The 144,179-nt window shown below is 39.8% G+C and overlaps 4 protein-coding genes, 2 long non-coding RNA genes and 1 other non-coding gene across 10 annotated transcripts; 3 read left to right on the top strand and 4 right to left on the bottom strand.

The window, feature by feature from the left end:
- Positions 1 to 15,876: 15,876 nt before the first annotated feature.
- LOC148361803 (high affinity choline transporter 1-like) lies at positions 15,877 to 51,167 on the bottom strand. 2 transcript variants are annotated; one of them, XM_088342590.1, is made up of 11 exons: positions 51,004 to 51,167; positions 49,138 to 49,223; positions 37,990 to 38,148; positions 28,639 to 28,840; positions 28,452 to 28,565; positions 26,770 to 26,925; positions 21,099 to 21,247; positions 20,303 to 20,446; positions 20,063 to 20,216; positions 19,755 to 19,972; positions 15,877 to 19,068 (listed from the first exon to the last, which is right to left on the bottom strand). In XM_088342590.1, the coding sequence occupies exons 4-11, from the start codon at positions 28,820 to 28,822 to the stop codon at positions 18,541 to 18,543; spliced, it is 1,647 nt and encodes a 548-aa protein (XP_088198716.1). In that variant the 5' UTR covers positions 28,823 to 28,840; positions 37,990 to 38,148; positions 49,138 to 49,223; positions 51,004 to 51,167; the 3' UTR covers positions 15,877 to 18,540. The 2 variants fall into 2 exon arrangements, with proteins under 2 accessions (XP_088198716.1, XP_088198717.1); XM_088342591.1 differs by lacking the exon at positions 37,990 to 38,148.
- Positions 51,168 to 51,284: 117 nt separating this feature from the next.
- Positions 51,285 to 55,520, top strand: LOC148361804 (uncharacterized). Its single transcript, XR_015851154.1, has 3 exons — positions 51,285 to 52,988; positions 54,840 to 54,932; positions 55,055 to 55,520. It is a non-coding gene; the product is annotated as an uncharacterized LOC148361804 (long non-coding RNA).
- Positions 55,521 to 83,425: 27,905 nt separating this feature from the next.
- Positions 83,426 to 83,497, top strand: trnaq-cug (transfer RNA glutamine (anticodon CUG)). The gene has a single exon. It is a non-coding gene; the product is annotated as a tRNA-Gln (tRNA).
- Positions 83,498 to 87,091: 3,594 nt separating this feature from the next.
- exosc9 (exosome component 9) lies at positions 87,092 to 96,737 on the bottom strand. The gene is made up of 12 exons (XM_088342592.1): positions 96,514 to 96,737; positions 96,296 to 96,390; positions 94,807 to 94,926; positions 94,644 to 94,746; positions 94,431 to 94,568; positions 94,201 to 94,283; positions 89,602 to 89,734; positions 89,437 to 89,525; positions 88,837 to 88,983; positions 88,594 to 88,757; positions 88,420 to 88,492; positions 87,092 to 87,514 (listed from the first exon to the last, which is right to left on the bottom strand). The coding sequence occupies exons 1-12, from the start codon at positions 96,577 to 96,579 to the stop codon at positions 87,457 to 87,459; spliced, it is 1,269 nt and encodes a 422-aa protein (XP_088198718.1). The 5' UTR covers positions 96,580 to 96,737; the 3' UTR covers positions 87,092 to 87,456.
- A 7,147-nt stretch (positions 96,738 to 103,884) lies between these two features.
- Positions 103,885 to 126,178, top strand: clgn (calmegin). 3 transcript variants are annotated; one of them, XM_088342594.1, is made up of 15 exons: positions 103,885 to 103,963; positions 107,394 to 107,658; positions 107,736 to 107,809; positions 108,496 to 108,554; positions 108,682 to 108,823; positions 108,899 to 108,980; positions 109,103 to 109,295; positions 110,825 to 111,014; positions 111,086 to 111,199; positions 114,988 to 115,144; positions 116,910 to 117,125; positions 120,088 to 120,204; positions 120,276 to 120,420; positions 121,594 to 121,761; positions 124,470 to 126,178. In XM_088342594.1, exons 2-15 carry the CDS (start codon positions 107,422 to 107,424, stop codon positions 124,526 to 124,528), a joined length of 1,953 nt encoding a protein of 650 aa, XP_088198720.1. In that variant the 5' UTR covers positions 103,885 to 103,963; positions 107,394 to 107,421; the 3' UTR covers positions 124,529 to 126,178. The 3 variants fall into 3 exon arrangements, with proteins under 3 accessions (XP_088198720.1, XP_088198719.1, XP_088198721.1); XM_088342593.1 differs by having other exon boundaries at positions 103,891 to 104,058; XM_088342595.1 differs by having other exon boundaries at positions 103,891 to 104,058; positions 121,594 to 121,751.
- Positions 109,297 to 112,654, bottom strand: LOC148361808 (uncharacterized). Its single transcript, XR_015851155.1, has 3 exons — positions 112,600 to 112,654; positions 112,389 to 112,504; positions 109,297 to 111,180 (listed from the first exon to the last, which is right to left on the bottom strand). It is a non-coding gene; the product is annotated as an uncharacterized LOC148361808 (long non-coding RNA).
- A 1,947-nt stretch (positions 126,179 to 128,125) lies between the features above and the next one.
- On the bottom strand, positions 128,126 to 141,061 carry scoca (short coiled-coil protein a). The gene is made up of 4 exons (XM_088342597.1): positions 140,852 to 141,061; positions 136,545 to 136,616; positions 136,384 to 136,464; positions 128,126 to 132,888 (listed from the first exon to the last, which is right to left on the bottom strand). The coding sequence occupies exons 1-4, from the start codon at positions 140,907 to 140,909 to the stop codon at positions 132,746 to 132,748; spliced, it is 354 nt and encodes a 117-aa protein (XP_088198723.1). The 5' UTR covers positions 140,910 to 141,061; the 3' UTR covers positions 128,126 to 132,745.
- Positions 141,062 to 144,179: the final 3,118 nt, after the last annotated feature.

The following is a 144,179-nucleotide window of genomic DNA, read 5'->3' on the forward strand; positions in this document are numbered from 1 at the left end:
GTGATACGGCAACTCAATCAGCCAAATCACAGGTGATTTGAACCTGCAAGGTCTTCTCTGCCAGCCTAAAAATATTTGAATCATCCATTCACCAAAGTGATTGCGCTAACAGCAGTCAACTAAGGAAATATATTGTGTTGATTTAATATTTAATAGCGGGCGGCACGGCGGATGAGTGGTTTGTGCGTCCGCGGCACAGTCCTGAGGTCATGGGCTCAAACATCCCTGTGTGGAGTTTGTATGTTCTCGCAGTGCTCGCGTGGGTTTCCTCCGGGCACGCCGGTTTCCTCCAGCGTTCCAAAAACATGCATTTCAAGTTGATTGCCCGGTCCAAATTGTCCCTCGGTGTGAGTGAGCGAGTGAGTTGTCTGTCTCTGCGTGTCCTGCAACTGACTGGCAACCAGTTCAGGGTGTCTCCTGCCCACTGCTTTAAGGTAGCTGAGACAAGCTCCAGCACCCCCGCAACCCTACTGAGGATAAGCGGTGCAGATAATGGATGGATGGATGAATTAATAGCAAAAAGTCTGACAATTGCGGGTCGAGCAAGCATTTGGCAAGAGGGGAAAAAAAAGTCCGCCACTTTCAGCCTGAAGTTAAGATCTTAAGTAAGGCCTACTTAATTCGACTTTTGTGCCAGGTCCGTACGGGGGGGGGTTTGAACTGAGCTTCTCTCTTACTCCCTTTTTTTTTTTCATTATTTACCCCTTATTGTTTTCCTGTCAATGCACTCGTTTCTTTTAGATTTATTTAGAAAAGACAGGCTTTACATGTTGTGGGCCCTAGGCTCTCCTTCTTGCGCTATCCACATTGCTGCCTCCTGGAGCAGACCATGCTCGACAGCGTCCCATGCTCGACCGGCGGCGACCCAGTGAACGGGGGAGCAGCGGGGGCCAGGGTCGGCCAGGGTTGTCCAGAGTCGGGTCACTACAAATAAAATAAGAAATATCTCTTCCAAGAGCCGGCTCATAAAGCTAGCTAGCTATCTACAAAGCAGAAAAGGTAGCCAGGTATCTAGCTAAAAACGTGTTGTGTTTGGAACTTTGTTGTATTTACTGTAAAATATCTCAATAAAAAGATAATTAATAAATGTATTTAATATACAAAAAGATTCTCATTCCACTCATTTAATTAATTGCCTAAAAACAGTTAGCAATACTTGAATAGATTTTTGTTTGTCTACAAACCATGTTATTACTATTAAAATAATTAAAAATAGGGTTAAATAGACGCAAGTCAACCATTAAAAAAATTGTGTAGTTAAATTGTATCCATCCATGATCTGCACCGCTTATCCTCAGTCGGGTTGCGGGGGTGATGGAGTTTGTGTCACGGGGGTGCAGGAGCCCATCCCCGCCATCTTCGGGCAGTGGGCAGGGGAAACCCTGAACTGGTTGCCAGCCAATCGCAGGGCACACAGAGACAAACAAGTAACTCGCTCATTTACAACTAGGGACAATTTGAACCGGCCAATTAACCTGAAATGCACGTTTTTTTGGGAATCTGGGAGGAAATCGATGTGCCCGGAGGAAACCCATGCAGGCATGAGAAGAACATGCAAACTCCACACAGAAAAGTTTGATCCCATGACTGTGCCAGATCTGTGCCTCAGACGCGCTAACTATTTAGCCGCCGTGCTGCCGTAGAAATCTATTTTTTTAATCTATTTATTTATTAATTTATTTATTTAATAAAATATATTTGACAACAGTGAAATCTTTTTATCAGACCCGATTCAGTCCAACCTCAACCAGACCTTAGCTACAAATCTCCCTAGGTAAATTGGTCTTCGGACTTCTGGTTTGGATTCTAGAACTTTTTTAGACTAATTCACTGTCCTCTCTTAGTGTTTGATCCCATTTATATCTGATTTTTCTTACAAAAACAGGGATCTTTTTCTTTCAAAACTGAGATCTGTTTTGGATTTTGCTGCCAGAAATGAGTTCAAAACAGCTGTGACACCTGACCCAACAGTATCACATACCACAGTGTAAGTCATAATGAATTCTGCCAGTCCTTTGCACACCAGCTTTTCATTTGAGAGGCCCCCGATTCCAAATCTGGGCCGGGGATTTCCTGTATGGCGCAAGCACAAGGAGAGCTCTAGTGAGAGTTACAGCAACTTCCTCCCACATTTCATAAACATCTACGCAGGGGTCAGTCAAGACCCTCGATTGTCCGGTGGTGTGAATACGCCGTGAGCGTAAATGGGTGTGTGACTTTATGTCGTGAGCGATTGGCTGGTCACTACTCTAGGGTGTATCCCACTTCTCGGAAAAGCCAGACGGGATAAGTTCCAGCTCGACTTTTATACCTTAAGTGGAAGCCGCAGTGCCCTCTATGTTTTTGCAGGGTCTGTGTAGCACCTACAGTGCCTAGTGGAAGTGTTGCACTCCCCACCCACCACCTCCCCAATACATTTTCGGCAGGCTTCAAACTTAAGGGAAAAAAAACTGAAAATATTTTCTAAAAAGTCAACTCCATCATTAAATTGACAACGGGAAAAAACTGAAAAGTAGGTGTGGCAAAATTATTGCCCATTGTTCTCTCAGCTCAGCTGACTGACTCCGAAAGTTCCATAATAACTTCTGAATGATCCACCGTCGTCCTAAATTACTGACAATAACAAACAGAGCACTTTGAGTCTCCGGTTAAAGGCACCTGCTCTGTGATTTCTTAGAGGTATGTGAAAGCAGACACTGGAGAACTGACAGCATTATGAAGACAAAAAAACACAACGGGCAGGGTGTGGGGTAAAGTAATGGGAAAATTCAAAGCAGCAATGGGATTAGAGGTAAAATCAGGCCTGACAAATTCCAGCCCAAACTGGCCTGTTCGGCGGGTATAAATGCCGGAACCCGACCGATTAACTTGATTTGAGGGACCGAAGTGTCATGATTGCCCTATTTGGAACACCTGTGGCAGCTTGATTGGCGCCAGCAGCTTCTTAAGCCCCCGACTTCAGTTCAAACTTTGACAGATCGTTGCGAGCTGTTGTGTTTCACTCAGTGAGCGTTCCCGTCCGACTCCGTCCCTGTTAAAACCTGTTTCCTGGCTGATTCCCGTTTTTTGAGCCGTTTCTGAACCTGACTACGTCTGTTTTGCCTGCCGCCTGCCTATGACCACTATTACAAACTTGACATCGCCTCTGATCTCCAGCCAACGACTTGCCATTCCCGCCTGTCTTCTTCCGACACGGAAGAGTCACTCCCGCCTTGCTCGTTCCCGCTCTCCACCAGTCTTCGGATCAAGCAATCAAGCAAGCCTTACTCTCACTCTCTTTCAATAAAATCTGAGAGACGCATGCAATTGAGTCCTGTGTTCGTTCTGGTTTGTGACACGAAGTGCTTTCTTCGGCTTTCTAGGGAAACAGACGTCATCGAGGCCGCCCAAAACAAGCAACAGCATGCAGCAGATGCTTGAATACTTGAACTGGCTGCTGTTAATTCGAGGCGTTTGTTGATTGAATCCACAGGTTATAAATAGCTTGAGAGATTATTTTTTTCCTCACTCAGACTTTCCTCCATGGAGTCGGTGCTGAAAAAAAGCAGCTGAAGAATTTTTCCCTTGCAGTTTTTTTCTGAGGATTTATTTAAACCTGTTCAATTTAGTGGGAATCAATGTTCCCTCTAAGATGCGCGTGTGCGCCATTGCACATAGCCCAGACCTTCTCAGCGCACAAGCAAACTGATCATGCACATAAAATCAAGACCAGAATTATAGTGCATGCATGGGATCGCTTTTAAAGATAAATATTATGATTGTATTGTGTTTTTTTATCACAAGAGAATGAAATATAAAGAGTGGTTTACTTTAATTATCACCTATGTTGCTACAAGACCCAATTGACCTGCGTGACTACGGTCCATGTTGCCGCAATAGTTTCCGTCTTTGTTTAGAGGGGCGGCTCTTTCAGCTCAGCTCACTAAAAAGAGTTGGGACTCTTTCGGTTCCCAAACAGCTTCCAACAGATTGTTTTTGTTGCTTTCACCCATACAACTACCAATCGTTATGGAATACTACGCACAAAATGACCTAAAAGGGGGAAAAATAAAGCCCAAAAAGGAAAATAGACTAAAAATAAAAAACAAACTAAAGAAAAACAAAAGGAAAAGGAGAAAAAAAGAAGAAATCTGAAAAAAAAGAAAAACAAAAAAAGCCCGGGAAAAAGGAAAAATGAAGTAACAAATGAAATGCAAAATTAAAACTAGAGAACAAAAGAAAGGAAGCAAGAAAAAAAAAACAAAAAAAGAAACAAAAGCAACAAAAAAGAAAGATACAAGGGTAAAAGAAATGACTAAGTCGAAAAAAATACAGGAAAAAGAACACGTTTTTGGGGGGTCTCTTTGATTGGTCTTGTGTAACATTCAAATAGTTTGCAAATATATTTAGTCAATCTTTTTGCCAACATTGAACTTCCACTGAACTTCCACTTTAAAGGGAATGCTGGTGGGGACGTTCCCCTTGTTTAAAAACAGCACTTGTGCCAAACACATGTGGCCCGCAATATAATTTTATGTGGTCCACAAGAAAATGCTGAGAGAAGCACAAGAGAAAAATGAGCTGCATCGCCTCTAACAATAACTAAATATGTCCACTGGCTGTCGCCAAAGCCATGCGCCATGCCACAAGCAAACCTCCCACTACCATTTATCAACCAAAGAACAATGAGGAAACCCATGCGAAAGTTATTACAGTGGGACCTCGCTACTTCGCGGTTCCACGTTCGAGGGTTCAGACCTTTGCAGGTCTAAGAAATAATAATAATAAAATAAAATAATTAAAAAAAAAAAAAAAATGTATGATTTAGTTATTTTTTCTTAAGCGTTTTTGGAGGGGCATCGCTAATTTGTGGTTCCACGTTCGCGGGTTCGGAGCTTCGCAGGTATAAAAAATAATAATAATTAAATAAAATTTAAAAAATTAAAAAATAAAATGAAAAAATTTAAGCATTTTTGAAGGGGCGTCGCTACTTCGGGGATTTTCACTTTCAGCGGGTGGTTTTGGTCCCCATTAACCACGATAACTGAGGGATTACTGTATACATAAAATAAAAGTTGCGGAAGAGCAGTTCAAGGCAAGACGATAAATACTCAATTTTATTAAACAGCACACGCTTGTCTTTGCAAAAGTTTAAAGGTACTGGACAGAATTTTAAAATGTTCTACTCACTGGCGCCATCTTCTGGCCTGCAGACTCCGTCAAGCTCCTTAAGCAAGTATGTGCATTCCTCAGGCGTGCTCAAATGAACTTTTTGGGGTTGGTTTGATGTTTGGACTGTACTTGAAACAGGCCTTCTCTTACGTTTACCATTTTCAAAAATGTACAGTGATGATCATCAAGTTACTCTCCACACACACATACACACTTTCCTCCTACCTAATATGTTCCGCGGCCCAAACAGCTTTACTTAAAGTAAGACGAAAAGAAGATAGGTGCGGTGAGAAAAAAAATGATCAGGGCTCTATAAGCCCAGTTAGGCATTATTAACACATACTGAATATAGATAATAGTTGACCTTTAACTTTTTTAGGGACACCTCAAACGAGGCACCCTACTTTTAAAGAAGCTTTCGCTCTTTTCCATAATAAATATGAAATCTATCAGCGATGTTCCCATAATCAGGTAAACATTTTTATATAAAAATTGAAAGCAGAACGACTTTTAAATCATTGAATCAATCTTATAAAATTGTGTTTGTATGCTATTTTTTCACTTTCCAGTCAATTGTTAAAGAAATTGTGGAGGAAATTAATTCAATTGTTTTTCTTTCTTTTCTTTTTTTTTACTAACGCATAGTTGCTAAAAACCACAAAAGATTACATCTTAGTGAAATATTAAAAATATTGAGGGGAAAAAAAACCTTAATAATTGTTTGTTAATCACTGAGTCATGATTTAATTGTGAGCCTCTTAAAAGATCACCAGCCCTCCAGCTAAGGCACACTTTATGTTGTTAATTTCCTAGCGCAGCCCCCGTGAGAGGGGTTTTTCGACAATGTGGCCCTTGAGCTAAAATGAGCCTGACACCCATGACATACAGGCTTCAATTTACTTAAAGAGGAACACAATAACAACAAGAATTCAGTAAGTGGTCTTGTATAGTCCAAACACAGTATGTGGATTAATATTGTTTGTAAAATATTACTTAAAGTGGCAGTGTGTATTATTCGACCTCTAAATATTGCTGTATTGTGTCATGGGACCAAAAAATGAGTGTTACATGTTCATTGCTCAAATATCCACTTTACAAATCTAACTGACCCGTGTCTTGTGCTGCTCCGTAGTGTAATAGTCTGTGGTTTGCAATAATCTGTGGTCTGTGCAGCCCTTTGAGACTCTTTTGTGATTAAGGGCAATACAAATAAATATGACAAGAATGAATACAAACTGTGTAGACTTAAAGGGACCAGGCTGCATAATTTTTCTTCTAATTTTCTTGTCTTTCTCCAGGTTTTTGTTTTTTCGGGCACCTGTAATAACAAAATGGCGGACAATGATGTGAGCTTCCTCCCATTGTATTCAAACATATATATATATATATATATATATATATATATATATATATATATATATATATATACATGAGACCAACTGGGTCTCATTGGAAAAGATAGTAATGAGTATATCGTGATACATTTTTTTTTTGTTTTGTGGCAACTGCAGACCACCAAAATCAACAATTTAACCCAAACTGAATCGTGGAAAAAGTTTCAAGGGAGAAAGGAAATAGTTGACCACTCGATGTCGCTATAATGTGTTGGTCATCTGAAAACGAGTGTTGAGAGATCAGGGAAGAATGCAAATCACAGACACTCGAAGTGACGTAACGGCACAATTTTTCTTCTAATTTTCCCTTTTTAATTTCTAGCTGCTGGCTCGAACTTTCCTGTAGCATCACATCTCTATAGCGTGGATTTTCTTTTCCAGCTTAGATGTGAGAGTCCATGCACTGTCAAGAACCAGGGCAGGAAACAGGAAGGAGAACCCAATAGCGTAACGTACTCACAATTTATTAGGGGGAGGAGGAATGCGCGCACACTCGATCCGGGGATCGATAGTCGTGGAAGAGGATTGAAATCCAAACAAAAGAGTGGTCAAAATAAAACAAATGAGGCCAAAAATAAAACAGGATCAAACGCAGGCAAATTCACAGAACTAAGCATTTCACAGAGTTTAACAGGAGTCTTGCAGAAGTTTCACAGACGCTCAGACACCTAACAGCTCAAGGGACTGCGTTTAAGTACCCCCAAGGAGCAATCAGTCAACGCGTCTCAGCCGGTGTCCATGGGCGGGGCCAATTAGGCGCCATGGCAACCGCGACAGAACCCGGCGTCACCCGGCTGGGACCAACTGGGCTCCATGGCAACCGTGACATGCACTGCTAGTGTAGAGGAAGACGGAAGTCACCAGTGTTTGCATGAGTCTCAATTTTTACTTCACTGTGATGTTCTTGTCGCTACGGATCGGTTTAAGTCTAGCATGTGCGGCTGTGATTTGATCTATTCTGGTCATGATTTCTGATCCTCATCTTCTGTTACGACAGCTCTAATGGTGAGAAGTTCAAGCTCTTGTTGGTTGATGGTGATGTTTGTGGTGAGACTTTAGGGGTTTTTGGTCATCTTTTCTTTTTTTCTGTGCGGATTTCCACCCCATACTATGTTGATGCTTTGTCCAGGCTATTGAACACATTTCTGAGTTCCTGTTGTTCTCCTGCCTGCCAAACAGAATCAGCATTACGGAAAACGGAGGTAAGTGACGTTATGTCCCCCAATGCTGACTGTACCTTTATGTTGGTCCAGGGCTTCGGTCATGACCCTCTCCAGGAAGACGTTAAATAAAGATGGAGAAAGAATACAGCCTTGTCTCACACTGACTGTGGTTTGAAGCCAAACTCCAATGGAAGCATTGATCAGTTCTGCACTTCCGGCATCAGCGTAAAGCTGTTCAACGGTCTGAATTAGTAACTGGCACATGCTGTACTTTGCATGTTGGCGTACAAAGTGGCTTGCCTTACTCTATCAAAGGCCTCCTTGAAATCCACAAAAAAAGTGATAGAGGTTTCTCTGGTGTTGTTGAAACTTTTCACATAAAATTTGCAGACCATAAATCTGTATTTGGTACTCCTTCCCTCCCTGAAACCTGCTTGTTCTTCAGCTTGTATGTTTTCAGCCTGTGGCTTCAGTCTGTTCATTACGGGGCCTCATAAATTTGCTTTAACAAGTTGATGTCCTACAGTCAGCCACCTTTTTTTTTGTGAATGGCACTCCGATAATGTTGCCCAACCCAAGAAGGGAATCCCGCATACATTTTGGTGTTGAACTGCTTATGTAACAGTATATTTATGTTATAGTTGACATAAGTCCAACACAAACAAATGTGTTCACTATTTAAAACTTCATTGCGTAATAAGTAAGGTCGGGTTTATATATTTATTACAGTTCTTGTGTTGGGGAAAATTGACACTAAAGCCCCGCACACGAAACCACGCCCAACGCCACTGGGGATCAGAATTTCGCTCATGGCATGAGGTGTTCAGGGGCTCTGTCTAGAGCAGGGGTTAGAAACCTATGGCTCGCAAGCCATATATGATGCTTTCTGGTGAACAACTGCAGCCTGTGCCAATTCCACTCTAGAATTCAAATTTTAAAGAGCTCAGTGTCAGTTTGGTGTGTTTTCAGCCAAATCTATTCCAATAAAGCGGTGCATCTATTTCAGTCCAGTATATAAAGTTTTACCTACAGATTTAGTCAAGGTGTCACACAAAAGACCACATTTTGTCCGTACATCGCTAGAGAATCCTTTACATGGAACCTAAAAAAATACTGTGTGTTCACTGTTGAGACACCTTATGAATACAACCCACACAACAAACTGCAATGACCCACAAACACTAGCCAAGTGCACATAAAAATTTGATTGAGTAAGCGGTTGGGGGCGGGGTGGGGGGTTAGCTATGCAATATAGCACGTGCCCCTCTCTCTCTACTATGCTTAAGGGAAATACATGCATACACATTTAGTTTTTATTGTGCTCTTGTTCCCTTTTTTGAACACACAACAAACAAAGAACAAAGCGTGATGGTGGGAGAGGGGGCTGACACCAAACTAAAAACAAAACAAAAACAAAAGAACAACATTGGGGGTGTTGGGGAATATCTTCCATGTTCAAGTCATTCTTCAAAGTCCAGTCTTTATTGTTCGTAAGTGGTGTCCATTTTCCCTATATATCAATTTTATCCTATTTGTCCATGAATTGGGTCCTCTATATTCTTTTACGAAATCTGGTCCTCTCCGTTACAAATATTTCCTCCACAGTGAACACCCACTACCCCATGGTAGGGAGATATTGTTTGTGCCATAATTAGTTGTGATTGCTTTAGCTAGGCACAACTACATTGCCAAGTGCTGTAAGCAGGCACAACTAATATAATCCCCCGAGATCTTTTTATTATTATTATATCTATCTTCTTCCGCCGAAGTTTAACGGGTATCTCCTCCCAGAGCTTTTGGAGTAACCCAACGATTCATGTACCAAAAATTCCGGCCCGACCGGGAATCTTGTGGGTTGTCTTTTGACAGCGATACGAGACGAAAAAAAGTCCCCATCCGCTCTAATGTATTTTGAGAGTCTCCCATCCGGAATACATGGGCCCATTCAATATAATGGGAAGCCATGATAAACAAGGCTTTTCCCAAGGGTAGTCATAGGAACCAGGGACTGTCCAGGGTGGCTTGAGGGGGCTCAACCCCACATTAGGGGCCGGTCACACAGACATTTGCGGCTGAATCACGGCCAGAAATTTCTGCCTTTGAGGCGGACGCTATTGGACGCATTGAGATCGCCTTTCAGACGAGATACAGCAGTGTTGCGTAGGAGTCGGATTTGGGCACAACACCGGCTCGGGAGCTTTTATACCCGTGGTCCACACGAGAAAATTACGCAGAAATGACGCGATGAGGAAGCGGAACAGTCGCCGGCGTGTTTTGCGGGCATACCACCGATGAACAGCGGGTTGGCCAATTTTGCGCATTTTCCATCGCGGGCAACCACGGGCAAAAAAAAAAAAGCAAAATTTTAGCCGTGATTCAGCCGCAAATGTCTGTGTGACCGGCCCCTTACTTTTAACATGGGTAAATGGTGAATTCCAAAGAGTGAATGCTAGCGATAGGATGCTAACAGCTATGTGCGCCAATATCAAAGTGTTAAAATATTAGCGCAAGCTAGCTATAAACACTGTCGGTAATGCTAACTTCTTCATAGTAAAAATTTTTGGTAATGGCTATATTTTAACGACTTCATATTTACAAATTATTCTAATGGCCTCGTGTTAATGAGTTACGCTAACAGATACATGCTAAAAAGTGATGCTAATGGCTAAATGCTAACTGCTTCATGCTAAAAAAATGTTAATGGGCACATGCTAACGAATTAGCAAAATGAATGGGCTCAATGGATTCCGGATGGGCCAACTCAAATCGAACGGCCCATTCTATTAGAACATGTATATTTTAAACGTTTTTAAAGTGTAATAACAGTGTTATTACTATGTTTTTACCATGAATGTGAATTTTGGACCTCCACAAGACATATCCTTGTTGGTAACGATTATGGGCCCATCCGAAAATGAACTGGCAAGTACCGGGGGGGGTGTGGGGGGCGGAGTCCCCCCACAGAACCAAGTAAAAAAATGACAGAAACATCTCTCTGGGTTAAAAATTTTATGCTAACTCATAATGCTAACAACCGGGGTTATATATACATGACGGGATCATCTTCCAGATCAATCACAACTCTTACAATTGCCGTGGGAATTGTCTAGTTTTGTTATTACTTTGTTGCTAGCTGTCAGTACTGCATGGTCTTTGAACCTCGGAAAAAAAAAAAAAAAAAAAAATCTGACGACATTCTTCCAATTGAATTCCCTCAGATTCCAGAGCTAGTAGATGTGCATTGTGTTTTACAAATATTCCACCACTTATCTTTTCCCATTTTATTTGAATATATTGTATCTTATTGTATAACTATTGTATTCCATATTCCTATTCATTCATTCATTCATAATCTGCACCGCTTATCCTCAGTAGGGTCGCGGGTGTCCCAGCCATCCTCGGGCAGTGGGCAGGGGACACCCCAAACTGGTCGCCAGCCAGTCGCAGGGCATACAGAGACAGAAAACTCACTCGCTCATTCACACCTAGGGATACCTTGGACCGGCCAATTAACCCAACATGCATGTTTTTGGAACGTGTAAGGAAACCGGAGTGCTTGGAGGAAACCCGCGCAAGCACGGGAGAACATGCAAACTCCACACAGGTTCGATCTCATGACCTTAGAACTGTGCCGCACACGCGCTAACCACTGTGCCGCCCTGCTTCCCCGATTTTTTCCATGTTCACTCATTTTTGAAGGCTTACAGAAAATGGATTTCTGTAGCCAACAACATTTAAACATTGCTAAGTTTCTTGAAAATACTGGTTTCCAAAAAACCTCCTGAGAAAAATGGCTTTTTCTGAAAAGATGCATTTCAAGCAGAACTTTCACTTCAATGCTTTTTTTAAAATTTGTGATGCGTCCAATATCTATACAATGCTTACCATAAAGACAACGGCACTTTGCTTGCAAAATAAAATTTTGATTGCAAGAAAACTGGACCGATGTATGAACGATGCATGAACTTTCCAAGAACTTTTTAGCGCCTGATGTATCCGGTGATGTCACCCCTCTGACCAGGCGATGGGACTTTGTCGTATTGTTTTGAAAAGAAGGACTTAACTGCCTATTACTATTTGCCCATACGTTGTGACTCTCACCACACTGCTTTTCTAAGCCTACTTGCCATATGGGACCGCCTACACACATTTATCCGCTCTGGTTGGGAGTATGAAATGTATCACAAGCAAAAAGTGCACTCATAGAATGCTTTTGAAATCATGCTTAAAGGATGCAAGAGCAAAATTTAACAAGTCAATCTTATGACTGCCTCATGTCCGCAAAATTTAACAAGTCAATCTTATGTCTGCCAGCATTTTTGTAAAGAACCCCTTATGAATTTGGGTAAAATGCAATGTCGCTATTGTTAAACTAGGCAGTAGTGTGTAAGTAAGAGATATGTTATTGGTAAGGATTTTTGTGCATATATAATGTCAAAAGTTTATTTTCTTCAGCGTATCTAAAAACTGAAAAAGGTCTAAGAATGGTACCATACACTATTCCATCACTGGTTGTGAATCAGGACATCTGATGGTTTATGTCGGTTTAAAAGAACAAGCGGTGTGTTTGAAATAGGGATTAGTGCTTGCTTCACAGACCTAAACTTGTTTTAACAAGTTAAGATCTTAATACCCACTTCCTACTATATACACGTCTCACTTGTGTTCAGAACCGTTATGGAGCTAAACAAATAATGACATTATCCCTTTTGGCAGACATGTACAACTAAAACAACATGCAAAAATACTTTCAAGGGTCATTTCTCAGCCTCCTTTTTTCCCACCCTTGGGGCAAAGTCTTAGGAACCCTCAGGTTGAAAATGCAGTTGTAATTGTGATTATATTTAGCATGGTTGTAAAAGGACTGCTTTTGAAAAATATACACCGGTACCAATATGATGCAAAGATTTGCCAAAAAATAGTACTGGAAACATAATACATTTCAAATTATTTGACTAAATGGATTTAAAAAAAAGACAATTCTCACCTTTGGTTTTATCTTTATTTTACTGTGTGTACTTTAAACAAGTTTGTAACTGCACGCATCAAACATAGAGTTGTGAGTTTTATTTGTTAGTTTTGAAAAAGTATAACTTTCCCTTTGTAACATTATTAAGACTTAAAACACTCTTGTGAGTTAAAATGCACTAAATCGGGGGGGTATTGCACAATCCTAGGATATGGATTAAGCTGGGATATGTTTGTTATTTCGGCTGAAGTTAGCCTGAAGCCGGTTGCATAGGGTTTATTTTAGCTTGGCTCAGTTAATATAATGTTATATGTGATTTTCTTCCTGCAGCACATATGTGAAAGTGAGGGCTCACGGGCCCTGAGATTTTCAACAGCCCCTGGGTTTTTGGACTACTCTGCTACATTATAAATGCAGATTATTATTTCAAGTGTCCTCTGATTATTGAAAACTCTTGCCTAGCTTACGTTGTCACATGCATCCCTCAGTCCTGTAGTAATAAGCCCTAACGTGTTTATCTCTACCAATAAAATACAAGTACAGTTGTGGCGGAGTATGAGAGCGCTGAAATATCCTCATGTAGATATTCTTCCTACAATATACAGTATACTTGCATATAAGCCAATTTTACAACTTACAAAATAAAACAATCAGGTAGTCAGCTTGTATGCACCCACTGTATTTGGTTCTTTGTCACCAGGAGGTAAAGATAGGCAGCAAATAAGGATGGGGATGTGAAACGAGAAACTAACAGGAAATCAATGAAGCAAACGTGAATACAGAATTTATGGTAAGTGTGCTGAATTAGTTTTATTTGTCATTTTTTAAATACACCATGTGTGGAGAAAAAAAGAAAAAGTCTTGGACCGTACCAAGAAATGGAGATTTTAGAGTGGTTTGATGCTCAGAGACAAAATGGATATGGAGTGTCTTGGCTAGGTATTCGCTCTCAAGATTGCACAAGCCAAGAAGGATTCACTGCTTCCACAATTTGGTGTACATGTTTTCTTCTACTTCTTTGATTATGTAGATATTTTTTGTTGGTTTAAGATCAGGTAATTGTGTAATTATAATCCTGTGCAGTCCTTTGAGACATTTTTGTGATTAAGGGCTATGTAAATAAATGTGACTTGACTTAAAGCAGTGTTAGGGAGTACGTGAGTTTATATGGCATGTTGTGACAAGATACTTCTTTTCAGAGTAACGCTCTACTTTTTGGGATTAGTAATCTGGGTACTAACTGAATTATGAATTGCATTTTTTTTACTACATGTTATTTCTCTACGAAGAAAGTGTTTTCGGTTGTTAGAATTTTGCACTCTATATAATTGCATTTCAATCCAATTAGGCTGACTCCCTATTTGTGTGTAAGTGTGTGGAAATGGGTAAGTGTGAAGCACATTGTAAAGCGCTTTGGGAGGTTTTCATTGACTTGAGAAGCGCTATATAAATGCAAACCATTTACCATTTACCATAACATTTCAGCTGAGCGAATGATAGAAAATTGCTTTATTTCCTTTGAAGTTTACGTAGCCTACTGATGTTGTTCCACTACTGACTACTTTCATTTGATGTTCATGCATTGATGTTCAATCAAATGAAATTTGTCTTTTGTGTCGGTTGAAAATTAAAGATTGCTGATGGAGAAAATATTGCTTTACTAGTCTGATCATATGGGATTGTATTTTTGGTTTTCAGTGGGTATAATTACGTTCACCAGGCTATATGCTCCATTTGAATTAAATGTCAACATTCGAACAGTATGCCGGTATTGAAGACATTTAGATAGATAGATAGATAGATAGATAGATAGATAGATAGATAGATAGATAGATAGATAGATAGATAGATAGATAGATAGATAGATAGATAGATAGATAGATAGATAGATAGATAGATAGATAGATAGATAGATAGATAGATAGATAGATAGATAGATAGATAGATAGATAGATAGATAGATAGATAGATAGATAGATAGATAGATAGATAGATAGATAGATAGATACTTTATTCATCCCCGAAGGGAAATTCACAATTCACATTTTGGAGGGGCTGGGGGTCTATTTCAATCTAACACCCGTGCTCAACAGCTAGCCTGCTCCACACCGTGCTCTAGGCTAATATCATCCCCCAAGATACATCTGGCAATTCTACTGTCAATTTGTATAAGAAAATTCTACTATTTCAATTACTTCTTTGATATAGTGTATTTTAATTATCGTGCATGAAAATTCCATATAGCGTCACTGCGAGGTAACAAAAAGACTTGCTGCAAAATGGCCTGGAACTGCAGGTTCGTTGCTCATTTCATGTATTTTTTAGAATTTAATAATGAATTGATTTTGTGAATCTCTGGGTCAGACATAGTTACGTAATGACAATGAATAGAAAAAGGCTAAAAACTTAGTCTTTTTTAAAAAATCACCATTTAATTAGTTTTATACCAAGTAATGAGTTTGTCCATACAATCGCTAATTAGCGAATACAGTAATTACATTTTTTCAATGTGATAATGGCCTTACTGTTTTCAGATTTCTCATGTGCCTTCCAAACAAATGATGAATTGGTAGAAAACATTAACTTAATTAAAATACGATATTTCAAAAATGATATTGTATCCGATAATGGCCTTGGAGTACGTCAGTACTGCCATTATCGCACACTAGGCACGTAAGCAGTTAAGGCTAACAGTTAAATCATGGAATTAAGAATACAGTATTACTAATGCCAATATCCACAATAAAAATATGACTTACTGAGACGGTCTTCCTACCATAACATTTTTGTAGCTCGCAGTCAAAGGTGTCGGGATATTTCATTTTGGCACTACGGGGAGTTGTTCTTTTCTGACTTTTGTGTGACTTCAGATTTTTAGCGGTCTCGAGTTTTTGTGTAAATTCAGGCCTTGAAAAAAGACAAATTGTTTCAGAAAAAAATAGAATGAAAATGAAAATAATAGACAAAATATAGGTTTATGTAAGAGAGTGTCTCTAATAAAACAAACAGATGATGAGGTTTAGCAAGAAACTTGCTAAGATGAAGACGCGGTGCCAAAAACGACTTACAGGCCTTGACTTATAAACCAGTTGTTTAAACATCTATTACTTATACCATTAACTTCATAAAGTTAATTCATTTCTGTTGCTTCACTAGGGTGTTTTTACAATCACAACAAAGAAAACAAAGTACCTGGTAGTTGTTTTAGATCAGCTTTTATTGTGAAAGAAGCTCACCCCGTGGGGATTTACAACGATCAGTTACAAAGTAGGAGTTTGCCGAGTGGCAAGAGAGTACAATAAACGTTCACCATACATACAGTTAATTCCAACATGCATAATAGTATAAAACCGCAAAAAGACAAAGAGGGGGGAATACAATAGAGCTCATGTTTAATATATATCCAAAACGAGTCAAAGACGTTCTTAGGTGACCTTAGTAAAAACCCAATTCAGAAAATAAAATATGACCGCCTCAAAGGAGACCAAATAAATGCCTCAGAAATTTTATTTCAAGGCACATTTGTCCATCAGTAAGCACTGCACAGTGAATATCTGAATTGCGATGTGCTGTTTGTGTTCATTCTCATAAAAGCAGTGGTGGGTCGTCAAGGCCTGTTTAGCCTTCTCTGTTGGCCGAGAACAGATCTGAATCATGTGATATTGATTATATTTTGTATATGGATACTTATTAAATAATTCCAAATTGTCAGCTTCTTTTCATTACTTTTCCCATGGTCGTGCGTGTGCTTTTATATCCAAGCAATTAACCATTTACATTTCAGCCGCTAGCAGTTGCCCAGGTCAGAAATCTACCCTGAGGCCTTTTCCAATCAGTTCTGCAGGCCCTAAGGCAAAACATGAGGCGAAAAAGCTGTTGGTTTAGCCAATTATAATTCAGAGATGGTGTCACCGAGCTTTTCTAGCAGGCCTAGGCGGTTTTACAAACAATTGGCTTGGGGGCTGCGATGGAAATAAAAGAAAAATATCCCTGTGTCTATTGCTTCTGTGGAACGGACATTTTCAGCCCTAAATCGAATGAAAACGTATGCCAGAAATACGACAGGACAGGTTCGACTTTGAGAATTAGCTTTAAAGCCAATAGAAAAGAACTTTTTGATGGAACTGAAACGCACGGATTGTGTACGACAGTAATCAAAATTTTCTCGAGGAAAGAAAGGTAGATGGATGTTGTGCACAAATAAAAATATATATTTTTTGTGAGTAAAATTTGGGTATATTCCTAGATAATAGTGCAATTTTATGATGTTATTATTGTTGCTTTTTCATATGAGTCATAGTTTAGTCGCAGCAAATGTTTGACAGCCATAAAACAGTTATTGAGGGTGGGATTGATTCAGACTTAGCACTACTGAAGGCTTAGGTGTGAAATGGACGGCTCCCCACTGCATAGTTGTAACAATGTGCAGCGTGTGAGAAAACTGCTGAAAGGCCATACGAACATAGTGATACAAGGTTGACATTTATCTTATTCAACAAAAGGCGAATTTCACTTATTGCTTACCCAAGATACACATATTTGCACTGTTCACCTAAAACTATAACAATACTACCCCTTGATATAAAAATGACAAGTCAATGTACAAATAGAATTTCGTCTGTACAAGCGTGTAAGAAAACTAGAAATCCCGGTTACTAGAAAATATGCATGCAAGAAATTATCTTTGATTTTGCAAAAAAAAAAAAAAAAGTTTGGTTCATCTGACATTTTGTTTTAATTAGCAGTCATAAATGAACTCTTTGTAGCATGCACAGACCCATTCTACTGCATCCAATAATAAAGTTTCAACACCAGTGAGTGCTTTAAATGAGTGTCGGGACACAAAGATTTCAGAACAAAAGACGTTTCGACAAGTCTGTATCTTTGCATGATTTAATACATTCCACTGTCAGCAGCATTTGACCAACAACACTGAGTGCAGTTGGATAAGGTGAGAAATTCTGGGGCTTCGTAGTTTTTTTGGGTTCATCGTCACAGTATTACCGCAGAAAACTCTGTACTTCTGCTTTAGAGTTCAAATTTAGAAAATGTTCACATAACTGGCTGCGGGTGAGCAAAACAAATAAACAACAGTCAAGTTTATTTCAATGAGTATACTGCCCTGTCAGTGTATTACTACTACTGAAATGGCTCTAATACAACATTCTCAATGACAAGTTTGTTCACAAAGTTGTTCACAGCATGGTTCGAAAAATTTGAATTGCCTATCACAATCTCAACGTGCCAAATCAAAATCAATTTATTCAATGATTGCCTGTCGCAGTTGTCTCCGAAGTGACAACTCGGAATTGTCATTAGAAAAATGAATTTTTGATACATCAGGTATAAAAGGGAGTTCAATATTCTTCAGTTGGACTGAATTTCTTGTTCTTGTGCAGATGGCCACATAAGTGTTACATGTGCACTTAAGTCTAGGACTACATTTCAATCCAAAAAACACAGAATACTTGCTAGTGTGATGTTTCTGCAAATCTGTACCAATCCCAAATTAATTATTCATAAAACAATTTATCGATTCAAATGATTTTTTTCCACATAGAAACTCCTATTTGTTGCAGAGATGTGCGATTAGCTACAAAAAAGGCTCATCTATTGAAAGTTTTTAATGAATCATTGAACGCTACACTGGCTAGATAGCTATTTAACCATAAGTTGATCCGATGTATTTATTGTTAAAAGGAAACTGAAATACGGGTGCTAGGGAATTTGGCAGACGCTTTGCCAATGTTGACCTGTTCAGAATGAAACGCTGTCAGATTCTGTCCAGATTGTATTGACAACGTCCTTGACGAACGCATGGTGACCGCCTCCCATTGCTGGCCATTTTTGACTGAGGGGAAGGTCAGCAGCTGGTGTCCAATAGCTGCTTGACTACATTCATCTCTTCAACTTCTTCAGTTGGCACATTTGGACGGGGCTTGATTTGTTTGGGTTTGATCTTGTACACATCCAACCACTCCGGTAAAAAACCGCTGTTGAAACCCACAGCCATCACATAAGACACTAACACGATGGTGACCAGCGAGACGAGCATGATAAACGTGCGGAAGGGGAAGAACTGAGTGAGGATGCCCTCAGCATTCAGACGGCAGTTGGGGAAGCGCAAGATGGGCTGCAGATTGACGAGGGGCTCACCACACAAGATTCGCAGAGTGATTCCCATCAAGAAACCCACGGTGGCGCCGTAGCTGTTTGACGTTTTGAAAAAGAGAACGCAGACAAGTTGAGGGAACATGATGGTGTAGGACATGTCTACGCCCACGATCCAGAAGACGAGGACACTGCTGTCTAAGAAGGTCAGGCCAGTGCCGATCACACCCACAACACACACGGAGATCCGGATCACCCACTGCATCTCACGGTCCGAGGCCTGAGGCAAAGACACACACACATCAATTTACAATGGGCTTTGTAATCAAGGTGACACTATGACGAATATTTGGGATGACTCTTCCAGCGGTCACCATTGTATCATGCAAATAATATTGCAACAAGTGCTGCAATGAGTCATCAATGTTGTCGACGAAAGCCGATAAGTAATAATTGGCAATGAATTCCATTGACATAGTGAAGCATCTTTACATGACTATAATCTCTGCTTAAAGACGCGCATGCACAATAGCATCTGTTTGGAGCATTAGCATACAGAAATGACGGCATCAACATCAAGTATGCGTACAAAAACGTATAAAGTTTGGGACAATTAGAGCTTGGATACAGCCAATACAAACACTACTTGCAAGGCAGACTTGGCATATGATGACATACGTTGTTGATGCAACAACATTTAAAGCAAAAGTAAGCCGGAGACTTGTCAGATGTCTGACAGTTGAATACACAGTAATCCCTGGGTTATCGCGGTTAATGTAAAGTTTTTGAGTCATGGGCCACATTGGGTTAAATTTTTTAAAGCAGTACCAGGACAAGAGGGAAAAAAATTAACGACTAATTGAAATATTTGAAATGTAGCAAAAAAAGTAGCACCTTGTATTCTGTAACTAACTGCGACCAGCGGTAAATCTATTTAAATGTCAGGACATTCACTGTTCTTCCCACCTCCTTGCGGATGATGTTCTTGTAGATGTTAGAGGAGAACAATGATGCAGAGGACAGCAGGGCTGAGTCCATAGAGGACATGACAGCAGCAGCAACAGCTCCGATCCCGATGATGGACACGTAGGTGGGCGTGAGAAACTGCAGGGCGATGGGGAGGACAGCACCTTTTTCGCCACGATCATATGGAGTTGGCAATCCGTAGGCGGTCGAGTTCCAATCTATATTATAAGGACAACTGATCTGAAATGTGCTCGATTTAAGAACAGAAAAGGCAGAAGTGCCTTTAAAACGGGAGTTAAAAAAAATACCAGTAGATGCAGCCACAGCTCCCACTAGCACTGAGGGGACACCTAGAATGAGGCAGAAGGCAGCAGAGATAAAGCAAGTAATTTGAGCCTGGGAGTAAGATGAGGTAGACAGAATCCTCTGGTAAAACGCTTGGTAGGCCAAACCACCGAGTGCCTGTTAAACACAAAATCGAAAATTGTTGTTGTTTTAATTACAGCAGATTGAGTCTTATGAGTTTTCTAAAATATTTCTGGACTCACCAGCAGCATAAAGTCATCAAACCACTTGCCAGCTTCGTCAAGCGGCACCGTGCCAACCCAGGGAGCCTGGTAGGTGTAGTTATAGGCCGTCAGCGAGATGTCCACTGAGTAAGGGTTGGTCAAGAGGAAAGGAACACATGTGTACTGTGTACATAAAAAAACAAAGCTGGTTTCATGATTCCTGCAGAATATTTGCGGTGTTACAGGAAGATACAGACCACACCAAGCCTTGCCATGAGCCAATTGTCAAAGTTTAGAAACAACAACCAAATAGATATGAGTATGGTTGAAAGCTGTGAATAGAATGTCAGACTGATTGAAACATAAGGATAAAAACAGTATTCAACTCCACGAAAAGCATCTGCTCCCAACCATCAAGAGCTTCTAAAACTGAAACTAAATATAGCTTCTTGCGAGGCTGCGCAATCAGCTCTAGTTACAATGATCAAGAAATTTTCAGCACGGACATTACACTAAAAAGACATTTGTTTTAGTTTTCCGTCCAGTGAGGTCAACACACTACACAGAACATGACTGCACAAACAGTGCCAGTGTAGTTTTAATAAACATAAGTGTTACTGAACAAAAATGTTCCCCAGAATTATTGACACCAAGCCATACTGTCAGCTGTTCTAGATGGCAACACTTTTGATATTTAGCTAAGCAGAAACTACAACTGCAGCAAACATCCCAGGATGTTAAATGCACTGATAAAAATCTATGTACAGATGTTTTTGTTTGCAATTGGAAATTCCTTCACACATTTATTCGTTAAAACGGTGGGCGAATTACATACCAGGCTGACAAAGATGAGGATGAGCTGAATCACATCTGTGTAAGCCACAGAATAAAGCCCTCCCAAGAGAGTATAGATAACAGCTACGATAGCAGAGATGACAATGGAATAGTTGTAAGAAAGGTCCAGGATCACGCGCATAGTTCCACCTAGAACAAAACCCCATCGTGATGAGCATTGACCAACATTTGGGCAACACTTACACATACTTTTATCAATCACATGCAATGTATTTTGGTGACGGGTTTAAGTTTTTACGATGTATAGTCTATTTTTGTAGTTATTCATTATGACAAATACAAACACACAATGTCATGCATCCAATATGAAGAAGCCACGTAATAACTTAATTTTGACATTATTTGATTCGTGTTCGGACAAAAAAAATTACAATTGCATATCAGTTCAATAACCTTACAGTTGGGCAGATATTTCTGCCTTAAACTTATTTAAGGACAAATCCATAGGCACCAAATAGACACAAAGCAATGATATTAAAAACAGAACCACAAGAGAAGCAGCCTATTGATTGTGACTCTAAAAACCCCTAAAAAGACACTGATTATGACAAAATAAACAAAACAACTAAAACAACTGAGTACATTTAGATAAGTGAATGTAAACCGCTTTTTTACTCAAACAAGACAGGCAAAACGACACTACCTTTACTGTCTCTTCTCCCACATTGCCAGGGTCCCCCCAGCCGTAGCCTGCAGCCACACGACAACAATGTCCTTAAACAGAAAAGTGTCAGATCTGCACCATCTATTGGCACTTACTGGACCACCCTCTGGTCTACCGTACCCACCCCTTGTTGGCCCAACACACTTATGGAAGTATAAACAAACAAAAAAGCTTTTGTTACTTGACTGTACGCATTGTGTTGTTCACTTTCCACCTCGCTCTAGTGTATGTTAATATTGTTAGTAAATTAGTTTAGTTGTCACGCACTTAAGGGACCTCCTTGCCTAATGACTTTGACTGTGGTTGTCAATGGCCCTCTTACATTTGACATGAAAATGCCAGCATGTGCTTTGTGAGCTCTGTGTAATCATTCTAGAGCACAAGACGCTTTGAAACCACATCCACGTGTGGTGAATAAAAGAGACAATTGGACTGATTTACCATTTGCTTTTAGTCTCCAAAAATCTTTAGTATCCTCAACTAATTTCTGTGATTATTTTAACACTGTTACTGTCATTTGAAACAAATCCAAAACATTCTTTGTCTTTTTTTTGTATTTACGGAATGTTTACTTTCTTTATGATAAATAAAAACAATCCATAAATGACAGAAAAATTTAGATAGGCAGCGACGTAATTCTTTTTTTATGTAGGGAAAAATTTAATGTTCATGCCTTTTGGAGTTAATAAAAATCGCTGGAGGGTTTTCCTAGAAAGAGTAAATTTCAACTTGGAATGTGTGGCCCGCTATATTTTGTGTCTATTTGAAAGCCAAAACACATTACTGTTTATCACCAACAGTAAAATACTGCAAGTTTTTATTCAGGAAGGAACTTTACAACCATATGCCAGCTGTCGACTCAATCACTTTGCATCGGTTCATGTCACACGAGACTCTGTTTTGCGATCTGAGCTGTTCCAGGCCATAACATTACATACTGTAACTTTGCATGAATCATACGCATTCATGGTCAGTATGCTTTATAAAGTCAGGGCATATCCTACCCTCTTATGAATTGAGCTGTGCCCTTTGCCACAGCGCTAATTTTAGAGTGCGGAAAAAAAGGTGTATCGACAATCAGGAGGCCTCTCCAGCTCCATGAGCTGCACTTAAGTTGGCCAAAGAAAGAAAACACTGCTTAAATAACCCTATGTTTCTTTTTATGGATTCCCTGTCAACCCAAATACAAGACTGACAAAGTATCTCACCAAAAGAGTTATCACATGTCTGTCATATTTAACATGAGCCAACACAAAAGAAATGACAATGTAAAGCTCAAACAACAGTGTTCTCTAGTGCTCCTCAAAAACTGCCATTATTGGCATCAAGCCACCCTTTGCAACAAGTTTGAATAACAGTAAAGTTATTGGGGTCAATTATTACCTATCAAATGACCTACAGTCTAACCAACAAAGCAGTAGTCATCTGTGGATAAGTGTAGGGGCTCATTATCACTTTAGAAGTCAATGGTCTCTTAAAAAAGTTTCACAGTGACCAATGTTTTGCTGTCCTTTGAAAGCAAACTTGCAGAAACAGAATGGGCATCAGACGGTATCAAAAAATTGGAATATTGCTATTAAGTTCTTTATTTTATGTATATGCAATTAAAATGTTTTTAATACATTTCTGAATTCATTACAAATCTACAGAAATAGTGCAAGCCTTATATTGTTTGGATATCAATGGTTAGCTCAATAGCCTACAAGTGTACTTTTTTATTATATTTTAATACTATGAGCTAGGATATTTGACTGTATTCCAAAGTAAGCAATATTAAAACAATAAACTTGCAATTATTTCAGTTGGCTAATAATGAATCCAGAGTGTATGACATTTTTGGATCAAAGAAAATAATGTTTTTATAATATAATTTTCTGAGACAATCCCCTATACGGTATTCCCTTAATTTTTGGGCATAATCTGTTTCCTGACCACCCTTGAACATATAATAAGCACAAACACATAAATACACACAAATACACCGTTCCCTTGGTACAATTGTTCCCTTCGGAATGTTGATGCAGGTTAAGGCTTAACAGCAAAAATGCTTTATCACATTTAACCACGTGACAATAAGGACAGCAGTAGAATTGAGAAATAAATCAGTAGAAATAAATTCTGCGCAATTTTGAGAAATTACCCATAATCGAGAATGAGAAATTTAATCTTTTTCTTTCAAATGTAAGAACCGCATCAAGAACAAAAAAAAAGCAATGTATCTTAATTTCAAAGTAACAAAATATGTCATGTTTATTTATTTGTATAGTCCTTAATTATTGCAAACTACCGACTAATATTACACCATTACCTGATCTAAAACCTATATGAGGGCAAGGAAAAACTCAAAACCTCAACTTGAGGAAAATGAAGAAACCTTGAGAAGGGACCGCACATGAGGTAATCCCCCTTCCAGGATGACCAGGCTGCAACGGATGTTGCCATAACAAATAATACAGACATTTTCCAAATGAAATATAGGTCATTCATAAGCTATAGAATATACAGTAAGTGAGTTTCAAGCCTGGATTTAATAGAATAGTTTTTTTTTTTGTTAGAAGCTGAATACCAACTGCAAAATTTTTGTAACCAGTTGGAAGACCCTCCCCAATGAGGATTATAATTTGGCCAAAGGTGTATGTTTGTTATCTTTTTTAATGTATCGTACAGTGCCTTGAAAAAAGTGCCAGATTTGTTACTTGTACCTTTATATTAAAAATAAGCATTTTTCTCTTTTTATCATCTCTCATCTCATCTCATTAGCTGCACCACTTATCCTCAGTAGGGTCGCGGGGGTGCTGGAGCCCATCCCAGCAATCATCAGGCAGTGGGCGAGGACACCCTGAACTGGTTGACAGCCAATCACAGGGCACTCTTTTTATTATGTTTAATCTTATTTTATTGAAGAAAGTTACTTTTAACTTCTTTAATTGTTGGATTAGGATCCTTGCAATATTTCTATAAGATATTGTACATTGACTGACATTAAAAAAAACTCAATTGTCAAAATAAAACTTTCATTTTATAGGAGAAAATTATTTGACTTTCATTGAATTTTAATTCTATTTTCTGCACTTTGAATTTTCATTGCAGTTATTCTCCTTGTTTGTTATCTCAGTTCAAATTAAATACAAGAACTAAACTGTAACTGAGTGGTCATTCTCAATTAAATCCTGAAATTTCCCAACTCTGTTGTCTATTGTGTTAAGAGCAAACTTGGGATGCACAAAAAAACCTGGTAAGCAGGTTTTTCTAAGCATTGGTCCTTAGTCTAAATTGGTTTATTTGGTTTAGACATAAGCAAACATTCCTTATGTGAAATATCAGCACAGCCTTTAAAACACAGTTTACAATTACTAACATTACACTTACAAACATGAAGTAACATTAAAGACACACACACACCTTCTTGAAGTTATGAAAGGCATCTATCATAGAACCAATGAGTAAAAAAAAGACAAGTCTCTTATGACAATAATAACCTGTTTTGAATAATGAATCACCTTTCACAATCAACAGGCTGCTCGGTGTCTACCCCCCTTTTTCAAATACCACTGGAAAAGAAAACAGCGTTAAAACACACACATGCAAAAAATATGACATCCGCACTTACGTAAGCACGTTCACAGTTTTACACTTCATAACATCGCCATTTCATCCTATCAACCATCGACACATGCAACATAACGTACATCCAGCAGCAATTACGGTAGAAAATGTTGCATCTTAAATAAAAACTTAGCAGTGACACATTGTGTTCTGACCAAAAGTTGCATGTGAAGTCACAATAGATTGCATAAAATAATGCGGCCTGTGGAAGTTTGGGAACACCCAAAAATTATGAAAGTAAATGATCATCAACAGTGGCAGTTTTACCAGGGTGGTGGAGTGGTAGAAGAAGGTTCTGTTGAGTGGCAGATAGTACAAATGAACGCCGAATAACACCCTGGTATACAGGCATACACGCACGCATGCACACCTATACACACACATACTCGTACACACTTTATGTCCATGTTTAATTGTAACCATTTCTTGGGAGGTTAATTCGGCTAAAAAAGAGGTTAAAGATACAAACTACAAGTAGAGCTCTATTAAAAGGTTGGCACCTCAAATTAGTGACTTGTTTTTCGTACAACTCTTTGTTTAAAGAGCATTGAAGGTGTAAAATACAGCAATTGATGTCATGTAGATTGTTTATATCCAATGCTACTCAACCTACTTCAAAATCATTGTGGACAGCATTGTCTGGAGCAAAGCAGGCGGAGAACATCTTAAGTCCTGCTACTAATCATCATTCTACAGTTAAAAGCACATTTTTGTAGATAAAAGGAACATGGCATTCTGCAGAATGGCTCAGTCAACAAGTGGAACATGTTCTCTGGTAACAAAATGTGCTTTGTGTTTTTCTATTTTTTTTGTTATTGTTTTCTTCTTTTATGTTAAATATGTTACTCAACAGTATACCTACATATTTTGGCATCGGCTCGCTACAGTTTAACTGTACGGGTCAGGTGTATCGACATTTCGTTCTGTGTGCATGGTTACAAAGAATGACAATAAAAGTAAATTCTATCCTATTCTATTATATATTATGTACTGTAGACATACATATTATGTACTGTATAGGTACACATTTAAGATCCTTCTTTTCAAAATTGAGCGGTTGTCCTTGACTTATTTAGGTTATGTTTATCAGTCAAGAAAGGCCTGGCACTCACCACTGGTAAGACTTTGTAGGTTTCCATACAAGCATAAATACTCTATTTAGCCTGGTGAGCAGTTTTATCAAGTGCAGGATGATTAAACACTGCAGCTTTCAGAAGCAGAGTATCACTACATCATATTGAAAAGCAACCTCAGACACAATAATAATAATCATTTGCCCAGTTTGCTTTAAGTGCAATGTACATTGTTTCCTGAGATATGTTATTTTTGCACCGTGAAGAATTACGTCACATGCACAATTCTAGAGTATTAAGCAACTCACCCAGGCTGACAAGTGTGCGCGCCACCCACAGTACATCAGCAACCAGCGCTGGAAGGATGAGAGAATTGCTCACAAAATTCCCATACTTCTTCTGGAAAGGGTCCATCATTGTCACATACTTGTTCTCTCGCATGGGCTTTGCGAAAAAAAAGCCACCTGCAAGACAAAGCAAAGCATCAATGCAAAATAAACGTGTAGTTTTATCTACCTTTTATGTTCAGCACTCTCATTGGTGTATCTGATAACGAATTAGACTTAACATTTATTATATCGTTCAATCTTTCTCCATTCTCTTAGATTCATTTTTAGAACCGTGGGGAAAATCGCATGAGAACGTGATCGAATGTAATGCCTTTTTGTATGTAATCTGTATCACTTGTAGACAGGTTACATTCTGACGCCCTCACCACCACAACATGGGTTCTATTCCCAATGCGTACAATGTTTTGTGATTTTAACAAGCGATGTTATTGTACTGATCAACCATTGCATATATACAGTAGTCTACAATAAACCCTAGTGTAGAATGGCTGTATGCATTTCCAATTTACCAACCGTATTGTCCGTATATAGGGCTACTTTCTAATTAAATGAAATGATCTGCATTTATACAGCCCTTTTCAAGTCAATGACTTCCCAAAACGCTTTACAATATGCTCCACATTTCCCAATAGCGGCCTTGCAGCCATGTAAGGCGCTAACCTGCTTATTGGGGGTATTAGGAGTTCAGTGTCTTACCCAAGGACACTTCGACATGTAACACGGCCGAGCCGGGATTCGAACAAGACGAGCGCTCTACCTCCTGAGCTACTGCCGCCCTATTGCCAATTTGGGGTTTTACGTGCACCTTTTAGTCCGCAAAATACAGTAATACAAAATTGTAATCAGAGAGTTTAAGGGAATAATGACAGTAAAATAAGTGACAAAACAAGCCATCTCCAAGGATAATTAGCTGAGCATGGGAACTTCAGTCAATACCAGCCTTGAACAGTGAAGGGCATTTCATATTTCCTGATTTCGTATAACCCTCACAAAGGGATGACATTGGCTTAGTATGTTTGTCGGGTCACCTGTTCGAAATGTTTCTGTGTACGTGTATTGCTGAGCGATTAGAGGTCTCTGCTTCAAGTCATCACTTTGCACCTGTTGCCTCATATTACCAATCCTTAACTGATTTCTCACGTCCTTATTTTTAGCCTGAGCGACACTTTTATAGTTTTGTGCGAGAGTCATAGCAAATGTCTGGCAAATTCAATAGTCAAAATCATTGTCATTGGTTTTAAACCTTACAAAAATCAAGCTGTCTGGGGACTTTCTTTTTAAGTGAATTGTTCATCATATTGCAAAACATTTAAGATTGTAATGAATCCCAAAGTGACCAATGTGATGCTGTAATTCCCTCCACCCCAAACGGTTACGCAAAAAAATAAACATGCAGCTCGAGTTCCATTTACATCGGGGAGTATAGTGGTTGCATAATGTGCAACAGGACATACTGCTGTCAGCTTCTAATTTTATTGCCATTTCCTACCGCTTGCTGGCATCAATTTCAAAGCCCTTTGGAATTTTTGGACACGACATGGCCTTCTATAATCTGGTCTAGCCACAAATACATTAGTTATATAAAAAGGGAATGTTCATCAGTTCTTTACATTACATTTTCTGGTACAAGTATTACTCACCCAGGAAAAATGTAACAACATAAGGGACTGGCATAAGAGCCCACACTGCCCCTAACGTTGGATTGTATGTGGCTTCAGCTATACCGAGGATAAATCCCCCTCCAACCCATGTAGCTGCAAAAGAATGATTTTTTGTTTAATTGACAGTAATTTTTTACTTCATATAGAAAAGAAGGCAAGGCTTTACCAGTCAGAGTAAAGCATCCAACGAGCAAATTGATGTTACGTCCAGCAAGTAGCGTGATCTCCATTCCATCTCCAGTACACTTTTTCTCCTCCTTACGGGAACGCATGGAAGCCCAAATACCTGTCCCCAGGATTAGCACATAGAAGCCTCCCATCACCACCAGACCCGGCACGTTCAGTGTCATGATTGCCAATTTGTCGATCTGTGGGTAAGGAAAAGCATATAAAAAAACAAAAACTAATTGGGTTAGCTCAACATATTGTTTTGTTTCGAAACATGTCTTCATTTTATGTAAAGAAAATACTGTCGGAGAAAAGGAGTTGTTAGGTCAACAGCAATCCATCTTTAAGTGTGAAGAAATAGGTTCATTTATTTTCATAAGAATACATATAGGAATGGGGTATGGTTAAAATCAGGAATATGGGGATGGGATTAAAAAGCAAGATTACCCTTTGAATCGGGCAAACAAGAAACAGAGGTGGCGGCCTAATAACCATTTACATCATTTACATACAGTCAATTGGGTCCTGAAGTCCCAACCTCGCCCTACTGTTAGATGCCCTACCTTTTGACCCCAAATGCATAGAATTTTAACAATATTAAAATGTGAAAATTAAAAACAGTACCAAATAGGTTCAGCGATGTCACAATAATTATTGAAAAACACTCAATTGTAAAATACGAGTTTTTAAGCATATAACTTAACACTATACTTCGATAAGTTTAAATAATATTGCTGTTAAGCCTGACTCAAGTTACAGCTACCAATGGAATGTATGGGCATTTAAATGTGCCAAAATGTTTGTCAAGGGAAGGGACTGAAGAATACAAGCCCAGGGGAGTATGTATTGTGTATGTATGTGCCTGTGTTTGGACAAAAGCGAGTGTTTACACAGGAAAGGAATGGACGAGGTACTGGGACACTTGCTGGCAACGAGCCTAAACATCCTACACCCAAATGTGTTTAATGACATATTGTTTCACAAATCAATGATTGTTGACCAGAAAACTATTATTACATTCATTCATTTATGCTTGATGGCTTGTTTGATAAAAATACGGATATTGTCCTTGTTTTAAAGCCAATAACACAACTCTAGACATGTGTACATCAAATGTACTTTCCTCTGCAAAAAATACTGATATTCTTAAATAGATATAATGGATGTTCTGTTCTCTGTGAAGTGTTAGGCCATTTCAGGTTTAATATATGATATGACAATAATATGATTAAGGTGGAAATAAATATAGAAGATATGTGGAAATAAAGCATTAGGTTACAAATGATGTCACGCTTCAGCAAGCCTTAATTCTCGCAATTACTAGCAGGATATGACCTCATTAGTCAGTAGCGCAGATTATTTCACTATAGCATTCATATTTTACAGACACGCAATGGAAAGCTTGTTGAAAACAGTTTGAACGTTTCAGCCCAATCGTTTTCAATTAGTGTCCTGTCGATTCACAAATCCGCTAAGCCAGTTTACTCATTTATTAATTAATGGCAGCTGTAGAGACTGGTGGTAGTTAGACATGGCAAAATTCAATAAGAATTGAGGAAAAAAAAACATTCCATTGCCCTAGAACTTGAGAATACCATCAAGATGATCTATGATGCCATTGATCGACCCACCAAAAAGATGACATTGATACTAAGATGGCATTGATACACTTGATAATCTAATGCTAGTTACAAAGCTTGAAAACATATGAACTGGATCCAAAGCTACCTTGAAAACAATGTTACTTGGAATGGCTATCCATCAAAAAGACAAATGATTAAATCCGGTGTACCTCAGGGATCGGTTTTGACACAATGCTGTTTTAATTATATATTGATGACATATGATATGTAACAAAGATGCTTGAAAATAACAATCATTTAGAAAAAAACTAAGAATTATTAAATCTACAGTCATGGCTTAATACAAATAAACTAACTTGGAATTGAACCATAAGAAAATACATACTATTTGCTCTAGACACAGTCAATAAAAACTGAGTGGAAGGTATTTTTCCTGATCAAAATTGACCCGGTAAATGTTAAAGTTTAAATAAAAACCCTATGATTTTAGGATGCCGAAATATTTATATCATGTGGCATGCGTTAAAAAATATCGAGACAGATGACTTTGTACATTATGTATCGTTCACTCGTTCTGCTGAATATGGGGCAATAACTCCCTCACAAGTCTGCATCTGTTCGTACTACTACTCAAAAAAGCAATAAGAACAATCTCCAAACCTAAAAAAGAGCACATACACATTCTCTTAATAGAAACCGAACTAATAAAGTTATACGACTTGTTTGAATATAAAACCGCTGAAAATTAACGGTTTTCTAGAGATTTTACAATGCAATTTAAAACAAAAAACAACAACAAAAAGCAAGGTATAATACAAAATAAACTAACATAGTGAAGAAAAGAGTGAGAACAACTTTTCGGGTACTTACAATCAAATTAAAAGCAAAAGACAATGACAAAGCTATTTACCCTTCCCACATTCAAAAAGCAATACAAAATAAATCCGATCGACTCAAGGTGACGTCAATGAATTACATTAGATATGCTCAGTCACAGTGACCCAAGCATTTGAAAGATGTTTTAGTAAATGTCTGGGAACCAAGGTCACGTTTTATCTTGGTTCGCAATATTTACTGAGTTGCCCCAGTGAAACTTCCAACTTCCAAAGACAATAAAAGACACATTGCAATTCATAAGATGCTAATTGTTCACTAGTTATGGAATATTTCTCATGGGCGTTTTGTGCAATTGATGAATGTATACGACCAGAAAGGTTAAAACAAAGCCAGATTCTAGCCGTGAGGCACTTATGTCAATATATGTGCTTGACAGGCCTAGACAAGAACACAAGGTCTTCCGGTTCTTCTGGTTGCAAAAGAATGGAGAGAGAAATGAAGAAAAAAAGAATGTTAAGAAAGACAAGAGCGGAAAAATACAAGTGTGATGTGGAACTAATCAAATGGATTTATTTTCTGGATTAATTTGATCGTAACAATGTGTTGTGAAACTACACGCCTATATTTGATTTGTATAGATATCTGCAGTTAAATGTTGTTTGCATCATAAATAAACCTTGTAAATGTGTCAAAGTGATTTGAATTGGTTTTCCTATTAATCAAAGGTGATGTTGTATTTTAAGACTGCAATATTTTCATATTGTTTTGAATGCAATAATGTGAAAAGTGTAAAGGCAGTTGACAGAATGGGAACAAGGTATTTTTTTTTTGTCACATAACAGCAACAGATTTGGGTAAAACACAAAATTATTAATAATCATCACTAAGTGAATGAGCATGTAATGGACATAAAGACAGTACCTTTTATTCTGCCAGTTGCTTTATATGGGTTAAGATGCACATTTTTATTTTTCTGAAGGGAGCCATTTAATTTGAGATATTCTTAACTTAATACAATTTTGTTAAAAATAAATGGAAACATTTGCGCTAAGAATATCTGTAAAAATTCTATCTACCATTTTTACACCAAATTAAAAGTTTTATTGTGCCAGACGCTAGATTGAAATTTTCCATACCACTAAGATTACTTACTTAACAATAGTCAATTATAAAGTTATATTGTAATTTCATTGCCAACAATTTTGCAAATGTCATAAACTCATTCAGTGCCAGACATTTCTCTCAAATAATTATTTTTAAAGGGACACTAAGTAATATTTGACCACTATATGCCACAGTATTGTGAACTCCAACCGAAAACAAGTATTACAAAGCAGTAATAAGAATACAAACTACAGAGATACAAAGTGACCAAACCGGACAATTTTTTTCCTCATTTTGCCCAGCGTTTTACAAGGTTTTTGATTTTCTTTTGGGGGGGTACACGTAGCATCAATATGGTGGACAAACATGTCAGCTCCCTCTAGGTGGGGCTCATATTATGTAAAATCAATACAAATTTCTCGACCTACGAGCACTTTAAAAATGCACGTTTATGTGATCGTTCATGTATTTTTATTTTTACTTTCAAATCAAAATTGCTCTTTTGTAATGAAACGCAATTTTTCTTTACCTCTAGGAGCCGCGAAATAAAACACTATGTCCCTATAAGGATTCTTTGAAGTGGTAGCCACTTTTTTTAGCTTGTGACTACCACTTATGGCGCAACTCCTAACTGCAGGCTCAGTGCCAAACACGTGCAAGCGCTGTTTTGCACCACCCTTCAAGACTGCATGGAACGAAATGCCCTCTTTTTTTAATCATCTAAGGTTTCTAGTTCCTGATTATAGGGCAATCATAAGATGGCAACTCATCTGGACATGATACTCTTAAAGGCCAGATATTAGTAATTATCCAATCCTATTTAAACTGTGTAGCAGAGGTGATGGTAGAATATGCAATGCCGTTTGAAAACCTCGAATGCAAAATGGATATGAGGAAACCCTACTCATGCCTGGAATGAGTTGTATAGGTTCAGGAAAGTTAGAATTCCCCGTAGTACGCTTAACATTTCCATTAGATCGTAAAATGCATACATGAGCCTAGAGTTTCTGTCGTACAGAAGACTCTATCTTCTTTAGAACATGCCGTACTCTATCACTGCATTAACATCTACCTTCAATTTTGATACATTCGAATGGAAGAATACACAAACATGATCTTGACGTTGTTTGCTAGCATTTTAGAATGTGGTTTATTGAAATTCATACACAGTAACATTTAGACTGTAAGTGTTGTTTTGGAAAGCCTCTTTCTTGTATGTGTGGCAAATATTTCACGTGTTAGTGAAGCTTGGATTCCCTCATGGGTATTGGACCGATTTGGACGTTAAGGGGTGGTAGGACTCCCCTTATACGTCTTCCTCCCTCACGACATACTCTTAACACGTGAAACTGGACAGCGATTATGCATCATCTGCTATTTCTCAGGGAGACTGGACAGTCTCATGTTACATTCTTGTTGAAATGATATTGTAGATCAGGGGTCTTAGACACGCGCAAGACAATATTGAGAGGCCCTTGCTTTACATGTAAGTTTAATTTCAAAGATTTTGATATTATGTTATGTTCGAGTTGAACTGAAGCTTAAAGGACAGTGGATAAATAAATAAATAACTTCCGGCGAGTTTCTGCATTTGAGACATGGAGTGTGAAGCATGTTCAAACTGCTTGACCACAACTTGCCTGTATCTCCCTCATACGTCAAAAGTTGTTACGATAAATTGTTTTGGAAGAAGCCAAAAACTTAAGTCTGAAAACATACATTAGAATCTAAAACATAATAGTTCAATTTTTGACTGACATATGGAGTTGTTCCATATTGTTTGCTCTGTTTCTTATTAATTCTCAATATATTTTTTATGGTTAATGGTCTGCAATTATATAGCGCTTTCAAGTCAAAGAAGACCTCCCAAAGCGCTTTACAATTTGCTTCACACTTACCCATTCACACACACACTCACACACCAATAGCGGCCATGAAGCCATGCAAGGCGCCGACCTGCTTATTGGGGCATTTGGGATTCAGTGTCTTGCCCAGGGACACTTCGACATATAGCACGGAGGAGCCGGGAATCGAACTTGAGATCTCTTGATCCCAAGACGAGCGCTCTACCTCCTGAGCTATTGTTTTTTGTTACCCTTAGCAGCAAGATGATGGACAATCATGTTAGCTCCCTCTAGGTGAGTCTCATGTTACGTAAAATTATACAAATTATTCGACCTATATAAGTATTTTTAAAAATTGCACATTTATATGGTAACATGTATTTTTGCAATTTAAATCAAAATGGGTTTTTTAATGCAGAAAAAATGTACCCCCATGTGAAAGGCCCCCCATACATACGTGACTAAAATGACTTGTATCTATTTTTAGGAGAAATATAATAAAACAGCAAAGCACAGAAAATTTGCACTTAGTATAGAAGTTACTTTTGAGCAAGTGGAAAATATTTGCTTTGGCTAAATGACCAGATTTTCTTATCAATCGATTAACAAGTAAACAGGTTGCTGTTTTTGCAATTACCCAACAGTTCAAAACCGTAATCTTCTGAATACCACATGTGTTGAAAACGGTTATGTGCTTTATTGTAAAGCTTATTATGTTGTAATGAACTGTTAAATTCTCAACAGAATAAACCCAAGATGAAGATTCAAAAAATAAGATGTCATTTCACTAAAGTAAATATTTTCAACCTACTCTAAAGTTATTTCTATACACGGGGCAAATGCTCTGTGGTATACTGTCTTAATACATTCCCCCAAAAAAAGTTATTAAGTCGTTTTCGTAACGTTTGCGCGAGTGACATATGCAACTTTATTCGTTTTCAGCAAAAATCATGTGGCAAAATGCTTACTTCCTGAGATTGACATAAACGTGTGCATTGGTAATCAATTTGCATTTTACTCATGCGGTACTAAATATTAAAATTTGTTTAAAATCTTTGTTCAAGTTATCGAGAAAATTGAAAATTGATGGTTTGGATCATCATTCATGTGTGAGTAAATATGGGACAATACAGTAAAAGCGTATTATGAAATGAAATGATCTGCATTTATATAGCGCTTTTCAAGTCACTGACTTCCCAAAGCGCTTTACAATGTGCTTCACATTTCCCAATAGCGGCCTTGCAGCCATGTAAGGCGCTAACCTGCTTATTGGGGGTATTAGGGGTTCAGTGTCTTACCCAAGGACACTTCGACATGTTACACGGACGAGCCGGGATTCGAACTGGGATCCCTTGATCCCAAGACGAGCGCTCTACCTCCTGAGATTGATATTTAGCGAGCAGTGTAAATTATATTACTGTTGATTCCAAAAATATCTATATACTGTATTAGATAAGGATTATATTAGATTATCACATTATATATTATGTTTTCTTTTCAAAGTTGAGTTATTGCTAGCATCAGCCAAACATGACAATGGTCATTCACAGTACCAGTTACATTATAAATTGATTGATATTATGATCATTATCATTACTGTTAAAACGATCAGAATTATTATCATTATGGGTAGCAGTATAAATAATATTTAGTCATGTTTTCAAAAATGCATTTTCTGAGGCATTAAATGGCTTGACAAAGAATTGCAAATGGCGAATATTGTAGCCTAACAGTGTAAGTAAAGTCAAGTGTCATACTCTATTTACAATGGGATTACAGGAGTGATTACTGTGTATTACTACAAGTTAAACAAATGTCTTGCAATATTTGAATATACAAACGCAATATTCAATATTTTGCATAAACTTCCAAATTGTCAATAACAAGGTCTGACAAGTTGCCTTTTTCAATTGGAGTATTATCTATTAATGTAATTAACCCATGACACAAGGAGTATGCAGCTTAAACAACCATTTTGGAGTGAATTATGTGGTGTATCACAATGATAACACAGAAGTTGGGGGGCGTGGATCTATCCAAATATTAATATTATCGATACTGAGCAAGACTTGGACCGGATCAATACTGTTGTCTTAAATTTGATACGGCCTTCTTATTCAAACTATCACCAAAAGAAGTGGTTAGACAGTCATACGATTGGACAGTTTTTAAACTTTCCAATTTGATCCAATTGTGGTTACACTTTATTTGCACTACTGATTTTATTTTAAAAATTGTGTGCAATGAAAGGAACCATAATTTCCAGACCAGAAGGCGCACCTTCACAAATACACCCTTGTGAAAGTGTTTCTTCCATATATAAGGCATCAAACTATAAAGCGCATGAGATTAAAACAGAAGATAAAAAGGGGAATCTGGTTTCACAACTAAAATGAATAAATTAATCAATTAATGGTTAACATTTGCAAAAGTATTTTGTTGTAATTACGCATTTGCGAATGTATTTACCGTATTTCTGGCTCCACAGAGGCGGACTGAAAATTTTAGGGTTTTGGGTGTATTTTTGTTACATTGCCGCTTTTTTGGTTTGACTCTAATTTTGTTCGGAAAAAGCTGTTGAAATGAAATGATGATGTTGTATTTTATTTTACATACTGTTAAAGGGTTTTTACATTGTATTGTTTATACTTTTTGCACTGTGACTTCATTATCAAAATATTGTGCAATGTGTATAATAGTTGTCATGTTGACTTAAACTTTTATTTTTGTTGCATTGGCTCTCAAGACTTTTGTTATGAAGTAGTGATTTAAAAAAAAAAAACCTTTGGGCAGCTATAGCGTTATTATACCAAAACTCACAGGATCAGCCACTCCTACATAGTATGCAAAAGTTACACACCAAGTGACAAATAACACTCACAATGTTTTAAGCAAGGTTCAAGCCCAGAATTCCATACACAATGTTTGACTTCCCCTATTGACATTTAAATTTGTTGCATCAGAGGGCTAATTGTACCCTCCGGCAGCATTTGACTGACAGACAGCTGTTCGGCATTTATTTATTGCCAGTGTAACTAGAGTAACATTAAACATGAGGACGTTCTCTGTCTAAATAAGCCGTGTCCTCTGATATAGGCGCAGAAGTGTGACTTGGCAAAGTCCAGCTATTACTATCTATGAATACCTTCCTCCCTAGCCGCAAGTCTCCATTTCGTTGCCTCTCAGTACTTTTCCGCTGCACTTCTCCATCACCACGCCTGAGTTTGAGTGGATAGGTGGGGTTGAATTCATCCACTGTTAGAACCTATAAAAACTAACCCAATGCAAGTCTTTGGGGATGTGTGCACTGATTGCAAATTACTAAAAATACCGTGTTTAAGGGTGCAGGCAACTTTAAGGGCCCAAAATGTTGTGGACAAAAAAACTAGCGTTTGTGCAATAGTGTACAGAGATAGTGACGGAACACCATTGCTAAAGTATATAATCTTATTGATTTTTATGACATATTTTATGTAATTAATTCCCATAAATTATTGGTTGAGTCTATTACTGTACACTCGCTTAGAATTAGTAGAGACAGCTGTTGCGGTGGTACGACAATTAGTTTTAGAGCGAGGTAAACAAAATAATGTAATTAAATGCCATAATTACATTTACACTTGTGAGAAACAAGTTTTCATTCATGAATAGTCAGGCTTGACAAAAATAAAAAAAAGTTTTAGTTTAGACATTTAAAAAGTACAGTATTCTACAAACATATTAGAATTTCCCCCTCTATATCTGTTCGAAGCAGTGGAAAATTAACAATTCCTGTGTGGAAAAGGAAACAAAGCAGGGATGAAATGTATACCACCCTGGGATTAATGTGACCCCCCAACAGTATCACTGAATACAATTAAGAGCGCACATATAAGGCCGCAACAACTTTTTCTTCTAAGCCAACTATCACGCAGACAAAGAAAATACCTGGACATCTGCACTGCAAATGCGATTTAGTGGGGGAAAAAGAAATATACCTACCCAAAACGGGGGTAATGAACTTCTCAGGCCTTTGAGAAGATGGACACAATACTGTTCTACCAGGTCACGGAACACAGCAGATGATTGAGTCCGTCCAAACGCAGGAAGTAAGAAGCATTCAACGCACAAAATGCACTCAACGGGAAATGGTGGAACACGCTGTCCAGAAAACAGCAGAAAGATAGAAAAAATGCGATTAATGAAATGAAGTCAAACGTGGAGCAAGTGGTGTGGTGAGGTTTTGAGAAAATGGAGGTTCATTCATCAGAAGTACACGAGGGAAGTTGGAACTGTGGTCCAACGATACCCTGAATGGTCTTTTATAGCTCTCCGGGGGGGCGTAGTGAAGGGAGGGATTTGACCCACCAAGATCGGATTGGTGACTGCCCCCAGCAAGTCTCAAGAACGTTCGCTGTGAAAATGTATAATGACCCTGCTCACACGTGACGACAACGAGAGCCATATTACTCCTCTATTTGGGGGAAAATGGCTAACATTTTAAAATGATATAACTAAATACTTATAAGCAGATGTGGAATATTAATTCCTAAATGAAACATGGATAAATTGATACAAGAACAACATTTTGTACATATATAAATAAATGTAAAGATAGAGAAGTTAAAAATGTAATATAAAATTTAAAAATAAATGTACATTGCTTTCCATTCACCTAAAATATACTGCGAAACATCCAGATGGTATGAGGTGTGCCTCAGAAAAATAAGAATGCATGTGATCAAGTCAAACGGACTTCTTGCCACTTTGATAAGAAAAACATGAGAGGGGGTTATCTCGAAGTCAGGGGACTATGTAAATGAAGCTAGATTTAAATTTAAAATAAAAGGTAAGCAATAGGTGTTATTTGACACCACCAAACTTTTCAGAATGGGACTGCACACATGTGATTTTTTTTTTAAATGTAGCAATGTTCTAAAATAGCACCCTCTTGTGAAAATATAAGTGAATGTATGGAAAAATGGTTGAAATGTACTCCCCCAAAATCACCAAGATTGTTTCTTCTTGGAGACAGAACTGTAGTACCCCACTTGGACTCATCCTCTTTCAAAATTCTAATGATTAGATCTATGACCTGAGCTGGGATAATTTTGAGACACTGGAAGCTCCTGGAAAACCCAACCATAAACATTTGGAAAATATTGATGACGGATGCCATTTTTTGTGAAAAAATGGGATTAGTGTGCAAAGGATGACTTTGGGAACTTTTTTATCCACAACTACAATCTGTAATGCGTCATAGTGTATAACGCCACACACTTTGTTAAATTTCCCTTTTTTTTGTCCACATGATGAACTGTTGTTTTTCCTGTTGGTCATTGGTTTGGTTTGGCACTACTCTTTCTCGTTCACAATTATTGCAATAATACTATAACTTGGGCCAGTCTTTAAGCAATATGTAAATATTTTGTCTACCTTTTTATCCTGTCATTTTCTCTTTCTTTCGTCTTTGATGTTCATTTTGTGTACCCTGGAGTGCCATGTCCAATCTTGTTGCATACAATGGTTCACAACGTTGATATCAATGACATTAAAGACAATTCAATTAAATCAATTCAATTTAAATCGCTCTGATATTACATTTGTTTTTATGCTGCAGACGTGCTTCCAGGAAACCATATTCAAATGAGTCTTAGATGTGTATTGGGTTCAACTATTCAGCTATTGGTTGATCGACACTACGGCTTTTTCGCGTCTTAAAAATGTCTGGTTTTTTTGGGTGTTTTTTAAATCAATGCCTTTTTCAAGTTTAAAGTTATACCCACATTCTAAAACATGCAAAATGTGTAAAATAGGACATTGATTTTTGCATAAAATTTATGTTAATTTCATCAGTATATTCCAATTGTTTTTTAGAGATAATGTATTTTGAAAAATGCCTGTCTTGTCTTTAACTTCCTGAGCTGTGACTTCATGTGAAGATCACTGGTACCTGAGCGAGCAACTCACAATAGTACGTGTGATTTCCTAAAAGGTTACGAGTGTTCTAAGCAAAGTTTTGGTAGTGTTTGTAAGAGTGCCTAGGCATTGAGTCACCGGTGGATGCAGTAACGGTACAAAGGGCAAGCGGCAAAAATGGGGGTAACTGGAAAAAATAACACAGATAAATAACGGGGGTTAACCGGGACGATCAACGAAAGGCGAATGAACCTTCTGTGGAAAACCACCAGGCTGGCCGACCAAAAACAAGCAGTGAGCAGCTAGGCTAGCCGTAAACCAAAAACGAAAGGCGGTTACGGCAACATACAATAACTCAGCCTGTAATAAACCATTCGACATGGCAAGCCAGCCGACAAGCTGGCTGCTAGTGGGGGCTAACTGGGACCTACCGGTGGACAAACTACACAAGACTCAGATTTAGAATTTTCTTTGTTGTCATTGATAGAAAGGTTGTGAAAACATTGTATGCAATGGTAATTTTGCAATTACATGTAATGTTGAAACTTTGAAGGTGTACAGTGAACCATTGTTTAACATGAGGGTTATGTTCCAAAAAGGTGTAATCCTTAAAAAAGTAACCTTTTTTTACCATTATTATACAAGTTAATACTCTATTATACATTGAAACTGCAGGCCAAATCATTTATTTGACGAGTAGAAGTATTGTTTTCTGTATCTGTAAACTTTTTTTTTTTAATGGATTTTGGATTGTTTAGCCCATTCAGAACATAATGCAATGCAAGAAAATGTGTGAAAGGTGATGGCTAAAGATTACTTTGTTGGGTTGAACAATTCGGCTATTGGTTGATCAATATGTAGATCTACTAGATATGTTAGTACACAGAGCCATTTACCACACGGCAACAAAGGGTTGGTTAAACACTTATATCGAGAGATATCCCTTTGCCAGCGGGTAGCACATGTTTCACCGGACTACAAGATGTTTTCACCGGACTACAACCGTAACAGAGTTGTGTGGGGCTGAAATGTTTCCCAGCTACTTGTATGCCTCGGTTGTTATTTAGTGTAAAATCATGTTAGACACCCTCAAAGGGACATTGTGTTTTACTTAGCGCCTTGTAGTGGTTAAAGAGGAATTTTGAATTGAAAAAAAAGTATTTATTAAAAAACAACAATGGATTTGAATACTAATCAAAAACACTTGAGCTATTGTAAAAACTTGAAATTTTGTAAATATCTGTAGGTCAAAAAATTTGTATTTATTTTACAGAATATGACTGTCTAACATCTTGCTGCTACGGATAACCTTAAAAAACAAAAACTTTGTGAAAGGCTAAGCTATTCTTCCACAGCCCGCTGACAGGTTCTAAAAATAACTCGTTAGTGATATATCATTGCGATTTTCCAGTAAATTATATTTCTGACTGACATGGTGGTTGATTTAACCTCCGTTAATTACAACCTGGTAATGGCATATTAGCGACATAGTAATAACAAACATGTTTACTTTAGACATTTATACACAAACGGAAGCCCTTTGTGCCAATCAGTAACTAAAAATGTTCTGCTTCAAAATGGTTGGTAACCTCTGCTCTAATGTAAGTACTTGTGTTGCACAGAGAGGAATGATGAGCCAAGACATCTTACTGTGCAACATATTCAATTTTCATCATCTTACAAGTACAAAGATTTAAGTTTAATTCAGCATGTCAGTGTTCATTGTGTCGAGGGTCTTCGGCAGCCTGCTTGCAAAATTAGGAATTCCACTTTGCTGGCAGATTTTTATTTTTTCAGTAGATAAAGATTGTAGGTGACGTTTCCAATTGTACAATGTGTTGCTGCACACTTTAATACTGTACCACAATAGCTCAAGATAATTTTCTCCTTGAATCTGATTGGTGATAAAATACCAGCAAAAGAACAATGGAGTACAGCTATGAGGCAAAATGGCTGACGTGCAGACATACTTTGACAATCCAGGGACAAAATAATTGATCAACCAATGGGCGAATAGTAAAATACACTCAAGACCTTCCACTCATTTAAATAACATTTCCTACTGTCAACACGTCTGCAACATGAAGAAAGGGAAAGTGATGGCAGAGCGTTGTATTTTAATAAGTTATATTTAATTGTTTTTTTCAAGTTCATCTTTGTATTGATTTTCGCGTTTACTTTTAAACTAATTGTTATATTTTGAATGGAGTTATTTATTTCTGTATTTATTCCTAAATTTGTTTATTTATAAAATTGCTGCTTTTCCATCTATTTGTATATAACTGGAAGTGAAACATTAAATATTCCTTTTATTGGTACATTTGTTTTTGTTTTTTTTTAAACTTTTTTTCTAATGTTTGCAGTTTTAATCCCCCCATACTGTACTTTTCTTGAACAGCTCAATAAATAGATTCTCTGTTCAACCCTTTGCCGTTAGACTTCATCCCTCTTAAAACTAAATATATTAAAATACACCATTATTTTTGATCATATGTACAGTTGAACTTCATTTCCCCAACCTGTTGTTTTTGAGTTAGTAACCAACCAATCTGAGCTATCCCACCAAGATTTTCACACAGCCACAACAATCTATAACAGAAGGAAAATATATTCTCTGCCAGAATGCCCAGTTTGTTGCCTCCTCTCTGTTTGATTGGTGTGCACTATGTGGATGTGAGTGCCTCCTCGCTCAAGACTTCCACAAAGCCCTCCTTGTTTCTGTCCATATGCTTTAACGCATGAGGTACTGAGTAAATCACATGGGAAGAAACGTTGCTGCGGCAGTGAAGAAAACATTCGGCAAAAGAAATGTGCTCTTGTTGGTAAATCTATCCTTTAAAGTTACCTAAAACATATTAGCGTTCAGCCATTTCATTGTCTAGGCATTGCGCCACCTAAATAAGTTTCAATTCTGATGTTTAAAAAAAAAATTAAATCTGTCAAAAAAGCTGTCTGCTTTGTAAACACTTAAAAAGTTACTCTTGGTATGGAATCAAGATACATTTCTTTAAGAAGTTGTTTTAAGATATTTAGGACAATTGTTTGCTTACAACTATGTTGGAAATGTCAGGAAGGCCATTTTATGTTTCAATGGAGCCATCAAGGTCACTGTAGGTTAAGTTAAGTGTGAAATAACAGTTAAAGATAGGGACCATAAACTCATGTTTATCCCTACCCCTCTCTTAACTTTCTGCTAGTGCAGTGCGCATGCTGCAAAATTTATATGGTAATTTATGTTTAGCAATGACTAACAAACAATATTGACAAATTCAAGTCAATAAATGCACGTGCTTAACATTAAATGAATTAATCAGATCTGGCTTCAATCAAACATTACACACAGCTGGAAAAAGTAACATTCAGCAGGCACCATCCTGGCACCTGAACTGACTGAGGCGGAACACCCGAATGGAAATTTACTCAACAAATTCCTGACAGACATTACTTTGAGTGTCCATGAAAAGGACGCAAGTTTGAAAATAAAGAAGAAATGACAACCAGGTCCAGTCGTTTAAGAGAAAATGTTACTACAAGATTTAGAGCTATTCACGCTTATGAAATCTATTGGGCAGGATTTTCAAATCAAGCAATTTCATCGGCCAAAACTTTTGGGTGAGAGTCAGCAATTCACGTAATTTTACAATGTCATGTTATAGTTTTTTTTTTAATTGAAAGTTAGTTTCAAACATGTCTACACGTAAAATTTCAACACCGTGAATATTCGAATCTGGCAAAAATAAAAATAAAAAAAAATTTCAAGGAATAAAACGCTTCAGAGTTTATGACTGGTCAGGAGTGTCACTTCTCATTCGTAAACATCACATTACACTTTGCGGTTAGAAAAAACACTATTAGCACATCATACCAGGTATTTAAAATAGAGTACACACACACATACATACACATACAGAAGAAGCATGGAACTTATTAGACAACGATGCATTCTTTTCAACTCTTTATAATTCCACTATAACTATCATTATGAGAAGATGTTCACCGTAATACACCAGATCCGCCACAGACTCTGGCACTCCGCCACCTGTGACAGTAGCAGAGTGAAAGAAGGTGTCGAGAGCGGTGCAAGAAGTCAAATGGATTTAACGTTTTGGTTTTGTTTTCCTTTTTTAATGTTTTTATCTTGCATTTTTCATCATATTTAAGCTTATGCTTTTCCATTTTAAGGAAAAAGTTGTAAAAATCCTATAATTTTGGGGGTTGCTTGGGTTGAATTGAGGGGTGCTTGCGCACCCTCAAAAACGTTATGCCCATGCGTATAGAAAATGAATATCAGACCTACGCTCTGTATAGCGCTGCTATCAACTGTATACTGTATGTCAAAACAATGCTCAGTAATATGAGTACTGCTGGTGAAACTACTTAAGAGCATAGGCTGCCAATCTTTTTAAAGCTAAGAGCTATGTTTTGTAACTGAATAGCGCAAAGGTATACCTGTTTGATATACCTTATTGAAATTACATGTTATCATAAGAAAGACATTACCAGGTTGTAATTATTAGGTTAAAATATGCTCAGACAACCACTAAACATGAATCCAGTTGGAAATCAAATTGCCTAGAAAATTACTATGACGCATGATACATTTTCTGAACCAGTCCGCAGGCTACACCAGGTGTTTTTAGGAGACTATCCGGTGCCCGTGGGTACACATTTGGAGACCCCCTGACTTTGTGTTGTACAGGTTTAGAAAAGGTATGAATTACTTACTATGCCCTTTCCTTATTTTGTTTGCTGTAGTGTACCACATGAGATACATCACCATTGATTATCAATTATAATAAAAATGCAACCAGTCAACATTTAAGCTTTCGGGAATGCTAAATGAGCTAGCCTGCAGTTTGACACGCCAAAGCAAGCAAGCCAGAGTAGCTCTCTGTTAGCCTGCCAGCAGGTTGAACTTTATTGATGTTCTTAAAACTTGATTAATGTTGCTAATGCTAAAACTATGCATGACAAAATGCACGATTATCATCTAAGATTTTTTGGAGGGGCTAAAATATGTCAATAAGACGATATTCAGCAAAGAATCCTTTTTATTTAACATCTATTTTTTGGCCCATTGTGCAGATTTTTCCAGCTATAAACATACTGTGCCTTTAAGACACATCTTGATGATATTACTGCTGTTCCTTTAGATATGCGCATTATGTAAGTTGTGACCTAGGCATGAGTGGCAACCTATTTTCACACGCGAAACACAATATGCCTCCAGAATTTTTAGGGGAAAAAAAACTTGTGCTTCCTTAAAATATGAAGTTGCAAAACGGAAATCAAACATGATTGTTTCGGCGGTTTGTTCACCCATAGACAGTCTTGCTTCAAAATAAAGACGCCATAGACTAAAATACTAGTCTCAAGTCGGGATTGTTGATGTTTAAATTGAAAAACTGGTAGATTCGGTTGGCGTTTTTAAGCAGAGAAAATCAGTAGTCTAATGCGTAAAGCTGTAGTGTTGGTGAGTACCAATGAGAGACACAGCATGTCTTAAATACTTAGCTTTACCTCTTTTTTTATGCGTTAATGTTGTTGTTTGCTATTATTGTGTTCGGACGCTAGTTTGTCACATCAGTTTTGTGCGAATAATTTTCTTGAGAAAGTAATTTCTGCCTTCACTTTATTTACTCTAGTCACTTTGGATTTGTTGATATTTAAAGCGTCCTTGTGGGCCTTTTTTGTTAAAGGTCCTTGCAGATATACTGTAATAATGGATGACTGGAAATAATCTTTACTCCACTGATAGAGTGGTTTTGTTTTTCAGTTTACTAAGAATAAATCTGTTACTTTGTTTAGATCCAGGCTTGAAATTCAAGGGCAAATTCTGTTCCTTATCAAACAGATTGCCTATGGCTGGTCACCAGTTCACGGTGTACCTTTTGTATCATTTTAGGCCAGCTTGGATGGATTCAAGCATGCCCGTGGATAGGCGGTCCAGTCCAGAGATCAAACAAAATCCAGCCTCACTCAAAGGAATATGAAGTGGGGAAATGAGTGAAAGACTACATCACGTGAGCAACTAGGTATCGGAATGTGGAAAGATAGCATTCGCCCAAAACATTTTGCCTGCAGCAAGTTGAACTATGACCTTCCAGGACCATAGACCATAATAGTGCCATCAACCGACTAAAGATCCTCTTGCATACTGTATATGCTTATAGCCTTTAAAAAGGGTTCCTATTTTACTTCAATGTAAACAACCCCCCTCCGCCCTCCCTTCAAAAATTGTGGGTTTTTTCAGATGAAATATGGATGTAACGCTAATCACACTCACACTGTCATCTGCGACATAGTTATATAATAATGCCAAGAGGATTTTTCGAATGAAAGTTGGTCCGGTTTGCCAAATTTGCATAATGTATTCCTTTTTAATCAAGCGAAAGGAATCGCCCAGCACCTGCATACGACGGGTGTGTATGCGCAATGCAGATGCTTTGTTTTGCAAATGTGTTCCAATTTCACTACAATGTAATGAGTTTTCTCCGGCTGGGAGTGGTTGTACCTTTACATTTAATGGCCAATATGCTATTGACTTTTAAAATCAAGGAGAAAGCGAAAAATAAAATCTGAACACTGTTGTAAAATATAATTTGATGTAAATGTTGGCTCGATTATTAGTTAAACTTTACTGGCGAACAGATAAAGACTTCAGCCTTTATGGTGCAGTGTCATTTTGAAATGAAAGTCGTGCAAGCAATGGTGAGCTAGAATCGAGCCGAGACCTCTGAACTGTGAGGCAAACGTTCTGACCAGTAAACTGCATTCTTATGCAATAATACTAGTTGTCCATACTCTGTCCGTTCGTTCGTCCTTCCATGCAACCATCAAATTATCCATCCGATCCCTCTGCCACTTAACCCAGCTGACTTTTGTCGATGAGTTTATGGCAGCATGCACAGATACAGTAGCTAACGGCTCTCTAGCTAGCTTGATAATTGTTACAGTTTTCTTATATTTTTTACTTTCTAAAGGACTATTAGGCTCAAGAGACAGTTTCTTCTCCAGTACCATCACCGCCCTAAAAGAGTGTGCAAAACTGAAAAATGTATATCTTGCGAGTTGCTTTGACAAACAGGTACTCATGTCTTATTTATTGACTAATTACTCTACTACTTTTCATAGGACTATTATTAATATGCACTATCTTTCATAACACAATCATTACAACTTAGGCCAATCTCAAAAAACCACCTTGTAAATATATGTCTTTGTCCTTAAAGCTTTATTACGTGTTCATCCTGGAGCGCCAGGTCTGAATTTGTTGCAAACAATGTCCACTACGTTGTTATCAATGACATTAAGACAATTCAATTCAATTAATCTGCACCAGGTCACAAGCCACTCAACAGATGTTGTGTGTCCATCCATCCAGTTGCCAGTCAGTTAGATGTTGAGAAATTTCCATTCATACTCACAATCTCCCAACTTTTTTCAATTGAAAGTCTTCACTCGACCTATAATGCACATTTTTGGAATGTGGGGGATCCTAGAGTAGCCGAAGGCACAGTGAGAGCATATACATGCTAACCATATAGAAAGGTCTGAGCTCAGATTTAAACCCATGACCTTTAATTGGGTTATGTAGTATTACTTGGTTAATGTTCTTGATTTGTTTTTTGGTTCTCTCAACTGGAAGTGCATTTGTTATACTTCTTTTTTGAAAAGTAGTACTGGTATAATCACAAAACAAGGTGTTTATTTGCAATGCCTGACAATCAAATTATTGAGACACAGTAGCAATTCTGGGCTGAGCAAATTTCATAATATGTCAGAACCAGTCCCTGATGTTATATCTTAATTTAAGGCATGCAGCTGACAAAAAAAATGGCATACAGTAAACCAGATACACACTAGGCATTGATCACAGGGGTGTAAGCATCCATAAACTCAAATCTATGCCGTAACAATACTCCAAGAAGATTAGTAGCCTTGTGTCCTGACTTTTTAATCATGAACGCAACACTAAATATGTGGATGTAGCCTGGCCCCTCTAAGCTTCATGCTTACTGTACCATGACCCTGAAAACTAGGAAGGTCAAAGGTACCACCATTTCTCATGCATGTTAATGGAAATAAAACCAAGAGAATTCTGTTGCCGCACTATTCTGCACATGACTAACTTCAAGCAAATACAACAAAGGCAAAATTTCTAGTTTACTATGCATAGAAATTACATTTTTACTTATTATTTACATTTTGAAACCAACAAAGTCAAAGTGTATGGGCACATACGCAAACCCCCGCCCCCCACACACAAGACAGTCATTGATAACCACTTCAGAATTCTGATTAATGACCTTTTGATTTAATTCGCCTCTGTGTCAAGACCGAAACCTCTAAAAGAGTGGTTGGTTTAGCTTGAGGCGCCATTCCAACCTTATTACAAGCCGCGACCCAAATCCACTTCTCAAATGTACTGAATGAGACTATTGTGCAGTTTGAACCAGATAATAGAATATATTTATGTTAAAAATCTAAATGACCAGCAAAACCAAAACTTCTTAAAGTAATAATATTCGTTTAATGTTCAATTAGCTGCTTTTTTATTGAAATCTAAAATGTTTCACCTCGGGAGCTTTTTGTTTTTTGAAATCAAAATCAATCTCATGTATTCTTTACATTGTGTGTGTTTAGCCATCCTTAACGTGTGTAAACAAACTTAACCGATCTTTTTATGTGTTGTGAATTGGTGGGCGTCAACTTGCATTTGTTTTATCGCCATCCACTGTTACATATTGTAATTTGCCCTCAGTTTTAACAAAAAAAAACCGATTATTTTGGCAATGTCAACTCACCAGTCAAGAACCACTTCTCTAAAACATGGATAAGATTCTAAAATATGTTGCTAAAGCGATAATGGCTAACTTCACATACACTGAAACAAAAGTTCAATTGAGTCCGTTTGGATGATATGTGATCCCAATCTATTTTACCAGAGTTTGGTAACAGTTTTCAAGTTACTGTATATGGTCAAATGGCATGGCTTGAGGGGGAAACATTCAACGTGGTACCAGCAATGTCAAGTACAGGGTGAAACCCTCAATCCCTAACAAAGGAAAGTGCATTATTGCGTTTGTACAAGTATTTTCAAATGCACACAACTGTATATATATATAGAGAGAGCAGAGATATGTAGGGGGGTTGCCTAAACCTACTTTTGTTCTAAACATAAGTGTAAAAATGAATGCAAAACTTGTTGCATAATGCAGGTGTACTTACAAGAAGATGATTCTACAGGAGCAATGCTTTGAACAAGGACAAGAAGTAAAGAACGTTGTTGTGAAAAATCCTGTTCCAGCGCCTTCCTAGGGATAACAATCACAGAAGATTTATGAGAGTTAAAAACACATGTAGTTGCGCTCTCTTCATTTGTGGGGAGCCATCAACACTTAGACATCATGTTATGCTAGCGCAAAGAGAAGAGCTGCAGGCAGTATGTCATGTCTACAACTGAATTTAGTTGAGTGTTTTTTTTTCCAATAAAATGAATTGATTATCGCCACATGAAATAATCACTTGTAATAAGATGTGAGGTTACTTTAATTGAAAGTAGTGGATGTCAGTATTTCTCAACTGGTGGGCCACGAGCCACTTATAGATCACGCATCTTTTGAAGTGGGTTGCAGGCCCTTATTTCAAACTTCTGGTGAGAACTGTCTGCACACCAAGGCTGGGCAGATGGATCCAAATATCAATGTTATCAATACTGAGCGAGTGCTACGATCAATCTATTCCTGGGATTTATGTTGTCTTTCTATTTTAACTGGCAGAAAAATAATGCTGTTAGTGAATTAGAAAATTAAACATAGATTGTCTAACTTTCAAATGTAATCAATTGTGTTTAAACTTTAATTGGACTGCTTATTTTATTTTCAAAATATTGTGCAATGGGAATATTTTAGTTGTCTTGTTGACATTATCATACAGTAGTTGTGATTTTGTTTTATTGCTGATTTTTGTTTGACTCTTGAATTTTTGATCCGAAACAGTTGTAATGGACTATTTATATTGATTTATCATACTGTTACAGTACAGTACAGTACAGATAAATGTTGCTGTACTTTGTAGTGCAACAGAAAACGATTGCTAAAAAGCGCAAAGAATACCAACTACGGAGACCTAAAGTGACAAAAATTCTCTCTTTTTTTTTTTGCACAGCCTTTTTTAGGTTTTTGGGTACCCGTAGCAGAAGGGTGGTCGACAATTATGTCAATTCCATCCAGGTGAGGTTCACGTCAGCTAAAGGCAAATAGTTCAACCTTCTACTATAAAAAAGCATGTTTATATGACATTTAATGTATTTTTGCTTTTATTTTAAACCAACTTTTTTTCTTGAACAATGTAGTTTTTTTTAATCACTTGGAGGCGCTAAATTATAAACATTGTCCGTTTAAAGTTTGCATCGTAGTTATTCTAATAACAAATAGATCATTTCAATGCCCAAAATCTTTGTGCAGTCTTTATCATTATTTATAAGCTAACTCAATCGAGGGGGTTGAATTATTCAATGATCATGACATTTACAGGCATTGGCATGGGCCTGATAATATATATAATGTGATGTACACATATTGGAAGTGAAACTCCAGTGTTGAATGATCCAGAATCACTAAGTGTGTTTTATTTTTTTTATTTTGTTTACCAAACATGCACTGTGTGCTCATCTCCCCCCCAAATTGCCTGTTTTTTCCAGTAAGATACTGAATGTATCTCCTTTAAATTGGATTTAGCGTCGAACCTCGTATCCTATAAGCTCTTACTTTGGTACTTCCGCTGCAGATTTTAAAAGCTTAGCTTGATACTTCCGTTAGACAGGGATTGTTCAATTTTAAAGCGGAATTAGGTTAACTTCAGTACATGATTGCTCAATTAATGTGCTTAGAAATTAATGGTCTATTTTAGTGATTCATACAAAATTTTCATAATTGTGTTAACATTTGACCTCGTGAAATATTATTGCAACCGAACTACGGGATGACCGATATGCTGTCCAACCAATTGAGAAACCCAATAGAAAAGCAAACCGTACGTGCTATTTCTATTGATTCTTTCATTTATTTGACCCACTGAATCACGAATACTTACATTTCAGTTCCTATTCCTTTTTGCGTAAAATGGTTGCTGTCCACAGCAAGCCTTCACATTAGCAAAGGTGCGTTATAACAGTCAGCGCTGTAAGCAATATGAGGCAGACTATAAATTATCAGTACCTGAGTTGGCAAAATAGTAATACGCGTGCTGCGTTTGACATAAAGTAAAAGTTTAGTTGGTCACATTTTCAGCTTCGACATAATGACGGTGACGTTTTGTTGTAAACTTTATATCACGTAGTAGTTAAGCGTCGTCCTTGGCACATACGCGTCTCCGTCGTCACACTTTAATGGCGTTAAAATGAGCTAACATTAACAGATTCGTGTAAATAATTGTAAATTTCATTTGACCATTAATTTTTCCATGTCAATTTTCTTTAAATCAATAGACCGAGTTCGGTCATTCCGCCGTTTTACGGGTGACAGCCATCGGGACCGACGTAGATTCCCTGCTAAAACGGACCCTGTTTGAGATACAGACTTGTGACTTCTGGGGTAACCTTTTGTGACGTCAAAATGTCAGCTCAGTGATTTTGGGGTTATTGGGAGTTTCTATTCAGTTATGAGGGGATATTTTGGCAGGCATTTTACCAGCCAAAATCTGACTCCCCTGCTAAAACGGACCATGTTTGAGATACAGACTTGTGACATCTGGGGTAACCTTCTGTGATGTCAATATGTCAGCACAGTGATTTGGAAGAGTTTCAGACGTTTCTCATAATATTACTATTATTAATAATAATAGTAGTAATAAAAACGAATTTGATTTGTCGAACACCTATTCAGTAATACTTCTCAAAGTGGAGGTATTCCTCTGTAGTTGGATCCGAAAGCCAAAAAACAAAAAAGGTTTAAAGCATGTCTTACTTTGCAAACAGTATAGACAGGGAAGTTCGATTTTAAATGGGGAAAAAAACAATTTGTTTACACCGCGGGATCCAATGCAACTAGGGTTTCATTCACAATAAAATACATTACATACGGCTATTATAGTACATCAAATAAGGGCTATTTGTATACAATTAGTTGTGATTGTGGATATCGTAGCGTACATTGATTCGTCTCCGGTGTTGGTGAATTTTGCATCAGCGTTAACAAACGCATTTTGTAGAATACGATCGCGCTTTATTGTTTAAATAACACGATATATAGACTACGATTGTTTAATTGCTCGCTTTATTGTTTTAATAAACTCATTATATAGAATACGATCGCTTTTGTCGGAAGCGCAGCAGAATGCGCGTTAATGCGAGGGGGGAAGAATTTTGCAGGTTTGTCGGATTTAGGCATTACACTGGCCCAAGCCTTCATGGGGAACTAAGCAAAGATAGATTTGGGGGCACCGATTACTTGATAATTTGCATTCCTCCTAGAACTCATTCCATGTTGTACTCCAGGGGTGGGCAACTATTTGTAGTCGGGGGCCGCATGTGACATGTTATACTTCTATTTAAACATCGAGAAACTGATATTTTTGCCCATTCCTCCTTGCAAAACAGCTCGTGTGAGGGTGGATGGAAAGCGTTTGTGAACAGTTTTCAGGTATTTCCACAGATTCTCAATTAGATTGAGGTCTGGACTTTGACTTGGCTATTCTAACACCTTGATATGTTTTTTGGTGAACCATTCCATTGTACCTTTTGCTTTATGTTTTGGATCATTGTCTTGTTGGAAGACAAATCTCCTTCCCAGTCTCAGGTCTTTTGCAGACTCCATGAGGTTTTCTTCCAGAATGGTCCTGTATTTGGCTCCATCCATCTTCCCATCAATTTTAACCATCTTCCCTGTCCCTGCTGAAGAAAAGCAGGCCCAAACCATGATGCTGACACCACCATGTTTGACTGCGGGGATGGTGTCTTGAGGGTGATGAGCTGTGTTGCTTTTACGCCTAACATAACGTCTTGCATTGTTGCCAAAAAGTTCGATTTTGGTCTCATCTGACCAGAGCACCTTCTTCCACATGTTTGGTGTGTCTCCAAGGTGGGTTGTAGCAAACTTTAAACAACACTTTTTATGGATATCTTTAGGAAATGGCTTCCTTCTTGCCACTCTTCCAAAAAAGCCAGATCTTGGTAGATTTTCAGTGGTCTGATACTGAATGAATGAATGAAAACTTTATTCGAACATCAAAATAAAAACAGAACAAAAACAATTTCTCAACAACAAAATATTATTACAGAATATGTTTGAAAAGGGGTAGTCAAAAGCAAATGCTTATATTCCCTAATACTCCTTCCATTTCAATGTTATTGCCTGCACAGTGGGAGATTTAAAGCTTGGGAAATCCTTTTGTATCCAAAATCCAGCTTCAAACTTCTCCACAACATTAAATCGGGCCTGCCCGGTGTGTTCCTTGTTCTTCATGTTGCTCTCTGCGCTTTAAACAGACCTCCGAGACTATCACAGTGCAGGTGCATTTATACAGAGACTTGATTAAAACACAGGTGGATTCAATTTATCATTGTTAGTCATTTAGAGCAACATTGAATCATTCAGAGATCATCACTGAACTTCTGGACAGAATTTGCTGCACTGAAAGTAGCTGAATAATTTAGCACACCCACTTTTTTTTTTTTTTTTTTTTTTTTAGTTTAAAATATCCAATAAAGTGTGTTCCACTTCATTATTGTGTCCACTTATTGTTGATGCTTCACAAGAAATTTCAGTTTTATATCTCCATGTTTAAAGTCTGAAATGTGGCAAAAGGTCACAAAGCTCAAGGGGGGCAAATAGTTTCACAAGCCACTGTATATCTGTAGTATTTCTGTAGTATTTTTGTAGTACAGTGTTACTGTAATTTTATTTTTGTGATATTGTTGTAGTATCACTTTAGGTGTAATTTGCTCTATTTCTGATGTAAACCTGTTGTAGTTGTATTTTTGTAGTAATATGTCTCTAGTAGTTTTTTATATTATAGTATTATGTTTATTTTTTAGTACTTCAGTAGAGGTATAATTGATGTATTTCTAGTCTTTTAGTAGTATTTTTGTAGAATTCTTGTATTTCCAGAATAGTAATTTTGTCATATTTAGTATTTTTTTTAATATTACTGTAGTTGTTATTTTGTAGTATTCTTGTAGTAAATAATTCTGTAGTAATATTTTTTACTATAGTATTACTGTAGTGGTATATTTGTAGTAATTCTATACTAATTTTTATTTTCAGAATGAAAGCAAAATAATATATGAGGTCCCTGTTTTTAAGCACTATATTCAATATTCGGATTTGTTGTTTTTGTGTAGTATGAGTGGTACTACTGCTCTCCGTCAATTTCTTCTGATTCATCAAGTCCTTCAAGGGCTCCACGGGTAAAGTGAAGGCCATCTTGATTAATAGTTAGCAGGCCCCAAGAGGATACAATGTTGCATGAATACAAACAACACTTGGATATTATCTTTGGCTTTGTTAAGTTACTTTTGAGGATAAAATCAAACAAAGGCACATTCTGTACAAACTATAATTTCCCTTTCAGTAATATTGGATTGTTAACGCACTCTTAGCGTAAACTAAAACAGCATATAATAAGTGCAATGTATAAGAGAAAATTAGATTTTAGTTTCATCAGCTATACTATGAGGTTACAATTAGAGCACTTTTTTGTAAGACAAGCAACTACCTGACCTTGGCTTCCTTCTATTCTTTTTCAAGGTTACATTGTTCATTTATCTGAAAACAAAATTTTGTAAATGTATATACAGTATATTGTGTTTTTTTTGTCTTTTGTTATAACATTTGGTATTGAAGTAATCCAAAAATAATTGGAAGTAATCAAGTTACATTAATGCAATATTATAGTATTGGGATTACTTTACTGATTACATTTTTAAACAGGTAACTGGTAACTGTATAGGATCCATCCATTATCTGCACCGCTTATCCTCAGTAGGGTCGTGGAGGTGCTGGAGCCCATCCCACTTATCTTCGGTCAGTGGGCAGGGGACACCCTGAACTGGTTGCCATCCAGTTGCAGGGCACACAAAGACAGACAACTCACTCGCTCATTCCCACCCAATTAACCTGACATGCATGTTTTTGGAATGTGGCAGGAAACCACAGCGACCGGAGGAAACCCACACAAGCACGGGGAGAACATGCAAACACCACACAGGAAGGTTCGATCTCATGACCTTAGAAGTGTGCCATATAATCAACCAGAACCAGAGGAAGACAACCATCATGAAAATTGGATATTACCAAAAGGTGAAAATGAACACCCAAGCACTGTCAATGTCAGTTTAAAGAGGTCAGGACCCCAATTCTTGTTTGAGGCAGGATATTATCCTTTCAAATTTTTCAGTTTTGTTCTTTAAGGTGTATCAAATTTTCTCTAGGTGTAGGGTGTCTGTAAGTTCCGTGAGCCTTCTTCTCCTTGTGGGCACCTCTTTTCCTTTCCAACATATTAATATGAGTTTTTTGGCTGTGATGAGTCCATAGGAAAGAAACTGTTGCTGCGCCTCTGTTAATGAATAAAATACTTTTGATATTCCAAAGATTATAAAAAGCGGTTCAGGTTTTATCTGCCTACCAAATATTCCTGGGAAAAAATAAGAAATATCAACCCAAAAAGCTTGTTTTTTATTACAAAGTGCGAAGCTGTGTAACAGGTCAGCCCCGACAGACTCACAATTTTCACATATGGGAGAGATTTTAGGAAAGATACTATGTAGTCTTAATTTCGAGTAATGAGTTCTGTGGACAACCTTAAATTGAATTGGGTGGTGCCTAGCATTTAAAGGGGTAACTATGGATATTCTCCAGGCTGGATCCCCATATATCACCAGGATCACCTTATATCATCTATCCTAATTCACTCTCTTTTTTTAGACATGTTTAGCTGGGAAATACCTTGCAATTTGTCATATAGGAAAGCCATTGAATGGTCACCTGCACACAGCTTTAAACACCAATCCAGCTTATCACGGGTTGCATTTTCATATCCAGCCAGGTGTTCCTTCACAGTTTTCTAATGTGAAAGTGCCTGAATCAGTGAGTCCATAGTAGGTCATATTGTTCGTCAAAAATCTGTTAGACAGGACAAGAGGAAAAAGAGCAAGCCAGAATCTCAAACCTTAACCAACCAAAAGTAAAAAAACACTGGAATAGTACTGGAATGTCTGGCTTTGGATATAGTGGAAGTGCAGACTAAATAAACTAGGAAGTCAGAGGGAGAGGAGATTTAAAACGACAACAATGATACATACTAAGCAAGCAAGGCCCATCAGTAACAGCTGCAAGAGAATCCTTGAACAAATTTAAGAAACAAAACTCAGTTAAATGATTTTCTAGTAAGCGTGATCGTCTCATAACTGAATCGTAGGGCATTAGATCCCAGTCTGCCCCTGTGACCATGTAAAAGTGTCCTTGAGCCAGGTACTGAACCCCAAATGGCTCCTACTTTGCTTTCAGTAAGTAAATGTGTAATCAAATCAAAAGTGCTTCCAGAAAAAAGGGCAATATAGATTAAGTGTCATTTACCATTTGCTTACGTTTTGTGAAATGCAGACTAACAGAAGTATTGAGAAGACTTGTCCTCCATTCCACAAAGGGGGTTTAGTGAGAACCCTATGGTAGGTTTATCAACTCTAAAATGAGGGAAACCCTGAGTAGTCAATTTCACAGAGTAGAAGTAGCTCAACCAGAGAAAGAGGGCTAACTAACGGATTTACAAAGAGATATCTCAACCAGGTACAGTTTCTTCAATACCTACCTGCTCTGTAGCAAGGTTTTCTTCAATGAATATTGAATTTTTTTTCTGTCTCCCCCACACACAAGATTTGATATCCTCATTCAATCGGGGGGCTGGCAGGGTTTTGCATTGTGGCAGAAAAATCTGATTTTTCTTTCACTGAGAAATGTCAATAAGCTTTTATAAAATTTTCATTTTATTTTGCCTTTTTGTTTTTGCCTTACTAACTAAAAAATTCACTCAGTACACTATATCACATCTGCTGTTTTATGACATTGTATTGGATTCTAAAAGATCCTAGTATATGTAACTTTTTGTCATAATGCTCATTTAAGCCATAGGAACTCGTTTAGGAGAGGAATGTGACTCTTTACAGCAGTGGTGTCAAGCTCATTTTATCTCAGGGGCCACATGAAAGAAAAAAAACGTGGGCCAGACTAATATATGAATGGCATAAAAAGTGTGCCTCAGCTGGAGGGTCTTACAATTAAATTATAATTTAGGGATGTTATATTTACTTATAAAACAATTATTGAGTGTTTTTCATTTGCTGAAATTTAATTCAGATTCAGATTCAGATTCAGATCTACTTTATTGTCATTCTAGTACACGTGTATACAGAACGAAATGTCGATGCATCTGACCCCCACAGTTTCCTTGAATGTACAGATATAAATAATGTTGTATTGTATTTTGGCTACGTATAGTATTTTACCATAGTGCCGATAGTGCAAGAAGAGTAGCTAACCAGATGTGCAAAATGGGCAGTCAGGTTAACAAGTCAGGTACACAGTAACATTAACACTGTAACAATAACGCTGTAATTACAATAGTGCAGAGAGCAATGTGCAGGGAGTGGCAAGCTATAAAAAAACTGCCAGTAGTGCAAAAAGTCAGATTAGCAGCCGTTTAGATTTAAGTTAACTATATGTTAGATTGACCATTTAACAGTCTAATGGCCAGGGGGACTAGACTATTGCGGAGCCTGGTGGTCCTGCACCGCACACTGCAGTACCTCTTCCCAGAGGCTAGCAGAGTGAACAGTCCATGATGGGGGTGAGAGGGGTCCCCGGTAATGTTTTTAGCATGGGATAGGCAGTGCTTCTGGCCAATGTCCTGAATGGAGGGAAGTGTAGTCCCGATTATTTTCTCTGCTGTCCTCGTTACCCTCCTCACACTACCCCAGTCGGTAGCGCTGCAGCCTCCACACCACACAGAGATACAGCTGGTCAGGATACTCTCTATGGTGCCCCTGTAGAATGTAATGAGGGAGGGTGGGGGCAGGTGGGCTCTCCTCATCCTCCGCAGGAAGTACAGGCGCTGCTGTGCCCTCTTAACCAGTGATGCAGTGTTCACGGACCAGGTGAGTTTGTTTGTAATGTGCACCCCTAGGAACTTGATACTGCTGACAACCTCCACAGCCTTGTTGTTGATGCAAAGTGGGGCATGGTTGGGCTGGTTTTTCCTAAAGTTGACAATGATCTCTTTAGTTTTGTCGACATTCAGGACCAGGCTGTTGTCCCTGCACCAGCCCACCAACTGCTCCACCTCCTCTCTGTAGGCCAGGTCGTTGTCATCCCTGATGAGGCCCACCACTGTTGTGTCGTCAGCATACTTCACGATGTGGTTTGTGGCGTACCCAGGGACGCAGTCGTGTGTCATCAAGGTGAACAGCAAGGGGCTTAGGACGCAGCCTTGGGGGGAGCCCGTGCTGAGGTAGATGACATCTGAACTGTTCTGACCTATCCGCACTGATTGGGGTCTGTCACAGAGGAAGTCCAGCAGCCAGTTCCGCAGGGGGGTGTTGAAACCCAGGAGTCTCATTTTGTCTACCAGATGTTGTGGGATGATGGTGTTGAATGCTGAACTGAAGTCCAGGAACAGCATCCGCACATGGGTGTTCTTCTCCTCTAGATGTGTCAGGCTCAGGTGAAGCGCAGAGGAGATGGCATCCCTGGTGGAGCGGTTTGTCCTGTAGGCAAACTGAAAGGGGTCGAATGAGGAGGGGAGACTGGAGGTGATGTGCTCTTTAACCAGTCTCTCAAAGCACTTCATTATGATAGGAGTCAGTGCAACGGGCCGGTAATCGTTGAGTGATAAGATCTGGGGTTTCTTTGGCACTGGGATGATGTTGGCAAATTTGAAGCATGATGGTACTTTGGCTTGGTCTAGCGAGGTGTTGAAAATGTCTGTTAGTACACAAGCCAGCTGATCGGCGCACTCCCTAAGTACCCGCCCCGGAATGTTGTCCGGGCCTGGAGCCTTCCTTGTGTTGACCCTTCTCAGGGTCTTCCTCACGTCAGATGAGTCCAGGTGGAGTGCTCTTTCGTCCTGATTTGGAACCGCTTTCGCTGCAGGGGTGCCGTTTTGTGCCTCGAACCTTCCAAAGAATTTGTTGAGGTCATTCAGAAAGTCCATGCTAGTGTTCTGCACTGGGGCGGTGGTTGGCTTGTAACTGGTGATGGCCTGAATGCCTTTCCACATATCCCTGGTATTGGTTGTGCTGAGGAAACGTTCCTGGATTTTTTGACTGTGCGTTCGCTTTGCTAGTCTGATAGCCCGGTTCAGGTTAGCCCTCGCTGATAACAGCGCCTCCTTGTCACCAGATCTAAAGGCAAGGTTCCGTACTTTTAGTTGTTTTCGTATTTCAGCAGTCATCCAGGGCTTCTGATTGGCACGGGTGCATATAGTTTTGTTATTGCTGACGTCTTCTGCGCATTTACTGATGTAGGCTGACACAGAAATGGCGTACTCATCTATATTTATTTTGTTGTTGTAAGTGGCAGCCGATTTAAACATGTCCCAATCAGTGCAATCAAAGCAGTCCTGTAGTGCCTCCATTGCCCCCCCAGACCACACCCTCACCTGCTTCACTGTAGGTTTTTCTCTGGTCAGCAGGGGCTTGTATGCTGGAATTAGCATAATAGAAAGGTGATCTGATGAGCCAAGATGGGGGCGGGGGGCTGCTTTATATGCACCTTTGATGTTTGTGTAGGCCAGGTCTAATGTGTTCCTACCTCTTGTAGCAAAGTTTACATGCTGATGGAAATGCGGGAGAACTGTTTTCATATTGGCCTGGTTAAAGTCCCCCGCCGCAATAAAAATGCACTCGGAGTAAGCATGCTGCAGTTCACTCACAGTTCGGTAGAGAACGTCCATTGCCTCCTTCGTATTAGCGCTGGGGGGCACGTACACGGCAGTAATGATGGTCGCGCTAAACTCCCTCGGTAGGTAGAACGGTCTGCAGATCACCGTCAAAAGTTCAATGTCTCGTGAGCAGTGTTTCGAGATTATCTTCGCATTTTTACACCAGTTGTTGTTGGTATAAATGCATAGACCGCCCCCCTTGCTTTTGCCGGTGAGCTCGCCGCTTCTATCAGCGCGGAAAGCAGTTAGCCCCACAATGCTAACAGCGTCATTCGGGATAGATGAGTTTAGCCATGTCTCCGTCAGAATCAAAGCACAACAGTTCGTCAATTCGCGGTTCGATGTAAATTCCACTTGTAAATGGTCCAGTTTGTTGTCCAGGGAGCGGACGTTGGATAGGAAAATGGATGGTAGAGGCGTTTTGAAGGGTTTAGCCTTCATCCGAGCCGTTAGCCCGGCCCGACAACCTCGTTTCCTTCCCCGGTCACAGCGCTTCCGCTTGCCACTTTTACTCGCTGCTTTGTAGGCCGCTGCGTTCTGTTGACGTAGCACTCCGAGGCTAAGTAAACACTCCAGAGTGATCGTCGAAATTTGCGCTGGATTTCTGGATGTTCGCATATCCAGCAAAAAACTGCGATCGTATATTAATCTACAGTTAGAGTTGTCTTTGTTCGCCCTCATAAACTGAGTCGAAGATTGGGGGTTTTGACTAGAATGTGAGAAACTGTCGGGAGCAGATCCAGCCGCCGCCATAGAGGGCGCCGCCATTTTGGAAAGTATGATGAATGGCATGGAATCTATTGTATTGTTCATTAACTGCATTTGTGAAAAAACAACAACACTTGAAATCATTTCCACTACAGTTTATTTGACCCGGGGTAACCGATGCAGACCGGAAAGTGAAAAGAAATAGCATACAAACATAGCCTTGGGGTGGGTTTCCTTAATTTTCTCTGGTTGAATAATAATGATGGTAATCAGCAAATACAGTTACAGTGGGTGCTTTGTGAGTGGCGCCTGGCTTTGGCAACATACAAGTGACATATTTAAAAGTGCACGTCATTGTGGCTCATTTTTCTCTTGTGCTTATCTCAACATTGTCTCGCGGGCCACATAAAATGATCAATAGTCGGTCAATAGTTTGACACACGTGCTCTACAGGCACGCAAAAACTTCCGTTGCAGGAAAGTGATGGATCTGCTTGGTTACAGCTGTGTCAAAAGTCTGGCCCGGTTGCGGCCCGTGATAAAAAATTTTTATTGGCAGCGGCCTCTATCATAAGATTAATAATTTGTGGCATGCCACTAATGTTGAATAATAATAATAATGAATGCAGTTTAAGATACATTTGTTCAAAAAACATTCACTGTTTAACCATTTGGTCACCTTGCCCTTGGCTTTCTGTGATCATTTTAGCCAATCCCATTTCCGACATGATAACTGTAAATAAAAAAGGAAAGTTAACTGTGAGGGCCACAGCTTCCAGCAGAATTTGAAATAGGAGTATTTTTTATCATCAAAATCCAAAACAACTGCATCTGCCTAGTTTGCCAAGAGACTGTGGCTGTTTTCAAAGAGAATCAAATCAAGAGTCACAACCAGATGAAACATGTTGAGTACAAAAAGCTAACTGGCAAAGAACACTGAAAAGTGAAATAACTGGAAGCTGTTTTAACCCCACAGCAGCGCTTTTTCACGAGACCCTGCCAGTCAGCTTACCAAACCTGGCTCGCTTTTTGAAAAGTTTAGACACCCATGCCTTAGAAAAACGTCCCACTTCAGCTAACCCTCTCGCTTGTGTCTATACTGCAGAGCATAAGACCTTCTCACCACACTTTATCGCTCTATACAAGCTCAACACTGCCCCCTCGCGGCCAGAGAGACTATTTGGTTGCGTTTATTTAAAAAATATCATAACTTTTTAAAGAAATGACCTCGAGACACAGAACTTCGGGCTGGAATAAACCATCCAACGTGCCGGATACAACCCGCATGTTGTCATGCCTGATATAAAGCATGTTTTTTGGGGGGCTTTTATGCTTCGTCCATTTTAGCTTTCAGTGGTGAGTTGAAGCAAATCCCAGGTATCTGCAAATAGTCTCACTATTTTTGCTGGAGGCTATGTTGCTAAGTACAAGGTTATGTAAAAAACATTCGGCAATGCTAGTAATTTTAGAGGTGTGTCAGGCTGAGAACAATACTGAGTATAAGTTTGTGTTGTTGTTCTATGTCCGTTGATTCCTAACTATGTTCGGGATGCCGATTGCAGCCCACCTAAATGTTTTAAAAGGCCTGTTATACATAAACAGAAAAATATGATTATCACTAATACATTTTATTATATAGAGTGACGTACCGGATATCAACAAATGCAAATCAACTCTTTACATTTAAATATTTGTTTTTTGTTCAATGATAAAATTATTCTTTAAACTTACACTTCTGTGCCGAGGACCAAATTGAAATAATACGTTTTTAAATAACGAATGGCTGTGTTCTGATTGTGGAAATGGGAATCAACTACTTAACAGTACAATGGCGTCTTTTTTCTGGTGAGCTAAGGGATCACTCAACTACACTTCAAATCTTTTAAAATCTTAGACTGTAAGGAATTCATGCACTATGTAACAAAATCAAAACCGTCAGAAAAAATCACCAGGAGAGCTTTCGTTTACATCAATAATTGTTGATCACTTCTGGATGGTAACATTATGGCAAACGCATTGCTAATGTTGTCTCATACATTCGTGAACAAAACACCTACATTGGTGGATCACTAACCAGGAGCCACGCGACGCACCCAACTAAGAACAACCCTTTATACCTATAGACAATGTAAAAATTCAGATAACCAAATATCCTTGATTTAAGATCGCGATAGGTGCATCCTAAGGATATATAAAAAGTAAAAGATCAAAATGCAAACTCTATGTGGCCTTGAAATTTGAAACTACAACCTCTTAAAAGTGTGGAAGACACATACTGCTGCTAGTGAAGAGTACTGTGTAATAGATTCTCTCGATAATATCTTATTTTTAGAAAAATCTACAAAAATTTGCTATGATCACGTAATTGCAGGTGTTTCTGAACTGTTGCAAATGTTTTACCAAAATCAAAAGCGAGTGTAGTTTGCCATGTTTACGTTGAAATCCATCCCTTAACCTTCAAATCTTCAGCAGCAGGTGTGCTTGGAGTCACCCAATTCTCCAGACCTAATGTGTTCAGCCTGTTGTTGTGCAATTAAATAGCTCTCATAAGGTCACTGCATCTATTACTGTTGCCAACATGAGCAGGGCGTGCCTGGTATTGTTAACACCTTCTGACATGTGGGTTGGTTTCATATTGGCAAATTGTGGTCCGTCAAATACCTATTCAGGGAACTCCCACACATGCATTCTAGGGTTTCCTATCCTGTAACCTCAAAAATGACGATCTTGGATGGGAAACGGTTTAATGCTGTTTGGTTCAATCTTCTATATACTGTATACTGCACCGTGTTTAATTCCACAACATCATAATGTTTTTAGATTCAGACTTAAGAAAGAGTGCATTTATTAGATGAATATTCCCAACATTGTGAACAGCTCTTATTCCGTTTTTTAAAATATTGCAATTTACTTTTGTAAGTGTTTCAGAACACATGTGAACAACTTCTACAGAACTGAATTATTTTGAAAGAAATAAACATTTCACTGGTCCACAGTTAAATTACATTTCATCTTGTTTGTATCAGGGGTTTCCAACCGATTTTTTTGTTGTTGTTTTTGTAACTGATTAGCGCAAAGGGCACTGTGTCTGATATGAATTTCTAAAATACTAACTTACCTGGATGGCTTGCTAAATAGCTAAAAAAGTAGCTTGACTGAAAGAGTAAACAGGTAAAAACAAAAAGGGAGCTAGATAGCTAGATAAAAGAGTAAAATCCCAACTAAATAGCCAAATAGAAAGCTAAAAAAAAAGCCAAAAAGCTAGCAAGAAATGAGGCCAAAGTTTTGCTTGATAAATAGCAAAAAAAGATAAAAGGTTAGCTAGATAGAATGCAAAAAAAGTGTAATGTAGCGAGCAGAGACGGGAGTCGTAGGCGGAGTGTCAAACAAAGGTACCAACGAAAGCTGCTTTAATGACATTTAAACTTGCAATAACAAAACAAACACGAGAGTGGCTCGAGCCGGCCGAATTAAGAGTCCCCCTAGGAACTCGCTAACTAAACAATGGTTCCGTGGGTGAATTATGTAAAACCCACTACACAAGCCCCCCCCCAGAATTCACCCCTAGTCAAAGTCTCTGTGCCTGGTTGGGACACTGACCCGGCCACTGCGGGTACAAGGAGCTGGAACAGCGGGGGGGGGGTGAGAGCTTGTGGACTCAGTTGGAGAGCCCACAGGTGCTGGGGGCGGAGGGTCAGAGTGGGTACCCACGGGGCCGCAGGAGGACGGCCGCGCCGTGGGGCTTGGGCCAGTTCCAATGGCTTGGACATATCCATGTGGGCAGGCTTAACCCTGTCCGCGGAGACAGTCTCTGGCCTACCACCAATGTCCACGACCATGGTCTTGTCACCATGCTGCAGGACCTTAAACGGTCCATCATAAGGAGGGCGCAATGGTCCGCGGTGGGCATCGTGGCGAATGAAAACAAAACCAGCCGAGCGCAGGTTGGAAGGAACCCGTGAAACTGGCCTGTCGTGTCGCGATGTGGGGATAGGCACAAACGCTCCCGCAGTGACCTGCAAGATGGACTTCTCCCTGGATGCAGCCCAGGGTGTCGCTGGGTCTGGGATGAAATCACCTGGCACCCGCAGCACTTGACCGTAAACCAACTCAGCTGAAGAGCACTGAAGGTCCTCTTTGGGAGCGGTCCTCAGTCCCAGCATGACCCAGGGTAGCTTATCGACCCAGTCCCCATCGGTCAGGCTGGCGCGCAGGGCCGCTTTCATCAAGCGCTGGAACCGCTCGCACAACCTGTTAGCCTGGGGGTGGTAGGCAGTGGTGCGGTGAAGTTTGACTCCCAGGCTCTCGGCCACCGTGTTCCACACCTTGGAGGTGAACTGTGCGCCCCTGTCAGATGAGAGATCTGCAGGGGGTCCAAAACGGGCGACCCATGTGCCGATGAACGCCCGGGCCACATCGACAGCTGAGGTGGAAGTCAGCGGAACTGCTTCAGGCCAACGGGTCGTCCTGTCCACCATCGTCAGGAGGTAAGTGAAACCTTGTGAAGGGGGCAGTGGGCCCACCAGGTCAATGTTAACGTGGTCAAACCTCCGTTCGGGGATGGCGAATGGTACCAATGGGGCCTTGATGTGACGGTGCACTTTGGCGCGTTGACATGCCACGCATGAGTCAACCCAGTCCCGGACGTCCTTACTCATCCCTTTCCACACAAACTTCTGGGCCACTAGCTTAATGGATGCTTTCCTGCCAGGATAAGACAGGCCGTGTATTGCCTCAAAAACAGCCCGACGCCAGCCAGCAGGGACAAGCGGCCTAGGCCAACCCATGGAGAGGTCACAACAAAGCTTGGCCCCTGAGTCTCCGACCGCAACCTCCTCCAGCCGCAAACCAGTGTCTGAGCTCTTGAGCGTTTGGACGCCGTTATCAGAAGCCTGGTCCATACTCATACTGGAATAATCAAGCCCCAATTGCACAGCGCTGATGGTTGCTCTGGACAGGCAATCCGCAACCACGTTGGACTTCCCAGCAATGTGCCTGATGTCAGTCGTGTATTCCGATATGAATGACAGCTGGCGCTGCTGGCGGGCAGACCACGGTTCAGACGTCTTGGACATGGAGAACGTAAGAGGCTTATGATCAACAAAGACGATGAACTCACGGCCCTCCAAGATGAAACGGAAGTGGCGAATCGCCAACCAGATGGCAAGTAGTTGTTCTCTGTCGAATGCACTGTATTTACGTTCTCTGGGGTCCAGCTGGCGACTAAAAAAGGCGAGTGGCTGCCAAGCATTGTCAACCCACTGCTCGAACACGGCACCCACTGCTAGGTCTGATGCGTCTGTAGTCAGTGCGACTGGGGCTCCGGGGGCTGGGTGAGCCAGCATGGCTGCCTGGCACAGCGCGGTTTTTGTGTCCTCGAATGCCTTGGTCCTCTCAGCGGTCCATTCAACAGCTTGATTGGGTGACCTACCCTTGAGGGCCTCGTAGAGTGGGCGCATGACATCAGCGGCTCGGCGAATAAACCTATGGTAGAATGTCACCATGCCGAGAAACTCCCTGAGGCCCCGTGCTGTTGGCGGCTGAGGAAAAGGTAGAGACGGCCCCCATCCTTGGTGTTGAGATGCCCGAGGAAGTGGATGAAGGGTACGCCAAAAACACATTTCGCGGGATTTATAATCAGGCCATGCTGACTGAGCTTGGTGAAGAGGTCTCTGAGGTGCTCCAAGTGTTCCTCTTCTGAGGAGCTGGCAACAAGGACGTCGTCCAGGTAGACGAACACAAAAGGCATGTCCCTGAGCACTGAATCCATCAGCCTTTGGATGGACTGAGCGGCATTTTTCAGTCCGAACGGCATCCTGAGAAATTCGAACAACCCAAATGGAGTTATCACGGCCGTCTTCGGTATATCTGAGGGATGCACTGGCAGTTGGTGGTATCCCCGCACTAGGTCCACCTTGGAAAAGAGAAGTTTGCCCGCCAGGTGTGCAGAGAAGTCTTGAATGTGCGGGACTGGGTAACGGTCGGGCGTGGTAGCCTCGTTAAGGCGGCGATAGTCCCCGCATGGGCGCCAGCCACCGCCTGGTTTCGGGACCATGTGTAAATGTGGAGAGGCCCAGGGGCTGTCTGATCGGCGAATGATGCCGAGACGTTCCATGTTAGCAAATTCGGATTTAGCAGCTGCCAATCTGTCTGGATTGAGTCGTCGTGCCCTGGCATGAACAGGGGGCCCCTTGGTTTCAATGTGGTGCTCAACCCCATGTCTGGTCGTGGAGGCTGAGAAGGTGGGCTTCGCCAGACTGGGTGGTAAATATCACCGTCCAAGAGAGAGCTGGACAGACCCTCAAAAATCCCTTTGTCGCGGACACACGCGAGAGAGGAGAAATTCAATGCGTCAACGAGGCGGCCATTTTTCACATCGACGAGTAATCCATTGGCACACAGAAAATCTGCACCAAGAAGAGGAAAAGCAATATCCGCAGTGACAAAGTCCCATGTAAACTGCTGACCCCCAAAACACACGCCCACTGTCCGTGTCCCGTATGTGCGGATGGGGGTGTCATTGGCAGAAGTTAATGGAGGTCCATGTGTCCCGTCCCCCCACACGCTCTTCGGTGCCAAGCAAGTTTAACATCATTTCCATGTGATCCGATGGCTTACTGTCTCCTAAGCCCTGAATAGCAAGGAGGCGTCGAGCACGCTCAGAACGCGACAGTTCAATGATTCTGAGGAGATATGCCTTCAGTCCCTTATATTTATCCTGTTCAGGAGGGTATGTGATGAAGCTCACCGCTCTGGCTGCAGTTGAGCTCCCCAGAGCAGACACCACGTGGTAATAGCGAGAGTCATCATCAGTGATTCCGCGCAGGGCGAATTGAGCCTCTGGTTGTGCGAACCATGTTAACGCCGATGACTCCCAGAACGCAGGGAGCTTGAGAACGGGCGCGTATGCCATGTCGGTATGCTCAGTATTATGCACGGCCTCGGAAACTTCCACGAGACTAATGTCGGGGTCACCAATGTAGCGAGCAGCGACGGGAGTCGTAGGCGGAGTGTCAAACAAAGGTACCAACGAAAGCTGCTTTAATGACATTTAAACTTGCAATAACAAAACAAACACGAGAGTGGCTCGAGCCGGCCAAATTAAGAGTCCCCCTAGGAACTCGCTAACTAAACAATGGTTCCGTGGGTGAATTATGTAAAACCCACTACAGTAAAAACATTAAAAATGTAGGAAGATAGCTAGCTACAATGCTAAAAAGGTAGTTGGATAGCTATCTTAAGAAAATGCATGTTTTCTGCTCATTCACTAAATAAAACTCATAAGTTGGAACTTAGTTTGTATTTCCTGTAAAGTAAACCAATAAAAAGATGAATAAATACATTTGTTTAATACATGAATAGATTGGCAATGTACCCTTTTAACTAATTACTTATTAATACTTGACTAGATTTTTTTTTGTCAATAAGGCCTATGAACTGGAACCTATTTATTTGTCATGATTACTGATTCGGGGCACCTGCGACTGCCCCGTTGGCACCAACAGCCCTAGTCGCTGATTGGCTCCCTTACTCTTTTTAAACCCCCGTCTTCCAAGAGGAAGCTGTCAGACCGTCTGCAAATCTTTGCTTTCAGCTAGGCAAGCTCTGCTCAGATATTCTCCTGCCCTGTTTTCTCCTGCCTGATACCTGTTGCCGACCTGTTTTTGGACTCATTTCTGCCTTGCTCTTCCGTCCCGGCCATCGACCTGTTTGGCCCTGTTTCCTGCCTGATTCCTGTTGCCGACCTCTTTTCTGGACTTGTTACTGCCCTTGCTCCTCCGTTCCGGCCATCGACCTGTTTTCCCGCTGCATACGACGACCCTCGCTTGACACGGAAGGGCCACTTCCGCGTTCCTGCCACCATCTACCCGTGTCCGACGATCATCAGATCGTGGAGGCAAGCACTGCTCTCTCTTTATCAATAAAACTGAGTAAAACGAATGCTATTGAGTCCTGTGTCCGTTTCTGGCTTGTGACATTATTTGAATATCTAAAATAACAATTTGTCATGTTATTACCTTGTTATTACTAAGGTATTACTACGTGATTACCAGGTTAATTATTTAAAATGGGGTTAAACAGCCTCAGTCAACCAATAAAGAAATCATTTTATTAGACAATCACAATGACCCAGCACTGGTTAGCTATCTTTACATTAACTGTGCTTAGGGGGCACCCTGGTGCCTGCGGGCACCATATTGGAGATCTCTGGTCTAAAACATGGTACTACAATACTTTTTTTTCACCAAATGACTAGAGGCATTTCACACACAAAATTTTTGAAAACACACCTAGCAAAATTAGAGAACAACAAGTTTGGCATGGAAAGAAATTCTGAAGGTTACAACAGTCAGCAATGAGTAAGCAGAGTACAGGCCTCTGTATTGAATGACTTTAGCAAAGGATCACACTTGTCCCTAACACTGCTCTGGTATGATGTTGGTCAAGTCTTCTTCCAACCTCCTCCACAATTTGGTGATTGTAGTGGGTTTCTTGACCATAACTTTGTCACCAAGGATTTTCCAGAGGTTCTCTCTTGGTTTGAGATCAGGACTCTGAGCAGGCCATGACATTAATTCAATGTTTTCTCCCTCAAGGAAATTTATTTACCTGTTTTGCAGTGTGACATGGGGCCTTTTCCTGAATGAAGACTACCGCCTGATGGGGCAGGAAATGCAAGTATGGAACCATGTGCTGTTGAAGAAGGTTCTGACACGCATTTGCATTCACTCGGCCATGTAGCTTTACAAGAGGCTCAACTCCGGCAGAAAACATTTCCCAAACCCTGACACTTCCTCCTCCACCATTTTTTTACACACCAGGGTTTAGATTTTCTCCAATGCGTCGCCGAACATAACAAACTCTGGACCAGTTTTCCTCTGTCCACTCAACATGCTCCTCAGCAAAGCTCAGTCTTGCATTTTTCTTTTTTTCTTTTTTCTTTTTTTGCTAATGAGATGTTTGGTCACTACAGTGTGGGCCTTGGATCCAATTGCTCTTAAATGGCGATGCACTGTATGGGGAGACAGAACCTAACTGTGTTCAGCACAGAAATGGCAAGCTATTCCAGATGCAGTGTGAAAACAAATAACAATTGACATCCTCCTCAGTAACCCGTCCTCTCTTGCATTTGTCTTTAATGGATGACCAGCATTCTTGGGCGACTTTGTAGTTTTGTAAAGATTCAATATTCTTTAAATAACAGATTTCGAACGATCAACTTGTCTTGCTGTGGCTGATTGGGTCATCCCTCTTGTGTTCATCTGAACAACCGGCTGCCTGGGGCTTTCAGTCACCTTAGAATGGCCCACCATCTTGCAAAGTCAGTGAAACTGGCATTTAGAATCCCAATTAAATATGGTTTGACAGATAATCAAGGAAATTAGCACAATGCACTAGATTAGCATCATTAAGTGGGAGGAAACAAAGTGTTCTCTAATTTTAATAGTTGCACTTTTCGCAAAATACTGTTTGATATGTTGAAATGCCTTTTTATTTTTCATTATCGTGGTATAGACAGAACAAAGGTCCTTAAACTGTTGATCAGTAATGATGGCATTTTATTCTGAATTATTCACTTGTTTGTAAATTGTTCTCTATTTTTAATCTCCAGTGTAAATATGGCAATCGATACAGAATATGTAGGGATTTATGATGATTCCAGCAAATTTAGAATTTTGTTATCCATAGAAACTCAGAGGAATATATATATATATATATATATATATATATATATATATATATATATATATATATATATATATATATATATATATATATATATATATATATATATATATATATATATATATATATATATATATATATATATGTATGTATGTCACGTTCGCCCATTGCCCTCACTTGGCCTGCCCATTTAGAGCCAGCTGCTGCTCAGTGACTGATTGGCTTCCCACCTGTTTAAACTCAGTGCTCTCATTCATTCCTGGTCAGTCCGTCAACGAACCTCTGCACTTGCATAATGTGTATTTTGACTCTGTCCAGTATCCTGCTTGTGCATCCAGTATCTGGTATCGATCCCGCTTGTCTCGTCCTGTCTGGTATCTTGCTCCAGTCTCCAGTATCCGGTATCGATCCCGTCTGTCTCGTCCTTTCCGGTATCTTGCTCCTGTATCCGGTATTGATCCCATTTGTCTTACCTTGTGCGGTATCACGCTCGTGTACCAGGTATCAATCTCGTCTGTTGCGTCCTGTCCAGTATCTGTCTCCAGTATTCTGTATCGATCCCATCTGTCTCGTCCTTTCCGGTATCTTGCTCCTGTATCTGGCATTAATCCCATCCGTCCCACCCTGTCCGGTACCTTACCCGTGTATCCAGTATCCGGTATCGATTCCATCTGTCCTGCCCTGTCCGGTATCTTGCTCGTGTATCCAGTATCCGGTATAGATCCCGTCTGTCTCGTCCTGTCCGGTGTCTTGCTCCAGTATCCTGTATCCTGTATCCAGTATCGATCCCATTTGTCCTGCCCTGTCCAGTATCTTGCTCGTGTAGCAGGTATCGATCCCGTCTGTCCTGTCCGCTTTTGATCTCGTCTGCCTCTGGCTTCCTGTTTTCCCACGCCTGACTTTCTGTCTCCCTTCTTCCACCCAGCGATCGCCGAATCACTGGCGTTTGTGTTCACGCGCATGACTGTCCCATTCTTGTAAAATATAGCTTGTGTGAAAATGTTACGCGTCTGAGTCCTCTGTCTGTTCGGGTTCTGGTATATATATATATGTGTGTGTGTGTGTGTGTGTGTGTGTGTATATATATATATATATATATATATATATATATATATATATATATATATATATATATGTATGTATGTATGTATGTATGTATGTATGTATGTATGTATGTATGTATGTATGTATGTATGTATGAATGTATGTATGTATGTATGTATGTATGTATGTATATATTATATATTAGGAGGATTGAATCCAGCCCATAGTATGTCAACAATCTATATTTTGCAGAATTTTCTTAGCTTCTCTAGGCGCAGCATAATAGTTCGAATTTTTTTTAACTGAATGCCACTCAAAAGTTTGCCCGTCCCTGGCCCACAGGTTGAAACTTATTTATAGTTTTGGGGTTGTTTTTTTTTCAAATTCAAGTTTTACCTCACAGTTTTTGTACTTCTTTATTCAATTTTTGTTGGCTTTCAGCTTATTCTTCCTTCTACAGTTCAAATTTGTCGTGATTACCTAACTGGAGCCACCTGAGGTAATCAGCTGGTGTGCTGGAACGCGATTTCCTGATTGGTGGAAGCTTTCTACATAAGCTGTCAGCGTCCAGAGATGGACGTTCGAGTGTACTCCTCGTTTCCCTGAGTGAGCCTCCAACATTCAAGGTACCACGATCCCTTTGTGTATTCCAAGTCTGATTCTCGTTGCCTGACCCTTGTCTGTTAAAAGTTTACGATCTACTCTTCCGTCCCGGCCACCGACTTACCTGCTACGTTACTCGTCACGCGTTTTCACCACGGAGTTGCCATATCGTCCAAAGAGGCTTTCTGCTACCAAGAGCCGACGTCCCAAGCCTGCTCCACCGAACCTTGTCCAAATAAATCCTTTAACTGACGCTATTGGATCCGAGTGCTTGTTCTGGTCCCTGACAGAACACTCGAACCAAAAAATGGATCCAGCGTCATTTTTTCCCACCTCCGAGAAATGTGGAAATGCCGAGCAGGAATCCGCGCTACAGCGCCTACTACATACCGAAGGCGCGGTACAACAGATCGCCCATGACGTATCCACACTGGTCCGGCAAGTACAACGTCACCAACAATTTTTTGAGCAACAGTGCGAAGCTTCCCCGGCAACACGATCACAAGATCCGGTTCCGCCTCTTTCTGATCAGGTCGGCAGTGTTGAACCACGAGTAGGTTCGCCAGAGAGATTCAGTGGAGAGCCCGCCCAGATCCGCCCCTTTCTCATAAATTGCCGATTAATTTTTGATCTACAACCGCGAGCCTTTGTGAACGAAAAGACGAAGGTGGCCTATGTAATAAATCATTTGACTGGCAGAGCCCGCCTTTGGGGAACGGCAGAATACGAACGAGGGGCGACAGCATGCACCTCTTTTAGTTTGCTAAGCCAGGAAATGATTAAAGTATTTGATTCTGGTTCCTCATCAGTCGATGCTGCTCGTTCCATCTTGAACATCCGCCAGAGGAGACGCTCCATTGCCGACTATGCCATTGACTTCCGCACTCTAGCAGCCCAGAGTCACTGGAACGAAGAGGCGCTGGTCGACGCCTACCTCCATAGCTTGTCCGGTTATCTCAAAGACGAATTGGTATCCCACGCTCCTCCGGTAACTCTTGACAACGCTATCGAACTGACCGCCCGGATCGACCGTAGGGTCCAGGCAAGACGCCGAGAGAGAGAAGATCCCAGCCAATCCATCACCAGGCAAAGTCAAGACATGAGTAAGATACCGAACCCCCCAACCACTTCTACCGCACCTCATGAGATGATGGAGGTGGACCGCACCTTTCTCTCCGTCGAAGAGCGCCAGCGAAGGCGCTCCGAACGGTTATGTTTTTACTGCGGCGGCCAGGGACATAGGGTGGTCAATTGCCCGTTAAAAGCCAACGCTCGTCGGATATAGGGGACGTCCGATTGAGCTCGGCTTTAGTATCGTCCCCCAAGACTGATAGACCTGTTCTCCGGGCAAATCTCATTATTTCCGGTTCATCTCAGCCCTTCCATGCCCTGATCGATTCTGGCGCCGAAACAAATATCCTGGATTTGTCACTCGCACACAAGATGGGGATTCCTGTTAAAACCCTTCCTAACCCGGTATCAGCTCGGGCTTTGGATGGTCACCTATTAGGCACCGTATCCCAAATAACTGAACCCATAGAACTACAGTTGTCTGGAAATCACAGAGAGAAGATCCGATTTCATTTACTTCACTCCCCTAACCAACCCCTTGTTCTGGGTCATCCTTGGTTGGTGCAACACAACCCCCATTTCGACTGGCGCACTGGGTCGATACTTGAATGGGGCATGGACTGTCACCAAACCTGTCTGCGAGCCGCTCCTTACCCAAATCATCCTGTTTCCACGAGGGCTCCACCCAATCTGTCCAAGGTCCCAGCCTGTTACCACCACCTACGGGAGGTCTTCAGTAAAGCTAAGGCCTCTTCCTTGCCCCCTCATAGACCTTATGACTGCGCGATTGATCTCCTGCCAGGGTCCGCTCCTCCTCGGGGCCGCCTCTACTCCCTGTCCATTCCCGAGAGGAAGGCCATGGAGGAGTACATTTCCCATGCCTTGGCGGCTGGTATCATTCGACCCTCCTCTTCTCCTGCAGGGGCGGGGTTCTTTTTTGTGGGAAAGAAGGACGGGTCACTCCGGCCCTGTATAGATTATCGGGGCCTTAATGAAATCACGGTTAAAAATCGCTATCCCTTGCCTCTGCTTGCCTCTGCATTTGAGCTTCTAGAGGGGGCCACGATCTTCACTAAACTTGATCTGCGCAACGCCTACCACTTAGTCCGTATCCGGGAGGGTGATGAGTGGAAGACAGCATTCAACACACCCACCGGTCACTACGAGTACCTGGTAATGCCGTTCGGATTAACCAATGCTCCAGCCGTTTTCCAATCCTTGATAAATGACATTTTACGAGATGTGCTTAATCGTTTTGTTTTTGTGTATCTGGACGATATCTTAATTTTCTCAAAGTCCCTCGATGAACACCGAAAACATGTCCAGCTGGTTCTCCGTCGTCTCCTAGAGAACTCTTTATTTGTTAAAGCAGAGAAGTGCGAGTTTCACGCCAAGACAGTCTCGTTCCTGGGCTACATCGTGGCGGAGGGGACCCTTCAGATGGATCCTGCGAAGGTATCAGCAGTCACCTCTTGGCCTGTCCCTGAGTCTCGGAAAAAACTCCAACAATTCCTTGGTTTTGCCAATTTCTACCGGAGGTTCATCAGGAACTACAGTTCGGTGGCAGCTCCTCTCACGCTTCTTACCAGCCCTAAAGAGCCATTTCGGTGGTCTTCCGAGGCTAATGCAGCTTTCAACCGTCTAAAAACTCATTTCTCTATGGCCCCCATACTCCAGGTGCCTGACCCTGCGCGCCAACTGGTGGTGGAGGTGGACGCCTCAGATGTGGGAGTGGGTGCTGTCCTGTCCCAGCGGTCTGACAAGGACCAGAAGATGCACCCGTGCGCCTTCTTTTCCCGGCGGTTGTCCACGGCCGAACGCAACTACGACGTGGGGGATCGTGAGTTGTTGGCCGTCAAGCTAGCCCTGGAGGAATGGCGACATTGGTTGGAGGGGGTAACGGTGCCGTTCATAGTTTGGACTGACCACAAGAACTTAGAATATATTAGATCGGCCAAGCGGCTCAACCCTCGCCAGTCACGTTGGGCCCTGTTTTTCACCCGCTTTAACTTTACTCTGTCCTACAGACCCGGATCTCGTAATGTGAAGCCCGACGCGCTCTCCCGGCAATTCCAGAATTCCAATGAAACACCTCAGGATCCCGCAACGGTCCTTCCAGCTTCCCGTATGGTGGCAGCAGTTTCCTGGGATATCGAGTCCCGAGTCAGAGAGGCGTTACCCGATCAGTTGGGCCCCAGCTCCTGTCCCGAGGGTTGACTATTCGTCTCCGAACCCTTACGGTCCGAGGTCCTCCAATGGGGGCACAATTCTCACTTTTCTTGCCATCCGGGGTCGGCTCGGACTCACAGTTTCTTGTCCCGACGCTTCTGGTGGCCTACCATGGCCAAGGACGTTAGGGAATATGTCTCCGCCTGTCAAGTGTGCGCCCAGAACAAAGCATCCCACCAACGTCCGGCCGGTCTGTTACATCCACTTCCGGTTCCCCGCCGCCCATGGTCCCACATCTCCTTGGACTTTGTGACGGGGTTGCCAGTATCCGAGGGGATGACGACTGTACTAACTATCGTGGACCGGTTCAGTAAGATGGTCCATTTCGTGGCACTACCAAAGCTCCCCTCCGCCAAGGAAACTGCATTGATAGTCCAGCAACATGTGTTCCGCCTCCATGGCATCCCTCTGGACATTGTTTCTGACCGGGGTCACCAATTCTCATCCGCGTTTTGGAAGGAGTTCTGTCGTCTGTTGGGTGCCTCAGTCAGCCTCTCATCGGGGTTCCACCCTCAATCCAATGGTCAGTCTGAGCGAGTGAACCAAGATTTGGAAACGGCACTTCGCTGTATGGTCTCTAGTGAACCGTTGTCTTGGGCTCGGCAATTGGCATGGGTGGAGTATGCTCACAATTCCTTGGTTAGCTCCTCCACTGGAATGTCCCCCTTCCAGTGCGTATATGGGTACCAACCCCCTATGTTCCCTAGTCAAGAAGAGGAAGTAAACTGCCCGTCTGCTACGGCGAACGCACGCCGTTGTCGGCGAACTTGGGCTCGTGCTCGGGCCACACTCCTTCGGGCAAGCAAGGCTCATTCCGTCGGGGCTAATCGACGGAGAAGTCCTGCTCCGAATTACCAGGTGGGCCAGAAGGTGTGGCTTGCATCAGCTGATCTTCCACTGAAGGCTGAGTCGAGGAAACTGGCTCCTCGGTATCTTGGTCCGTTTCCTATAGTAAGAATTATCAACTCCTCAGCAGTCCGTCTCCGTCTACCAAGATCTATGAGAGTGCACCCCACGTTTCATGTCTCCCGAATCAAACCCGTCAGCCAGAGCCCGTTGGCACCCATTCCACCTCCTCCCCCGGCTCCACGCTCCTTGGACGGGGAGCCTATCTATACAGTGCGCCGCCTGCTCCGCTCCCGACGCAGGGGTCGGGGCTTCCAGTACTTGGTCGATTGGGAGGGATATGGTCCGGAGGAGAGATCATGGATTCCCAGCAGGCAGATCCTGGACCGATCTCTGGTGGCAGAATTCCATCGACTGCATCCTGACCAACCAGCGCCACGCCGTGGTCGTCGTCGTAGGTCCGGCGCTGCTACCCTTCCACCGGCGGACCCACCCGCTACCGCCCCTTCAGATGCGGACGAAGGGGTGTCTATTCACTCGGAAGAATTCTGAGGTACTGTGCTGTTTGTTCTCAGTTTACCTGTGGATATTTTTTTTTGTTTGTTTTGTGCGCTGCAAACGGATTTATTATCCGTCCCCGGGGATCGCCGGTGTGATGGTGACCTTCTGGGGTTCATCGGACGACCTCTGGGCCCTCCATTTTGGATTATTGGTGATGTATTTTGGGTTTTGGGGGATTATTCGGAACTGGCCTGTGACTTTTGTTCCTTGGATTACCGGTGTTTCCATGTGACGTGTTTGGATTATTTTTTTTTTCCCTGGGGGACTTCTGGAGCCGTCCCTTGAGGGGGGGGTTCTGTCGTGATTACCTAACTGGAGCCACCTGAGGTAATCAGCTGGTGTGCTGGAACGCGATTTCCTGATTGGTGGAAGCTTTCTACATAAGCTGTCAGCGTCCAGAGATGGACGTTCGAGTGTACTCCTCGTTTCCCTGAGTGAGCCTCCAACATTCAAGGTACCACAATCCCTTTGTGTATTCCAAGTCTGATTCTCGTTGCCTGACCCTTGTCTGTTAAAAGTTTACGATCTACTCTTCCGTCCCGGCCACCGACTTACCTGCTACGTTACTCGTCACGCGTTTTCACCACGGAGTTGCCATATCGTCCAAAGAGGCTTTCTGCTACCAAGAGCCGACGTCCCAAGCCTGCTCCACCGAACCTTGTCCAAATAAATCCTTTAACTGACGCTATTGGATCCGAGTGCTTGTTCTGGTCCCTGACAAAATTATCTCCTTCTCTTATTGTTTTCTTAAATCAGAATATCATACCTGTCAACCTCCACGGCTCCATGCCCGTACAAACTGTCGTATTTTCCCGTACAAAATAATCGTACACAATGTATATTTTTTTTTCAGAATGATGCATGATGGGAAATCCCAAGGCAGCAGACGCATGCGCACAGTAGCATCAAACCGCTCGCTTCGTTTGCAACGAAAAAAACGATACCGAGATAGAGGCTTCCGCGGCGAACTCCTTTGACTTGACTGATTTGCCGTTTCGTGATAGTCGGCATATACCGGATGGTACCCATAATTGACAAATTTGTGTTTTTCCGTACAGATTTTCTTGTATGTCGTACTCGTCTTAAAATGCATAAAAACGTACTTTGTACGGCAAAACTGTACAGGTAGACAGGTATGGAATATCCCTGAAATAAGAATTAGGCAAGCAGTCAGCACTTGGTTCAAATCCAAGATTGGAGAATTATTTGTCCACTTAAGCGTCTGACAGCAGTTCACTTACTTGCATTTACGTTTCAGCTTTTCCCCATAATTTCACTGAAAATACAAAGTCGATTTCTGTTGTTCATTTTGACTGTTTATTGTTTTTTGATGCCCTTGCAACATCTATTGCAGCCTGGTCATTCTGGAAGGGGGGTTACCTCATGTGCTACCCCTTGTAAGGGTTTTCTTACCCAGTGTTGTAAAATGACAACATTGTTATTTTTTCCAAAAAGTGGAAGACAATTTTTGATGTGCTTGATTTATTTCACATTTGCTTCGCCCATCCGCTTTGCTATTGTTCACGATGATTCTTGGTGAGATATTTGCACATGAGACTGGCCCACAACTGTAGAACTTTCACAATCTACAAAACGTTGGCTGAGCAACAACACTTGGAATTATTATTTGTAAATTAAATGTAAATGTTTCACATTTATACAGTGCTTTTCAAGTCAATGAAGACCTCCCGTAGCGCTTTACAATGTGCTTCACACTTTTCCCTTTCACACACTAACTAACCGATAGCAGCGCCAGCCATGCAAGGCAACTACTTGCTATAGGGGGCATTAGGAATTGAGTGTCTTGCTCAAGGACACTTCGACATATGACATGTAGGAACAGGGAAACGAACCTGCGACCTCTTGATCCCAAGACGAGTGCTCTACCTCCTGAGGTAATGCCGTGTTATTTACTGTATCAAGTAATCAATCATGAAAGTGTTACCTTTTTACTGATGTATTAACGTTTCCACATATCTGTCCTGACAATAAATACAACTACCCTACGGCAAATCTTGCTCCGCCGTTGACCCAGCGTTGTAATAATACAACGTTCTCATAAAACCTTACGATTAATTTTTCATTTTATTTTTTTGCTATTGTTTTATTTTCATCCCCAGAAACTCTCATGACACCATCTAAGTGTTTTTTTCCTATATGGGGTTATTGTCCTCATGCTGAGGTCTTTGGAGTTTTTCCTTGCCCTCATCTAGGTTTCAGATCAGTTGATGTTGTAATGGTGGTCTTTGCACCCCTTTGACCCTTTTTTTGTGATTAAGCGCTATACTAATAAATATGACATGATTTGACTTGAAATTAGTTGATAACTGAAACTGTACAGTAGGCGACACGGCAGATGAGTGGTTACCATGTCTGCGGCACAATTCTGAGGTGATGGATTAAAATCCAACCTTCCCGTGCAGAGTTTTCATGCTCTCCCCGTGATTGTGTGGGTTTCCTCCGGGCACTTCAGTTTCCTCCCACATTCCAAAAACATGCATGTCAGGTTAATTGGTCGGTCCAAATTGTCCCGAGGTGTGAATGAGTGATGTCTCTGTGTGCCCTGCGACTGGCTGCCAACCAGTTGAGGGTGTCCCCTGCCCACTGCCCAAAGATAGTTCGGATGGGCTCCAGCACCCCCGTGACCCTACTTAGCATACGTGTTGAAGATAATGGATGGATGGATGAAACTGTGCAAAAGTTCAGTACAACAACAATGTAGCTTCCCATCTAAACTCACTAAACGGCAAAGGTTGAGAGAACAAATATTCAGGTTATCAGATCCAATCCGCATACATTTTAGTATTAAGTACTAAGATTTTTTTCTCTTTAAAATCTATTAGGTGAGTGCATGAAATGTTTCCCTTCTTTTATGTGTGTGCGTGGTTGCACACCTGTTCCTGTCTGCACTTCTCTTTAATTTATATTTTCATCGATCTTTGGTCATTCCCGCATATTTTCGACTCCCAGGAGAATTATTTAGTCAGGAAACCAGAAGAGGTGAAAAACAGATGTAGCAGTGTGATACTCCATTCCCGGCAACTTGGCATTCTGAAAAAAAGAAAAGGAAAATAATTTTAGGGCCTGAGCTGGTTGATCTGGCATGCATTAGGGTTTCTCAAAGGCAAGGTTTTACCAAGATCAGTGTCTATTTTTTGGAAATTATCATTTTTGGGAATAACAAAAGCAGAGTGATAATCACGGGTCTCAGCCATATTGAAATAATCGAGCGGGTATTGCACTCCTGAATAGTAGGTGCCAGTGTCGTAGAAGAGCTGAACAAGTCAAATCAAGTCAAGTCATTTTTATTTGTATAGCCTTTAATCACAAAGAGTCTCAAAGGGCTGTACAGGTTATTGCACAGACTATTATTTCAGACTATTATTACACCATCCCCTGATCTGAAACCAACATGAGGGCAAGGAAAAAGTCAAAAACCTCAACATGAGGAAAATGAAGAAACCTTGAGAACATGTGGTAATCCCCCTTTCAGGATGACCAGGCTACAATGGATGTTGCAATTACAAATAATACAGAGATATTGTCAACAAAAAATATAGGTTATTCATATGCTATAGAGTAGAAGTGTGTTTTAAGCTTAGATTTAAACATTTCCACTGAGGTTGCAGATTGGATCTCAGGGGGAAGAGCATTCCACAGCACCGAATAATAGAATAATAACAAAAAATATACTTAAAATGAGAAATATTATCTGCCGGTGGAACCAAAAGATATTTTCCTAGCTTCTAATTTCTTTTTAATAAAATAACAAAATCGTAAAAAATTATTCACATTTTTTTTAACTTTATTTGACTTATTCAATTATATTTTTGCAGTCTAATCTGAAACAGATTCATCAAAGTAAGTTGTGTAATATAGTTTCATTTACTAACTAGCCCATGAGCTTATATCTAAAAATAAAATAAGAGAAAAATATAGTAATCTGCTGCCACCTACTGATATGAATGTTAGTAGGTTTAAGAAGACCAAAAATACTGGCATGCTTTTAGATATATTTTTGAAAATTAAAAAAGATAAAATTGGGCAATTTCCTGTGGCACACTTGACAAGGTCTTAACACTGGTTGAAAAACACACAGTTTATATTATACACTTTACAGAGTTCATTCCGAGTGTTTCAAAAGAATTAGTTGAAATGGAGAATTAATAAATAATACAAAGAATTATTCCAAAATTATTTTATGCATAAATGCATCTTTTGGACACATATTCAACTTATTTTCTTCTGCTGACCAGAACTCTTATCAAATTGATCAATCTATCAATGAATTTTTTTTTCTCTGGCCTGGTTCTTCGTCCAAATTTTACAATTCGTTGTGGCCATCTCCATAATTCTAGTTTTTTCAGGAGGATCAAAAATCACAATTCCTATTATTACTTTTCCAAGATCGATTGAACTCCTAGTCATCAATGGTAAATACTCAAGATACAAAATAACGTCAAAAAACACATGTTCTTCCAATTGATTATGTTTAATCATTTCAAATAAAGCAGAGATACAGAATTAATTGAAAGAGCAAATCAATAGAATACTTAGGAGTAAAGATTGGACAACATTTTGGGAAAATCAAGAGTAGTGGGTGTGCACTGTGGAGGAATTATCAGTAAAGGTGAGGACCACATTTTGATGAAAAATACAGGAAACCCGTTTCATGGACAAATGGGGAAGTTTGATGTGTTACAGGGAAAATAAGGCCAACACCATCAATGAACAATGAAGACTGGACTCTGGAAACTACCCACCAACACTGCAATGTCTTCTTGTTTTATTTTTTTATTTCTTGATTCTTTTTTTTAATACGTTCAAAAAATGGGGAAAAAAGCACAATGAAACTTAAGTTACTAAATACTCAAATATCAAAGCACACATCCGGTAGCAGCGCAACCAAGGGAAAAGCAATAAAGGGAGCCTGACAGATATTATGCAAATGTTCAATAAGTATTCATGGGCAACAAATAATTAACATCAAATGATTCTGATATTTTTTTAGGCCAGCAGAGAAGACCTTGCAGGCCCTGACGGACCCGCCACTGTAGGCAAGATAGGAACATATTCAGATGCAACACAACCTTTCTTTTGCTTTTTTTTAACCGTAGCAACAGGCAGTTAGTGGTTGTTTTGATATCCATTCAATACCACTCATCCCAAAAAGAATGTGCGCTCTTGTGTCTTCAAGTATCATCTTTAAACGTATGATGTAAGTAAATAGACTTTTAAAATAGGCGGACCCTTTTCTTAGCACAGCAGCCTTTTAGGGTGTATCCAGTCTCATTAATTTCCTTCAAAAGTATACAGTGACGGTCTAAGAATATCAAATAATCGGTTACATAATAATTTCAGTCAACAAGTCAAAGGGTGTATTCAGACCTGTACTGTTTGGTCTGCTTTAAACCAACCAAAGTACGGTATTTTTCCAACGCCGGTCCCGATTATTCATGTAGCCTGTTCAGAAAATCAGTGATAGGTCGTTTGCAAGCTAGAGCCCATCCCAGCTATCTCCAGGCAGTGGGCAGGGGACACCCTCAACTGATTGCTAGACAGTCGCAGGGCACACGCAGACAGACAACTCACTCACTCATTCACACCTGAGGACAGTTCAAAACGGCCAATTACCAGAAATACATGTTTTTGGAAGATGGGAGAAAACCGGAGTGCCTGGAGGAAACCCACGCAAGCACGGGGAGAACATGGAAATTCTGCACAGGAAGGCCGGTGGCTGGATTTGACCCCATGACCTCAGAACTCTGCCGCGGACGTGCTGACCCCTTAGCTGCCATGCCGCCTATGATTGATTGACGGCTTACACCAGCCTACCAGAGACTCACACAGACAGTAACACCCACCTAACACAGATCGCCTTCCCTAAGAGGTGTCCTGTTTAACAGAGCACAATGCACGATACAATGATCTCAATGACAATAAAGACAAAAATCAATTCATTTCAAAATCCGAGAAGGAGTTAACCAACAACAACCAAAGCGCGAAGTAGCGAGGAGTGTCTGTATTCCTGGCGCATACACCATCCATCACATGATCAACATCGATCCTGACTTCCAAGTAAATGTAAAATGGTCTGCATTTATATAGCTCTTTTCAAGTCAATGATGACCTCCCAAAGCGCTTTACACTTTTTCCTTTCTACACACTAACTAACCGATAGCAGCGTCAGCCATGCAAGGCAACTACCTGCTATCGGGGCCATGAGGGACTCAGTGTCTTGCCCAAGGACACTTCAACATATAACACAGAGGAGCCGGAAATCGAACCTGCAACCTCTTGGTCCCAGGATGAACGCTCTAGCTCCGGAACTAAAGCAATCAACAATCAAGCTAAATAGCTTACCAAATTGGATTTTTGTGGTGTAAATCCTAGTTCAGCTTTGCAAGCCACGATCGCATCCTTGACTTATCATTCACCAACCTGTTTTATAACTTTTCAAACTTTCCGTTTTGGTCCAAACGGTTTGCAGCCCAAAACACAATATTTCAGCAGTGCCTCAAACTTAGAGACATTGTGTCCTAGTGATAAAAATAACTACTTTCATTGAGAAATCAACATTAATTTGAATAATAAACCAAAATACTTAAAGCCATGTAAACGAGTATTTTCGTTAATACTGTTGTGGTGCAGTGCAGATAAACTTCATGACGGGGGACTCTGGTTTGATTGCTCATGATGAAATATCTCTCTTAAAGTTACCCGTTTTTTGAGTGATGCCTTTTTAGTCCGTGTATTATGACGTGTTTCGGTAACGAAATACGATATGTCCGCGAGAGATATTGGAAAGAAAGTGTCTCTGGTGCAGCAGACACATCGGTTCCATGGTGTAATGGTTAGCACTCTGGACTCTGAATCCAGCGATCCGAGTTCAAATCTCGGTGGAACCTGTGTGATTTTACTGTCGCGCTCAGTGTTGAATTTAATGGAAATGTGTTTTCGAGGATCTTTATTCTGATAAAATGCCACGCGATTGAAGTGATCAGTGTGTAATATTTAGTGCCCTCCCAGGGTGAAACGTCTTTCATCCAATAAAAACAACACTCATTTGAATACTATGCATAATACGTGAAGTATCATATTTTTTTAATAAAAATCATAGGTGGAGAATTGTGTCAATCGCCACTAAAATCTATCACTGGGCCTCGCTCGTCCCAGAGAGCAGAGTGCCATCTAGTGGTCAAATTTTACAAATTGAGGCTTAAAGAATTTCGGTTTGTCACCCTTTATTTCCAAAGGCAAACACTATTGTCGTGTGGTTTGAAATCGCAGAATAACAAAGTTAAAATTGTATATTATCAATGGTAATAACGTAGTGAACATTGTCGACAACAAAACTAGACATAGCACTCCAGGATAAACGCGTAATAAAGAGGAAAAAGAGAAAAATAAGATGAAAAGATGTCAGGATAAGCAAAAAATATTGATGCAGGTTTGGAAGCTCCAACACAAATCATCCGCACATTACATGATGTTTAAAAGGAAATTCTACTTAAAGCTTGGGGAGTGCAGTTTGAGGTGTCCTTAAAAGTTGAAAATGAGGGATTTTCTTTACTAAGTATGTGTTTTACACAAACCCCCCAAAAGATGAAAAAAAGGTTAATTTATTTGAGCGCCCCTTAGATATTCCATGTACTTTCACGCAAATCATTAGTTACTCTACAGCTATCACCTGGCTCATAGTCATGATTGCAGCAAAACTTTTTTTTAAATTCTGCACCCTACCTCAAAGCGTCAAGTTTGGCTACTGACTTGAACATAGGGTCGCGGAGTGCTGAAACCCATCCCAACTGCCTTAGGTTGGTGGGCATGGGACACCTTGAACTGGTTGTCAGCCATTTGCAGGGCACATAGAGACAGACAACTCACTCGCTCATTCACACCTAGAAACAACTTGGATCAGCCAATCAACCTGACATGCATTTTTTTGGAATGTGTGAGGAAACCAACGCAAGCACGGGGAGAACATGCGAACCTCACACAGGAAGGCTGCTAGCTGGATTTGATTCCACGACCTCAGAACTGTGCCGCAGACGCGCTAACCGTTCAGCTGCCATGCTGCATATATATATATATATATATATATATATATATATATATATTACAGTCGTATGCAAAAAGTTTGGGCACCCCTGATCATTTAAGATTTTTCTTTATAAATCATTGGTTGTTTGAAAGAGCAATTTCAGTTAAATATATCAAATAGCAGACAAACACAGTGATATCTGAGAAGTGAAATGAGGTTTATAAGATTTACAGAAAATGTGCAATAATTGCTTAAACAAAAGTAGGTAGGTGCATAAATTTAGGCACCCCAACACAAAAATTCCATCAATATTTATTGGATCCTTCTTTCGCAGAAACTAAAGCTTCTAAACACTTCCCATGAGGGTCTGGATTCTGGTTAAAGGTATTTTTGACCATTCTTCTTCACAAAACATCTCCACTTCAGTCAGGTTCGATGGTTTCCGAGCATGGACAGCCCGCTTTAAATCACACCAGATTTTCAGTAATATTCAGGTCTGAGGACTGAGATGGCTAATCCAGAACATTGTACTTGTTCGTCTGCATGAATGTCTTAGCAGAATTTGAGCAGTGTTTGGGGTTGTCTTATTAAAGTATGTAGCCCCGGCGCAACTTAAGCTTTGTCACTGATTCTAGAACATTGTTTGCAAGAATCTGCTGATACTGACTGGTATCCATGCGACCTTCAACTTTAACAAGATTGCCAGTACCTGCATACCAGCTCAGTAGCCTAGATGGTAGTGTGCCCGCTTTGAGACTGGGAGGTCGCTGGTTCACGCCTCGACCGAGACATACCTAATTGGTATAAAGGCGGCGCCCTCTGGCTGCGGCTGCATCGACCCGCTACAACGGGTCAGGTGTATCGACATTTCGTTCTGTGTACATTGTTACAAAGAATGACAATACAAAGGAAATTATTATTATTATTGAACACACAGCCCCAGAGCATGATGTAACCACCACCAAGTTTTACTATGGGTAGCAAGTGTTGGTCTTGGAATGCTGTGTTCTTCTTCCACCATGCTATGATCCTTGTAATGTCCAAATACTCTATTTTCGTTTCATCAGTCCACAGCACCTTAATCCAAAATGAGGCTGGCTTGTCCAAATGTGCTTTAGCATACCTCAAGCGACTGTTTGTGGCGCGTGCGCAGAAAAAGCTTCTGTCGCATTACTCTCCCATACAGCATCTCTTTATGCAAAGTGCGCTGAATAGTTGAACGATGCAGTAACACCATCTGTAGCAAGATCATGTTGTAGGCCTTTGGAGCTGGTCTTTGGGTTGAGTTGGACTGTTCTCGCCATCCTTCGCCTCTGCTTATCAGAGATTTTTTTGGGCCTGCCACTCCGGGCCTTAACTAGTACTGTGCCTGTGGTTACCATTTCCTTACTATGTTCATCACAGTGGAAAAAGACAGCAGAAATCGCTGAGCTAGCTTTTTGTACTCTTCCCTTAAACCCTTACGTTGAACAATCTTTGTTTTCAGGTCATTTGACAGTTGTTTTGAGGCTCCCATGTTGCCACTCTTCAGAGAAAATCCAAAGAGGGGAATTCTTTGCAACTGGCTGTCTTAAATACCATTTCTCATGATTGGCTTCACCGTTGTATGAAGGTCAAGGAGCTTACCAAACTAATTTTGTGTTCCAATAATTAGTGGTAAAGGTATTCAAATCAATAAAACAACATGGGTGCCCAAAGTTATGCACCTGTCTACTTTTTGTTCAGTAATTATTGCACAATTTCTGTAAATCTTATGTACAGATCACTTCTCAGATATCACTGTGTTTGCCTGCTATGTGACATGTTTAACTGAAATTGGTGATCCGAACAACCAATGATTTATAAAGAAAAATCTCGAAAATGATCAGGGGTGCACAGACTTTTGAATACAACTGTATTTGTATACCTATATATCCATCCATCAATTGTCTGCAGCGCTTATCCTCAGTAGGGTCACGGGGGTGCTAGAGCCCATCTCAGCTATCCTCGGGCAGTGGGCAGGGGACACCCTGAATTAGTTGCCAGCCAGTCGCAGAGCTCATAGAGACAGACAACTCACACCTAGGAAAAATTTGGACCAGCCAATCAACCTGACATGCATGTTTTTGGAATGTGGGAGGTAACCCACGCAAGCACAAGGAAAACATGCAAACTCCTCACAGGAAGGCTGGTAGCTGGATTTGATTCCACGACCTCAGAACTGTGCTGTGGACGCACTAACCATTCAGCTGCCATGCTGTATAATTATAATTAAAATTTTATATATATATATATATATATATATATATATATATATATATATATATATATATATATATATATATATAGGAAGCAGTTTTGATTTGCCAATGATATGCTAGTTGCAGTTCGATGAATCAATAGTAAATTTTAACAGAAGGATGTCAACATTGAGTTTAAATGACCTGCTGCGGCTTTTCATCATGATTATGTAAACAAGTTGGGGTATTCTGTACCTCATTATTAGTAACAAAATATTTAATGCATTCATACTCATAGTTTAGCCTGAAAAAAAAATCATCATACATGAGAGCAATATGTTGCCCTTTTTGTAAACTATCCTCAGCCAAAACAGTTTCATTTGTTCAAGGCAAGAGTCACTGCTAGTTGATTTCCCAAAAACCTTTGGTGAGGTAATCGATAAAAGGGTGTGTGTGTCCGCTTATTTAAAAGGAAATAAACCATGATATTCTTGCATGAAGTTCACACTTTTGAAGGGAAGTTAGGAGAGTGAATGGTAAAAAGATTAAGTTCCGAAGAATTTTTGCATTTGGTTCCGCCAACACAGCTTTAGAACCCGTTCCATCATTTTCTGTGCATTTTCTTCGGTGCTGCTGGCCCCTTCAGGTTGGAACTTGAAATCCTGTAAGGAGAAAACATTTTTGCATATAAATGCATACTTTTTCCTACAGCTTAAGGAAAATTAAATTCAATACATGATAAGACCTTTTTAATGCCTTTTAAAACCAAGTTGAAACAAAAACACAATTGAAACAAAAAAAAACCTACATGAATTGGGGCATTTTAAAGAAATGCTTATTTCATGTTTTTTTTTACATCTCATTTTGGTCCAAATAATAACTTTATCTGAAAAACAAAGCACTCTCCAAAGTTTTAGACATTGAAACCAATGTCTAAGGTCCTTCATGAATACTCAGTCATAATTAGAAGCTAACTACTAATTCCAAAGAATGTTTCCACTACATTCATGAACCATTCTTGCTCCAATGTAAAGCTTTTTTGAATAACATTACACTGCTATGTTCATGACAAATTTTGAGCATAGCGTCATAAAAACATGCTTGGAAAACCAACTTTCTCTTTCTTTTTTGTCTTTCTCTCTCCCCTTTTCTTTCTCCCCTTCTTTCTCTCCATCTCCCTTGTTCTCTTGTCATTTCACTGTCTTTCCCTTTTTTCTCCCCCTCTTTCTTTCTTTCTCTTTTACTCTTTTATACAACAGTGTTGCCCCTGTGAGATTTTTTTTCTAGCATGTGGCTCCCAGCTAAAATGACTTCGACACCCCTGTTGAACAGAGTGGCAAGTAAAAATAGTGTGATTGTGAGATAAATTAGAATGCCTTTTTCCTATGTCATCTAGGTCCCCAGTAGTCTTGTGTTTGCACAATGGATTTAAGCTTATCATTATTACTAATATTATTAAGTTGGCCCGCAAGCATACAGTCAGAAATTAAACTGGTCGTGGTGCAAAAAAGGTTGCCAACCACTGTTGTAAACTAAAATAAACCCGTGTTCTACACGAGTAACTTACTTTTGATGCGATTTCTCGGGTTGAAGTATGATCACCTCTTCCTCTTCACTGTCTGATATCTCAACCACATCGCCTGGGATTAAAAACAAAACGCTCCCAGGTCAGCCCTTGACCACCAAGAATTAACTTTAGATTAAACACAAATAGCCTGAAGAACTGAACCTCAAACCGCACCCTTTGCCTTTTGTGTTTCGTCCACTTGCATCCTTGCTTCTACATCCTCATCACTGTTGAAAGCTTCCTCTTCATCCTGTTCATCTTCGTCTATTCCCCAGTTGTTCTTAAGTCCTTGGCCTATCTGGCCCACGCCTGGGACTGGCACCACCACTGACTGGCTTCTAGTATTATCATGTTAAGGATTCACGGAAAATGAAAACTAACAAAACCAGTGGGTAGTCTCATCCAATGTAAGGATACGGTTGAAGTGGGACCTCGACCTTCTGGACGATGTCATTGGCTCGCTCGCTCGCTTCGGTCATTTCTATCGCCGTCTTGTCCTGTTTCAAAGCCGTGATTCGCCCTTGAGGCATCAACTCGGCAAAGCCGCACCTGCCACCCGCTTTCCTGCAGAATAATTCATTTAGAATTTGTACCACAAATAAATTTAAGCGCTGCGTACACTTCACGCCAATTACATGGGGTATTTCAAGTTGACGCCTTTGGCTGCAAAATGCCTACAGCGCTGTTCCAAAAACAAAATACATCAGTAAACCTACTGTTTTTGCCCCTGAATTTGACAGCATTATGTTGTCAAAAACACTTGACTAATTTCTACTCTAGAAGGGTGTCAAATGTTTTCAGGCATAAATGCGGTGAATTGTATTTAGAGCACCTACATTGTGGAAAATAACAGCTCCCGTTTCCCCAAGTACCCTACAAACATGGGGAATTTGGCGTCCAAGCGCGAGATTGTCAAACATGTTTGATACTTGATGGCACGGTTGGCGCTATGTGTACGCAAGACTTAAGAGCTTGACCACCAACAAGTTATGCTAAATTCAGTGAGTCTGGACTTACCGGGCTGCTTTGTCATTCTCCAGGGCTCTGGTGATGAGTTCTGTGATTTCAGATACTTTGACGCTGGCTATTTTACTGCATCTCATTACCTGCAACAACAGAAACAAATAAACATTAGACAATAAACGATTGTATGATTTAAAACAGACAGAAATGTAAATGAACCTGCTCTTTGAGCAACATAATGCCACCGCTTGACTGGATAGAGCAGATCTCCCTGTGCTTGTTCATCGCAATCATCAGCAAGCTGTCCATCACACGCTCCTCCCGTTCACTCGGATCAACAAGAAGGTAGGTTCTGCAAGAAACACAATAACTATGAATGACCCACCAAAAAAACGGTAATCTCTGATATCAGTCCGATATCAACCTGAAAAATATCTGGTTTTATCAGATAAGGGTCACCGACTCCAATCTCTCAGGGGATCCTCTCTTTCATGTTTTTGGGTGCCACTATTTTACATCTCATGGTTTAGGTCTTACCTCTCAGACAGGATGCATTGTATTAGTTACCGCGACGTGACCTCGGAGTCTTTCGGTGTTCATGTGGCATTACGCAGGGCTCAGTACTTGGCCCATTCCCTTTTGGTTAAGTTCATGCATTGTATTCAGCCCGGACAGATTAAGAAGGGTGCTCTGTGTTGGGTGAGTCTAATGGAGCCAGCCAAACAGCCGGGGTGGGCATGTGCTGTCTACGTCTCCGAATCAAAACGAACTCTCGCACGGCTACAAGTACAGCTAGCATTTAGTGGGTCTTTACATTGAAAATAATTTAATCACATAAATCTGACTCTGAGAAAAGTCACAAGAACGCAAGTAAATGCTCATCACCAGCGGGTGCTTCGTGGGATAATTACTCGGGTGGCGTTTGGGAGAAGGCACGAGAGGTGCTGCTGGTCCAGCCTACTGCTAATGGCTGTAGGTGTCACATTTAAACATAATCTGTTGTTTCAGTTACACTTGAGGAATATTACGAAAATATATTTTTCAATCTTCTCACTATTTTGAAGATTCCCCAGCTGCTGTCCCAATGTGATAGAGATTAGAATTCATGCGTTTTTTTTACTTGGTCTCGTTGAATGTAATGGTCTTTGGTCTCTGGCCTCCCTGTAAGTTTAAGATGTAATTTCAAGGTTTTGGTGCTTACATACAAAAGTTTGCATTGACTTGCCCCATCTTATCTTTCTGATTTGATTGTGCCTTATGTACCTGCTTGGGGCCTCAACTAGGAAAATGCTGGTCTAATTGTTTCCAGCACCAAGTTGTTGTAACTAGCTAGTTGAAGAAGCAGTTTTCCTCTTGCATCGGTTTGTAGGTTAATGCTGGTTCCACAAGGTTTCTTTCAGTCTCTATGAGCATCCACACCAATTTAGGCGTTCCAGTCGCCTTGCAGGATGATAATATCTTTCTTTGGTCCTTTCTCTTTGACTTATATTTTGTTAAAAATAAGAATATGAATAGCGGCTTTTAATCACGTAACGTATGGGTTCTAATATTTAAGTTGAACTAAGGAGTAACTTTCTTAGCAATTCATAAACCTTACAATTCTTAGTAAACAACGACCAAAGCAAGTTAATTAGTTGAATTATGCTAAGAAACGTTAAAAATAATATCACTCATTCCAGTGTTTCTCAACCTTTTTTCGGCGAGGCACACTTTTTTTTCAATAAAAAGTCTGAAGGCACATAAACCGTCAAAAATATTTAGAAATTAATTCCGGGCACCAGTTTAATTTTTTTCTAAGCTCAAATAATAATTTTGCTTTAACTGACTGTATAGGATTTATTGAATCTTTTGTGTTCACTCTGGCTTGGGAGTCAATACATTTTATTCATTTTGGTGAACAATTTTAGTTTTATTTGTGATTTTCCTCCATTCTTTACCTGTTTATATGTATCTATTTTCCTGAGAAATAAGAAAAATAATACCATATTTTCCGCACTATAAGGCGCACCTAAAAGTCTTATTTTTTTTCAAAAGCTGACCATGCGCCTTATAACACAGTGCGCCTTATATATGGCTCAATATTAAATTCGCAAGGTCTCGCAACTACGAGAAACAGCCGCCGACTCCATTTTTCGCGCTGTGCATACTGGGAAATATTAAACGATTGGTAGTTGCCGGGGCTCGTGTTGTATTTGTTTACTAAGTGGCAAAATGGCTACCCCATTAAACTGCTTAATTCATATTCAACAAATACAGTATTTGTCTGAATCCAGGGTTATGACTGGTGAAGATGTAAAGCACAATTTACCTTAAACAAACGCAGAATTATTCAGAATGTCACGTTTGAGAGAGAGAGAGAGCGAGAGAGAGAGAGAGAGAGCGAGATTCTCTTTCATACGTGCATTTGTATAAGAAAATGGCTCCTGTTAAGAGACACGCGTACAACGCCGAGTTTAAACTCAAAGCGATCAGTCACGCAGCACAACACGGCAATAGAGCGGCAGCGAGAGAGTTAAACTTAAATGAATCGATGGTACGGAAGTGGAGAAAGGATGAAGATAAGCTCCGCCAAGTAAGGAAAACTCAACAAAGTTTCCGTGGCAATAAAGCAAGATGGCCAGAGTTAGAGGAGACACTTGAACAGTGGGTTGTTCAACAAAGAGCGGCAAGCAGAAGTGTCAGTACGATAACTATACGTATGAAGGCAACAGCGCTGGCACAAAAACACCGGACGTGTTGGATGGCCCATTCACTGAGATATGGTCAATTCGAACACAGCAGAAGAAGAATTCGAGGGATTTGTCGATGAGGAGCTTATAGAGTGATCTTTGTTTTTCTTTTGTGTGTTTACGTTTTACATTTTACAGTTATTATGTTATTGCTTTGCACTCGTTGTTTTTGCACATTACGAGTGTCACTTTATTGCGATTGCACTAACGTTTCATTTAAAATAACAGTATCAGACGTTTTTTTCTTTGCGTGTTGACTAAATGGACAAAAAATAAAATGATATGTCGATGTTGTTCAAAGATGTGTCACGAAAATGCTTTACCTCAGAGAAAATAATAAAACGGCTGTTTATTTATTTTGGGAGTGAATGGAGTTGTGGAAAGCTTGTTTGTTAATAAAGTTTGACCTTTTTGAATGGTTTGTTGACATTCCCTTGAGCGTGGCAACATCTAGAGGTTGCATAAAGTAACTACATTCTCTACTGTAGTCAAGTCGTCACATTTATTTACCGTAAATAGCCCTTAATCCCAAAAATGTCTCGAAGGACTGCACAGGATTACAATTACAAAATTGCACAATTACCTGATCTTAAACCAGCATGCACTTATAGCGCCTTATAATGGGGTGCGTCTTATGTATGGCATAAGTTTTAAAATATATCATTCATTGAAGGTGCGCCTTATAACATGGTGCGCCATATAGTGCGGAAAATACGGTACTTAAAATAAGCAAAACCTATCTGCCAGTAGAACAGAATTTTTTAATACATTATAACTTTTTTTCAGCAAAATGACCATATTCGCACGACCATGGGTCGTACATAAGTCTTTTTTTCAAATTGTGCGGTGTGTTTTTTCGTGCAGTGCACCCTACGTGTATTGTAAGGCGGACGTAATTGAGGATACCATGAGACTGCTAAAGGGTAAAGTAAAGTAATGCTGCGAGCAGCGTGGGAACGAGTAATGAGCAATGGAGACCAGTTTTACTAAGAGCGTAAGGCAGCGCTGAGCAGGCTACGCCACCATTTGCGAATAGATTGTAAAACGCTTGGGTTAAGCGTCTGCTGGGACTGTTGTTCGAGCTTTCACAAAAGCCGGCATCATTTCCGGAGAGCCGCACGGTACAGAAAGTGACTGACAGTGAAGAAAGTTAACTGTTTGATGGTGATTTAGCGCAGCTGTTCTGTTCAGAAACAGAGGAAGAGGACTTGGATGGTTTTGTTTGATAAGGAATACTGTTAAAATATGTAAGTACCAAAATCAGTTTTGCGCCAGTTTTCTTTTTTATTTTTTTAAATACGTATTTTTTACTCAGTCTGTGCCTATTGATTAAAAAAATGTTAGCGCTGTAATGTCCTGACGTGTAATCAAAGATGCACACAGTCGCTGATGTGGTCTGATCGCAGATATAATAAACAAATAACAAGCGGTAAAAACACATTCCACAACAGCTACTATTAGCCGCAGCTCACGCTCATTCATGCTATAAACAGACTGACTCACAGAGCCGTACATCCCCATCCCTGACGTCATGTCTCCTTTAAAGGGTCTATACGTGAACATTAACAAAAGTAACAGACATTAAAGTTCTTTGTAATCAATAATTAAATTAACTACAACCAAACAGTTTTTCTCGCGCTGTATTTTTGAATATGTACACTTGTATGATGTGTTGTTGTAACGCGGCGGCAAGGCAACCGCGCCCGATCGTGCGGTGCGCCTTGTGTATGTGTCAAACACAAAAACAGTATCAGCTACGGAGCCTGTCAACATTGCACGCCCTATTGTCGTGAACCTACACTTACCAGCATAATTATGTGCCAGACTTTTACTTAATTTGATTTGTTATTATTTTTTCAGGGCAATGTTAAACAGCTTAATCAAACAAAGTAAGCTAGCAAATATGAGTTAGCAAATCTATTTATTCGTACTTGCTCATGCGCATATAAAAAGGAAAAAATATAGTAATTTCCTGCCGCGTGGGGATATGGATGAATGTTACAGTCACTCGGCTGATCATTGGAAAAATGCAAATATACTGTACTATGGCATGCTTGTGCATAAAAATTGTGTTCTAAAAGATACTTACCCTTGCTGGAAAAAGGCAAAGCTGACACTGATAGGCATGTGGTAGATACTAAGAGGTATTGGATCTCTTTCTTCTCGGCTATACTGAGAGAGCAGAAAAAAAAATCCGTTGCAAAACAGTCAAAAAAGACTTCGATTTATTCTGAGCTAAGGGAAGTATTCAAAGGTAATTAGGTTAAAAAAGTCCACATTAAAAAAAATAAGTCAATATAAACCGTTTGAGTGACTTACGACAATGACTTCCTCCCCCTGGATGCCAACATCAGGTCGTTTGAAGTGGCACAAAGCAGCAATCGCAGCAATGCTGGCAGCATCCATCAGGTTCCCATCATGATTCAGCATGTGCACATCAACTCGAATTTGCCAAACCTGTTCGTGCAAATTACTTCTGATCACCATCACCACAACGAACGCGCATTTCAATTTTAAATTTTAGAGACACACCTTTTCCCCAGATACCACGCACAAAGACTCCACGTCGATGCATTTGGAATTCCTAAAGCATCTTTCAAGCTGTCGGTTTAGCTTCACTGACAACTCCGACTGCCTGAAAACAAATATACTTAACAGATAGTACAAAGAAAGGTATAACAAAAATGTTTATCACCTGCCCTGTTCGAAAACAGGTGAAGCCATAGGCGACAGCTCAATACTGAAATGGATGATGCCATCATTCGGTCGGTTCTCTTTGGGGGCCACCAACTCACAGGATACCTGGGCCATTACCCTCAATGGCAACAAGCAAACGCATTGCAAAACAGCTTAGTGTAAAGTATCGGTATATGTTGACAATAACAAATAAAACCTCAAAAAGTCCAGCATTTAGAAAATATAATGCAATTTGGAAGACACAGGAATGCTGAATATGCAAAATGCTATATAGCCGAGAAATAAAAATAATAATTGTTATTATAATACTCTTGTTATATAGTATCCTTAAAATGTATGTAGACAGCAATAATGATAAAAACGACGGTAAAATAATATGATGGTGATGATGATTATAAGGTGGCTGTGCATCTACAGAACCAATGTAAATGTGTATATTATGAGGTCTTGACTACATGTAAAAACCCAACAATTATTAAGGAAGTCTGGGGGTAGGATTAAATAAGCATATGCTTCTTCCGATTCCTTTTCAAACATATATGTTAACATTGTTTGCGTGTTTTGTATTTGTTGTTTTTAATCATGTTCAGAAAAAAAATCTATTCATTCAAATATTGAAAGTTAAAAAGATATTTGCTTTGGATGAGTAAAGTCACCTAGTTCTTAAAGTAGAATTGAGTGTTTGCGTAAACATTTTTTAAGGCACTAGTTCCTAACTGGTTTGACTTTAGGACCCACAATTCCACAATGACAACCTGTGACCCAAATCAAGAAAACATTTCCACTTCTCAAATGTATCAAATGACAGGATTGTGCAGATTAAAGCAGAGATAGTAGGAAATATTCACCTAAAAAATAAAAAAATATATAGACTACCGAATCTAAAACGACTTCAAGTACCGAATATACTCACATTTAAGCATACATGACATATAAGCAACAGTCTAGAACTAATTACTAAACCAAATTCAAAACTTTAAAAAGTGTATACCAAGACATTGCTAACTATTCAATTATGCGGTTCATAAAGATTAATATAGAGGCAATGAGCTAAAAACATGACATTTTACTGTACTTTCCAGCAGCACTTTAATGGCAGACACTCGTACACCATTTCCATATTTTGAAATTGTTCATCGTTGTCACCGTTTTCCACTTTTCCTTCCACTTATCACTAATTTCTTTGGGACCGATTGTGATGGGCAAAAAAGGAAATAAACCAACAATAACAGAATAAAATGAGATGTAATCCCTCTCAAACTCGCCGAGGGCATGATTCCAATGTACTGTTAAGGAGTGTAATTGATCCTCCTTTTTTTAATAAGGGTTACAATTTGTTTGCAACCTTACTACATCTGGGTGGAATACTTTTAAAGCCCTTGTTGGTCATTTAAACCTATAAGCGGGAAACAAAATCCTCCCTGGCATAGAGTAGTATCGTTCACAATATAAACAAATTAAATTCATTTTGAAGGCCACCAAGTCACCTCGTTTTGCCCAATTCCACGAAGCAGCATCCAAAGTCAGTCCCAAACGTGATCTTTAATTTCCTGTAGTCGTAGGTCTCTCGTCCATCTAGACGCTGCAGGAAGAAATTCAAATTTGCATTACTTATACTTGGAAAATAGTGGCATAATTCATAAAATAACTTTCATTTCAACAATGTTTTGATTCTTATCAGAGTGCTTGGATAAAAGCAATGTACCTTTTTCTCTTGAATGGCTTCAAGCAAGAAATCTCGCTCACAATTTGACAAAGGTGTGTCCTTCATCCTCCTTTATGCGTTTCTACACTTGTTTAACAAGCAAAAGCGTGCCACGGCCAATATCACAGTGTGAACCTTAACCCGGAATTATATATGACGTCACGTCAAAACATGTGTCTCCCGTTTTATGTTCGAACTCGCACTCTGAGAACGCATGTTCCGGGCAAGGATGCTGCTGCCGAGTCTTTTTTAAAGAACAATATGTGTTACTTAGCGCCTCCTAATGGTAAACAAAACTGCATTCATTAAAAGAAAAACAACTTTGATTTGAATAATGAGCAAAAATACTCGATCAATCATATTACCGTGCAATTGTTTATATGCCTAGGTGCATACATTTTATTTACTTGACATAAGATAAGGCTCACCTAAAGAGGGCTGACATGATCGTTAGTGATGCCCCCTAAATCCTGTCTTTTTTCTTCTTTTTTTTTGTTTAGTTTTTTTTCCTCTTGTTAGTCCCCTTGTTTTGTTCTCTTTCTTTTCTCTTTTCCTTTCTTTTCTTTTTTCCATATTTCCCTTTTTCTCTCTTTTCCTTTTCTTTACTTGCTTTTTCCTTCTTCTTCTTCTTCTGTTTTTTATTCTTATCTGTGTTTTCTTCAATGTTGTATTTTTTTCTTCACTCTTTCCTTCTTCTTCATTTCATTAATTATTTTCTCCTTTTAAATTATTTACTTGTTTCTATTCTCTGTCTCTATTTTGAGCCCAGTGGCCTTGGGGGTAGGGCGCCCGCCCCGAGACTGGAAGGTGGCTTGTTTTGGGCCTCGGCCAGGGCATATCTAAGACTTACAACATTGGTACCCATTGCCTCCCTGCTTGGCGGTCAGCATTAGGGGTTGGAATTGGGGGATTTGGTCACCAAATGACTTCCAACGAGATGTTGCAACACATCAGTTGGGTTGAGTAAGGGGGCTGGGAATCCCCTCTTCTATATCAATCTCCCAGAAAGAGTCAAAAATGTGAATGTGTTCTTGTGTTATTGACTCTAGCCACCTCCCAATAGGGGATATATAAGCACGGCAACGCAGTGGTTAGCGCGTGAGAGGCACAGTTCTGAGGTCATGAGATCGAACCTCCTGTGTGGAGTTTGCATCTTCTCCACATGCTTGCGTGGGTTTTTTCATCGCACTCCGGTTTCCTCCCACATTCCAAAAACATGCATGTCCGGTTAATTGGCTGGCCCAAATTGTCCCTAGGTGTGAATGAACGAGCAAATTGTCTGTACCTGGGTGCCCTGCGACTGTCTGGCAATCGGTTCAGGGTGTCCCCTGCCCACTGCCCGGAGATAGCTGAGATGGGCTCCAGCACCCTCGCGACCCTACTGAGGATAAGCGGTGCAGATAATGGAGATACATACATACATACATATATATATATAAATAAATATATATATATATATATATATATATATATATATATATATATATATATAAATTAATAAATAAATATATATATATATATATGTATATATATATATATGTATATATATATATATATATATATATATATATATATATATATATATATATATATATATATATATATATATATATATATATATGTGAGAGAGAGAGTTAGGTAGATGGATAGGATACAGTGCCTTGTAAAACTATTTGGGCCCCTTGAACTTTGTGACATTTTGCGACATTTCAGACTTCAAATATAAAGATAAAATTTTAATTTCCTGTGAAGAATTAACAGTAAGTGGGACACAATCATGAAGTGGAACACACTTTGTTGAAAATTTTAAACTTTTTTAACAAATAAAAAACGGAAAAGTTGGTGTGCAAAATTATTCAGCCCCATTGAGTTAATACTTTGTAGCGCCACCTTTTGCTGCGATTACAGCTGCAAGTTGGTCAGGGTATGTCTCTATCAGTTTTGGACATCGAGAAACTGATATTTGTGCCCATTCCTCCTTGCAAAACAGCTCGCTCTCAGTGAGGGTGGATGGAAAGCGTTTGTGAACAGCAGTTTTCAGTTCTTTCGACAGATTCTCAATTAGATTGAGGTCTGGACTTTGACTTGGCCATTCCGACACCTTGATATGTTTTTTGTGAACCATTCCATTGTAGCTTTTGATTTATGTTTTGGATCATTGTCTTGTTGGAAGACAAATCTCCTTCCCAGTCTCAGGTCTTTTGCGGACTACATCAGGTTTTCTTCCAGAATGGTCCTGTATTTGGCACCATCCATCTTCCCATAAATTTTAAACATCTTCCCTGTCCCTGCTGAAGGAAAGCAGACCCAAACCATGATACTGCCACCACCATGTTTGACTGTGGGGATGGTGTGCTGAGGGTGATGAGCTGTGCTGATTTTTCGTCAAGCATAACGTTTTGCATTGTTGCCAAAAAGTTCGATTTCGGTGTCATCTGACCAGAGCTCCTTCTTCCACAGGTTTGGTGTGTCTCCCAGGTGGCTTGTGGCAAACTTTAAACGACACTTTTTATGAACATCTCTAAGAAGTGGCTTCCTTCTTGCTCTTCCATACAGGCCAGATCTGTGCAGATTGTTGTCCTATGGACAGATTTTCCCACCTCAGCTGTAGACATCTGCAGTTCATCCAGAAAGATCATGGGCCTCTTGGCTGCATCTCTGATCATTTTTATCCTTGTATGAGCTCAAAGTTTAGGGGGACGGCCCGATCTTGGTAGATCTGCAGTGGTCTGATACTCCTTCGATTTTAATATTATTGCTTGGACGGTGCTCCTTGGGATGTTCAAAGCTTGTGAAATATTTTTGTATCCAAATCCAGCTTTAATCTTCTCCACAACAGTATCTCGGACCTGCCTGGTGTGTTCCTCGTTCTCCATGATGCGCTTTAAACAGACCTCTGAGACTATCACAGTGCAGGTGAATTTATACAGAAGCTTGATTACACACAGGTGGAACCCATTTATCATTCTTAGTCATTTAGATCAACATTGAATAATTCAGAGATCCTCACTGAACGTCTGGACAGAGTTTGCTGCACTGAAAATAAAGGGGCTGAATAATTTTGCACACCCACTTTTTTGTTTGTTGAAAAGGTTTAAAATATCCAATAAAGTGTGTTCCACTTCATAATTGTGTCGCACTTATTGTTGATGCTTCACAAGAAATTACAGTTTTATATATTTTTGTTTGAAGCCTGAAATGTGGCAAAAGGTCACAAGGTTCAAGGGGGACAAATAGTTTCGCCAGCCACTGTATCTATCCATCAATCTGTATGTGTGTATATATATATATATATATATATATATATATATATATATATATATATATATATATATATAAAATATTCTTTATGCTTTTGATAATTATTTTCTTTATTCATTCCTTCTTTCTTTTCTTCCTTTTTCCTTTTTTCTTCTTTTGTCTTGTTTCTTTTTTGTTCTCTCTGTTATTTCGTATTCCTTTTTTATTTTTTAATCAATTTTTTATTTTATTTTACATTCTCATCTTTTTTTTCAATTTTTTTATTTTCTTACTTCACAAAAGAATGGGCAAAATGCGATGTAAAAGGGTTGCATTTTGATCGTTTTGAGTCTACATTTTTTGTATTTTTCCTTGTGCTTTGTAGCACTCCCTTTCGGTTGCAATACACAATACATCCAATGATTAAATATTACACACGGTCCTTCTAAAGAAAACATATGTACTTTTTCCCTTGTTTTGAAAATATTCATCCTTTTAATGACGGCCGAAAAAACACAGCTCATGAAAAAAAATCCAAATACATCATGAATTTATTTTTGTGTGTCCAAATTTGTTGTTTTAAAAATCTTCTTGAAATAGCTTGGCTTGTAAATTAAAGGCGCTTTTTAGACACTACAGCCGCGAACGGTCACAGAAGATCAGCAAACATTTCCAAGAAATAATTGACATTATTTTTTATTGGCATAAATTGCGATCACTGGTCAGTGACTTGCACATTTCTGATTTCATATTTTCTCATCTCATTAGCCGTACCGCTTATCCTCGTTAGGGTCGCGGGGGGGGCTGGAGCCCATCCCAGCCATCTCCGGGCAGTGGGCAGGGGACACCCTCAACTGGTTGCCAGCCAATTGCAGGGCACACAGGGAGATACAACTCATTCGCTCCTAGGGACAATTTGGACGGGCCAATTCACCTGAAATGCATGTTTTTGGAATGTGGGAGGAAACCGGAGTGCCCGGAGGAAAGCCACGCAAGCACGGGGAGAACATACAAACTCCGCACAAGCGCTAACCACTGCGCCGCCGTGCTGCCCGATTTCATATTTTGAATTTTAAAAAGATATTTAGGTCAGTATGATCTCAAAATTCAGCTTCTGTGTCCTTGAAAAGAAAAAAAGATCTGCTAAATGCATCGTGCATAAAATAACCTCAGATCACTTGTTAAATTGTCCTGCAAAGCACTCTGTTGGATAAAGTGTAACAATTTTTAGAAGAGGCAAACTGGGGCATTTGTTTTTTGTGAAACCTAAAATTAGGAAACCTATTCTGAAGACGGAATGTAAAAATAGAGTACAGAATAAAATATACTTTTCAAAGCAAAACAAATAAAGAATGTGAACAACGCAGCGTCGGAAATACTGCACTGCCTTGAAATGGTTCAGTCCCTTTGATTCTTAGCACCGCGCTCACCACCCTTAGTGTCACTTGCGGCATAGCGGTGAAATATGTGAAGGTTCTGGGGTAACGGTGAGAGTCAAGTCAAGTCATGTTTATTTGTATAGCCCTTAATCACTAGGAGTCTCAAAGGGCTGCAAAGACCACAGATTATCATTATCATAAAAACGGCCCTAAAACAAACATTCAATTAATAAAAACACAGCCTTTACGAGAACATTCAATTGATAAAAACAGCCTTTTGAAATAAAAACCTCATCAGATTCCCATCATGATTCAGCATGTGCACATCAACTCGAATTTGCCAAACTTGTTCGTGCAAATTACTTATGATCACCGTCAACACAACGAACTCGCATTTCAATTTTTCATTTTAGAGACAAACCTTTTCGATGCATTTGGAGTTCCTAAAGTATCTTTCAAGCTATCGGTTTAGCTTCACTGACAACTCTGACTTCCTGAAAATAAATATACTTAACAAATAGTACTAAAAAAGAATAACAAAAAAATGTTTATCACCTGCCCTGTCACACTTCTCAGCCTCCCTGGTAAGGTCTATTTAGGGGTACGGGAGAGGAGGGTCCGCCAGGAGGCCAAATCTCGGATTCAGGAGGAACAGTGTGGTTGTTGTCCCGGCCGTCCAACACTGGACCAGCTCTATACCCTCTGCAGGGTCCTTGAGGGTGCATGGGAGTTTACATGTGTTTTGTGGACTTGGAGAAGGCATTGGACCATGCACTTCGGAAGGCCCTGTGGGGGGTGTTTCGGGAGTATGGGGTACCGCACAGTCTTATACAGGCTGTGCGGTCCCTGTATGCCCGGTGCCAGAGTCTGGTCCGCATTGCCGGCAGTAAGTCAAATTCGTTCCCAGTGAGGGTTCGACTCCGCCAGGGCTGCCCTTTGTCACCGAATCTGTTCATAACTTTTATGGACAGAATTTCTAGGCACGGCTTTGGTGGGGATGGAGTCCGTTTTTGGGGCCTCAGCATTGCGTCACTGCTTTTTGCAGATGACGTGGTGCTGTTGGCTTCCTCAGGCCGTGATCTTCAGCTCTCACTGGAGCGATTCACAGCCGAGTGTGAAGTGGCCGGGATGAGGATCAGCACCTCTAAGTACGAGACCATGGTACTCAGCTGGAAAAGGGTGGCATGCTCCCTCCGGGTTGGGGGTGAGATCTTGCCCCAAGTGGAGGAGTTCAAGTATCTTGGGGTCTTGTTCACGAGTGAGGGTAGGATGGAACGGGAGTTCGACAGACAGGTCGGTGCAGCGTCTGCCTTCATTTGGACCTTTTCGTCGTGGTGAAGAGGGAGCTGAGCCGAAAGGCAAAGCTCTCGATTTACCGGTCGATCTACGTTCCTACCCTCACCTATGGTCATGAACTGTGGGTTATGACCGAAAAAACACGATCCCGGATACAACTGGCTGAAATGAGTTTCCTCCGCAGGGTGTCTGGGTTCTCCTTTAGGGATAAGGTGAGAAGGTCAGTCATCCGGGAGGGACTCTGTGTAGAGCCACTGCTCCTCCGCATTGAGATTACCCAGTTGAGTTGGCGTCTGATAAGGATGCCTCCTGGATGCCTCCCTTAGGAGGTGTTCCGGGCATGTCCCACTGGCAGGAGGACCCGGGGGCGACCCGGGACACGCTGGAGAGACTATGTCTCTAGGCTGACCTGGCAACGCCTCGGGATCCCGTCGGATGAGCTGGAGGGGGCGGCTGGGGATAGAGACGTCTGGGCTTCCCTTTTAAGGCTGCTGCCCCCGCGACCCGCGATAAGCAGAAGACAACGGATGGATGGATAGAATTGAATTATAAATTTTACATGTTATATCACTTTAAAGTCCCAGTGTGCAATATTTGACCACTAGATGGCATTGTTGTTTAATGCAAATGACAACCAGTACCACATTAAGCAGTAAGACGCGAATCAAACATGGTGCAGACCTTAGGTATGAATTCCACTATGTAAAATAAAAATGAAAGTTTGTTGTACCACTAGGAGGCACTAAAATTACACAGTGTCCCCTTACGTGAAATGAAAATAAATGTTTTTAACCAGCCAGACACTGGGTACTCAGCACTCCCAAAGCTCTGAACCTAAAATCGTTCCTGTTCCAATCAATACTGTATTATTCTTTTTTAATTAGCGAATGAAGTATTTTACCACCAGGGGACACTAGATAATACACAACATCCATTTATTTGTATTTACGCTGTATACAGGGTTGGGTAGGGTTACTTTAACTGGATTACTTTCAATTACTTTTGGATTACTCCAATACCAAATATGCTAATAAAAGACAAAAGAAACTAAATATGAATAAAATTATGACTCACAACACGTGGTAAGCTTTCTCTCCTGGCTTTGATCTCTTTGATCTCCGGCAAAACTAACATAAAATGCGACAGAAACAAAATGAAAATAAATCCAAACAGCTTGCCAACATCATTTTTGCCGTTCCATGTATTCCGTTAATCCCCAAGCCTGCACAAAATTTAGTAATTTTATTTATATTTAGTTTCTTTTGTCTTTTATTAGCATTTTGGTATTGGAGTAATCCAAAAGTAATTGAAAGTAATCAAGTTAAAGTAACCCTACCCAGCCCTGGCTGTATACAATTCGCTTCCTAAACGAAATTAAAAAAAAACGTTAGGGAGAGGTGGCATTTTGCCCCTCAGCTGTACGAATGCGCATGCGCGCTCTCTAGCGGTCCCTTTAGTTTGAGCATAATAGCGGTTCCTATCATTTGGTTGGCGCTGTCATCTGAGGGCAGGAGTATCCCGTACGTCATTTCAAAGTGAGCGCTCCAGACCGTCTAATTTTTTCTAAAGCGACTTGTGCTGAAGAAACGTCGGTTTGTTTCTGTTTCCCCCCTCGACAAGAAAGCGCGAGGTTTGTGCGCCTTCATTCATTCTCCATCGCTAGGTCTCTTCCTTCGACACTGTTGCTAAGCTAGCTGTCATGTCTTTACCTTACATGTCATTTCAGTGTAGTCTTTCAGCGTTGAGTCTTTCAGCGTTGAGTCTTCTTTTTTGGTTTAGTATTGCTCCGGTACTTGGGGGGATCTTTATGACGTGACATTATTTTAAAAGTTAAAAAGTACTTTACTGCGTTGCACTCGTTCTCGTTGAATATGATAAGCACAAATTAGCTAGAGAGCAGCTACTGCTTCAGAAAGCGTTCACATACCTGTCATCCTCAGCCATCCGCTCCTCTTAATAATGATTACAATTCTCTTATTAAGCGATAATTCATCTTACAAATACAACGCAGCACCTATTTACACTCAAGTTCCATGCTTAGACGGGAAAGTGCAATTATGACAGGAGTGATTCAGTTTTTTTTTATTTAGATTTATCTTACAATATTTGTTTTTTTTCTATTACCCTTAACGTATTATTCAAAACTGTGGGATTTGATCTTGCACCACCAGGGCGGCACTTTTTACAGGGTTTCTACGAAATCCTTAAAAAATGTTGTGTTTTCAAGGATTGAAAAGTGCTTGAATTTTGGGTGAAGTGGTTGTAAATTAAATTGTTGCCATTTTTCTTAACAAGTCTGCTAAAAGGTGGTGTCCATTACTTAAAAAATGATTCTATTTGCTGACGCCATCTTCTGGCTGAAATCATCATTGCAGCCTCTGTCAAGCTGCCTTTGTGCCGCGTGCACGTACGCGTCTCTTTTATGCGCTCAAATAAACTCTTATTTTTTTCATCTGTTTGGGGGTTTGGGTTGGCATTTGGACTGAATCTGAAACAGTTTATTTCGCAATTTTCAACCTCGAATAAATGAAAACAACCAGCACGCTTATGAAATTACTCTGTTGTGCATTTCACATGTTCCAATTACTATAAATTAAATTCTATTCTAATTATTTACTATTCAAGACAGACTTTTTCGAATACCAAAGCCTACAATGGCGTTCGTCTGCTTCAAGTGGCCAGAGCAGGGGTGGCGAACAAAGAGCCGGAATTTTTAACTGTGAGAGTCAAAGAGCCACACCACGCACTGACCTGCCATGACGGATAGACACACACAAACACACACAATTAAAAACATATTATTTCCCATAACACACTCCTCTCCTTACAATACAAAAAGTATTTTTCTTGTGTTTATTTCAAGGAAAGGGGGGGGGGGATTTTTAAGGGTTATTGTTCTATCTTCGTTATTCATTATCCATTATCGGTTATCGGTCAGTTCATACTACGCTACAAAGCCTAGGAGCCGGGACACTTACGCTCAGCCAAAAGGCCAAGCTAAGGTCCTAGCCCTAAAGCCTTGCTGCGATCATCGCGTATGCTATGCTCTCTGCATCAGCATAACGTACACAGTTCAAAACCATGCCAATACACAAAGAAAACCCTAAACATTAAACAAGGCAAAGAGCCACAGTATATAGAAAATATGATGAGGCAAAGAGCCGCATTCTTATTGGCCAGGAGCCGCATGCGGCTCTAGAGCCACGTGTTCGCCACCCGTTCGCCACCCCTGGGCCAGAGGATCCGATTAGAGCCTAAACGGGCAAGACAAGATCGGTCCCCCCAAAAAAAGAAAAATAATTGTTTTCCGTACAAAACTTGATATACAGCGTACACATTTTGAAAATGATAATTATATGGGTTTAACATAAAATAAGAAAGGTATGCGAGAATTTGGACAGTGCAGTTTCACATGCAGCCATGTTAAGACCTGCGGACTTGTGTTTCTCACCTGTGGGTACGCATACTCAGGGTGTACGCAGTGCTACAAAATACTACGAGTCTTCCACAAATGTACTACGCCAGTTTATAGTGAATTATGAGGTGGATATTTTCTATGAAAACGAAAACAAAAATCAAGCAATACTTTTTTTTTTGTATTGATAGTGTTGATTGTGCCTTGGTGCATTTATGGTGAATTAGTCCCATCTGCATTACGAGCAGGTTTGTGTGTGGACTATTTTTAAAGGGACAGTGCATTAGATCGAAGGGTTTTAAACCTTTTTGAAGCTGGGAGCTACTTTTTGTTGCTGATCAGCTCGAAGGGCTACCAGTTTGATACACATTCCTAATATAACACCTTTTGGTTTTACTATGTTGTTACTATGTTTTTACCAGGTTGTAATTATTGGTAGGTCAAATAGGCACAGTCAACCATTAAAACATCATGCCAGTTAGAAATCACATTTCCTAGAAAATCACAATGATGCATCATTGGTGAGCTATTTTCCGAACCTGTCCGTGGGCTACCAAGGTGTTCTTAGGTGGCTAGCTGCCTGTGGGCACCATGTTGCAGACCCCCGAATTAACGCCTCCCAGTGGTAAAATGAGTAAAACTATACAGTGCATTTTAGTGCGAACTGTTTTTTTCCCCACTAAAGTGTCGACAGAACATCTTAATTCCAATTGTCTTTTTTTCATATCTAAAATGTCCAAATAATGAAAACAGACCGCCACAATTAAGCATAAAAAGTATAATAGTATACATTTAATAACATCCCTCAAATTATTGCTTTTTTAATACCCCCAGCACCCAAAATATTTGCTAGTTCAAAAATTGTTTACACAAGGTGCATGACAAAAAGAAAACCAGAGTAGGAATACAGTTTTACTACTAGACAACTATATTGCTGTTCTTTTTTATTCGTTTATCATAGCTCAACACAACAGTATTCATAAAGCACTTTGAATCCGCCTTGCAGTCAAGATAGGTAAAATAAAATAATACAACAGTTTGTACCAACTGCATTAGGCATGTCTGGATTATTGTTTATAAGCTCTACTTAGAAGCGAAAGTTCAGGTTAAACATTTTCAGAGTCACCCTGCAGAGTAGGTGTTATATCAGGATCTATAGCATAGTTTTGGTTAACACATAAGGTGTAAATATTTAAACTCCTTTTTTGCACCTCTCTACTTCAAGCAATACGAGTCAGCATTATTATTTTCTTATATATTTACATTCTCATAATCAGTCCGTGGTGTCTGACATATTTTTTTAAACTGTTTTTACTTCACCCATGCTTATATCACATCCTTCATAGTGTTTCACATATAATTTTGTGAGACCCCGGTGGGTGGACAGTTAGAGGTTCTAGGGGAGTGCCTTGGGGCGTGTCCGGGAGCGTGCCCCACTGCATTGCCCAAGCCGCTACTGACAGGGACCAAAGAGACCCTTTATTTGGTATAGGAAACACTGCTTCAATTTGATGTTGTCATTTAATCTGTGTTCTTTGACTCTTTCGCAGCCACGTTCCCGTTCATTTGTCTTGAAAGATGAAGCTGGACAGGCTTTGGATGTTGTGGGGTTTCCTGACTGTGGCAGTGGTAATGGCCCAAAAGCAGCCCCAAGTCGACCTATCAGATCTTGATGAAGAGATAAGCTTGGATGAGGAGGAAATTGAGCCTCTGGACACTGAGGAGGAAGATGAGGAAGATGAGGAGGACATGGAGCAAAACAAAAAAGAACAAACGGACCAGAAAATGACATCCAATGACAAGATGTCTTTCCAAGTGAGTAAAGACCTAGTGTAGAAGAAATTTGAAAATGTCCACCTGTCAGACCTTATTCATTAATTATGGTTTCCTAGGTGACATACGAGACTCCAATACCCACTGGAGATGTCCACTTTGCTGAGACATTTGATGATGGCTCACTTGGCAGGTAATCCCTCATCCCAACGGATGAATAACTCAGAAAACTGTCGTTAATAGGGACATTGAACAATGGCTAATAATGTTTCACAATTTCTTTATTGGTGATGCAACTAACAACTATTTTAATAATTAACTATTTCTCGACCATTGAAACGATTAGTTGAATAATCAGATAATTTTTTTTTTCTTAGATTTAGTGTGAAGCTGAATGAATTCTATGGCAAAGAATAAAAAACACAAGAAGAATCGGTACAATGAAAGTACATCTTTTATTGAACATACTGTACTGCGGATTTGTGCAAAAAATATTTGTCCGGGCATGTCTTGTCAGTCCGTCTGTCTGTTGAAAATTTATTATTGTTTATCCTGACATTTCTGTGGTGACCGGACTTTATGGAGGTTTTATAGGTATTCTATAAAATCAAAGACAAAAATGTAATTGCTTTGTGACCCGTAATGGTAACCTGTCCTACCTTTGTCGTTGTAATGTCCTCAAGACAAGACTGCGGCATATTCTGCTCCTTGGTTGGTCTCTTTATTTCGCATCTTGCGGGCGTTCCCTCAGCTTTGCCGCCACAAATTTGTATATAAAATGAGCATGATAAATAGTACATTTAATATTGAATAGGTATATGTTAAATCTTACCAACTATACATAAAACCGTCTGCATTTTATGTTTCTGCTCCTGTTAGATGGGTGTTGTCCAAAACAGTAAAGGAAGATGCAGATGATGACCTCGCCAAATATGATGGTTTGTTTATATTTTCTTCTTCAAGCAGAAAGTGGCTCACCCAGGATTTATTTTTGAATTTTACTTGATAGCATTGAGCTATGTCGGATTCAACAACATGTTGACTGTCCTTGCTTGGCCATTTCAGGAAAATGGGCCGTTGAGCAGCTGAAAGAGAACAAGGTTCCGGGAGACCTAGGCTTAGTGCTCAAGTCCCGTGCCAAGCACCACGCTATCGCCGCCCCGCTGGAAAAAACTTTCGTCTTCCAGGATGAGCCACTAGTGGTTCAGTTAGTACACACTATATAAATCATTCATGGTTGAAATGTGTGGAAAGGAATAGCATTGTCTTTTTTTTTTGTTAGATATGAAGTGAATTTCCAGGATGGCATTGACTGTGGTGGGGCTTACATCAAACTGCTTTCAGACATTGGTGACGTGAACCTGGTAGGCACATATATGCACGCTAAATAGTTTTGTTGGTGTATGCAAATTGATCTCACTATATTGGTCAGCGCTGAATTGTAGTAAAAACTGCGTTTGTGGATTTAAATTGTTGCGGGTTTTAGGAGCAATTTCATGACCGCACGCCATACACGATCATGTTTGGACCAGACAAGTGTGGCGAAGATTACAAACTGCACTTCATCTTTCGCCACCTGAATCCTTTAAACAAAGACTTAGAGGAAAAGCATGCCAAGCGGGCCGATGTGGACCTCAAGAAGTTCTACACAGACAAGAAGACTCATCTCTACACTTTGGGTATGATGCCATGCAGAAATGTTTTATTTTTCATGGTGGAAGGGGGGCTCAATATCGTTTTATTTGAATCAGCATAACAGTCTTAAATAGCAAATTTTTTAAAAGTGCGATGGATGTTTCTTTATTGTCAATATGTCTGCTTTAGTCACCAGTGTTAGTCCTTTATATACAAACTAATAGAAAATGAGTTTCATTGCAAAAGTCTTAAGACACACAGTCCATAGAAAGATAGTTTCAAAACTTTTATCCTCAGCTCTTTTTTTTTTTACACTTTTAAATTAATTGTCAAGGCTGGGTGGAATGTAGCCGGAGTTGACCAACCTATCGTAAATCCATTACAATAGAGCTATCTTCTGCAGAGATAATTACATATACCGTAAATTCCGGACTATAGAGCGCACCTGATTATAAGCCGCACCCACCACATTTTAAGAGGAAAACCGATTTTGTACTCACACAAGCCGCACCTGTATATAAGCCGCATGCGCCCACATTAAAAATGTAATACAAACACAAAATTAACCCAGACCCGACTTTAAGTTCCACGATTGTAACTGAATATCCTTCATTTTAAGTACACAGTCCAAAAATCACAGCCGGCAAAATGAACGGAAAACGATACCGGTACTTAAGGTCTGATGCGGACCGGCTCCCATCCACCCCTGATTCCGTGCCCTCCTCTCCCGTCACGCAGCAGACCGGCTTTTCGGAACACGTTGGTGATGGTGGATTTTTTGATGCTGCCCCACGCTGTCAGGATCCACTGGCAGACTTGCAAAAAAGTTGCCTTTCGCATGCCCCCAGTTTTAGTGAAAGATTTCTCGCCGCTAGTCAAGCCAAGAAGTTGCAGTCTTCCTCGGCGCATTTATTCCACCGGTCTAAATCTTATCTTTTGTACTCGAGCGCCGCTGGCAGCCGTTAGAAAAATTACATAAATTGGCCGCATCACTGAATAAGCCGCAGGGTTGGAAGTTTGGGGGAAAAGTAGCGGCTTATAGTCCGGAATTTACGGTAATCACTGTCACGTGAAAAAAACAAACCTCAAAAAATTATATAGTATAGAGTATAAAAAGACAATATTATTCTGACCAAAAAGAGTTTTGCAGACTTTTTTTTAACATGCAAGAAATTATACATTTATAATCAACAGATTATTTAGCTATTACTTTTGAAAATATCTCTTTAATGAAATGTGACTTGTTGTCGGGCGAATTTTTTCTTAATATGAATTTGTTGCCACCAAATTTGATAAAATTGGACAGTGTTCTGCTGTACACCAAACGGGGCCCAATGGCTAGTGTTCAATAGAACACTTGCCTTCGAAACACTGCTTTATACTGTTTCCACTGGTAGAATTGGTGTTTCAGTTGGTTGGACATTGGATTGCAGCCTTGTAGTACAGGAGAGTTTTCAAAGCTCAAGTACATTTACTGCAGGGATCTCTTGCATTTTGCAACTTGATACTTTTTTCCCCATATTCACTAAACAGGTTGCATTTGTGTGTAAATTGATGGCGGTGTCATTGCCAGTCTTGAACACGGACAACAGCTATGAGATGTTCATCGACCAGTTCAGTGTGAGCCGCGGCAACCTTCTGAACGACGTGGTTCCCCCAGTCAACCCGCCCAAAGAGATCGACGATCCCAAGGACTCCAAGCCGGAGGACTGGGACGAGAGGCCCAAATTTCCCGACCCCGAAGCCGTCAAGCCTGACGACTGGTGACACCAAATTGGCACTTCGAAAATTGCCAAATGAGCATGATTTGTAGTCAAAGCAACTTCTGTGCCAGGGATGAAGAGGCGCCTGCAAAGATCGAAGACCCAGATGCGGTGCAACCAGAGGGCTGGATGGAGAAGGAACCACAATACATCCCTGATCCGAAGGCTGAAAAACCAGAAGACTGGTGGGTAAAGAGTTAACTCATTTCAAATGAACTTTTGAAATACTAAATACTTGCGAAATCATCTGGCAAACTTAATATGACTATCTGATGATGATTTTGCTGTTATATACAAGATAAAATCAATGAGAAGTACGTTTTGGCAATAGTTATCGACTTGTGGTGCTTAGAGGCAATAACAATTTTTTTTACGTTAGGTAATCGCCGTACTGCAAAATATTTATTTTTAAAAGGGACTGTATTTATTATTCAGCACATCCTAGATAGGTCAAAAACAATTGATTTGAGTAATAACCAGAAATACATGAACTATCACATTATATATATATATATATATATATATATATATATATATATATATATATATTTATAAATACTCGGAGTTTGCATGTATTTTACATAACATGAGCCTCGCCTGAAGGTAGCTGACATATTTGTACAGCATCTTGCTGCTACAGGTATCCAAAAACCTCCAAAGGCTAAGTAAAACGAGAAGTAATATAGTCTGTTTTGGTCACTTTGAGCACCCATGGTTTGTATTCTTTCTTGTGCTTTTAGCACTTATTTTTGGTTGGCAACAAGTGGCTCTGGATCCGCATGCGGCTGTTTGGCGCTCCCTTGTAGCGCCCTGGCAAAATTCTTTTGATAATGGAAGTTGATAGGCTTTCGTTAGGAAAACAAATATGACACAAACATTCTTCGTTTTCCTATAAATATATATAGTATATATATACCAGGGGTCTCCGACTGTTTTTAGACCGTGTTATACATTTCTAAAACAACAATTTATCATGCCAATTACTATGGTGTTGCAGGGTTCAAATAGTCCTAAATTACATAACTGCAAATTAAGGCATTGAAAAAGTCTTACATTTTGTCTTGAAGTCCTAAATTTTACCCTAAAATCTCTTATTTTTTCCCCCCTGTCTTATAAGTGTGATGTAGCTTATCCCTGTATAAGTAAACTAAAAGTATGGAACGTTGTGTTGTAAAATTATTTTTCATTTTCTTCAACACATTACATTTATCTGTCAGAAAATTAATATTCCCACGTTTCTGTAAACGCAGCATTACGTAGGTCTTAACGTACAGTGTCTTACCTACTGTCGTCGGATTAACTTTGGGATGGGAAAGTGTAGGTTTAACCAGTCGTAGTTAAGTGATATAAAGTATAAGTGGGTTCTGGCTATACCGGCATTTGAGTTGAAAAGTTCTCCCAGCTGACAGTCTTTGCGGCGGCGGGGGTATCGAGCGTGGCAAGGATAATGGCGGAAGTCGGGCGTGGACCTCTGTCACAGGGCTGCCCAGCTGACGTATGTTAAAGTCAATCATTATTAAGACTATTTCGTGGCCATATTTACCCAAATAAAATACATATATATATTGTTAAAATCTAATCATACCAAGAGCAGATTTCCTCACGTCCTCCATGTGATGTTGTTACAAGGGAAAGTGACCCCGCCCACAACGTGGGCGTGATTTATTATACTTCAGGGAGAAAGTTCACATGAGCATTTCACAATAAAAGAATATAAGATTGATAAATGTACAAGAGATGCAATAAGACTGATTATTGAAACGTTACTTCATGTGTGTGTGTGTGTGAGAAACATTGTTTTTATATTTAGTAATATAAATACAAGCTAATGACCTTGAGACAGAAATTCAAGAGATTTACATTGAAAACCTGACACGTCCTGAACCTGTCACAGAGGCACGCCGCTCTGCCACCCCAGACTGTTCCAGTTCGACCCCACACAGTCATCTCTGCACCCGCTCTAAGCAGGACAGAGAGCGCACGCAGGCTTTCGTGGCTTTAGATATATGCCATACCTCAACAGGGCACTATGAAATGTGTATTAGTGGATTACGTATCACTCGTGGACATTTATTATGGGGCCTGCTAAAAATCAAGGTAGTATTTCCTATAGTGATAGATTGCCCAATTTCGTTGTCAAATATGTTAACCCATTTTGTAACAATGACAATAAAGGTATATGCCATTCTATTTTAATGGAAATACCGTAAATTCCGGACTATAGAGCGCACCTGATTATAAGCCGCACCCACCACATTTTAAGAGGATAACCGGTTTTGTACTTACACAAGGCGCACCTGTATATAAGCCGCATGCGCCCACATTAAAACATGTACCACAATCACAAATTTATCCCAAACCCGACTTTGGGTCCCGCGATTGTAACTGAATATAAAGTACACAGTCCAAAAACCACAGCCGGGAAAATAATTAATAATAATAATAATTTCCTTTGTATTGTCATTCTTTGTAAGAACGAAATGTCGATACACCTGACCCGTTGTAGCGAGCCGATGCAGCCGCAGCCAACAGAGGGCGCCGCCATTTTACCAATGTTATAAGTCTTAGGTATGACTCGGCCGAGGCGCGAACCAGGGACCTCCCAGTCTCAAAGCGGGCGCCCTACCATCTAGGCTACTGAGCTGGTATGAACGGAAAATGATACCGGTACTTAAGGTTTGATGCAGACCTGCAGAGTCCGGGTCCCGTTGAAAATAATCCAAGGAAAAAATATATATATTTCCAAAGGTAAGGGTGGGAAAAATATATATCCACTATTGTCCGCTGCGTCCACAAACACGTCTCACCTTTACTCCACTTCCCGTCAGCCCCCGTTGTTTTCGCCCCTTCTTTTTGATTCGCCCGTGGAAAACATATCAGAATAAGTCTCTAAAATAAATACATTACAAAAATATACAGTTGCAAATACATATTATACATGGTTACACATATTTACAAAGAGAGACACCGAGAGAGTTTTCAAAGCTTTAATAATAATATTATAACTTTCATCCCAAACCGTGCCTGTGAAGGGTAGCAAAACGCTACTACCCACACGCTCGCAAAACATTAAACGGCTCCGTTAAAAAAACATACCGTACTTGTAGTAATCACGTCATCAAAGACGTCTTCCCCAGTATGGGAAAGAGACTATGTCATATTGACGTCGTCCCACGCTCCCTTATTCAAAAACGCGCTAGCAACACGCTCGCAAAGTAAAGTTTACATGCAGTAGCTCTGTTTCCTACTTTATCGGACTGCTCGATTGCATTTAGCTTAAAAGCTGCGTCGTGTGCCTTTCTTTTTGCAATTTGCATGGTGAGGATATTTCTACGCTAATTCAATTTGTGCACAAGCTATGAAATTGCAGTCTTCCTCGGCGCATATATTCCACCGGTCTAAATCTTACCTTTTGTACTCGAGCGCCGCTGGCGGCTGTTAGAAAAATTTGATAAATTGGCCGCATCACTGGATAAGACGCAGGGTTGAACGTTTGGGGAAAAAAGTAGCGGCTTATAGTCTGAAATTTACGGTAACTTCCTGCAACTTAAAATGTAAACTACATATTACTATCATTTACCCGCCACTTTTATGGGGAAAGATTTCTCTCATGTATTGTTCAGATCTACAAATATATTTGCGATTTACTCAAGATCTTAAAATGACATGTCTTGATAAATGCCCAAGCAAGATTAAAAATGGCATATGTAAATTGCAGATATATTTGTGCCCGGCAAAATACATGATTTACACCAGATTTATTATTTTAATAGTACTAGAGAAATGTAAAAATTGGATTTAAAAGTCCTTACATTTACTTGAATTTGGCTAACAAGAAGGTTTAGGGACCCTGGACTATGTAGAAAGTGAAAGTGAGTGTAAGGAAAAGGAGTAATCAGTACTTGGCTGCAAACAATGTTTTCCTTTATCTACATTGAAGATCTTCAAAATTTGACAGCTGTCCTGTGTTTAGGGATACGGAAATGGATGGAGAATGGGAACCCCTTCAGATTCCTAATCCAGCATGTGAAAGTGCTCCTGGGTGTGGGACTTGGAAACCACCCATGGTGAACAACCCACTATATAAGGGCAAGTGGAAGGCCCCGCTAGTTGAAAATCCCAATTTCAAGGTGACAACCAGCACTCTGACTTTATTTTTGTTTAACACGTGCCTGATATACTAGGTTTGTACTTTGAAAGATTAGTCAAAATTTATTGCACACACAGTCAATGATTTCAGACATCCTCCTAATTATTTGAGTGATAAATGTGTGTTAAGTCACTTATGTGTCGGTTTGCATCTTAGGCTAACACTAAATTCCAACTCTTACAAACTGGTTACAAAGTTTCTGTGCTGAAGGTAATGAGTTACTTGACTTACAATGAGCCACATGGTAGCTGTTAGTCTTATATAAAGTGTTAGCTGAGCAACTATCCTGCAACAAATCATTACTTTTGTTAGACGTCTTATTTTATTGATTAAACAATGAATATAATTAAACAAAGCGTTGTCTTTTTAATCCATTAGAGTTTAAAGTAAATACAGTGCATAAAACATTAAATTTAAATTCAGCTGTTGGCTTGTCCCAAAATGCTGCTATTCCTAAAAGTGTTCTTTTTTTTTGTTTGTTTTTTATTTTTGGCATGAATGAAATTTTTACATTAAAAAAAATGCCCCAGAAATGGAGAGATGTCTTTATGAAAGACAGCAATGATATGATAACATATTAACCATTATTTTTGGCCAAAAATTGTCAGATTTTCTAAACAATTAAAAGAAATCCTTTTTTTTTTTTTTTTTTTGCGCTATTAACATCACATTTTTACACCTTAGATTAGGTAAAATAAATAAAAAAAAAAACAGCAAAGTTTAAGCAAAGTTTGGTAGTTTTTGTGGAGAGTGGCTAGGTGTTGTGTCACAGGTGGATGCAATGATGGTACAACAAAGTCCGAGCAGACCAAAATAGCCTAACTGGCAAAAAAAAATAAGACACAGAGTGGACAACGGGTGGCTAAGCGTGACCGATCAACAAAAGGCGGCTGCAGCCTTGGTGGAAAAAACGTGAGACTGACCGACCAAAAAGAAGGCAGTATGCAGCCAAGCTAACCGTGAACCAACAATAAAAACCCACAGCCGGCCGGGAATAAACCAAGGTATATGGCAAAACAGGCGCAAACGACAGACTCCGGCCAAGCAACACACGGTGGGTAGCCAACGAATGCCAACTGGGAGCAAGCAAACAGGAAAGCCCTCAGAAGCCCGACGCTAATTGGGATCTAGCCGGATAAAATTATACTAACATCGACACGCGCAGCGAAAAATCCAGATGAAAAGCCACAATCACCTCCCTCCAAGCAGAAATTAGCAGCCTGCAATCGCTGATTGCTACAATTGCTGTTTGTTCCGGAACTAGCCTCACACTTTGCGTTGATAGGATTCGCTCTTTTGAAGGTGTTGTGTTCCTTCAATTACACCATGGCTCTACCGGAAACAAGCAAGATGGGTCAATTTTGAGACTGAATTCCTGAAGTCCCCCGTCGCATGGAATATTTTGCAACGCATTTGCACAATTGTGGGGAGGAACACTCAACGTTCCGTTCCAAGTTAAAAAAGAAATCTGTTTGGAAATACCTTTAAAAGCTTTCTAAAAGGGGTGTTGATTTGAGTACAACAGTATTTTGTATTGATGGTGGACCAATATAGACACTATTGAATTGTTGCTTTTACCTTAGTAGGTTTTAATTAATACATTCCATGTTGCTGTGTTGCAACCACTTTCCAAAAGATGTGCAAGCTGTCATGAGCAATCTAGCTTTTTTTTTATCTTATCCTAGTAAATCAGGGCTATTTTTTCTTCTTGAAATTTCATGTTGATGTATGATTTCTCCGAAAAGGGCCCCTGGAAGCCTCGCAAAATCCAGAATCCTGACTATTTTGAAGACCTGCAGCCTTTCAAAATGACACCTTTCAAAGCTGTGGGCTTAGAACTGTGGTCAATGACTTCTGACATCTACTTCGACAACTTCATCATTACCACCAACAAAGAAGTGGCTGACCGTTGGGCTGCGGACAGTTGGGGTCTGAAAAAGCTAGTGGCCAGTGCTAACGAGGTCAGTAGTAGGGGTGACTTAATTAGAAGGGCAGATTCGCATAGGATGTGATCAATCAGATGACATTGGGTCTAAATAATGGGTCTCAAACTAATTTGCACTGAGAGCCACACCAGCTTAATGGCTCTCCTCCAGGGCATGATATAAATGTATACCGTATTTTCCGCACTATAAGGCGCACCTAAAAGTCTTAATTTTTTTCAAAAGCTGACCATGCGCCTTATAACACAGTGCACCTTATATATGGCTCAATATTAAATTCGCAAGGTCTCGCAACTTACTCAACAGCCGCCGACTCGATTTTACCCCAAACGTGGAGTAGTCCGCGGTGTATGCTGGGATTTATATACCGGCGTTTCATTGGCTAACCAATGTGTCAATCATCATTTGAATCGATCACTATTGGCTGAAGTTATTCGGAGCCTCGGATTGGCTAGATGGCCAAAACAAACCCTGCAATCGGCCGAGTTTAGCAATGGCGTAGCAAGTCCGCGGTGTATGCTGGGATTTATATACCGGCGTTTCATTGGCTAACCAATGTGTCAATCATCCATTAAATCGATCGCTATTGGCTGAAGTTATTCGGAGCATCGGATTGGCTAGAGGGTCAAAACAAACCCTGCAATTGGCCGAAAAAGATGTGTCAATCATCCGTTAAATCGATCGCTATTGGCTGAAGTTATTCGGAGCCTCGGATTGGCTAGATGGCCAAAACAAACCCTGCAATCGGCCGAGTTTAGCAATGACGTAGCAAGCTTGCTAAAGTACGCCATAAAGAAACATGTTTCATTAGTCTGTATTTGTAAATATTCTACTCTCCTGGATTTACTTCACTCACGGTTGTAAGAAGACCATGATTGCGTATCATTATTGAACGTGAGAACTTAGGTGAGCTATGCGGCTTTATATTTTCCTGGTATCTTGTTTTAGAACGATCTTGATGTTGCTGTGATGAGTTGAGTGAATTAAACTCAATTCCAAGTGTTAATTGTCATATGCACAGTAAAGTTGTGAGCGAAAAAGAAAATAGAAACATAGAAATGTTTGGCATTTCTTGAATCCCAAGACTTCAACCTTCCGAATGATATTTGAAATGACGCATTTAAGTGACATCGTACGGACACCGCATCCGCACGTGTCTACGACGCGTATTTGCTTCTTTGCAAGCTTTGGGAATGTTAAGCGGGTAACCAGTTTGACTGAATCATCTGACTGTTTTGTCGATGTTCCCATTGTAGCGCCTTATAATCCGGTGCGCCTTATCTATGGAAGATATAGGACCAAAAACTATTTTTGGGGAGTGCGCCCTATAACCCGGTGCGCCCTATAGTGCGGAAAATACGGTATATGTAATTGATTTTTTTTTAAATGTAAAATAACCCAATACATTTTTAAAGGAAAAAACATTTTTTACAAGCTGCACTTGACTATAAGCCGCATGTGCCCACATTGAAACATGAGATATTAACAAGAAAACGGTACACAGAAAAAGTTGAAATAATGAAACGGTACCTTAACCCCTTAACGTTCCGGTGGGCGGCCGGACTTTTGATAAACAAATGCGTGTCTGTACGATGTCACCAGTCGATAAAATGCGTCATGCAACATATCATTGGAAAGCTTCAACTCTTGGGATTCAAGATATGTTGACCATTTTAAAATATACTCATCAAATAATTAGAAAACATGCATAAATTAGCCGTATCATTGCATAAGCCGCAGGGTTGAAAGGTTGGAGAAAAAGTTGCGGCTTATAGTCCGAATTTTATGGTGTTCAAGTCACAAACATTGCAGTAACATTGAAAAAAGAATGTTACTGCACAATTATAATATGTTGTAAATTAAGGAGGGTGCGTTGTTTGAAGAGTCCTTAAAGGGTTGAAAGTAGAATATTTTCTTTATTAAATATGTGTTAGCAATTTCAACGAGCCTTTATAGAAATAAAATCCTCCGTACCCATCTTTTTATCTTACTTTGTTCAGGACTCACAACACATTAGGGAGCAAGAATATGGGGGGCAAAAGACGATGGAGAGTAATTACATGCTTGTCACCACGTTTTTTTTGGTAGTGTAAGCATGTAAATTATGAAAGTAAGAAGAGGCCTGTTTTAAGTACAGCCTAACTGTACAGTTAAGTACAGTCCAAGCTTCAATCCAAACCCGGAATTAGATGAAAAATTAAGTTTATTCAGGCGTGTCTAAGAAATGGGCGTACTTGTATGCGCCACATAAAGATCTTGAAAACGGCTGCAATGATGACTTAAGCCAAAAGATGGCGTCGAAAAATGTTTCAAATTCCATACAGCACCATTGAATATAGTGATACCTGTAAATACAAACTACAATAAATTTGAGATATGGTATGTCTTTGGAGCAAAGATTTATGGAACAGTATGGGGTGGCAGAGCGACATGCCTCCGTGACAGGTTCAGGACGTCATATGAGAGAAAATCCAAGTTTTGAGAATTTACAGACCTTACCACTCAGAACCCGGGCTGTAGAGTCATTTTATCATCAACCTATTTATCTTATTACTGTAATTTTAGGTTCCATTGCTAATTGAATGTGTTTTTAGTGATAGGGTTTTATAGCTATTTAGGTTTAACTTTTGGGAGTTATTTCCAATAGAAACAATTTGCTTGAGATGTGAGCAATTCTACATCAGAGCACTATCCGGGGACAAAATAATCTCCTCTGTAGAAGTATCACTGTATCACAAAAGAACAAAATCTTCTTCAACATTTCTAGGATCATTTATTTCTAAATTCCAATCATTTAAATTTCTGTGGAAATACTTGCATGTAGTGGTGCTGAGCTGTCACTTTGCAGATATTGTAGTTGACAGGCATTTTGGATAATGAAGTTTTTGATCAAATTACTCTAGACGCTCAGACATTTTGAGCTCTTGCAGGCCAAATAAAATAAGTTTTACATATGTGGTCTAAATGGTCCTTCCCCCAGCCTGGTATTTTTGCCCAGCTGATGATTGCAGCAGAGGAACGTCCGTGGCTGTGGCTGGTGTACATCCTGACAGTTGGTTTGCCCGTTGGACTAATTTTTCTCTTCTGCTGGCCAAAGGTACATGTAGATTTGAAGGCAATATATTTTTATCTTTATTACAACATTCGTAATCCTTTTTTTTGTGGCAGAAACCTGAGGATTATGTGTACAAGAAAGTGGATGAGCCGCAGACTGACTTACAAGAAGAGGAAGTGGAGCACGAGGAAGAAGCGTCAGCTGAAGTGGACAAGGATGACCAAGATGCCAAGGACACGGACGCCGAAGCAGCTGCAGGTGACAATGCACGCACACTTGCTCGAATAATAAAAGTTTTATGCATGGTTCGTACAGGTGCATGAAATCCTTGAAAATGCTTGAATTTTATGTTGTGTTTTCAAGGTCAGGAAAATGCTTGAAATTTGGATGAAGCCCTTGAAAATGCTTGAAATTGTTGCCATTGCCATAATTCTTGGCAGTCTGACTCTATAGACCACACAATAAACGAATAAATATATATTTATATGAGGGCTCTCGCTCTCTCTCTATTCCTCTATTTCTATCTCTCTATCTATCTATCTATATAGAAATTTTTTAAAATTGCATGAAAATTACGCGACAGGCCTGCTCTGTTGGCTTGTCATCATGGTGTTGTCATGTGTCATCGCCCTCTACTGGTCGCACCGGTGGACAGCCGGACATTTGATAAACAAATACAATGTCACCAATTGCTAAAATATGTCATGCGACATGTCATTGGAAAGCTTCAACTCTTGGGATTCAAGATATGATAACCATTTTAACATATACTCATCAGAGAATTAGAAAAAATGCATAAATAACCCGCATCATTGCATAAGCCGCAGGGTTGAAAGCTTGGGGAAAAAAATAACGGGTTATAGTCCGAATTTTATGGTATTCAAGTCACAAACATTGCAGTAGCATTGAAAAAAGAATGTTACTGCACAATTATAATTTGTTGTAAATTAAGGAGGGTGCGTTCTTTGAAGCGTCCTTAAAGGGTTGAAAGTAGAATATTTTCTTTATTAATTTGTGTTAACAATTTCAACGAGCCTTTATATCCTCCGTACCCATCTTTTATCTTACTTTTATTCTAGTCTCAAACATTGCATTAGCTTTGAAACAAGCGACTTGTAGTCCAGAAAATACTGATCATACACATATCTATAACATATAATAGTTTTTTACAATAACTCTGACATACATTATTTACAACTGAGTAAATGAATGCAGTCATAGTCTCATTGGTCCCTAGGAGGGAAGCTGTCAAGAACTGCAAATGTGAATTTATTTCTTAATCCAGTCAAAGATTTAACTTTCAAAACGTTTAAAAAAGCTTTGAAGCATTGGCTCACGACATGATGCAACTTGAATATTTGAGATAAATATTTAAAGTTTTGATTTTGAAAGCATGTTAAAGAATGTTTTCGATATATGTTTTATTTGCAGGGGTTGATTACGATGCAAAAAACCTAAGTGGGGACCAGACAGAAGGAAATGATGACAGTGAGGATGGTGGAGAAGACGAGGAAGAAGAAGAGGAAGAGGAAGATGGGGAGGAAGGAGAGGACGAGGAGGGAAGCGAAGCTGAGAGAATATTGGACGAGGTCAGTAAACGTGAGTGGGGTTTATGTCTGCCCAGGCACAGTCAGATTTACTATTAAACATTTATTTATTTATATAAAATATATTTATAAACAAACATCTTATTTTTTGTCATAAATTTATAAACTGTAGCATAGAAAAAATGTTATATTGTCTTACCGAAATAAGGTCTATACGCTGATCCTATTTAATTAAAGCATCAAGATATAAGTAATCCTCCATTGTATAAAATAAAATCAATGCAACAAGAAAAGAATTACTGGATGGCTTTAGTTGCTATTAGCTTGCTAATACTATCACTAATTCTATTGTTTTGGGCTGAGGTGTGCGCCAAATCAGAATCTTTGGTCTCACTATCGCCCTCTGCCATGAGGCAAGAGAATCGCGTGAATCATTCTGCACTCAGTAAAAACCCAAAATTGTGAAGTTAAATGAGAAAGAACTTTAACACTCAATCATAATAAACATTTAATATATTTAGAATTTTATTTCTCCACGATTACAGGTGAGGCAAAGCCTCGTCTGCCTTCCCTGACTGCTTTTTACTTTTTTATGCATAACATTGACTTTACATTAAAATAATATATTAAATAGAGGAATGTAGACAAGGCTGTTTTATTTTTCTCTTCGATCATTTTCATACGAATTATCTGACGTGAACATTTGTTGACACCAAATATCCATCTCACTTTGTCCTCCATGCAGCCTATTATGTCACAATGGCGGAGTCCTTAATGCCTATAAGGGGAAGAACATTTATCTTGAATTCTGAACTACAACCAGCTACTTTTTCTACGATTTAAACACCGCAACTTACTATATATACGTATGGGTGTCGACAGCGACTTCGGATACGCGCTTGGCCCTTTCCCAGCTGCATTGCCTGTCGGGGCCCCAGGCATTGATCGCTGCTCTGTCTGGAAACGCGTTCCTGCTGGGTCACCACGGCTGGCTTAGAACTGTTGCGGGTCAGGGGAATCCAACTGTTGAATTAACAAACTTGGGCCCGGACCTCCTCTTAGTATGAAGAGGAGGCCGATAATCGATATTTGGAGCCGATATTCATTTGCTGTAAAAGCTCAAATATTGGCGTAAGAAATGTTATTAAATGCAAAAAGAAACAAAGAATATTTGTTATAAATTCTAATACAACTTTAATAGCTTTCTGAAACATTTTACAGTAAATAAATTATAATTTAAACACATCTAATATGACTCTTTCACTTAAACCAAAAACTAACACTGCAGGGAATAATATTAAGCTTAGCAGCAACTCGGATAAAGGTACATAAAAACTTAAATAGCTGCCCGATTTTTTTTTTTACGATAAATAAAAATGTCAATACAACCAACATGACTTAAATGAACTTAAAACAAAAAGTGCATCGAAATCTCAACAGAGCTCGCAAATTGAAAAGTGTGGGCACTCCTGTTTTTGAGCCAGATTGACATACTAATGTTTTGGTACCAGCTAATCACTCAGCCTTCCACTTTCCCGTTGTTTTTATTCTCTCTCTCAATCACAAACACAGACGCTTGATTGATGAACTCATGTTATGATAAGAGCTAATATATCAGTCTTCACCTGAATGTGCTTCCCTAAAACACAAACAACATTTTTTACACTAACTAGTAATCACACACACATTTTTCTACCACAGACTTTTTAAAATCTTAATATTATAAGCGATCTTGATTCAAGAGTATGTCTGGACACAGGAGTTAGCAGAGCTGCCATCGTTTACTCTGCTTATTTGTCCTGCTTCAGCCCATGTTTACTCATCCATTCTGAAGCCGCGGGGTGTGTGACATCTGAAAGAGAGAGGGAGAGAAGAGAGGGAGGGAGCGACTCAGCTGCATCTGAGCCTAAAAAAACCTTTATTGACCAACTAAAATACAGGCTGCTTGTAATCTTTTTCTCTAATTGAGATCGATCTGCTCCAGACAAACCTTTTCCTTCATCTAACTCTACTCTCTCCTCCTTTATGAACCTGTTTGAAGGGTTTGTCACTCTCACGGATTTTCTAGACATGTCCTTACCTATTTTTCTCTCCCATGAATTTCATTGGTAAAATAACAGCTAACACTCAGTCTCTGCTTTTCTCCGCTTCCAAATGTGTCATTTCTTGCTTGTGATTTGACAGTTGCCACACGTGGATGTCAGTGATGCCAATGCCTGAGAGATTATCTATTGTAGGAAGTCGCTCCCACCTTGTGAGTGTTTTGGAGAAATACTCTGATTGAATTTTATTGAAATCAAGGGTTTTATCCAAAGCCCGTCTTCTATTCTTCTAGGAACTGTTTGGATTTTCTTTTAGCCCAACGTTTTCAAAGTTACGGTAATTTAAATAGCTGTCGCCCCTATGGTAATAAGAGGGTTCAATAATTGGCCCGTCAAATGGATGAAAATGCCAATACCGATATCCATCAAATTTCCAAATATTGGTGCCGATAATGGGACTGCCCGATAATCGGTCACCCTGTACTGTTTAAGCCTGTGGCTTAACATTATGTGCGGCTTGTACCAAATAAAAAAATTGCGCGTGCAGTTTTTAATCAGGTGCGATATGTAGTCCAGAATTTACAGTAATATATTTTTAATGTTTCCGTGACTGCATGACACTGGTGTGCGAGTACCCCACAAAAGAGTTCCCTGTGGTCCGCAGACAGAATTGGCAGGAGGACTGTCTCACATTTTGCCATGGCGTCCTCTCTTCCAGCCCGACGAAGACGGCAAACAAGCAGTGAGGAAGAGGAGGGTACGGAAAGACTGAGGTGACGGCCACATCTTTCATCTGCAGCTCCCCCTAAAGCGCCGAGATGGTACGCACCCTCGCCCGGCCGCGCAAAGGCCACAACGTGCATTCCCCAAAACTTCCTGGTAGGCTCCAGTCACCCCGGCTGCCCCTTTGGCGTCTTTCATCCCTGCGAGACAAACACCCGGTGCTTCTCCTCGTCTCGCCTTTAACTCATTCACTGCCAGCCCACACAGCTGAAAAATTGAAGGTTGAAATGTATTGCCGTCAATGGCACCGCATTTGTTAAGCTCCATATAGAACAGGGGTCTCAAACTCGTGGCCTAGAGGCCAATTGTAGCCCACCTTAATACAAAGGTTTAGAAAAGGGGTCTCACGAAGGACAGTTCAGGTGCCCGCGGACCTGTTCTGAAATTAGCTCACCAGTGCCAGATCATTTTCTTGTAAAATATTTTTTGTTGGTTGACTGATTATATTTAACCCTATTGTAATAGCTAACCTGATAACAACATAGCAAAAACATAGTAATAATACAATAAGTTGTTATTTTAGATGTTCAAATAAATAAATTCCAGTTCATGGGCTTCATGGACAAAAAAAGTTCTATTCAAGTATTGATAACTATTTTCAAGCAATTAATTTAGAGAGTAAAATGAAAAACTTTTTGTGAATTTATAGCTTAGCCAAGCATGTAAGAAAGATGTAAAAAGCTAGCTAGATATCTTGGTAAATAACTGAAGAGGGGCAGCAGTGGCTCAGGAGGTAGAGCGCTCGTCCGGGGATCAAGAGATCGCAGTTCAAATCCCGGCTCCTCCGTGTTACATGTCAAAGTGTCCTTGGGTAAGACACTGAACCCCTAATGCCCCCAATAAGCAGGTTACATGGCTGCACGGCTGCAATTGGGAAATGTGAAGGACATTGTAAAGCGTTTTGGTAAGTCTTGACTTGAAAAGCGCTATATATGCAGATCATTTCACTTAATTTCAAGAGGTAGGATCTTACATAAAACGGTAGCCAGAGAGCCAGCTTTAAAAACGGAACATTCTTTGCTAGTTCGATTCACAAAACCCATAAATTGGAATTTAGTTTGTTGTATATCCTGTAAAAATCAAATAAAAACATAAATAAATCAATTTGTTTAATACACACGTAGATTTGCATTCCACTTTCTTGATTAATTACTTACAATGATAAATACTTGAATATAGTTTTTTTTGTCCATGAAGCCCAAGATCAGTAATTTATTTATTTGAATATTTAAAATAACACTTATCATGCTATTACTATGTTGTTACGCTGTTAAATAGATTCAGTCAGCTGATACACAAGTCATTTTACTAGAAAATTACAATGACCCAGCACTGGTGAGCTATTTTCAGAACGGACGGGTCCAACGGCACCTGAACTGTGATTAGGGGGCACCACGTTGGGGACCCCTGATCTAGACTGTCAGGGCCTGTCCTTTGCTTTCAAAAACACACTTGTGTCCAAGTGAGACAGCGCCACCTTGTGTAAAAAAAGGGGCACCCTCGGTTGCTGTCCCTTTTTATTCGAGTGCTTTGGAACATTTTTGATTTAAAATGTTATGTTTGTGTCGATAAATAACTTCAGAGTCATGTGCTTGAGTTTCATGCAGTAAAACACTTTCCCTACAGTGTTTATTGGATCAGGGACATTTTGATGGTAGCGGCTCGTGTAATTATCTAGAGTGTTATGTTCCAGAGGCTAATGCTGTTCAATCATTTATTCCCTCTCTTACAACAACAAAAAATATTCATGTGCATTAAGTGGAAGGTGAAAATAAGCAAGGATCTTTGATGTGATTTTAGCTTTGAATGCCTTGTAAGACAAAACCATTTTTTTCAGTGGTAAACAGCAAACTCCTGTTTACATTTGGTTGCAAACTTCCACTTTGCTCATGGAGATAAAATCAAGTATTTAATATTCATTCGTCATTAACACTAAGGGCGGCAGGAGCTCGGAAGGTCGTCTTAGGACCAAAGCGGTTGCAGGTTCGATTCCCGGACCTCCGGGGTTAATGTTCAGGTATCCTTGGGCAAGACACTGAACCCCTTTTGCGTATGTCAAACATGCGGCCTGCGGGTCGTATCAGGCTCGCCTGCAGAAAAAAAAAAAATCTGGCACACGAGACAATGATGAGAGAAGGAAATTGCAATGTTCCAAAACAGAACATTATTACAACAGTGATACCTCTTCATACAAGTAGCTTGAGATATGAGATGTTCTTTGTACAAAAATCTTGCCTGACACATGAGAAAATTTCCAGATGCTACCACTACAGACCACTTACCGCCATTATTTGCTCGTCCCAGTTAGATATTCTTGATCTGAGCGCTAGGGGTGGGCAATACTGGGAATTTTGGCATTGATCTTATTCAAGTAAATACATGGTAGTATTGATCTAAACTGATACTTTTTACTTGAAGATGTCATGATCATTAGATAATTGAACCCTAAAATGTTCGATTTTTATATTAAATAACTACAATACACAGTTTCAGGACAAAAGTCAACAGTCAAACCAAAAACGCAGCAATGTAATTAAAATACAAATACTGTGTAACGATGTTGATAGAGAACTAAAATACCTTTCATTGCATAATATTTCTGAAAATAGAGTCAGTAATTCAAACAGACCCTTTCACAGCCTGGCATCACAGTCGAAGCTGGAGGCAAAATAATCTGCACTGGTCAAAAGACTGAGTAAACCTAGCTTTAGTTTCTGCTAGTTTGGTGTTAAAATGTCGTCGTGTTGCGTGTTCGTGTGCCAAAATCGGAGAAAAAACTAGTGATCATAAATCGAGTTTTTCTCAGCGGACACTCGTGATCAAAGAAAAAGAAGACAATTGTGGTTAAATGCATTAAAACGAAAATATTGGACAGAGGCACTCATGGTTTTATTGTCGAGGTCCACATTTCATATCAGGTAAGAGAAAGTAAGCGTTTGGTTGTTGCTATTGAGTCCATAATACTTAAAATATCGGCAAAATATCTCGTTATTTTGGCAGCACGGCGGCGCAGTGGTTAGCGCATGTGCGGCACAGTTCTGAGGTCTTGGGAACCTCCGGTGTGGGTTCAAATCCAGCAACCGGACTTCCTGTGCGGAGTTTGTATGTTCTCCCCGTGCCTGCGTGGGTTTCCTCCGGGCACTCCGGTTTCCTCCCTTCCTGTTTGCCTATCATTTTTAGCTTCTGTCAGGGGTGGGCACATAGATTTGGCCCTCTCCTCTGCCTGGCAGGTTGAATGCGACAGCTGGCTAGGTAGAGAGTTGTTAAAGGTATGCCTGTCAGTCACAAGCCCAGGCATAAACTTAGAAAGTGGCAGAGAATACTGCGTGTGAGAGAAGGACTTCGCTATCTACATAGAGAAACTCTGCTTCGAGGAAATTGGTGGAGGAGTGAAGTATCGACCCCAGGTAGTAGTGATCCAATTACTTGCTTAGTATTAATAATATCGATATTTGGATTGATCCGGGAATTGTTTAGATGTACCGCTCTACTTTAAATTGAAATATACTTACTTGGGAAAAATATGCTCTTCTACCAAGTCAATGTTTTTCTACCTCTAAACTAGTCACTTTTAAATGCTGAAGACACAAACCCAAAGTGCGCACAATTTTTTTTTTATTAAAGACAATGCTTGAAAGTAACAGTGCAAGGTATCTTTTAACAAAATGGATCTTTGAGAGTGCAAATGTTAACATTTTATACAACCTAAACATCAAAATACCACTATTTAACTCATTATTTCCACCACTACTTTTTCGTTAATAAAGATTTCCAAGAATGAAATTTTGGCAGTTTTATTTTCGAAAAAAAAGACACGCCCTTTATTTTATAGATCAATGTGTACAACAGAAAGACATTTCCGGTCCTGGTCTTATTGTGGGATTAAATCAATAGCACTCTAATGGACATTACAGCTTTCAAGTATAAAGCGTCTGTGCTGTCTCATTGCTTCCCATCTTAACCAGAACCACACATTTTTTTGGCATCATGCCTGACTAAACTATCATTCATTTTAAGGTATTCTTAATAGTTATCTCAACTTTTAAATCCTGGGTTAAAGCTTTAATGTTGCTTTAACTCAGGGGTCGGGAATCTTTTTGACCCAAAGAGCCATTATAGAAAAATATTATTTTATTTTTTGAGGGAGCCATACCATATATTTTAAGACCAAATTCAGCAAAACCACTCTCTTGACTTAAACTATTTTTTCTTGTTTCTCTGTGTGACGCTAGATTAGGGGTCTCCATTGTGGTGCCCGTGAACCTTTTCTGAAAATATTAATATTTTTGATGGTTGACTGAGTCTATTTAACCTTACCTCCAATAATTTAACTCGTAATAATATAGTACCAACATGAAATGCATATCAAACTGGGTAACCTTTGCGCTAGTTAATAACAAAGAAGTAGCTCTCTGCTTAAAAAAAGGTTGTAGACCCCTGCTCTAGATGATTTGATAAAATTTATGAAACAATGCCAGAGCCTGTTTCCCATACCAACATTTATAACACTTTAAACTTGTCTCCCTTCATTAGTTACTTCAGATAATTGAGGCTCATTTTGACCTTCATTTCTCTCTCAAATAATGTCAAAATAAGGTGCAAGCAGAGTTCTCTTGGGAATATGTCGCAAAACAAAAAGGTTTTGGATGTATTTCCCTTCAGCGCAGTGGGCGTGTTTGAGAGAGAGGAGCGTGCTGTGTTGTATGGCTCCCCCCACCTCTACCGCTCACCCAATGATATTGTTCTAAATGCTTGGCCAGTGTTTGTTGCGTGTTTTTTTATCATAATGTGTTTGAACATACATGATTTAATGGGCTTCCATATTAAGGATTATTTCGCGATGTACAACCAAAACAGCGCCTACTGGTGTGACACTTTGACGGTAAATTGTAGGTAAAACCGTGCCATTTATATACTGGACTGAACAGTAGGTCTTTTAAGAAGAGCTTCGACTACGCATGCACCAAACCAGACATTGAATTCACCAGAATTAGTACGCTCCGAAGAATTTGCACAGGTAGCATTTTATCACCGAGCCATATGTACTCCTGAAAAGAGCGATGTGTGACTCGTGAGCCATAGGTTCCTGACCCCTGCTCTACCTCTTGGGTAGGTAAGCGGTATCTTACATGCCTTTCTACATTTTACGAGAACACTTTTGTGCTGGGAAGTCAAAAAACAAATCTTTCATGCAATGCCTGGTCACGATGACACAACAAATGCATAAATACAATATAATAATACACAACGTTATTTACAACCAAAATTTCTTCACGTCATTTCAAGGTTGAGAGCAGAGGTGGAAAGTTAAGTTGACAGTGTTTTGAAACTACTCAAAACCAAGCGGATACCAACAACTCAAGGTTAGGATGTCAAAAACATTAAAGTGAATTATGATCCATCAATTGACTAATTTAGTCAATTATGTGACACACTTCCCTTTTTCTGGAGCCAAGTCTATTTGCCCATGTGTGAAGTGTTGTGTATGAAATATTAATGTTTTGAACGTTGATTAAAATTAACTTCTGATCCAGTTTTTTCAGCTGACTTTTGCCCCCATTGGCAATCAACCCACTCATGTATCTTAACATCAATTCCCACGTCTGCTAAAATCTTGCTTGTCAACTTATTTCATTTGATTTGACTTATTTTGCTTTTCGTTTAAAATACGACTTTTTTCTGCCTACCTTACAAACGGCATGCGACGCCAATGGCGTTCGGCAAAATGGAAAGCGGCGCCAATGGTGTCGAGTATCAAACATAATTGATCATTTTAGCACTTGGTTCAAGTGGTCGGGGCACTGAGGAAAACTGCGAGCTGCTCTTTTCCACAATGCATGCGCTCTAATCACAAAATTCACCAGTGGCGTCAGAAAGCAATTATGACAGCCTCCAAGAGAAGAAATTAGAAAATGACTTTGCCAACATTATTCATATAATGCATAACAGTAGCAAAACGGGGAGTATGACAGTTCTTTATTCAATATTTACTTAGGACTCACGATATTTAAACCTTTTCAAGTCCTCAACTAATACAATGGAACTGAACAGCAGTGAAAGTTATCCATCAAAAATGTTGCACTAAGAGGTCACTAGGGTTTCGCTTAATCATCAAGGAATGCTGATAAGCGAATGGAATTTGGTCCGATATTGGGCAACCATCAATGACAAAACAAAAAGACACGTGGGTGTTGCAGTCTGGCACTGTTCTCCACAGTATGGGAACCCCGGCGCCTTCTACTCAAAATATACACTTCCTACGCAACGCAGCCCTCATTTGGGTTTCCTTTCGGCGCCGTAGTAAATAGGTGCTTGTCTTTGTAATCGCAATATGACTCTCTTAATAAATACCATCTTGAATTGTCACGTGATCTAAAAACATGTGACATAAACAACACGGAGCAGAGCTAAAAGCGGCTTCGGGTGTGTGGGGGCTGTTCTGCAGCCAAAAGGTGTTGACCACATATTCCCAGCGTGGTGTACTTCGGGCTTTAGGTGAACCTTTTTCTTAGTTCATTGAATGTCATTTCCTTTAGCCAATGTTTACAAAATCTCGCATGCACATTGGTTTCTGTGATTACTGGCGCTGAATTTGGACATGAGGCAGAATCAAGCTCTAAAAGGAGAAATATGATGAGTAGATCTTCTAGTGCAGGGGCCTCCAACCTTTTTGAAGCAGAGAGCTACTTTATTGTTACTAATTAGCTCGAAGCCTACCCAGTTTGATATGCATTTCTAAAATAACAACTTATGTTATTACTATAGCTTTACTATCGTATTACCAGGTGAACTCATTTACTAACGATGATTACATACGTCAATTATCCATACCAATTTGCCATTGACAGTTTAGGCGTCATTCCTCTAAATATTAAATGGTAAATATTGTGTAAATTATAACCTTTATCTTCTTTGTTTTCTTTTATCCTCACTGCTAAATGTGATACTGGAGTACCACGTCCAATTTGGTTGTCACAATATGTTCAACCCATTTTGTAACAATGACAATAAAGATATATTCTATTCTATTTTCTACTTAACATAGCTAGCAACGAGTTAACAAAGCTGGCGGCGAGGGAGTTGAATACGACAATGAACTCGTATCCAATTGATGGATCATCCATTTTGAATTCAGTGCCAGTGACTCGAGTTAGTTATTTCAATTTTCAAAATGAGTTGTCTGCGGCTGCACCGACTCGCTACAACGGGTCAGGTGTATCGACATTTCGTTCTGTGTACATTGTTACAAAGAATGACAATACAAAGGAAATTATTATTATTATTATTATTATTAACTCGCCCAGCAGTGGATGATACTTATTGGAAGTAGGATTAAATAGACTCAGCCAACCACGAAAACAATTCAATGTCTAAAAAAAATAACAATGACCTAGTACTGCTGAGATATTTTCTGAACAGGTCCACGGCACCTCAGCTGTCCTTAGGATGCACCCTGCTGTCTGCGACACCATGTTGGAGACCCCTTTTCCAGTAGAGCAGACTAGTGGAATTTTTGCTGTACCGGAAAAGCATCTTGAGAAATGGAACGATTAGGTACAAAAGCGTCATAAAAATTACAAGAAGGTTTGACAAGCTCCTTGTAGTCATTATAAGAATATTTGACATAAATAATGAAACCAAAACAAAAATCTTCAAACATGCCCATAGGACAAGTGAAGTGGGTTTCTACACACTCTGTGCTCTTCCACAATAAGTATTTTACACGGTTATAATACAGTTTTCAAAAATAAAGAATAAATAAAAATATTGGGGGGAACGCGATTTTCTTAACTTTACCTGTATGATTTGTAGTCATCTAGTTTCGTCAGCTATGTAAAATTGTTTTGAGGGATTCCAATGACTTTGAACACACACACACAGACAAGAGCAATGAAATGGGCATCTGTGTTTTGTTTTTACAACAGTCCCAGTAAACGCATTAAGTTGTGTCAGCTTGGAATATCACAGCGTGGCTCAAATGGACCAATTAATCTGATATTTTTGAGTACTTGGATGGATAACTGTGACATAATTTCGTTATGCTGTTATTGATCTGATCATTATCGTGCAGCAACAATTAGTCTGAACAAGTCCTATGTGACAAGTTAAACGGCGCTGTCAGGATAAGCAGAACAGGTAACAAAAACTAATTTGAAACGTGGGTTTAGGTCTGAAGGCGAGGAGGAGGCAGTCCGGCTCCTTCTGCTGGGCTCACTTGCGTTTGCTTTTGGTGTCCGTGGTCTGAAAGACGCTGGACGCCGACATGAGGTTCTCGATGTACTGACCCAGTACTTGGTTCTCCGACTTCAACTTTAAATTCTCTTCCTTCACCGCATCCACCCGAGCTGACAGATCTACAGCAAACCGATTAAAGGGGGTTAGTTGTGTCTTTCAAGGTTCGTACACCCTTTTCAAGGCCAAATTTAAGTACTTTTAAGGACAATGTTTCCAGTACCTGTGTTGATCAAAAGAACTTTTTTCTTAATTGACTTTAATGACTAAAATAAAGTCACCATCTCGCTGCTAGCACATACTTTGCTCTATTTCGAAATGGTCTTATCGAGGATCTACGGTCTTTTAGTGTTTTGTGTCGATGTGCTGCTATAAACTGACATGAATTCTGCCAATCTGCTTCAATTGGGTTTCTACAACTTGAGGCAAGTTGAAATCAAGACTTTTAATGCCTTTCAAAATGAAGACCAAGTCGACCAAAAAAAAAAAAAAAAAAAAAACCTATAACAAAACAAAGCAAAAAATTAGAGGCAATTTTAATCAAATCTTTATTTTATTTTTCAAATAACATTTTGGTCCAGTTGAAGACACTGAATCTCTAATGCCCCCAATAAGCAGGCCTTGCATAGCTGCATGGCCGCTATTGGTGTGTGAGAGTGTTAATAGGTAAGTGTGAAGTACATTGTAAAGCGCTTTGGGAGGTCTTCATTGACTTGAAAAGCGCTATATAAATGCAGACCATTTACCATTTACCATAGCATTCTCAAATTTTACACATGAAAAACAAACAAAATGGATGTTTTCATCATGGATTCTCAGTCATAATTGGAAGATAACTACTGATTCCAACAACCTCTTCTGCTAAATTTATTAAGTGCTTTTTCATGATGCAGGACTTTTACTCAATCTTTTTAGTTCAAACAAAAATTTATTAATGTGTTCACATTTTTTAGCCTGAAGGCCTTACTATTAGAAAAATGAAATTTTAAGACTCGTTAAGGATCTGCAGGATCCCTGTTCAAAAATGTACACGCAGCTTGGCTACATCAAAAACACATAAAGCGTTCTATAGGTGTTTGGGGCATAATTGAGTTCAATACAGAAGACAAAAAAGTACTGTATGTACCGTATTTTCCGTACTATAAGGCGCACCTAAAAGCCTTTATTTTTTTCAAAAGCTGACCATGCGCCTTATAATACAGTGCGCCTTATTTATGGATCAATATTAATTCACAAAGTCTTGCAACTAACTTACAGTCGCCGACTAGATTTTCCCCCGAACACCAAGTAGTCCCAGGTGTATGCTGGGATTTATTTACCGGCGTTTCATTGGCTAACCAATGTGTCAATCATCATTTGAATGGATCACTATTGGCTAAAGTTATTCGGAGGTCAAGGGGCGGATCCTTTTTATCATTTACAGGCTGGCATTGGCTTAAACAGCAAAACAAAGCCTGCAATTGGCCAAAAAAGATGAATGCGTATAGCACGTGGCTGACGGCATACAGAAAGCATTTTTTTTTACTATTTTGTATTTGTAAATATTTTATTCTCCTGGATTTACTAAACTCACGGATATAAGAGGACCACGGCTGCACATTATTATGAACACAACGACTTCGGTGAGCTACTCTGGCTATATATATTATCCCTGTATCTTGTTTCAGACTGAACTCGATGTTTCTGTGATAAGCGGTGCAGATAATGGATGGACTGGAGTGTCTATTTTTAAATTCAACTCAATTCCAAGTGTTTATTGTCATATGCACAGTAAAGTTGCGAGCGAAAAAGAAAATAGATACTAAGGAATGGTTGGCATTTCTTGAATCCCAAGACTTTAACCTTCCGAATGATGGAACGATGCATTTGAGTGACATCGTACGGACACCGCATCCGCACGTGTTCTCGACACGTATTTGCGTCTTTGCAAGCTTTGGGAATGTTAAGGGGGTAATAAGTTTGAACAATCTGACTGTTTTGTCGACGTTCCCATTGTAGCGCCTTATAATCCGGTGCGTCTTATGTATGTCAAAAATAGGACCAAAAACTATTTTTTCGGGGTGCGCCCTATAACCCGGTGCGCCTTATAGTGCGGAAAATATGGTACTAAAAAAAGGAAAATGAAATTTGGACTCATTTTAATGATATTGACTGCTCCGTAGCAGAATGCATTCAAATTTTCAATGGTAGAGTAACACGGCAATGGCAACATTTTCAAACACTTCACCCAAAATTCAAGCATTTTTCTGGACTTGAAAACGACATTAAAAGTCAAGCATTTTAAAGGATTTCATGCATCTGTACAAACCCTGGTCTTTTCAGCAGGAATTGAGTGAGCTCAAAATATATAATCTCTGGGGGGTTAGGGGTGGGGTCCTCACTTGAAAAGAGAATGGCGTTACAGCCTTAATTGCAGTAAGACAACTTAGCTTACTAGCTAACTGCCTTTTGAGCCAAGGCACACTTTTTTCACATTGAAAAATGTCAGCCAAATGTGATTAATAAGTTTTTTATTTTCATGTTCTTTTTGTCGCACTTAAATTATCATGTTGAAAGAGATATTCTTAACATTTGTGGTCGCCGTGGCTGATAATATATTCAGTTTTGACTATCGGACACCTGCAAAGGAGATTGCATAAGGAGCCAGTTGTCATTTTGACTTATATTATCGTCCTTGTCGCCAATCATGTTGCTGATCTTTGATTTGCTCACTCTTAAAGGCGGATCTGCTATTTCTAACCGAGGAGATTTAAGAAAAAGAAAGGGCTTAGAGGAGATTATAGCCTATAGCTAAATTAATGTGTCATTTGTAAGCGTTTAGTAACACCCCATTTGTGGTAACAGTCAAAATGAAGATATGAGCAGATTTTAGATCACCTGTTTATTTAAATTCAAAATATACTTCAATTTGAATACATTGTCAGCCACATAGGTGGCATTTTTATTATGACTGAAAAGTAAAAGTAGTTTTATCCCTCCACTTGCAAAATGGCGAGCCAACAGAATCATACCCCACCCACCTCAAATTTATAATAAATTGTTAAGTATGTCTTTATGAAAGACTTCCATTTTATGAGTAGGTGATGTCGAGTCCCAGTCAAGTTTTGAGGTACACTTCTATTTTGAAATACATGAACTGACTTTTCTTATACTTCTTTCACAGTTAAAGGGACAGTGTGTAATATTTAGTGCCGCATGGTGGTTCAAAACAACTTTTCAGGAAAAAAAAACATTGATTTGAATTCTATGCAAAAATATCTTAACAATCATACCAATGTTAATTTTTATTTAAAAAAATCAAAGGTCAAGAAATGTAGATTTCTTTTGCACAGTGGAATCCATACCTAGGGTCGCAGCCATGTTTGCCCGGCATCCTACTACCAGGCTGTGCTCTGTGGCACTCGCTCGCACCAGATAACATGGTACCTTATAGTGGTCAATATCACACAATGGGGCTTTAATGTAATGATGAAGACGATAAATGTACTCATTATGTTATTACTCTCACTTTTTTTCTTCAATTTCATTTAATTTACATAAACTGGGTATTTACAATTATACTATATCCTAATTAAATTTTCAGGATTATGAGGAAAAAATTGTGTTGGTTTTGTTACCTTCCAGAGTATGCTGAAGTTCTAACACTTGATTTATTAACCTCGTCTTTTCTTCCAATTCCACTTGGTTCTCCATGTCCCCTAAAAAAAATACGGCGGAATAATTTCCAAGGTTAACATGACTGGATCTTGGGATTTGTGTTAATACAGAGAACACGTACCATCTATATCGCAGTTCATGATGAAGAGATCGTTCTCCGGGTTAGTATACAGGGCTGCAGCTCGGCTGTCCACTGTAACGGAAGGACGGACGGTGTCAAGCGGGGGTCAGGTGAAAAAAAATAAAAGTTCTTAGCAAGAGCCTGCAGCATGTGCGTGTCGCTTTGTGTACGTGATGGCAAAGACCCCAGCTGCACATGTTACCACTCATTTTTACACTTGGCATCAATGACAACATCACGGCCATCAACTCACAACCCTCATTTTGATGCCCGTTTACGATCCATTATTTTAACGTATTTTACAATACATTTAAGGCAACTAATCACTGTATCTTAAAATATGCAGGTTTATGATAGTTGATTTATTTTAACTTTTTAAATTATTATTTGACCACTCAGACCCTAAACAGACCTAACCAGAATAAATTGCCTTCTCTGCAAAACAAAAAACAAACAAAACAAAAAAAAACGGCAGTAACACCAGCCAGCACTAGGTGAAACAAAACCCGGTAATATTTCCACGCATTAAGCAACATAGATAACCAGAGACGATTATTCTAACAGTGATTCTCTCAAATCGTCTGTAGAACTCTCACAGCAGCTTTAGTGATGCATGCAAACATATTGTTCTCGTGGCATTCAAAATAATTGTGGCACACGTGCATTTCAAATGGTGGTCTGAGTAACATAAAATATACCAGATTTATTATACGTGAACTTAGAGCAGTTGATCGTGTTTCTGTACAACGTGGTTTGCATCCAACAGTGATCTTGACTTAGCAATTAAAATCCAACCTGTCAGGTTAATTCGAAATGTAAATAAAAAAACAAGCACTCTCAAGTGAAATTTGGGAAACAAAATCAGAGTCAGCCACTTCAACTCGATGCATAAATTGTACCTGAGAACTTATTAACATGACTCCACACCTACATACACCAGTGTTTGAAATTCAAGCTGCAGCATCGGTGTGAGTGATGGAGGCTTTAGCAGACCACACCCTTTTAGTGGCTTCTTTTGACCTTCACAGTTTTTTAGTCTGATGGTTTATTGTTATTCCATTATTTGAACTACACTTGTTCTTGATTGTGTTGTATTCAGACATAAAAGATGAGCTATCTATAGAACGTAATTAATAGGGAAGATGAAGGGGTAGGGAAAATAAGCGTCTGCTTCTGACTACCCCTTTTCGAGCATATTATGATAACATTATTTTGTTGTCGAGTCATTGTTTTTGTCTTGTTTTTATTTTAATGTTCGAAATAAAGTTTACATTCCTTAATTCTTTCTTTCTTGTAGCTGCTTCATTTATTAACGATAAATGAGAACAGCGATCATTTACCAATATAACTCAGCATTCGTAGTTTAGTGTTTTATAACCCAAGTCACCCCATTTAAAATCCAACATGTTAAGAAAGTGCTTAGTTTCTATTTTGTAATATGTATTGATATATTTTGTTGGAAGGGGGAATTTGATGAATCCCTGCATTGTATATCAATCTATGCTGCAGGCCGTAGTTCACACCGCTACGAGTTAACAACGGAAAAACGGATATATTTAAATGGACACATGAACATCTTTAGTATAGAACGACAATTCGTGGACGAGCTCAACTCAATTCCGACAAAATCTTCAATAAAATCTGGCCAAGTACGAACGTGTTCGAATGCTAGCTAAGACGGCTAACTAGCTTTTGCGGCATACTACGTAAACGCGGCACCATTCAAATAACAAATAAAAGTCAAACTACAAGGCGTGAACTTCAGGAAGATAGAAATGTTTAAATTGTTAACACGAAGCTCCAATAAAATATGGTATTGATGATAAAACACCCAATTGGTTATTTCGTACCAAGAGGATGCGTACGGCTAACATTAGGTGCGAAGCTAGTGGCTGTATATTCAAAGGGGAAAAAAGCAAGCTATTGATTGCGTTGTCACTCACCCAAATCAAAAGTGGGAAATCTCCGCAACACGGATTGTGCTTGTAAACACGGACAAAGTGACCCTTACAGTGATGCGCGTGCGCACACTCGCACTCATTGAGTGCTTCGTTGGGGACTACGGTGGAGTGGAGGGAGAAGCAATCCTCCCCAGTGCCAAGCATGTTACTTTAAAAAAGTTATTAGTCGTACTAATTCACTAATGCTTCCAAAAAGTAACCGAGTTAGTTACAGAATAACTCTATAGCATTGGTGTCGAACATGCGGCCCGTAGGCCGGATCGGGAACGCCATGGGTTTTTATCTGGCCCGCGAGACCACGCCGAGGGAGAAAAATGACTTGCAGTTTGAAATCTGTCCACTGGTTGTCGCCAAAGCCAGGGGCCATTCACAAAGCAATTAGACTCCTATTTCTTTCTATCTCTCTACCTCCCTTTCTGTCTGTCTGTCTGTCTGTCTGTCTGTCTGTCTGTCTGTCTGTCAAGTCACATTTATTTATATAGCCGTTAATCACAAAACATTCTCAAAGGACTGCACAGGATTACAATTACACAATTACTTGATCTTAAACCAACATGCGGGCAAGGAACAACTCAAAACCTCAGCGTGAGAAACCTTGAGAAGGGACCTCACAAGTGGTAATCCCCTTTTCTGTCCGTCCGTCCGCCCGTCTCTTTTTTCTCTGTCTTCCTCTTTTCTCACTTTCTATTGTTCTTTTCTCTCTTTCTATTGTTCTTTTTGCTCTTCCCTACACTCTGCCTTTTCACTTTCTCTTTTTCACTCTCAATTTCTTTTTTTCTCTTTTTTACTTATTCTTCTTTTTGTAAAGCGCTTTGGGAGGTCTTCAGTGACTTGAAAAGCGCTATATAAATGCAGACCATTACCCTCTCTCTCTCTCTCTCTCTCTCTCTCTCTCTCTCTCTCTCTCTCTCTCTCTCTCTCTCTCTCTCTCTCTCTCTCTCTCTCTCTCTCTCTGTCTCTCTCTCTCTCCCGTCTCTCTCTCTCTCTCTCTCTCTGTCTCTGTCTCTTTTCCTCTCTACCACCTCCTCTCTCTGTCTCCTTTCTTTCTCCCTCCCTGCCCCCCTTCTGACTCTCTTTCTCTCTCGTTCTCTCTGCCTGTCTGTTTGCGTGTCTATATTTCTTCTTTGCCTCTCCACTTTTTGCTCTTTCTAACTCTCTATTTCTCTATTTAGCTAATTTTCTCTCTCTTTCTCTCTATCTTTCTCTCTCACTCCGTTTCCCCTTTTTTCCCTACAGTGTGGCCCTCGATCTTAAGAGTTTGACACCTCTGCTTTTTAGTAAAAGTAGCTAGTTACCAGGAAAGGTAACTTTTTCCGTTTCAGTACTCTTAATAAAAAAGGTTGTTGACCATCAAATAATAACAGTCAGGTAATAGTGTTACAGAATCTTGTAATGTTTATGGAACCTCACGTGCAACAGATTTATCCTACACTTTAAGTGCAACAAAAACAAACAGTAAACTAAATCATAAAATAACAATCAGCCGCAAACAATATAAAGTGAGTTTGAGCGATTAAATGTTACTCTCACAACCTGAGACAACTGGTTAAGTAGACATAGACTACTGTTCTTCAATTAGTTTTTTTCACAACAAAAGTTAACTGTAAAATAATATAAAGAGGGTTTCACTCTATAGAATGAATCATTATCTCTAGTCAGACAACTGCTCAAGTAAATCTGTTATAGTAAACAGTTCAACCAGAGGTGGTATAAAAATGATATGTTAAAAATGACCGTTCTTGTACTTTTGCCTGGTATTCAAATCAATGTTTTTTTTTTGTTTTTACTGAATGGAGGTTTTATGTAGCACTAGGGGGCACTAAATATTACACTTTGTCCCTTGAATTTTAGATCTAGCACTATGTAGCAAGCCACTAATGCATATTCTGGAACATTGTAGCAGAGGTGTACAGGTCAACAATATTCTAGTCAGTATACAGTCTCTACATTGTTCTAACTGCTGTTCTGATTTTCACATTTTGGGTTAAACAAATGGTATATTCTCATTCAAAATGGAAATATTGTAATTCATAGAGAAATTACAAATAATACACGGATAGGGGTATGTGTCTGTTTCTTTTACATTTCGCGCTGGGAAAAGAATGTTAACGGAAGGAACCGAGCAATGGAGCTTTGTTTGTCTGAAAATCAGGTTTTACCGGCGATATTTACTCTACTGCCCTTGTTTTCATTTCGCAAGTTGAAAATGTCTCTGCTCAAAGTGATTGATGAACATGATCAAATGCTTTTACTAGTACACACTGTTTTTGCAGCCAGGTTCTAGATGAGATAGTAACCTTATTTTGTATGTTAGCATGTCCGCCTGATAGCTTTAAAAGGCCTTACCTGGGTCGTCTGCCAGTGAGATGTTAGTAAAAGTGTCCTCTTCCAAATGGGCCTCCATGGTCTGGCTTTCCTTGTTTTGTTGTTTTTTTTACCAAGAAATTGGTAATCTGTTTTATTTAGATCTTCCAAGAAGAATCATGTGCTCCCGATGTCTTTCCTAACTTGAATCCTCACATTGTTTTGCCCTTCCTCCACATTCACCTGCTGCCTGAATCATTTACAACGTGACGACGACTCGCCCGACCTGACGGGTGACTCCAGTTACAAGAGATGTCGTGGCAAAAGGTTTCCTTGGTAACAAGCACGAGTTGCAGAATACCTTCTTTATGTGAAAAGAATCACAGGTCAAAGTTTTAGTACTGGCAACACACAACATGGATGTTTATAAACTCGCACAATGATGCACACACTCAAGTCACATATTAACCTCGACGTGTGGGATCAAATGACTCTCATTTTGCATGATACGTTCCAAGATTAGACGCCTTTTAAAATACTAATCTGAGTCTGGTATCTATGGAGGACCAATCTTGCCATATGGAGAAGCAAATGCATACAGTGCATCCGGAAAGTATTCACAGCGCTTCACTTTTTCCACATTTTGTTATGTTACAGCCTCATTCCAAATTGTATTAATTTTATCTCTTATATCAAAATTCTACATAAAATACTCCATTATGACAAAGTGTAAAAGTTTTTTTGTTTTACATTTTTTTGAATTTATTAAAAATAGAAAACTAAGAAATCACATTTACATAAGTATTCACAGCCTTTGCTTAAAACTTTGTTGATCCACCTTTGGCAGCAAATACAGCCTCAAGTCTTTTTGAGTATGATCCCACAAGTTTAGCACACCTATCTTTAGGCAGTTTTGCCCATTCTTCTTTGCAATAAGTCTCAAGCTCAATCAGGTTGGATGGGAGACGTTTGTGCACAGCCATTTTCAGATCTCTCCAGAGATGTTCGATCGGATTCAAGTCTGGACTCTGGCTGGGCCACTCCAGGACATTCACGGAGTGGTTCTGAAGCCAATCTTTTGAGATCTTGGCTGTGTGCTTTGGGTCGTTGTCCTGCTGAAAAATGAACCTTCGCCCCAGCCTGAGGTCAAGAGCGCTCTGGAGCAGGTTTTCATCCAGGATATCGCTATATATTTCTGCATTCATTTTTCCTTCTATCCTGACTAGTCTGCCAGTTCCTGCTGCTGAAAAATATCCCCACAGCATGATGCTGCCACCACCATGCTTCACTGTAGGGATGGTATTGGCCTGGTGATGAGCGGTGCCTGGTTTCCTCCAAACATGGCGCCTGGCATTCACACCAAAGAGTTCAATCTTTTTCGCATCAGACCAGAGAATTTTGTTTCTCATGGTCTGAGAGTCATTCAGGTGCTTTTTGGCAAATTCCAGACGGGCTTCCGTGTTCCATTTACTAAGGAGTGCCTTTCGTCTGGCCACTCTACCATACAGGCCTGATTGGGGGATTGCTGCAGAGATGGTTGTCCTTCTGGAAGGCTCTCCTCTCTCCACAGAGGAACACTGGAGCTCTGACAGAGTGACCATCGGGTTCTTGGTCACCTCCCTGACTAAGGACCTTCTTCCCCGATCGTTCAGTTTAGAAGGCCGGCCAGCTCTAGGAAGAGTCCTGGTGGTTCCAAATGTCTTCAATTTACGAATAATGGAGGCCACTGTGCTCATTGGGACCTTCAAAGCAGCAGAAATTTTTCTGTATCCTTCCCCAGATTTGTGCCTCAAGACAATCCTGTCTCGCAGGTCTACAGACAGTTCTTTTGACTTCATGCTTGGTGTTTGTGCTCTGACATGCACACTCAACTGTGGGACCTTATATAGACAGGTGTGTGCCTTTCCAAATCATGTCCAATCAACTTAATTTACTGCAGGTGGACTCCAATTAAGCTGTAGAAAGATCTCAAGGATGATCAGTGGAAAAAAGATGCACCTGAGCTCAATTTTGAGCTTCATGACAAAGGCTGTGAATACTTATGTAAATGTGATTTCTTAGTTTTCTATTTTTAATAAATTCAAGAAAAGTTAAAAAAAAAAAACTTTTTCACATTGTCATAATGGATTATTTTGTGTAGAATTTTGAGATAAGAGATTAAATTAATACAATTTGGAATGAGGCTGTAACATAACAAAATGTGGAAAAAGTGAAGCGCTGTGAATACTTTCCGGATGCACTGTAAATACCTAAACATACAGTGGTTTTAAAAACTATTTGGCCCCCATAAACTTTGTGACCTTTTGCCACATTTCAGACTTCAAACATAAAGATATAAAACTGTCATTTCTAGTGAAGCATCAACAATAAGTGAGACACAATCGTGAAGTGGAACACACTTTGTAGGATATTTTACACTTTTTTAACACTTAAAAAAAAACGAAAAAGTGGGATCGGGAACCTTTGGCTCGTGAGCCATAATGGCTCTTTACATGAGTACATAAGGGTTGGAGATAAAATTTAGTTCAGGCATTCCTTATTATTTTGTTACACATGAAGCAAATTGTCACTGGGTTTTGTCATTTATTCATGTGTATGTGCATATATCTGTAGTTTTTTTTTTTAATCTTTTTTTAATTTCTTTCCACATATGGCAGGAATCAGTCCGTCATAATCATCTAAGTGCTTTGCCTGCAGAAAAATGATCACACTTGACTTTCTCAATGTATGGTATTAGACTGCACTCTAGCGGTTTGATTAAAATTTACAGAAGCGCAACAACGGCCATGTCTGCTTTAACCAAGCAGATGTTCAATTGGCACTAATGTATTTTTCCCCAGTTTTCGAGTTCGAAGCTTGTTCATACTACAATAAGCATGTAACAACGTTGTGTTGTGGTCTACGGGTTGAAAAGCAAATCCCTTTTTCAGTTTTGACCTAATAAAGCCAGGCGCCACCCCTAAAGCAACTATAGCTGTATTTCTCTCTCTTTTCTGTCTTTCTTTCTATATTTGTTTTTCTTTCTCTTTTTCACTCTCTTTTACTCTCCCTCTCGTTGTCTCTATTTCTATCGCTCTTTCTCCATCTCTCTAATCATCTCTTTCTGTCTTTATTTTTTTCCTCTCTCTCTCTTTTCTCTCTTTCGTTTTCTCACTCTGCCTTTTTTCTTTTTCTCTCTCTCTTTCTCTCTTGGTCTCTCTCTCTCTTTGTCTGTTTCTTTTGTCATGATGTTATTGCCAGGTTAATTATAAAAATCGAGTTAAGTAGACTCAATCAAACAACAACAAAAATCATTTTACTAGAAAATCACAATGACCCAGCACTAGTGAGCTATTTTTTAGAACAGGTTTCGCGGGCACCTCAACTGTCC

Source organism: Urocampus carinirostris, chromosome 8 (genome assembly GCF_059441175.1).
Source record: "Urocampus carinirostris isolate Australia breed hairy pipefish chromosome 8, RoL_Ucar_1.0, whole genome shotgun sequence".
Taxonomy (NCBI): Eukaryota; Metazoa; Chordata; class Actinopteri; order Syngnathiformes; family Syngnathidae; genus Urocampus; species Urocampus carinirostris.

Coding starts and splice junctions, on each gene's coding strand:
- LOC148361803 (XM_088342591.1), bottom strand. CDS start 28,822: ATGACACTGAACGTGCCGGGTCTGGTGGTGATGGGAGGCTTCTATGTG. Junction 20,217..20,302: donor TTGATGACTTTATGCTGCTG/GTGAGTCCAGAA, acceptor TGTGTTTAACAG/GCACTCGGTGGTTTGGCCTA. Junction 19,973..20,062: donor AGCTGTGGCTGCATCTACTG/GTATTTTTTTTA, acceptor CTTATAATATAG/ATTGGAACTCGACCGCCTAC.
- exosc9 (XM_088342592.1), bottom strand. CDS start 96,579: ATGAAGGACACACCTTTGTCAAATTGTGAGCGAGATTTCTTGCTTGAA. Junction 89,526..89,601: donor TTATGTTGCTCAAAGAGCAG/GTTCATTTACAT, acceptor CTGTTGTTGCAG/GTAATGAGATGCAGTAAAAT. Junction 88,984..89,436: donor GAGAATGACAAAGCAGCCCG/GTAAGTCCAGAC, acceptor ATTATTCTGCAG/GAAAGCGGGTGGCAGGTGCG.
- clgn (XM_088342594.1), top strand. CDS start 107,422: ATGAAGCTGGACAGGCTTTGGATGTTGTGGGGTTTCCTGACTGTGGCA. Junction 108,555..108,681: donor TGACCTCGCCAAATATGATG/GTTTGTTTATAT, acceptor TGGCCATTTCAG/GAAAATGGGCCGTTGAGCAG. Junction 120,205..120,275: donor TTCTCTTCTGCTGGCCAAAG/GTACATGTAGAT, acceptor TTTTTGTGGCAG/AAACCTGAGGATTATGTGTA.
- scoca (XM_088342597.1), bottom strand. CDS start 140,909: ATGGAGGCCCATTTGGAAGAGGACACTTTTACTAACATCTCACTGGCA. Junction 136,617..140,851: donor CTCACTGGCAGACGACCCAG/GTAAGGCCTTTT, acceptor CTTCCGTTACAG/TGGACAGCCGAGCTGCAGCC. Junction 136,465..136,544: donor CATGAACTGCGATATAGATG/GTACGTGTTCTC, acceptor TATTTTTTTTAG/GGGACATGGAGAACCAAGTG.